Source organism: Chamaea fasciata, unplaced genomic scaffold (assembly GCF_029207755.1).
Source record: "Chamaea fasciata isolate MVZ Bird 193981 ecotype frontalis unplaced genomic scaffold, bChaFas1.0.hap1 SCAF_8, whole genome shotgun sequence".
Taxonomy (NCBI): domain Eukaryota; kingdom Metazoa; phylum Chordata; class Aves; order Passeriformes; family Sylviidae; genus Chamaea; species Chamaea fasciata.
The window spans coordinates 15,460,834-15,605,012 of NW_027094093.1; the positions used below are offsets into that span (position 1 = coordinate 15,460,834).

At 40.2% G+C, this 144,179-nt stretch overlaps 1 protein-coding gene across 5 annotated transcripts; it reads right to left on the reverse strand.

Annotated features, from left to right (window-relative positions):
• Nucleotides 1-16,412: 16,412 nt before the first annotated feature.
• On the reverse strand, nt 16,413-71,722 carry UBE2E3 (ubiquitin conjugating enzyme E2 E3). 5 transcript variants are annotated; one of them, XM_066189815.1, is made up of 6 exons: nt 71,535-71,722; nt 70,013-70,215; nt 67,793-67,843; nt 20,597-20,729; nt 18,813-18,960; nt 16,413-17,807 (listed from the first exon to the last, which is right to left on the reverse strand). In XM_066189815.1, exons 2-6 carry the CDS (start codon nt 70,204-70,206, stop codon nt 17,710-17,712), a joined length of 624 nt encoding a protein of 207 aa, XP_066045912.1. In that variant the 5' UTR covers nt 70,207-70,215; nt 71,535-71,722; the 3' UTR covers nt 16,413-17,709. The 5 variants fall into 5 exon arrangements, with proteins under 5 accessions (XP_066045912.1, XP_066045913.1, XP_066045916.1 ...); XM_066189816.1 differs by lacking the exon at nt 71,535-71,722 and adding an exon at nt 71,065-71,084; XM_066189819.1 differs by lacking the exons at nt 67,793-67,843; nt 70,013-70,215; nt 71,535-71,722 and adding an exon at nt 37,534-37,678.
• Nucleotides 71,723-144,179: the final 72,457 nt, after the last annotated feature.

The following is a 144,179-nucleotide window of genomic DNA, read 5'->3' on the forward strand; positions in this document are numbered from 1 at the left end:
AGTAACAGCATGCTAATCATTTTGAACATAGAAATATATAAATAAATCCTCATTTAACCTTCATTCTTAAATACTTCTAATGTCTTTCTCAAATACAGAGGATCTGACATTAATGTCCAGCAAAATCCAGGCTGTGCAAAATCGTCAGCTCTCCCTAGAACTCAGCTGATATTTTCATCAGACAAGTTAAAAAGAGAGTTGCATCTTCCCACTACTGTAGCCCTTGCAAGCAGTAGCAGGTGGAAAGTCTTAGAGCAAATACACAGTGCTGTCTTCTTTAATAATGATTCTTCCACACATTATAATACATTTAAGTGCTGTGCTTGCTCTTTAAGACGGCCTCATCTTGATAATCAATGTAGCCAGTCTAGTGAAGTGCCACTTTCCTGCTGTGAGAAAGCACAATTCTTCTTACTGCCACAGCCCCCTGCTGACATGTTTTACGACATTTAAGAAGGAAACTGTTAAAACTTACTTCTCTCTTTTCCCTCAGTGCAGACAGAAATCTTCTTTCCTGCTGGTTTCTTTCCTGAATTAAGAGCCGTTAAGATGTGCCCTGACTTTTACCCTGAGTATTGCCCTAATTTTAACCTTGTGCAACGGTTATCTTAATTTTACTCAGATTATTGGAACTGACTCATTCAATAAGACAAACTGAAAGTGTCTGGTAAAAGAATAGATTTCCTATAAGCTCAGCAAAAAGGTCATCTTACCAGGCTTTCTTCAGAGGAAGCAGGAGTCAGTCTCCGTACACTGACATACAAACCCCATCTAGGCAGACTGGGGCATTCTTGCTGCTGTAAAGAATGCAAAAAGCGAAGAGGCTGTGCTTGGAATTCTGCAGCTGCAACTTCAGACACGAGCCTTCATGCCATGAGCCCCACTTCTCACCAGCAGCATTTTTAAAGAGGGAAGAGAAAAGTGACATGTAGGAGTCGATAACTCTGTCAAGCTGAATAAGCACTGGTAATGGATGTTAAAATTATGAGAAGATGATACAGGTGCAAGTTTTATGCGTGTGAAACTTTACCTTGACATAATGAGTAAAGTTAAAGCCCAAGGCTTTTATGCCATTATGAGAGGCTCTGTCAGTGAGCACTGTAACCTAATTAGTTTTGATGCAGCAAATCAGCAAAGCCACCATTGGTTATGACCTCTGCCAAGAGCATGAGAGAGCCAGACAAATGAAGCTTAAGATGTTATTAGTTGTTCTGTTGCAAAGTTCCAGATAAAATATGACAGGATGTTGCTGCTTGACTTCGGCATCGGTTCTCCAGATGGCACTCAGCACTGGCTTGTAGCGAGGCTCGCAGGGAGGCTGCCACATTGTCTCTGTCAAAACGAAAGTTTTCCAATTACAAAGAGATAATTTGAAAAGATGCAAACTTAATCTCCTGAACGAAAGGTTGCAAGCTGTGTCATAGCAGTTGAGGGGAGAGATTCCGCATAGTTGACTTGCTGTAAACACTGCTGTTCAGGAAAGCTTTATTATCCTGCCTAGTGAAACAAAGTAATCAGATGCTCTTGACTCTGTGCGTTAGGACAGCTGCGGCTGGACACAGCCGTGGCACAACCCCTTTGGTGGAATTAGGGGGTCTGACCCATCTGCAGGGTTGTGAGTGAAGATCAGGAAAGAGATAAAATGGTGTAGGATGTATCTTAAAGGAAAATTAAGGACTTTTGAACTAGCTGAGACCTGTACTTGTATTTTATGATAGACCAGGTAACTTCTGCCAGCTTGGTTGAGGGAAATAATATATGTTTTTTCTCAAATTATTATGAAATCTTTAGTAGAAAAAAGAAACAGAATGTCATGCAAGTGGTGAACTTGTGGAAGGTTTTAAAATATCTTCATATTTATAGCACTGTACCAGGCATGTTGAAGTTATTCAGCTGCCACTGTGGCAGAATGACAAGGTAATGGCCTGATAACAAGTAGAAACAGTTTCTAACCTAAAGCTCATTTTGAGCTGCTGGGAGCATCAGGAATTGTACAAAGGATAGAAGACAGAGTAAAGAAAATATCCTCCACTTGACCTATGTACACAAAGAGCTGTTGGACGAATGTACCACATTCAATTTGGAAAGCTCTCAGTAGTAAAGTTTTATATTTCAGTTAGTATCACTGAGTGAATCACAGCTGTGCTTTTCAGGGCGTGTGTCCCTTTCCACCTGACGCTCTGCTGACAACCGAAAGCAACATGTTTCAGGAACACTATTTAAAAGACTTGAACACATGAAATTCCCTGTAAGCACAAGAGAAAATCTTCATCTAGTGAGGATGGTCAAACATGGGAACAGGTTACCCAGAGAAGCTGAGGCATCCCCATCTCCAGAAATACTCAAAGCTTGGCTGGGTGGGCAGTCAACTGTCTCTGGCTGACCCAGTTTGAACCAGTGGTGGGATTGGACCAGCTCTGGAAACCCCTTCCAGCCCCAACTGTTCTGAGTATCTATGAGTCCATTCAAACTATCGTCTACTAAAAATTATAATCTACAACAAACAAATTTTAAAAGAAAGTCACAGTCACTCTGCTTATAGGGAGGTGCACATAGGAAAATATGCAAATAAAGGCAAGCAATATCAAACCATGAAGCAGCAGGACCAATTTCGATTCCCTGGTTTCTAAGATGAAACTGCTCAAGCAGCCGCAGCAGCAGCACACAAAGCAGGGGGTTTGCTGCCAGGACAAAGGCAGCACAAGAGCAGCCCTGTGTGGCTTTGGGCACTGGCAGTCTCCCAGAGGGCCGAGCACTTTGTGGGTATCCAGAGCCTAACCCAGCCTGGATCTGGCACGTCCACCTTGCCCCGGGCCTGGGTGCCTTGTGCGTTGCCCAGTGCCTGAGGTGTGAGGACAGCCCCGCACACCAGCGTGCTGCAGCCACGACAGGGCCTGGGGCAGCTGTCTGCGTCTCACTGGGGCACTGCCAGGGAAGGGCAGGCGTAAGCTGAGAGCAGCCTTTTTCCTCTTTCTGCATTAAAAAGGCCGAGGGACATAGAATCTGTGAGAGGGTGGGGGGCCAGAAGGAGACCCTACACATGACTAAGTGGAGTTACAATTTTCCCTTTGCAGGATGAGTTGTAAATAGGAATGGCAAGGGAACAGGGCTTGGAGGGCTACACAATCTTCTGGAAGCAAATCTCCAGATATTTCTTCAGGAGGGGCATTTCTGTACTTATTTTTCAATTTAGTCCAAATAGCTAATTCAAAGTCAGCGACTTCAGGCTTCCTTTTTTTCCAAAGTCTGTATTTGCATACTAGCTATGTTGGTACATGGATTCTCTTGGCTCTACACTAATGTCTGTCATAATTGCCACTGTGACCCGGCTCCAAATATTTTGTAGATAAGAAATATCTGACTTTTAGTAGGCAGAAATAACTGCCTTGTAGGCAGCAGCAAGTTGGTAAATGCTCAGTGGAAGTATGAGGTATGCTGGTGGATTTCCCCAGGGAAAATCATGCACAAAGAGAGCTCAGATGTCCTGAACCTATTTGTTGGGGCTCTGCTCTGCCAAGTAGGGAACAGATCAGAGACTGTGACTGCCACACAAGCCCTCATCTCATGAGTAAAGGTGTGGGATGGACATGAAAAGCCTATAAGGGAAGAAAACTCTTGCATGTCTGATTTCTTAGACATGAGGACTCTTTTTTTCTCAGCAAGTTTAATGTTCCCTTGAATGCGCAGCAGACCAGGGGCTGCCAATTCTTCCTGGTTTAAATTATATTTTCCCTTTTGGCTAAAAAGAACCATGAAAAGCCTCCTACTCCAGAGTGTGGCTGTAAATTCAACATTAATAGTGCAACAGAATAAGAGAAGAATATTTCTTTTCCCCAGTGAAACAGCAGGGTGTATAAATCTCCAGTGCAATTGAAGGAGGACTGAAAGGAGGACTCTATATATGGGATTAAAGAAATAGATAAATGCTAAATATAAAGAGAGGAAATCAGAAATTCATGCACAGAAAAGTGAAAATGTCTAAAGCAGAACAGCTTGGGGGAAGTAATTCTAGTTTCACATAGGTGTGGATTGGAACAAAACAGTGGTGAAGGGAAACTCCCTACAAGGTGTACATATGTATTTACTGAAAAAAGTTGTAGAGCAATTTGGTTTATGGTCTAATTTTGCATTTGCAAAACCTTTTGTCTCCAACCATCCCTGCACTATGAGCTGTTCCCTGCTTTATCTTTCTGAAGAAAAGTTCCTTTTTCCTCATTGAAGAAATATAGGCCTGATGTAACCAATTTTTTGCAAGAGCACACAATGTTCATTAATATTATCTTTCATGGAAATTGTTGAAAATCCCCTCTGTGCTTTTGATCAGGTGAAGCCACTGGCTGCTCGGATGCTTAAGATGGTGCTCTGGAAGGCACACATGCAGATGGCAACATCAAAATGAAATATACTGATCTTCTCTCAGCCCACTGCCCAATAAAATTCCCTCTGGAATTCACAAAGCTTGTGATTTTTTTCTATTCCATGAAATTTGAAATGTCAACTCCTAATTCTGTTTTGGGATGAAAGGAAATTCTAAAATGTTAAGCCTGGTATTTGTTCATGTGTGCAGCAGAGGCAGAGAGTTCACGGTTTAAAATTTTCTTACACTGGACATTTATGTATGGACAGTATTTTAATAATAAGATCCTGTAGCATGGTTGGAAACATTCTTTCACAGCTGTTGATGTGTTAATCCAACATGGGAAAGAGAAACCAGAAAAAACATTTCAGCCATAGGGTTTATATTTTTATAAAATTATAATACTGTTAAAGCTGACAGCATGTTTACATCTGGATCCTCTATGACAGCAATTGATACATTTAATATGGCATGTGGCATAAAACAGGATTAGATAAGGTTTTCTTCTTAGCCATGCTTCTCTTGTGCAAAAGAATATTTATAACAGTGTTCTCAACAAATCATCTCAGTGCTGGATACTGTGTTGAAATGCTTTGTGCATCAGCAGTATTTTCCATAGGTTACGTCCCTGTGATTTGTGCTAATTAGCAATGGATTGACTCTGGGGTAGATGACACACTCAGGAGCATGGAAGTTTCAGTTCAAAAGCCCAAACTGACTAGATCATTCCCCAGATTAGCTGGTGTGAATTCATCTGAAAAAATAGTCTGGGGCCTCACGTAAAATTTGGTCATTTGGAGCTAGTTTATTCAGAACTGAGAAAAAATACATAATAATGTGAACGTTAGGAAAGACTGTACTCAAAACTCTAGGCAAGGGCCCAGGTGCTACTTTATTATTTGTTGTTTCTTATCCAAATGGTTTAATCTTCAAGTCCTCTCAGAATCTGAAACTGCACTGACTTCTATTTGCACAGTTCTTAACAGCTGCTAATTTCTGCATGCTTCCCTTCCCACTTCCTCAACTCCTACAGCACTATTGTTCCAAAACTCAACATGCAGGTTCAGAGCATTCATTTTTTTGTGAGAAGCCTAATTAATTTATAATTATGCATTCAGAGGAAACCTTCTCCTTCACACCCTGGTGCTGAGCATCTCTGTTTATGTCACTACAGTAGCTGACACTGTACTCAGGGCTGGAATGCCTGGCACTGTGGTTCCCTGAAAAATAGGAAAGAAAAAGAGTGAAATGTGCACCAGTGGTAGCTGCAGTGTGTATCACTGATCGCTGGCCACTGGAACTCACTACCCAATACCTAGAAGTGATGCGTGAGGGGAATGGACACTGAATATACTTTCCAAACTCCAGTGATCAAGAGTGAGAAATACATGTGCTGCAGGTACACTTTCCTATCCACTTTTAAGCAATGTAGACATAAACAGAGTTAAAATAGGTAAGGAGACCATGCTGCTAGTTATTCTCTAGGCTAAAGGTATAAAAAAGGCAATATTTGATGGTGTGAAAAAATATGTAACTCACAGCCCAGAGAAAAAATGCAGCTGCGTTTTTATGTAAGTCTACTAAAGACTGGAAAGAAAAATGCACATTTCTGTATCTAGTAGTCATGCACTGCTGACATCACTCTGCCTGAATAAGAACAAAAAACATCAGAAATATCGAAATAATGAAATAAAACAGTATTTGTATTTGAAGAGAAAGACAACTTATTTCACTATGTATCTTGAGTCCATTTATAAGTCATGTAGTCTAAATGAGAGAGCTAAAGTACCACAGACAGGTGATAAATAAGGCCTTAGAAATGCCTGCTCTAGCATGTGCCTCTCCATCATGAAACGGAAGCATTCAGTAGAGAGGAATATTGGCCAGACACTGGCAGGAGATAATGGACTTATCTGTTAAAGGAGTGGAGATAATGTAATATTTATTATGACATTCCTGATAACTAATCAGAAAGATCTACCTGTGGCAGATTTCCAAGGTTATTTGTGATTGAATGCAACTGGATACCACTAGAAAGCAATGTAAAAGGAGAGGCAGAACCGCAGTTTGTTTGACAAGAGCATCGCACCTTCAAGTCTGGAGATAGCAACCCCATCTTGAAGGGCAGCGGTTTAGGACTGATTTTAAGCAAGCAGCTAAGCACTCTGCAGGAAGAGGGCAGCTAATTTTGCTGAGAAGGGCAGATATTTTCCCATCCTCCCTGTCCCTTCATCTCTAGCCCTGCTGACAGCTATGCAGTCTCACTCATGCCTGTGCATGAGCTCTAGCACATATCTGACACCACACTGATGTAAGGCAGCTGCAGAAAACTCTATATTTTTTCCCTATGTTCCTTGTTTGCTGGTTTAATGAGGTAGGTTGGCCTGTTGTTGATTCGTCAGCTGCTAGAGGACTGGAAATTGCAGCTCTCAGTGGGTACAGTCCTTAGTCCTCGGTGCATGGTAGTAGTCACTGAATGTATGGGGCAGAGAGGGGCTGGCAGGGCTTCTTATTGTGATTCAACAATGTGATGCCTGACACGTGTTGAATGAGTGCTTTTTCATTTAGTGTAGGCTCAAATCCCCCACATCTGCACCAGTGCATTACCTGTTGGGTTTGGTGCAGCTGGTGTAGGATCAAGAGAAAAATTTAGATGGTGATGTTCAAATCATTCATGGAAGACATCTGTGCTATTCACTGTACATAAGTGTAAAATCAAATACTTATTTTTTCTGTTCTTACCACTTTTTTTTCCTCCATGTTTTCAGCAAAGTTGGAGTTCCTCCAGAAAAAAAAACCCCATTCATTTCTTAATGCTGAAGGCATTTAAAAAAGATTCATAGGGCAAGCAAAGTGCCAGTAAGTGGCATGTAAACATTTAGGGATGATGACTAAACTGTGGTATTGACTTTTTTTTTTTTCCCCAAATATGTCTTGGTTTCTGGAGCAAAATGAAAGCATATTTTGGGCACTGTTACAGGGTAGCTCTGCAAAAATAACATTTTGTCTGCAACAAGTAGAGCTGTGGTGCTTCTCTTTTTCATTTACAGGTACTTTCTGTGGCCACTCAATCTCACACTTCCAGTTTTCCCATAATTTCTTAATTTCTTAAATAAAAAGTACAATAACCCAACGGCTCCAGAATCAACTTTATCCCTAACCCTAGTCCTTGTCTGGGGCTCAGGCTGAGTCTGAGACACCTCAGACAGGGACCAGAGGATAAGCTCATGCAGGGATGAATCTTTGGACAGCATGGTCTCTCTCTTGGTGGCCTCCATACTACAGTTCTCCAACCCAGGGCCAGGCTTTGTCTCCCTCCCAACCCCACCCCTGACCCTCATGGGATAAGACCAGTAAAAGCCCAGTGAGATCACAGCTGTCACAGAAGGTGGCACGATGGAAGCCAGGATGGGAAAATTTGCACCTTCCTATCCATGTCTTATGTCTCACAGCTGAATGACCACCCCTTTCCCTAGGAGGAGGATGAGTAGAGCTGTCCATCTGTTCATTTGCCACCAGTCAGGTCTAGCTCCAGAATGTGTTATATTTTCTTTGCTCCCACTGTCTTGCGCCTCTTATTTACCAGAAAAATTCTTTAGACTAGTCCAAGTTTTTGGGGTTTATTCAGTGGGGCTTTATTTCTGCCCTTTGTATTGTGTAAGATTTTTGTAGACAGAGTGGAGGCTGGGCTGGCCCTCAGTTACCGTCTCTCTGAGGAGCAGATACCACCATGCTGAGCATAGCTGGCTCCTTGCCACCTGCTCCTGTGATAGAGGATGGGTGTCAGAACAAAGCTGGCGGCATGAATTGGCATGATGAGGTGAGAAAGTAGGGTGCACGGTGCTCCAGCTGATGCTTGCCAATGTAATTGCCCTTCAGGCAATAATTCTTGCCAGTGTGATGGCCTCCAGGGACCTCCTGCATGCCAGCGTCAGCCAGAGCCACTTCTGTTTCCCCATCACTCAGCCACTGTGAGTGTTAACCTTATATTAATTCAAGACTGAACCCCTACCTTCACATTAGTATTTCATAATTACAAATTGAAGGAAATTAACTCTTCTTTCAAAATGCTTAAAGTGGGTGGTAAAGAAAACATTAGTGAGGCTTGGAAGGATGGTCTTGGGAGAAAAGTCTTTTGTACTGGTGCGTAGTACAAATGCCATGAGGAAGGTGTACTCATCTGGTGCTTGCAGCCTGCTTGGCACTTGCTACAGTAAATTAGTTGGTCTTAAACCATCATAATCAGCTCCCAAAGTCTCTTTCCCAATGCATCACTAAAAATAGCTGGTTACGTCAGAGTCAATTGTATGACAACAAAAGCAGGAAAGCAGGAAATACTGTAAACTTAAGGGTGAAAATAAGATGGAGCAAAACCTGAAAAGAGCTAATTCAGCTCCCTAAGTTGTCTGCAATGAAAAAAAAAATCTTTAGTCTTAGATTCCAAGAGACAGTCAGATCTTCACAGTAAAAGTCCATTCTGGCAGGTCAGAGCAGGTAGTAGTAACCTTGTGGAATTTTAAGCTTTCCTGTCTCCAGGGCTTCATGTTTCACAAATGTTTGAGTCCCAGGACACTGCAAGGACTTCATCCACTGCCTCTGAAGAGCTGGGGCTTGAATACCAAGGAACAGCTTGTCATTACACTTTCAAATTGCTCTCAAATAATCTTCTAATTTGATTCTTGTTTCGTTAGTGCTTTTATGTTATTGTATGGCAAATGTTCCTTAGCTCTGAATGACTACCATTATGCAAAAAAATTGTTGGGTTGTGAAATGTTCATCCTCTCTTTGTAGTTCCCCATCTAACTGGAAATTTGAAGGTTACCAAAGTCCAGCCAGACTTAACAGCAGGTAGAAGGTCCAGCACTCCAAAGGAGTGGGCAAGAAGGTTCCTCATGTAGCAGCAACCATCTCTAGGGAGCATCACTGTGATGGATGGGGCAGATAGGTCATGCAGTGCCTAGAGTGGAGGCATGGTGCCATGAGACCTCCCACAGTACTGCTCTGTGCCCAACTTCCAACCTGAATCCTGGTCTGATTGCAAAAAACCCGGTCATCTTTAACCAGCTTTCCAAGCACTGCTGCTGACTGTCAAAATTGTTAAATGCTTAAAAAGCCCACAGCCAGGCAATACTGGTTCCTCCCAATGCAGCCTGCGGATGTAGCAGTACTTTTGTAGGATTTCCAGCACATTTGCAGACAGTACAACACATTCAAGCATAAATCTCATCAATTTGCATCAAACATCCTCCTTTGCAGTTTATGGCTATGTAAATGTCTTTAATAAAAACCCTACCACAGGAAACGTCTTAAGACAACTGCTATTTCACAGCTTCACTACAGGTTCCTAATGTAAGTTAATAAGGCAAACACAATACCTGACGTTTGCAATGGTAATTGCACAGGCCTCACTGTGAATGATGGCTAAATCCGATTGTGCATGACTTCCTTTGCGGAGTGTCTGAATTATAGCGTAGGTTGTAGCCTGAAAAATCAATGGCTGCTATAATCACTCAATTAAAGCCTTTGAAAATCATTAGCAATTTGGTAAATTTAAAATACTTAACCATACGTCATTTTTAAACAGAGAGTGCCAGAGCAGCACAAGTCCATTTGTTACACCGGGGAACTGCCGCCGGAGGGGTAAACAGGAACAGCATTAGTGCACTATGGCTGAGTAGGCAAGTGTACCACCGGAGCTGAAAGGCTGAGAGACACAAGTCACCTCTGTGAGCTTTACCTGATTTACAATGTTTAGCCGAGGTTACTCTTCAAGTGGCCAAATACAAGTCAAAATCTTGGAAAAGCCTTGCTGGCCTACAGAGCAGTAGTCCCCTCCAAATGCCACAGGTTTAGATGAACTCCAAGCTGGAGCAGCAGAACAGACTGTACAAAGGAGGAAAGGAAGCAGCACCAGCAGAGTCCTTTGTTACTGACAGAAAACCAGTGGATAGCAAGGCCACTTTTAGAGGGACTTATGAATGAATGTGGTCTACAAAAAGAGCGAAAATAACTTACTGATGTCAGGAGTCTAATATTTAATTTCCTAAACAAAATAGAAACTGAACATGGTGTTTTACTCCATCTGGACTAAATCGATCCATCTGCAAAGATTTAACTTCGAAAGATAGTTGAAAATATCTCTTCTTAACTTGTGTGTTTATTTTCTTTAAGAGCCTGTTCTTTGGAAGCAGTGGCATCTAAGTGCAGCAGCAGCACTATTCTAAATTTATGGTCCGTCCGTCTGAGATAAAAAGAGACACTCCGAGAGAATGAGCAAGTTGACAGGCACCGGCCAGCGCACCAGCGCCTCGTGTTACCCTGGGGCTGTCGGACTTACGTAAGTGCCATTTAACTTTGTGGAGCTTAGGCAGCTTAATGAACTTGAGAGACATGGAGTATGGCGCTAGGGACAGTGACTTCACTTATCAGTTACAGCTTCTAATTTTTAACAGTTTTGGGGTAGAACTACATTTTAAAGCGAATTGTGTGTCCTTAGAGTGCAACGCGGTGGGTGTCGAGCAGAACAGGCAGCAATCGCTCCCGCAGGCATCCATCCCCACGGGCAGGGGAAGCCCCGGGCCGCGGCGCCTCGCCCGCCTGTACCCGGGTGCCGGCGTAGGCTCGCTGCCTCTCCCGCTCCTTTGCCGGGCGAGGGGAACCGCCGGGACTGCGGGGCTCGGGGCGCCGTCCCGGGAGCAGCCCCGGGCGCCCCGACACCCCGCGGCTGCGGGCCGCCAGCCCCGCTCGGCCCCGCGCCCGCCCCCGGCGCAGCCCGGCGGAGGCGGCCGTAGCCGGTGCGGCAGCGCCACCTCGCGGCCAGCGCCCCGCCCCTACAGCTGCGCCTGGGAAACGACTCGAGGGAAAACTTCTCACGGGGTTCTTGAAATACTTACCTGTTTTTTTTTTTTTCTTTTTTTCTTTTTTTTTTTTTTTTTTTTTCTTCCACGTGGAAAGGTAGGAAATTAGCTGGACTACACAAGGCCAGAATTTGGCTTGTTTTGTCCTAATTTTAGTTTTCTTTATGGCTAGGTCCAGACACTAATGTTTTTCATGTAAGAAAGGTAATTCAGGTCATTTCACAGTAAAATATCCCCTGAATCAATCAATGAAGCTTAATTGGTACCTTAAGGTTTTTAGTTCTTCATAAAATCCATACTGATTAAAAAAAAGCTATTTGAAAATAGCAACATGTAACAGTGAACAGAATAAAAATGTCACTTTTCTGTAATAACTGATCATTCCAGTGAAATGGCAGCACATTTGTTCCCCAGTTAACAGGGAAACTCAGGTAGGGGCAGAATAGCATAGGGTGTATTAACATTTCTCCTCAGAAACCGACTACAATTTTAAAATTGTCTGTCATTTTAAGTCCACTGCCTATGAATTAGGAACTGTAAGTACTGGTAACCTTTATTTAGCATGTAGTCAAGAGTCTCAGTTGGGTGCAAATTTTCACAAAAGTACATGCATTTAAAATGCTGGAATACATAAACACAACCCTAGACTTCTGTACTTGCACGAAGCTGCCTTCCTGAGTGTGAGAAATGCCATCACACTCCGCTGTACTTCAACAGTAGCTTAATTCCTCTCCCATTTATCCCTTCTACGTTTGCAGCTCCACTGCTGCTGCCTGGCACTGTGAATGCATGCTAGGCTGCGAATTGCCAACCCAACTGTGTCCTTCAGACTTACATCCAATGGCTGTGTTCAGAGGAATGGTCTCCCACAAGATTTGCTATTCACCCTGTCCCCTTGTATGATATCCCAGAAAACTAATCTCCAGGATGACAGGTCATTCAGCACTCCGGAAATTTACCCACGCTGAGCTCCTCTTTAAATAATGACCTGACATTTGTTCTGTAGAGGGAGACAAAGCCCAGACTGATGAAAACGTTGGCAGCTGCTTTCATTTGTGCCATTCAGAAGCCAGATGAAAATTTGTCCTCGGGGAGCCATCACTTCTTGGCAGTCAGACCTGTCCACTGCACTTTGCTATTACTTTTGCTGTTACCTCCCACCCCTGGTGCACACAGCACACACACAGAGTCAAAATTCAAGGCAGACTAAACTAAAATTTACTGCCAAGAGTCATGAAGGATTTCATGTTTCTGAGAAGTGGGAGATAAGATCATATTTTAATTTGGTGCTGATAAATAAAAAGCAGTAGCTATTGGGAAAGCCATTTGTTAGACCTATATAAAAGGTTAAATTAGCTATTGCCCAGAAGAGATCCCAGCTTCTCTGAACAAGTTTAATGAAGGCATTAGCTAAGCAATAAAGGTCAAAGAGGCAAAGCATTCTGAACTAGTAGGCAAACAGATCAAACCAGAAAACATTGTTCCAGATGAACTTTGAGTTCATATTTTGCATACAGTGTGGAGCTCTCATTCCTTTAAATTAGCTAGAGCAGAATTACAAAATTCTGTACAGATAAAGGTGATCAGGATAATCAGAGCATATTCCATATAAGCAGAGATTAAATAAATGAGGACTTTCCAGCCTGGAAAAAAAAAAAGAGGTTACTAGGAGCTAATAATGATGACACATAAAACCACCAACAGGATCCAGGAGAACAGATGCAATTATTCATTACTTTTCACAGGATAAAACTGGAAGACATAAAATGAAGTGCTCACATACCAGGTTGCACGAAATAATTACCTAACAAAGTGCTTTCTTCACACAGCCAATACATTCCTATAGCATTAACTGTCAAAGGATGTTATGGTAGTAATTTAGGATGGTTAAATGAGGTGTTTACCTTGGACCACAAAGTTACAAAATCCTTCCCAATACTTTGAAACACTGTATAAATAGACAGGGCCATCCACACCGTAGCTGTGGAAGAGTAGTAGCAACAGCAATGACACGACTCTATGCATGAATATTCATGAATGTGCTCCCATCACATCTTAGATCCCTCTAGATGCAGAGCCTGTGGTCCCCATGAAGGGATATATATATATATATATATATCTTCATACTATGCCTCTTTTATCTATTCTTGGCAGCTTTTATTTTTAAGGATCCCCAAATTGCTGCTACTATGTTGGGTGCCATCTATTCTACCCAGCAACAGAGGAAGTCATAGCTGCCCGCCAGAGGCATGCATGCAGAGAGATGGGGAGGGACAAGCTGAAGCAGGCTTCCCTTTTTAAGGATTAAAAAAGCAAGAGCTCCAGTGTACTGTAAATGTTCCAGCCACTATTTTCCAAGTACATGATCTGCTCTCTCATCTAAGCTGAACACACTGAGCACTTGAATGTGTCCAACTCTCACTGACATCAGCAAGGCCAGGCAGCAGTACGGGCAGCCGTGCTGTTGTCCTGCTTCTCCCTTTGGAACCAGTGCTCTATTACATAATCCCTCCTGTTGTCCTGGAACCTCTGCAGCCACTTGCAGTCAGCAGTCGATAGTGAAGGAAAAGGAGTGGGGGTCCAGCCTTGGAAGTTACTGTGCAGCACAAATGCAACTGGTGCCACCAAGGAGAAGTTGATAGGATGCTGCACATAAAGCAGCACCAAGTTCTCAAATGCATCTGTTTCCCTGACTACAGCACAGGCTGCCAAAACAGAGCACTGGTTTATGGCTGAGTCAAATTTCACCTTAGCCACACTACTGTCACTGTCCTTTGCAACTGCTTTAGTCCAGGATTCCTGCACAAGCCTTCATTCTTTCACATAAATATCCATTGATGACTTTTGCCGAAGAAAATGCAGGCAAGTGGAATTCCCTCTTCAGCCTGCAGTCAGGAGTCCTTCCTTTGCTGCTGCTGCCCACACAGGCAAAACTCCAGGGGCAGAAGGCCATGAGCTCTATGTAGAAGCTGCTGTGGTCTGCAGCTTTCTTCCCTACAGCACTGTGGGGACCCAGGCAGAGCCCTGGGGCAGTCATGCAGCCAGGGCTGCCCCACGGCTCAGAACTGCACCCAGCCACTGCAAAGCCCCTCAGCCAGAGCCCTGCAGCCCTCCTGTCATGGTGCAGGCAGGTGAGAACAACTCTGAGAGGACACAAATTTGGGTCTCACATATGAAGGTGAAGAAAGGAAGAAGCTTGGTCTCACTTTCTGCAGTACCCATGGCCAAAAATAAGCTGGTACCGAGCAGGAACTGGTGTACCACAAAGCCTGGAGGAGTTTACTTTTCCACCCAAGTGGTAGGGAGGGAGCAGAGCATGAACCAGATCTGGTTCAGTTGCTTTCCTTATGAGGCTGTGCAAGCCTGGCCCAAGGCTTGGGCTGCCCTGCAGTCTTGCTTTCTATGACTCCCTTCCCTTCTTAGCTACAGGCCTGGAATGATCTCTACTCAACATTGATCAGCGAGATTGTCTCTACACAAGGCACACCACACATCACTGAGACACCAAGAACGTTAGTACAGAAACAACAAGGCTGATTCTTATTAGCTTCTCCATTGTATGCACTGTCTGTATTTTTAAAACACTTACATTTACCCATCCCTTCTCACTTGCTCTGCACGTAGCCACCTACTCAGCTGAAGAGGTGTTTGCCCCTTCTGTTCCTCAGCAGTGTCACAGGGTGAGGTGACTGCCAGTTTCCACACCAGATCTCTTTATGCCAGATCATCATGGAGCCCAGTTTGGGCAGCTTCCCAGCCAGCTGCACACATTCCCCATTCAAATCCCAAAGACAACAGAAAAAGAAAAGACCATCCAAAATGGCAAAGAAGAGGGCATGTGCACTATCTTCAGCTTTACACAAAAATGTTCACTTTTTCACAAATATTGAGCCCAGCGAATGGTGGTGATTTTCTGTTCTATCTTCTTAAAACAGTAAAAGAGGATCAGTGCCATTCTTTGGTAGCATACAGTATTCACCCCAGCACAGCCAGGAAGGAAATAGTTTGAAACATCAGATGGTCTTTGCAACCAGTGCTTTGGATATATTTCCAGCAGGGGCTTCTTCCCTCCCCATGAAAACAGACACACATTCTCATTTAACAACTAATTGATTTATTTAACAATACAAATTTCTTTCTACTGCATGGTTTAGCAGAGAGAACTTGAGAAACAAAATTAGCTTCTTTTTCTTTTAAAGTTTAAATGTTTACACAAAAACAACCTTTACTTCAGTAAATATAAAATTTACACACAAAAAAAATCTACATTAAAAAAGAACAGAATCATGACAAACCAACAAAAAAAAGAAAAAGAAAAAAAAAAGAGGATGGGAATTCAGTGTAAAGGATCCAATTGCAAGGAAGGCAAGATGGGGCAACACTAACAAGGCATCCCATTTGTACACCTAGGTATCTGAGGTTGTAGGTACAATACAAACCCAAAATACATTAAAATTAGAATTAAAACCTGTATTTTCATACCATATTATTTCATGATATAAATATCTATAAATTCTGTAGGCAACACAGTTAATGTGTGAACTCCATGGTTTGCTCTCCACTGGAAGGTCACTGGAGTGGCCCACGAGTGCACTAACAGTCAGCAGGGAGCAGACTTCACATGTGCAGCCCAGATGTGATAGCCCCTTGTTTCTTTGCCAATCTGTGCTATTTCTCACACATCCAATGACATGACAAGAAATTCTGGTCACCTTCAGCAGTGATTTCCAGCACTTCATCTCCTGGCATTAGTCTGTTACCTGACTTAGGCATATTCACCTGCCAGATCCTGTTTCTCATTCCCTTTTGCACTTTTAAACCTGAACTCTAAAGCTATCTTGTAGCTACCAAGAGCAACTGACTTCTAGGTTGAGATATTTGGGATACACAGTTCTTCAAGCCACCTTCAGGCATCTGTAGAAATATTTAAAGTAGGGTGGACAATTCATGGTCAAAGGTTATGCGATACAAAAACCAGGGACTTGTATAGTAATGGTCAACTTTAGAACTAAATTTTTAGCATTTTTTGTATTGCTTTAATATTTAAACTTAACATTCAGTTTTCATATATTAAATGAGCAGAGCGTCTTATTGAAGGAAGTACTATGTTATCTCTGAAAATACCAGCTAGTAAGGGAGACTTTAAAATTAAGTGTAATTTAAAAATCATTTAAAGGAATCAAGTGCCTTTTTAAAAAATAATCAATATTGTGACTGGCAAACTATAAAAGCTTAAATTATAAAACTATTAGTGACTCTATATTTTAAACTGTATGTACTATAAAGCTGTATTTTTGTACTTACAGATGTTACAAAATTTCCAAGGCAGAAAGTGAAGGGGGGAAAACGTAGTCTAAAACACTTTTAGAGATTTCATTTTTACTAAGAAAGGTTATTTTCCCCACAACTGTTTTTATGTCATATAAATCTGACTAAATTTATTGTACTCCTCTCTTTTCTGGGTAGATGATACAGTGTTCAATCATGCTTTGGAAGACCTTTTTCAATGGATAACTCGGTTCTCTAGGTCAGCAAGTCCAACTTGTTTTACTCAGAAACAAAAGCACCAGACTACCTCTGACTTGGCCCTCCTCCTGCAAAAAAACCTTTGTAGCAAGACCGAGGCAGCCTGTTCTGAGAGCAGGACTGGCCCTGAAGCAACCAGCTACGTTAACTTCTGGAGTAAGCTATGAAATGTGATCATTTCAACTTGAGAAAGAGCTGAAAAGTATTCAATTTCAGAAAATTTTAGAAATGTCACTTGTTCTGCTAAAAAAAACACATGGAAAACTTAAACAATCCACAGGTGTGCATTAAACATTTAATAGCAAGCCTTTGCTTAGGTATATTAATTTAAAAATTACCCACAGGGATCTGTGATACATTGGCCTTGCCTTGTTACTATAATTAAATTTATTAAAATATTAATTTAAAACAGGAAAACAAAGAAACTACTCCTTGGGGAACATGTTTATTGTGTTTGAGATGATACACTGGGTGCTCTCTGAGCTACAAAGGGAAAAAGGAAATCCTTTCATTACAAACTGACAAAGGTAAAAGTTAAAACAGTTTTCACAACAGCATGTACCACATATTGGAAATAGATCTGGGTTTAATACAAATGACATAATTCCTAGTAATCTACAGCTACCTTTAATAACTTCATACAGATAATGAATTAGGCTAAAATGCACTATAATATTTGGTTGACTTCAGGAACAGTATCCTTAGTACATCACAAAATACATTTTGATATCCCAAAGAAGCAAGACTTGCAAGTAGGCATTTTAAACATAACTAATCTACAGCTACAAATTTCTACTCTTGATAGCATTTACCTTTTTGGGGGGCAGTATCCCAGTCTTCAAAAGGATAAAAGCAGAGTAGAATCAGTATAACATATACACAGAAGTCCGTATTGTAAAGGCTATAAAGATTTGTTGCACACTGCAAAGTTGCCTTCTGCACCTTCACACTGTACAAGTAGTTTGTCATTTATGTTGCATATCTCTTGGTCCACTGTCTGGCTATCCTGTCATGTTCTGCTCTGTTGGTCAGGTATTGAGTGGCTATGCTTCCAACCAGAGGGTCAGCTGCAAAAGGCAGGAGAAAACGCATCAGAATCCAATCGACAAGTAACAAAAATCCCCAAGCAAAAACACTTTAAAACACAGCATCCATTCCAAAATATAGTTTAGACCAGAAATATAGTGGAGCTCTTATCATACAAGACATTTCCAAGAAAGCACACATGAACAAAGCACAACAAACAGGAAAAGAAAACAAGAAAATCTATTGTGGTTATCTGCATATGAATGAAGCTTGCCTCAGGCAGGTGCTCTGCTTTCACCCCTTTGGGGTGCAGGAGACATTCAGCGCCTGGCACCCTCGTGTCAGGGAGTTAGAGCATTAGGGCTGCAGAACACACCGAGGGGAGCTGCTTCAGGAGTCATCAAGCCTTTGTACCTAAGAGGCTGATCCATTTCTCCCTAACTGTGACCACTTTCTGTAAATGAACGGCAGCACTATTGCTCAGTTCCTGCCCTGACCGCAGGCAATTAGCCTCCATTGCCTCATGACACTGGGCACACAAGCTGTTGCTGAGTGAGAATGTGGACTGCTTCCGTGGAGCTCCTCCCCTCCCCACAGGATCAAGGAAGTCTCTTTGAAAAAGGGAGAGTTCTCTCTGAACATCACCTCCCCACATTTGCAAGATTAAACCTTTCAACTGCTGTCTTAAGAGACTTCCTGCAGCCCCTTCCCGACTCGCAGGATTTATAACTCAGGAGAACGTTACTCCTTTGCTGGATTAAAAACTCATTTGTTGGAGCTCCTTCAATACAGACCTTCAATGACATCAGCTTATTTTCTTCATCATATCTTGGAAAAAAAAGGACTTAGTGCTATTTACTTTCTGCTGTGTCACAGGAGTGAAAAACACCATTAAAGGTGAGACCACGTCCAATCTGGAGTGCTTTATCGCAAATTTCAAAAATATTAAATTTTATTTATTCTGCATGAAATCAAAAATACAAATTACATTCCATGGCAACTAAGTCAAACAACTGAGAGTCTCTCAGTGAACTATAGCTCCTTACCTGGGTTGCAGTCTGTCAGAAGAGAACAAATAGACAGCAGAACCTTTGAAATAGTCAAAGCAGGGCTCCAGTTGTCTTTCAGGATATCCAGACAGATGACTCCCTGACTGTTGATGTTGCAGTGATAAATTCTGGTGCGGAAAGTAACCTGGAATCACAGCACAAGAGACAGAGAGAGTCATTCAGTGCTGCCCAGGGATGGTGTCCCTTGGCTCTGGGCAGCCTGTGGGATGCCCAGTTCTGCAGAGGCAGCTCCTCTGCTTGGCTTCCAAACCGCAATAGTTTAACAGAAGAGTGACTATTTTCTGTAGCCAGGGCTGCCTTTAAAAAACCTACCGTGATGAGATTAGGGGCATAAACTGCTTTCACACAGGCTTTCTGTACAGTGTCCAGAAAAATTGGGACCTACTTTATAGTACAGTAGCTATTTAGTGCACATACCACAAGTCAGGAACATTCTAATTACAAATGTAACTTTACTGTGGTTTCTGAAGGTGAAGAAGTTCACAGAATTTGTCTGCGTGTGCAGTGTTAGTTGATCTTTTTCTTTCTTTCAGAAGCCCAAACACAGACCATGAAAATTAGTCTTGTTAAATTAACAATGAAATCTTTATCCTTACCCTTCAATAGGCAGAATATAATATACAGCCAAAACAATGCTATTAGACTAACTAAACCCATCCTTGGTTTTGAATAATTTCAGCCTAATATTGATAGAGCACGCGAACATTCTGCACAAATTAGAAGTGAGAAATATGTGACTGCTTTAATTGCACAAAGTACAAGAAAATAGAGAAATTTTTCTTTTTCAGACTGATGGGGGCAAGTGGAAACCACAATGTATGCTGAAAATTCAAAAATTATCTTGCTCTAAAAAAATCTGCAAGATTTGAATGAGGAATTTGTCTAAAACTGTGCATCACTTCAGTATAACATTCTTAACTCAGAACATATTAAATGAAGGTAATAGATTTATAGTAACAAAGTTAGAGCCCCCAAAGCTGTAAGTCAGAATGCTGTGTGGTAGAATCTGTTCAGTTGTGAGAGTTTTGCAGTGTTTTTTTCTGGTGACTTGGTCAAGAGTTGATTTGGCAGTAAGAGAGGGGAAAAGAAATTGAACTTTAAATTCTTTCATATCCATTTGTAAATTACAATTTATTAGGTGTCCATACTATTTCTGAGCAAGGAATTGACATTTTAATTTAAGATTAACTTAACTTAATAAAAAGAGCTTTTGCTCAAAAACTTTATCAAACAAGATTGATGATTAGCAGTAGTAAATAGACATTTTAAAATAATGGAAATTCATCATGCTAATTTACCCAATTTTAAGTCACAATATAACACTCCAGTTTTCTATGTGAACTCATTTTAGCTTTTTCTTATTTTGTTAAAAATTGCATGATAATATTGAATATAGAATCTGGCCCATAACAGAAAAGACTATCACACATATATTTTAGTAGCTAGAATGAGAAGAAGGAAACATAAGAAAGTCTTGTGTTGTCTTCTACTAGTACTAAAATTTCTTGAATCTTACCTCTTGATCATAATTATCATCTATCACTGTGTGAAGTTTGGAAATCAGTACTGACTCGGGTAATCAAGAAGTAAATTAGATGGGATTTTTCTGAGACTGCAAGCCAAGATTTTGGACCTTGTAGTTTTGTTCAAGAGACCATAAACAAATTTGATATTCAGAAAGCAATGATCACTCACTTGGCTGCAAGCTGCATTCTTCTCACATGAAAAAATGATAAGCACAATAAAAACCTTACCCTTACCTTTGGTGGCTTGAATGGATAGTCAGATGAAAATGTGATATCCAAGAAGAAAACGCCTCCTTCATATACAGAACCTGGAGGTCCAAGTATAGTAGATCTCCATTCATAAATGTTATCTCCTTTAGGACCGGCACTGTGCAAAGAAAAAAGAGGAGAGGGAAAGAAAGAGTCAGAGGCACCTTTGAGAGAGGCATTTTATGGATTTCCTTCAGCATTCATTTTATTTAAAAAAAACCTCATTTGACTATTTTTAATACCTGCCCAGATGATTTCCAGCTGATTTCAGTGGGCTCGATGTTTTAAACTGGCACAAAGGCTGGGTACACTGCTGTTTCTTTTGGAGAAACAGCAATGAAACAGAATGACCATGAACTACTGGTTTTACACTGTCCAAAACGTATCCCAAGATCTATTTTCTTGAGTATGTCATTGCTCTGAGGTTCTACATCACCCTTTCATCACCTTTTCTCCATCACACTTTCAATGCCATCATTTTCATACACAAAAGGAGTTTTACATCTTGACCATATTCATCTTCTCCAAGCATTTAACAGATCACACCTTCATAAAAAATGTGGCTTTCAAGTACATTGATACACATTTATTGTTACTTGTTTCATAGGCTAGAGTGAAATGTTACACGCTTGGGCAGCAAAACTAGGGAAAGGAGAGAGAATCAAGTAACATGGAACTGAGCTTCTTGCAGCAGTCATTCCAAATAACTGTTTCTTCAGGATATATTTGTGTTATGCCTCTGGGCAATCAGCAATGAGACAACGAGCCAAAAATACTTTAAGAAATACAACACTGAGTGCATTTCTCACTAAGAGAAGGGTTACTGCATAATTAATTACTAAAGGTCTGAAAAAATGGATAATGAACCAGCATTTTCTCAACTTCTGAGCTATCACTAATGCAATTATCACACAGAAACCATCTAACATCCTCCCAAAACGCCCTAACGAAACAATAAACCCTTCTGTCCACCCTCCCCCCCCCCATAAAAAAAAAAGAAATCACAAAAAAAAAGAAATCACCACCAAAAAAATCAAATCTTTAAGAAAGTCTGGATAAAAATCAACCTAACCTTCCACAAAGGGTCCTGAACCCACCCTGCTGAGATCCAAACTTACTGAACTGACCGCTGTGGAGAACAACAGCACTGAGCTCACGCAGACACAGTGGATTGAGCACATCTATGCAGAAAAGTCGATAACACAGCACTGTAAAACATCCTTCCAGCTCTCCCCAGCTGGGCAGTTTCCCAGGCACCACCCCCATTTCCCAGACATGCTGAAGCAGCCCCATCCTTCTCCCTCCGCGGTGCCCAGGAAGAGACCCGAGGACTGTCACTTGTGATTGCACACGAAGCGAACGAGGGGGCATGGCACCACTGCAGCCTGGGAATTTGTGGTTTCTGGAACTCCTCGACACACAGAGGAAACTCTCGACAAATGTTGAGGCTCCTCCTGTGTCATGTCACCCCACCTATTTGTCACATATCTGTTTGCAGCCTGTAACACAGCATGTTGGACATTCATCCTTACTATGTAGTCAAACATGGACACACTCATCAGAGACAATGAATATGAGCAGTCTGCACTATGGATCTACAAGCCCCACACAAAAAATTTAGCTAGTTTTATATTAAGATCATATTTGAGGAAAAAATGCTGATTTTGATTATGAATTCTCTTTCAATTCATAATTTTCCAAAATGTTTTTTTATCTTGTAAACATTTCATGTATCAAATGTTGCAGTTCTTTCATAAACAGGACAAAATAATGATGGAATTTGGATGACATCCTATTTGCTTAAAAACAACAAAAAAATTTATGTAGCTGTAGCTATTTTCCTGTTGCCAAAATGAAAGCAGGTAACAAGAGAATGCTAGCCTCCAGAGCATAGCCAGGAAAAAAAACAAACCTACAAGTGCTGCCAAAAATAATGTTTGGATCTAAAATCTTACTTTCTAATTGCAAAGCATGCACAAAAGTGGAAGGAAAATACTAGATACATTTTAAGGGAAAGAAAAGGGAAATCTGGAAGCAAACAGGTCCATTTTTGGTAATGCAATGAACCATCTGTACCTTGAGTCACTGCAGAAGATAATTTTATTCATGCTCCCTAAAAAGCAATTATTATAAGAACTGGAAATATTGGGGCAATAATAACAACATTTAAAACCCATACAGGCTACTGAAATGTTTCAATTAATTCTTGACATTCATCAAGCTTACAGCTAATTAGTATTGTGCTTGAAAACGAAATTTCTGTGGAACAAATCAATTTCAGCATTAGATGTCCTAATGACGGTTTTGTAGTTTAATGCAGAGGTTAGTGCTCTTGCCCTGCATGTCAGGTACCTTTCTTTCATACACCTCCAACAGCTGGATGCAATTCCATTAAATTAATGAAATAGATGTATCAAATCAGTGACAGCCCAATGAATGTCACGATTAAGTGCAGCACCAGTCCAGGGTCAAACTATCTGGTAATCACATACCAAGTCAGAGCACGGGCATCCATGAACCCAGTGCCATGGCCCTCTGCCTGTTATTATCTGCTCTACTCCTCCACGCTACCTCCAGCAATACAGAAAAGGATCGGGCTATAACATGAGAAGGGCTGCAAGGCTCTAACCTTGTAACAGAAGAAAATGCTATGTTTGAAACTCATCCTAACTGCTGAGCAAAGATTGCTGCAATGTCAACAGAAACACAAAGCTGAAACAGTAATCGCACTTAGAGAAAGGAGAAGATTTTAAAATGTTAAATCATTATATCTGATTGAGATTTGTTAAGTTTATATTTAACAGCTGAAGCAGCGTCCCACTTCCAGTGGTGTAAAAGATACCCCTGCTTCAGTAGCAGCCTAAAAATCCCTGCAATTGCTACATTATTGGTTTGAGGAGACAAGACTACAGACCAGAGTCAAGACATCTCACCTGGCTTTGGCAACCTGTGTATTTCCACTAGGAATCATCCTCAGCCAGCCATACTCCACTTTTGTCTTCTGTATAAATGCCAAGGTAATCTTTTCTGGAAGCACACAAATCCCCTTTCTCTATGACTCAGCAGAAGACAGCAGACCAATTCCCAGCAGTGGCAGCCCCTGCAGTGATTTCCACAAGGACAGGGCAGTGGGGTTCCGCCCACCTGACTGCCTGCAGGCGGAGGAGAAAGTGCAGCCCTGCCTGTCTCAGGCCACACCTCGCTGTGTCCGAGCCGCGAGCGGCGCTGGAGCCCCGCTGGAGGCACTGCCTTCGGCCCCCGTCTCCGCAGAGCATCACTCAGGGCTGCAGAGACACGGGGAGGGAACTGCTTCTCCGTTCCCAGAGAACAGCACAAAACCCAGCGTAAAAGCTGGGAGTAAGGAAGCTTTACTCTGTCCATAATTTTCTATTGAAAATACTTTCTATTGAATATTTCTATTAACAGTTTATATTGATACAACCAGTCGAAATGCTGTCCTACTGCTGGGCACTAAAGAGGCTGGCACAGGAGGCCTTCTAGGAGCTGTTCTTGAGCTCTTCATACCCAGAACCTCTCCTAGTGTTCAAGAGACGTTCCTACTGCAAGCACAGGCTGTAACCATCTCACCTAAAACCCTGACAACTGTGATGAGTGACAGCCTAGGACTCTTTCTCGCTGTCTGCCACACTGGACAGAACACCCCAGGCACAGCACTACAATGGGGAACTTCCACGGTTTTCTTCCCCTTCTCTATTCATCACTGACAGACCCAGCTCCTGACAACTTTCCCATATGGACTCTATACAGACAAAAAGTCCTCCTCTGTCCAGTTCTTTAAAACACAAAATTTTGACGGAGCAACAGGTCTGATGACAACTTCAGTATTTTGGCTACAGAGCATACAAGTGCGGCCCATTGCTAACGGACTGCTGTCCTCCTAAATTAGCTTCTGAACATCACAAAGTCAGTAAACCATTACTTCATCCTCAGTAAAAAATCCGCTTATTTTTTTACAATATGGACTAAAAAAAATCTCAGACAGTAACAAAGCAATTTAATTGAAATGACAAAATATTATTTGCAAAATTAGAGGGGTTTACTTCATACATTAAAGATGGATTGCTTTTAAAAAATAAATTACAGTTAACTGGCTGCATCTGTTTCCTACGCAAATATTCATTACACCACTTCACTGAGGGATATATACCTGATTCAGATAAGACAAAGGATTTATAAGCATGTTGTAGCCAAGCTAGTCCACTGAACAGATTTTATTTACAGGTGTGACTTCAGATGGTGAATTTGAAAAGACACGAGGTTAAACTTGAGGGGCCCACAGGTACACACCAGGTCTTTCAAACCTAACTCTGCTGAACCCTGGCTCTCAAGTTTCCCAAAGATGAAGAACAGCTTTATCAGCACAGTGCTAAGAGCATTCATGTGAATGCAGCAGCATTCTCACCAGCAAGAAGCCTGTTAGACTCCAATGTCGTGGTTAAAGAAATCCGAGTTCAGCTTTTGTTACAGTTCATTAAATCAAAATGCATTGAAGCTGCCCATATGGAACTAAATGCAGGACAAGAAACTAGGACAAGAAATTTCCAATCTACATGATGCTGGTAGCATTTTGCTTTCTGCACTTGCTAAATGCACTGCTGTCAAGCACTCCTCTAAAACACAGGGCTCCAAATTTGGCAACAGAACGCAACTTCATAGTACTGAGACTGTGCTAATTGAGAAGAAAAAAGATGAGGGAAAATGTAATTTGTGTCGATTTGATGTTAACTCTGTGTTATGCTTTATTACGATACAGAGTATCGGTCTGCAATAGCATACAACGGCGGGGGGGGGGGGGTGGGTGTGCTTCTGTTTAGGAAGCTTCCAACGGTGAAGGCTGTCAGGCTCTAAAAGTCTAATGAGAAATGTCACTGGCATCATAAAACTAAAGACATTGGTCTACACCTCAAGAAAACCACCAGGGGTGCCTACATGGCACAAGCTTAAGTGGTGGAATATTTTCTCATGTTCTCTCAAAGGCTCCAACCTCAGATGTGATACCCAAGCAGGAAGAATCATAGAACTGTAAAGGCTGGGAAAGATTGCTACTGATCATTACAAAGGCAGCAGCTAACAAACCAAATGGGGTATCTAGGGTGAGAATTACATAAGGAAAGACCTCCCTCCGTCCTTCCTAAATGTTTATTTCAAAATGAGATACAGCAAAAGTAAAACTCTTGGAAGTTCTTCACAGACTGCTCAGCCACAACTCTGTCACGATGCAATTTTTACAGCAGTGTAAGTGAAGACAGTGCTTTAAGAGAGGAATAAGATATCTGTTTTGATTTTTGTTATTTCAACTGAAGGTACTAAGTAAAGAAAGAAAAATGCCCTCAAGCATTTTCCACAACCTTGTGCTTGAAAAATTCACTTCATAATGCTACAGTATAGTAAAGTTCTGCAAAATCTTCAACACAGCTTTGGAAATTGACTTTTACAAATCCTGCTGGAAGAAAGGCAACCAGGATGTTATCAGCACAAAAGGCTGTGTTTTGGACACCGTCTCAGCTAAAGCTGTTGGATGATCTAGTTCAGTTCTAGTTTAGTATCTAGTTCACCACAACATACTAAAGGGGCTGTGACAGATCTCATCAGCATATACAACTCAGGCAAATACACAGACCCCATCTCTAAAGAGTCTGCCTGCTTCACCCTCTCAGCTTCTGAGCTTGATGAACTCATTTCCAGCTGAAGAAAAATTCCCCAAGCTCAGGTAACTTCAACTTATCACAGAGGTGGAGATTCATATTTACCATGCAGGATTTCTAGTGTGGATGATGATGTTTGCTCCTCAAACTACCCAGACAATCAGGGTGGAGAGAAGAGTGACTGCAGCACATGGAACATCTAAATAGTCCCTAAAACCAATATTTTCCATCTCCCTCTGGCGACACCTACTTTTCACCAACAGCATGGGGAGCCTGGCTCCTAACTCAAGCCACTAAGCTCAGCACTTGAGAAAATCCTCCTCACTCCCCCATGCAGTGAGAAAGTGAGTGAAAACAGAGCTAGACAACCCTATCTGGTAGCACACTACATTTTTATCTAGCACTGTCATGCTGCTGGTAATTAAACAACAAAAAATAATCTCACAAGTAACCAAAGGATCTCTATCTGGTACAAGCTGTCTGAGTTGCTCACTGAGGTCCAGAAAAAGCACAAATCACTTACCAGTAGTTATGTTTTAATGCTAAGCATGGGAACAGAAAATGCTCAAAATATTTTCTTGCTTTGATATTCTCAACATTTTGAAGAAAATGTGGGCATTATCCTTTTTCTTTCTTAATTCTCTTTTCCAAACTCTTGTGGTTTTGGTTATAAAATGCAAGAGAGGAAATGAATGTTAATTAAAAGGCATGTGTTTGTGGGTGGCTTTCAGTACTCTGACCTGTGAAAAGCACGGATAACAATTTCCATTTTCTCCATTTTTCAAAGCCTTGTTTACAAGGCTCTCCGGAGTGCTTATTCTCAGCATTCATATTATCACTACCAGTGCCTAAGCACCTCTACTTACAGAATCTGGGCACTACATCCCATTGACACAGAAAGCATTCTGATTTCACTGGCAAGAGCTACAAGTATAGTCCTAATTTAAGGATTACAGCATTTTCCCAAGGTTGGACACATGAGGGCTGTCTGTAGCAATGTATCAAAACTCTGAAGAAAACACGTTTTGATAAGGTGCTCGCTGTTATTAAGGTTTACATGTTATGTGCAATTTTTTACAAAGAAGAAGTTTCAGTCTATTGTGTTCTTTATATAGCTACAACTGTTTTTATTTTACCTGCCGCTGAACTACCTGCTACATTTGTTTGCGGGAAAAGGTTATTTACGGCTTCTGGTAGATCCACAGAGGCTCTGTGGAATTGAGCATACAAGGATCTAGTTCAGTGAACAAATCTTTCCTTCTGTCACTTCCCTAAAGTCTATGATGTCCTTAAAACACAAATCTAGAAATTAGCATTAAAAAACCCAAAAGAAACAACAACAAACAACTTTTTTTACCTCATAGATCCCCTGATAATTCAGCTGGCTGTAAAGCAGTGCAGGATTTCTGCCCAAGGACATGGGTCAATGCAAAGCAAGTGCAATTTGAGAGCTCCTCAAAAGCAGTGTGGCTGCTTCAAGCAAAGTGCTGATCCAGCCTAAACTAACTTGGCCAAACCATACACATTCAAAACCCATCTATGGATTATGAGGTTTATGCTTAATCAGGTGTCATTTGTCCTCCTGCAGCCAGAGTAGGGCATGAACTTCAGTCACTTGCTCTGGCTTAGAAATGTGACCATGTGGCTGTGTTTGGTTCAGGTCACATTGTACCATCAGGGCATCTAAGCCAGTGCAGATCTGCTATTAATCACCCTGATGGGAAAGATGTGTTTTAGACCAGCAGAACCTCCAGCAGAACACTTGCCATTAGTAGAAGAATATACACTGTTTTTACCAAAGGAAGCTAAGGAACAAATCACTTGCTAATTCCATCAAAGCTGTAATATGTAGAAAACCCAAGCAATGTGTTTTGGAAAACTGACAGCTTTTCCACTGCCTAAAGCCCCATTAAATTGGTTCATTGCTACAATAGCTTTAGATTACTTTCCTCCTTGTATTCCTGCTAGTTCCTAGGACCTTTCTTGCTGCTGTTAGAAGTCTGTGCATGCCCTTCCCATCTTCCAGAACAACCCTACCAATTATGTGTTTTTGTGGGGTTTTTTTAAATAACTAAACAGCAGAACACAGTTTGCTAAATTACAACAGAAATACTTAGTTTAAACCATGTAACAAAACACATCAGATTGTCTATGTCTATGCTCTTGACAGAGAGGAGCTGTATCCAGGCAATACGCAAAAAAGTTCACCAAACATGAGTTCTGAACACAGAAATCTTGGGACTCACAAGCACTAAGAAATTTTAAATAAACCAAATGTTCAGCAGGAACTAACTTGAAATCGGCACAGAAGTCCCTCTCCTATGCCTACACTGGAGAAATTATCCATACTGCCTAATAAAACACAGAACAAGACAGACAGTAAAGGGAGACATTTCCTGCGACTCCACCAAGTGTTCATAATAACGAAGTTTTAATTTAGCATAAAACAAAAGCCCAGTTCACTTTCATCAGTGCTGAAAGAACTGTAATACTAGTGTCAAAACACTGTTTTCTAGCTGCTGATATAAAGCTCAATTACTACTAGGGCCAAATCACTTCATTGAAGAAATTTATCTAGCAGGTGTACACTTCCCATTTTCCTTCCACCCAAAATTACCGATAAATCTGGGTTTAGCAAACACGGAAAATTTTGCTTTTCTTCTATGAGAGAGGATCCTTCTCAACTCCCTAACACAAACAAAACTCATTTGGGATACAAAGATATTTGTTCTTCGGTATGTTTAGCCTACATACTGATTCTAGGAATTCACACTGAAAGAATCACATGGTGCCTGAGAAGTTGTGCAGCCTTACTTTAAGGTGTCTGCCCACAAACACATCCAGAAAATGTGTGCTGTAGAGTATGACTGCAATGTAAATCTCCCAAATCCCAGAGCATCACCTCACCCACTGGACTGAGATTACATTATCACTAAGTCATTCAGATGTTCTGGGGCATCCACATGTTTCAGACATCAGCCACCTCCACTCTTCACTGCAAAATCTTCACATCACAAAGCTAAGTGACACTGAGAAATCCAGGTTAGGATTTCCTACCAGTATTGTCAATGACACTTTTAATGTCAACAAAGAGAAAAACCTATTATTCCCAACATCCCTTATGCGCACCCTTCAGATGGTGGAAGAAAGAACAGTTTAAACAATTTCACTAAAAGACCTAATTAAACTAAAAATACAACTGGCTTTAAAAATGTAGTAAACTTATAAAAATACTCATGGCTAAGAACAATAAGTGGGCAATTTTCAACAGACTGAGCCTGCAAGTTAACTAAGCTGTTCAAATGAAATCCCCAGCTATCAACCTACAGTAAATACTTCAACATTAGGCAATTCCAAATGTATTAAAAGTGTGACCAATGTATTAAAAAAAATCTTCTACTTCTCTGCAGATTAACCTTTGTTTTCTAAGGAAGGTACCATCATCCAAAAAGCGAAAGGAACACTAATGAACAATGTTTTTCAAGACAGAAAGCACACTGGTGAATTAGAGAATCACCACCATCTGACAACTGAAGCCTAAAGGCAGACTCTGTGATTAAACTTGTGAACAGCGTTAATGTTGTGGAAAAATTTGATTCTAATATCATAAAAGGATAGAGTGCAATTCATAGAACACGATTTATTCAGGTACTTCGTGAAGGACCAAGAAAGAGAGAATTGCTGGGAAGTCACCTTCACTGAAATGTGCGTGTATCCACCTGTCATGAGGATGAACACCCAACATGCCTGGTGCTCCCACAGTGGAACCTCCTCCTCCACCTCCAGGATGTCCAGCATTCTCTACTTCTCTACCACTTCACAACAATAGAGCTAGAAGTTGCCTTTTCCCCCTGCTCTAAAAAATCAGCTTTCAACTTCAGCAAAGAAGTTCCAGCTTGCCCACACAGAAGTAAAAGCAAAACCAATCAGTCCGATAACCATGCCTCCAATACCACACATTAACACTCTGATTAAGAAGCACCTACCTGGGGCCTGAATGACTTCTAATATGTGCATTTCAGTTTCATAGAGTTGTTTCATACTAACTTCCTGAATGTTAACCTGTAGCGAGCACTGAGTATTTGCAATCAAAACAAGTCTGTATTTTCAGCATCTAAGTCAGTTCTTGGTCCAGTTTTCCTAGCACAGGCTTTCTCCCGGATGTAATTCTATTATTACTTTTAAATACTTTCTTCCTCTTGTCTCTATTCATTTCCACATCAGACTGTACAGCCTAACAAACCAGAAAATGCTGTGCCGTAGCCCCCTGTGCCAGATGCCTGCCTTGAAACCATAAAAGTCTGATGCAAATATTTGTAACTAGAAAAAGGCTGTATTTCTCAAAAAAATTCTCCTTTCCCAACATGCTTGGGGTCACCATGCTGACTAGCTGAATTGGGAGTAGTTACCTATTTTGAAGGGGTGTGAATCTGATTAGGCAAAACTCAAGAATCTTGTTCAGCACGGCAGTTCAATGTTCAGAAGGTTTGTCTCTAGTTGTGTCTCCACACTGGCTAACAAAATTTCCTGCACTGAGGGTTGATTAAATGAGCTTCTCACTTTTTTGTTTTTCCACTGAAATGAACACCAGAACTCTGGCTGTGACCTTTAAACTCTGCTTAGAGCAAAACGATGACAAGCATCACATTCCGTGCAGGGGACAAGTTTATCATTGCTGACAATTTTTACATATCTAATTTATTATTTGATATTAATTGCTCTGTTGTGCTGAGCAGGTTGAGAAGTAACCAGTGATTACTGCCAAGACTCCTGGAAGTGGCAGCTGGCTGCAGACTGGCTCAGATGCCAGCACCAGCACAAGAACTGCTGCACTGGGGAGGAGGGCAAAAGTGGGGGCTGCAGCAGCTCAACCTGAACTGGCTTAACACATGCTGGAATTATATTCTGTGTGTGCAATTCCAGAGCTAGAGCAGGGATAAAGCTGGGGCTCAGGATCCTCCCCTGACACCATTCCACAATGCTCATTTAGTATGTGAGTTAGAGAGTGACCCAACGTTATGAGCATTAACTGCCCTATACCAGCACAGGGCAGGCTCCATTTGGGTTCTGAAACATTAGCCCAACAATGCCCACTCCTCTAGTTAAATATGAGAGCTTGGAGAGTTTCAAAGCAAAAGCAATTGAGGATCAGAATCTCCTTTGTGTAGTGCAAAACTGGAGACAGCTGAAGCAACACTTGGTACAGAGAATATATAAATGTAATCTCTGGATAAAAAGCATTAAAACACTCTGGGAATACCAACTTTACATCCAAAAGCAAAGCAATTCAAAGGAATAGAGAAAGCATCATGCATACAAATACACAGAAATCAATGTCTGATATGAGTTCATTTTACTCCACAAAGGTGTACTACACTAAAGAAAAATACGAAAATAATAACCATTTCAGGGGAAAGAAAGGTCAATAAACATCTGAGTGAAACAAGTCTCACCTAGTAAAATATGTTTATTGAAATGCCAGATCCAGCCCAACTACTGCTTCCTCTACCAATAATAATTCAATATTTAAAGCAAATGTTCTCTGTGGATATAGCTGTGGTGTAAGGAGCAGAGACTGCTTGGGTTAGCCCTGGGAACAGGGCTTTGTACCCCTCTTCTAAGGGAGCTGCCACTGCTCAAGACAACCCAGGGAATCTGCGACCCCCACAGAATTCTGCAGTTGAATACTGGTACCACTAGACTAAGATATGCAGGGACTCCCTTGTAAGAAAAGTTATTTTCTCCCACAGCCCAGATTTGAGGCAGCTGTTGGGAAGTGGCAGTTTACTGCCTGCAGCAGGATACAGCAGCTCAGACTTTGGGCAAATCAAAAGTACGTGGACAGCACCGACACTGGGTGCTGAATCTTTCTTTCCAATAGCTCAGGTAGCTGCACCAGTTGCACCACATTCAGGAATTAGATACCACTACAACACAGACATGGAATGGCTGAGATCTTAAAAAGAAAAGGCTCACACTGTGTATGGTTTTTATTTGAGGCTATAAGCATGATTCATCAGTAGAGAGAAGAAGCTTAATGTCTACTGCAGCAAAATTCATCAGGTTATATATAAATTAAGTATGATCTCTTCCGACATGTCCTAATATATATTTATATGTAAGTCTTCTTCCTTCATATTTTCAGTCAGTATAATTTAGTGAACACTATTAAGCACACATTGATTACATTTGCAGTCTAGGAAAAATAACTTTCTTTCTCATAACAAATCTCAATAAAGCTTTTTCTCTGCTTCAAATGCCTAATTTTTAAGTAGTGCACTGCTATAAAAATCAACTTAAGAGAGGCAGTCTGCTCACTGCATTTAATAGACTCAGAGCTGAAAAGATAAACATTTTTACTAGCAGTGAGTGTGCTGGGACTGATTGCTGATGTTTAGATGGTAAAATATTTGTAAAAAAAAAAAGTATCAAATATATCATTTTGTTCTTAAACATTTTTACTGCAGATATCTAAGACAAGATTAATATTCTGTTTACACAAAGAATAATAAACATGACAGGGCAATGACTTGATAAAAGTGCACAGGTAAGGGGCAGAACAGGGCACAGAAATAGTCTCCCAAGCATCTGACAAGTAACCAAAGCACCAGGTCTCAGCAATTCCCATTCAGTGCTTGAAGGTTTATACATCTGAACTTCAGAAATCCCACAAACACCCCTTATCCTATAACCACGTGTAGATAAATGCTCCCAAGAGACAACTTACAAAACTAACTCAAATGGCAAGTTTTCTTTCTTGCTTAAATCTTCCTTAATGAAACCAAAAAACCAGTGCCTAAAAATAACAATAGTAGTAGTAATAATAACAACAATAATGGTAATAATAATAAAAGGATCAAGGGTCCTGGCTCTGGGTCCCTTGCATCTGAGTCTGCTACCTTACTTCCCTGGAGAATGTTGCCAGGTGCCAGCTCTGATGGCAGTGCCTCTCTGGAATTTTGGGCTGGGCAGGGGAGGTAACCAGCCAGTCACGCTCCAGCAATTCCCAGCTGTGGTGCAGCCCATGGGGAGCACAGCAAGCTGGTGTGGGGCAGACTGGCACACTGGCTCAGGCAGGAAAAGCCATAAAGAGCTCTTTGACAGCTTGTTCCCTCTCCCCACTGCACTAAGCAATTGCCAGAACAGATCCTGCAATGGGAGAAATACTGGACATTTTATTTGGAAGGAGTTAGTTTTCCAAAGGGGTACTCAGAGTTTTCAAAAGCCCACTGATAATTTGTGACACAAAGATCCAGCTTTTTGGAGTTATGCTTCATCTCACTCCTGTTCTCCCTTCACCGCAAGCAGCAGCAGCTTTCACAGGGCAGGACTCCATAAGAACTGGAAGCTAATTACCAGATATCTTGGAAATCTTTCCAATCTGCACAACTTCATCCAGTTTCCAATGCTTAGCATCAGCTCCTTTGGAACCTTTTCATTGTTATTTTGTGTAACGAATTTTCAACAAGAGAGGAGTTCTTTGTTCTCTCCTAATAAAACAACCTAAAATGTTAACACTTCAGCATGAAATTAATGAACTAAATGCACTTTTCTGGAGATCTGAGCAGACGTATGGGCATTTTCAGATTTATGCGAAAACATTAATTCTGGAAGAAGTCCTTTAGGCTGTGTTTTTAGAATAAATTCAGAACTACAAAAATTAATACAAACAACAGTTGTAAATTACCTATGTGTTTTGTCAAGCACATGGCCAATCAAGTGCTGCACTTATTGAAGATAATCTAAAATAAAATCCAATAGGGGGATGAAAAGAGAAGTGGACCAAGTCAGGCATTTACTTAGAAGCAACAGCTTTGTCCACAACATTTCACTCCAAATAAATGCTAGTGGCAATGCAGAGATACACTCCGCAGAGCATTGAGCTTTCATGTCTACAATTTACAAGGGCGGAAATGATTTGAAAATGTCTCCTCCTGGGGGATATAGTGAAAAAGATGAAGAGCTGGTTGAGTATTTCTGTCCCTGCAGTACTGCTGACACAGGAGACTGTCAGTTTGATACAACCTATTTCACAGGGATACTTACCAAGTAACTGGATGGATTTAGTATGAAGTGGGAATATAGACCGCCCAATACAGACCCCATTCACATGAAACCCCCAGCTGGCAGAGGTGGGAGGGGTTTGAAACACCACAGAAAGCAGCTGGCAGCACCTCCATATGTGCAGCTGACTGCAAAGCAATGTCTGACCATGCCCTGACTGTGCTATTGGAGGGAAGAGGACCCTTAAATACCTAGGAAACTTATCCTATGCCCAGAGCCAGAAGGAATGGGTGATATACAGATTTGTACTAGCTGTACAGTGGGAATATCCTGTTTAACATCAGCATTGCTTTATTTAAACATTTTTGGACAAAAGAATTTTCACTTTGGGCAGAACACTAAGACTGCTGAATGCCACCTGCTCTGGAAAGACTGTCACGACTAAAACTGGAAGTAATACCTTTACTTTTATTTTGTACAAATTCTACCCTGTGGATGTTGTCTATTACATGCTATAAAAATAGGTAACCTTTATCAGCACTCAGTTTTAAATGTATTTAGATGCATGCATTTTAGGTAATAAGCCTACAATACTCTGTACTCCTTGAGGGTTGCAGGTCATCTGAAAAAACATCATCTTACCTCCCTTCTCCAAAATATAACTTAAGTACCTAAAATATGGTTCTTAGTAGCTGACATTCAAAAGCATTCAGAAATACCAAGTTTATAAGAACCAACACTACAGAAGGAATGTCCAAAACCAAGTGACACCTAAATCACAATCCTAATTCAAGCCGCTTTTTCAAGCAAACACCAGTATTCCCTACAAAACCTCTGTGGCTAAAAGGAAGTGGCAAACATAGAATTAATAGCTGCGTTCACACGTGGATGACTATCCAGGAAGACTGTGGTGACATGAAGCTGCCCTTTTAGCAGGCACAGAATGACATGATCCCTCTGTTGCTGGTATGGCCACAGCTCCCAAGCAGCAAAACCTGGAAATGACTGGCCCCTTCTATTACATGTTCCATCCTCTGTGCCTTTGGAAGAAAGGAAGTAAGAAGCCCCATTCATTCAAGGCAGTGCTGATCCTGAACTGCATGGCTGTGATGAACTCGAGACCTGTTTAGGCTTCCACATGGGAGTCAAAAGTGTAATGCTAAGGCAGCAACACCGTTTTTTTTTTCAATCAGACTCAGTAAAGAACTGTTTAGAATATATTCTATGAAGAGAAGTACTACATTTTGCAGTACTATTCTCCTGCTGACAGTCAGTGCTGAACTGATCTATCAGTCATTTCTGACTCTTTCCATAAGCTTTCCTTGTCAATCTTGGCAGCTCACAGGAGCCCATCCTAAGTTTTTTTATATTTAAAGACAAAGAAAAGATTTACACCATTTTCCTCCAGGGCACTTGGCTCCCCATGCTATCCTGAATGCCTTAAACACTTTTATGAGTCTTCTGTTTTTTTAAATGTTAACAAATTTCTGCCATTATAACAGCAGTTTTACAAGTGTGGCATTTTACAAGTGTGGAAAAGATAGATCACCTAGCATGCTCTGAAGCAGTCAATCTATAACACTCTCACATGCCTCTCAAACACTTCAGAGCTTGCTCCTCCCCTTCAAGATCTGCCCTGGAGAGACCTCCAGCACCTGGGATGACCTCATTAACCACTGATTCATCTGAGCCATGGAAAATGCAGCAGACCATCCCTTATACAAGGTGCTAAACCACTCAAGGTATATAGACAGTGATTAGCAGTATGAAGTGGAACTTCTCATAGTGATATAGCTCAGACGATGCTTCTTTGCATTCCTCTCTCTGTTTTGAAAGCTTTATATATACTCTGCCAATTGGCATTTCTGTGCTTCTCAGACCAACTAAGTGGTTATGCCAAGCCTTCCTATGAACAAGAATTACATTAGTCACTTAAAAATCAACTGCCTACACAGTCACAAACTAATCCACTCGGCTCAATTATATTGGAGTTACAAATCCTGACCAGACCTGCAGTGTGATGTGGGGAGTACTTTGTGGAGCACTGAAAAGGGTGAACCTGCCAGACTCTGGAGAGAGAGTGCCATTGGGATGCCCCTTGCAGACCCCCCCCAGGCAGCAGGAATGGAGCAGCAAGGATCCACCTCGCAAATATCCCAGCCTTGAAAATCTCTAATGCTCTGAAGGTCAGGTCCCACCCTCAAACCCAAACAAAAGCCAGGAGGCAATTTTGCTGGCACTTCCAATAAAGTGCTGCCTAACAAACAGGCACAAGCTGGATTTTAGCTTCTGAATGGTCTCTGGGCAGAGCTCCAAGCAGCAAATCATAGAGTCAAGGAACAAGGTGAAGCAGGAATGACTAAGGGTTGTATCCAAACAACATGGTACATTTGATATGCCAAGCACAAATAATCTAAACATAGCTGTCTATTGGCATCAGAAAGCAGCCAGCAGAAAAATAAATCCTAGCTTTTAAACACTGACTTCCCTCCAGACTTGTTTCACTAATTTTGACAAGTTTGGTCCACAAAACTAATGTACCACTTCTGCAGACTGTATGTTTCTAGTCTCCTTACAGTTCAAATTTTCAAGCTCTTTTACACCTTCCCACTCCATTCACAGCCTTCTCAACCTCCCTTCAGGAATGCAACAGGAAAAGTATGTCCTCACTAAAAGCTCAGGCAGCAGAGACCGACTGCAGTTCTCCCAGAATGTGGATACATTTGCTCTACCTCTCTTCCTCCATCTGGCTCAGTTGAATGCCTTCCATCTCTTCCTGAAGAGATCTTCTGCCCCTGCCTTCAATGTGCCCCTAGTAACCCTTCTGTTACTCTTCTTACAATGAAGGCAATCCTCATCCCATGAAGACAAAATTCCTTTTCCTAGGCAATCCTTCAGATTCAAGGAAGATACATTAATTATAAATGACATAGTTATGTGCTTCTATCTGTTGAAAATACATATCAGACACACAGCAATACCAAAGTGTCATTCACCATCACTGATTCCAACTTGCTTGAATTACTCACCTTAGAGTCATATTCAAACTGGAGGAGTTTCATTTACAAAACTTCACTTCTGAGCATGCCATACAACTAACAGCAACTAATGAGAACTAGAGGTTTTCTTCTTCCTGAATTTCTAGTCAAATGACCCTCTTTTTATGTGGTTGTGTGAATCAACACACACAGCTGGTTGAGGACAACCAAAAAAACCACAGCTGAAATGCAAAAAGTAAATTTATTTTGTTACCTCATTGGCTAGAGGATCCCAAAACCACATTTGGCTGCAGATACCCAAAATGAGGGCGCAGGCACCATCAGGCTCAGCCGGGTCCCAGGCAGGGCATCAGGGCTGCTGTTTGCACCCATTTAACAAAGGGCTACGCACACCTGGGTTAACACCATACTGTGATTCTCCTCTCTGCTTTTTATGATCTCTGTTTTGATCTCTCTCCCAAGACAGGGAGCTCAAGCATGTCTGGGAGTGGGCCTCCAAGTTTCTGTAAACACTTGTGTTATCTCTACCCAGAAATTCTACTTCTCAAACAGACAAAGGATAAACAGCAGTAGGCATAATGAATGGCTTCCCACACTGTTATTCTCCAGGCCTTGGCATTCTCAGCTGCAAGGTCACTTGATGGAATCTACCATCCTCCTTGCCATTCTTCTGCTTTCAATCCTTCCCCTCCCCACACTGGCAAAATACTTCTTAGCTGGTTTACATCTGTTGCATAATATGAAAATAATAATGTTTTTACTATAAATTAAGTCTAAAGAGGATGATACACTGCCTCTAACTGCTTGCATCTTAATCTCACAACTATATCAATGCAAATCTGCTGCAGATACCTGAAATACTTTGATCTATTAACAGTGCTTATATTCCTCCTGTCAACATTTATTTCTCCTTAAAAATCTTTCTTTTTAATCTAGAAATATTTCAATAGTAAGGAATAAAAAAGGAAAAGGAAAATGACAAGGAAATATTAGAGGAGCTGATTAAATATTCATAAACTAGGTAAAGCTAAATTCAAAGTTACACATGACGACTTTAATTCTAAACTCCCCTATAAGTTCCTGACATTCCCTTTAACTACCTGACTGTACACTCTGTCTTAAATAATTTTTCACAATTTCAGAGACACCACCTATTAGTTAGACAAATATTTTGTATCTATAACCTATACAGCAAACTGTCTATACCCAGCTTCCTGCCAGTCAAAATACCAGAGAACAGCTATTGCTCATATGCCAAGCTGAGTTCACCAGTAACATCCCTTGAGAGAATTACAAGGATGACAGTTCCACTGCTAAAAGGAATTACATGTTATACAACCAGTAACTTTGATAAGGAAGAAAAAGTCTTCGAGAATAGCAGGGCCTTTCTCCTAGGAAACACATCAAACTAATGCCAGTGTCATAACAGAAGAATGAGGCAAATACACAAGAAATAAAAAATTACAGGATGTATTAAGTGAACATGAAAACAGGAAAATCCAGCATCCTCAATTTGAAAAACAGAAATTTAAAGCAACTGTACGGTACCAGACAGTTGTATATGTACCGTTTTAGAGATACTGCAATTAGTCTGTTTACCATAAAACTACACATGCACATACAGATTTGCAAATATTTTACACTTGGGTATTTGTAAAGTTGTCCAAGCAGCAGCTGCATTCCTTCTAAGCTTAGTACTCCAGACTCATTTTTTGTAAGAAAGCCTACAAATGGTAAGACATAAAGAAGCCTCTGATTTCTTCAGAGTCAGTTCTCAGCCAAATACGCTGAGAGCTTCCTTGCTTGCTCCCGGTCCCCTGACCATGACATCTTGTACAGCCTGCCATGCACAAGGCTGCTTCCCTGTCTCCTGCTTTCTTTCAGCTACAGGACACTGATGCTACTTTACTGCAACTTGTGTCTAAATCAGAGCTTGAGATGATACATGGTAATACTCAAATATTCACCAAAAAAAAGACAAAGGATTGAATAATTTATTCTGCAGACCCCCCATCTGTGAGAATGGTTTTCATCTGTAAAGACATTATCTCGTTCACCCGCTATCTCAATAAATAAAACCATAAACAGTCTTTTTTTCTTTTTTTTTTTTTTACACAGAAACATTTGATTTCTTTTGATTTAGTTTTCTCAAATACTTTACTTTTACTTCAGTTGAGGACTTGGTTTCAGAACATAGCTGCATTACTGAAGAAGACAAAAAATGATCCCAAGAGCAGCATACCTGAACTAAACCAGCTCTCCCTGAAGGACAAAGAAAGTTCTTCACCTGACTGAGGCTGGATTTCCCGGTCTTGCAGCACAGACACACCCACAGAAGACACACTGGCAAAAGCACATACAACACAGTTAAAACCTACAGAAACATTCTCAGGGATTTCTGCACAGCTGCTGAATGACTGGATCCTTCAAGAGTGGTCAGGCTTCAGCAGCAGAAAGAAGGAAGCAGAGTACGAAGGAAAGAGCAGCTGGGAAACTCCACCATCACGTGGTGCACACAAATAATATGGAAAAAAATATTTAAGTTGCTTTTCCCAAAACTCATCTCAGTGCCACACTCTGCTCTGGGAACACATGACACAACAGTGCTGAGGGAGGTTGGAGCAGGCCTTGTTCATGGTGACTCCATGAATGAACTCTGGAAATGAGCCAGCTGAGCGCTGCATCAATCCATTTCCCCGCCTGACATAAAAGAGGTAATGCTGAGAAGTTAAAGCTATCTGCATGGTGTTTATTTGCCTCTGGGCTGTGCCCACTCTGTAGCTGATAGGTGTTTTCCAGGTCAAATGCCACCTCCAGACTTTAACAGGTCCCATGGGTGTTGTAACAACAAGAAACCAGAAAGATTCAACGCCCTAAAACTAAATCCTCAAACTCTATGTGGTTGGTTTTATTAATTACAGAAACACCAAAGATAAACTCTGCTGAGGTAGAGACTAATTTGGTATTAGATGAAGTAAACTGGGCTCTATCAGTTGACTCACTGCATTCCAAGGAGCTGTTCATCAAATGAAGCTACTCATACAGGATTTTAAAGAAAGGAAAGTCTGGCTGGAAAGGGGTCAGTACTGTTCCCTCAGCACCTGAGAGCCTGCCTCTATGTCCTGCACCAAAAGGATAAACGAGATGCCCTATACTAGAGCTGTTACTGGTCTTAGATGGGAACACCTGCTGAAGAAGAGGATACACATGTCATTGGCCTGCCAGATGTACCATGCACACAGGAACTAGTGACACCAAGTCTGAAATTTGACTCCAAGGCAACATTCAACATCTTTTCTATAGGCTGACACAACATTAACTTTTGAAGCCTAATTATGATCATTGAGAATTCAATAAACTTACTCCACTGTTGAACAACAAACAGAAACATGTTATCAGGCAGGATTTGTTCAGAACTGCCAAGGAGACACTTGGCATGTCCCACTCCTCTGTTCCTTTCAGCAGGGCTGTTCCAGGACAAACACGCTTTCAGAAAAATTTAAATAGTCTGGAGCAGCTGGATGCAATCTTGATTCTTACTTAGAAGAGCAGCATAGAAAGGCATTTCCAAAAATGAAACAAAGCTGAGTGCTCAGGTCCAGAGTTGAGGGGAGAATTCACATGAGTGCTGAGGAGCTGTCAGCAGAGGGTCCGTGGGAACTTGTAGAGAGGAGTGGTGCGGAGAGGACCCTTTTCCCAGTGGTTACGGAAAGTCAGACAGGCTCAGTTTTAATATCTGGGAAATATAACAAATGTCAGCAGCAAGAAGCCAACTAAATAGAGCCTTAAAATTACAAATGAGATCAGCAAAATACACAGTATTACCTTCTGTTCCTAGAGAGGTAAGAGTTTATGTTGGCTGGAACAATTTTAGAAACATTCCACGCAGAACACACTACAAGAGGAGATCCTATTGTCCCCTTTCCTGAAAATTTCCCAGAGACCTCAACTGGCCTCAGGGAACCAGGGGGATCTAGGCAGAGGAGCTGATTTCTCAGCCTGAAGCTGGACTACTCACTGCGTGTGTCAATGTGATGAGCAGGTTTAGCTCTTAAGCTGTTAATGGCTTTTAGTGGCAAACCCAAGAAATATGCAACAGGGCAGGAGAGAGGGAGGCAAAAAAGGCCAATGAAGATCCAAAACTGAGGACATTTTCCTATTTAAAGGCTTTCTGGGTAGATGCTCTCCCCAAGTTTAATGGAGGAGGTTGAAAAGATTTCAGCAGAGCTATTTTGATCTGTAGCATTTCACAGGATACATGCAGGTTACACAGTGGTTGGTATATTTAGTAGGTATGGAAATATTTTGCTGGCATAGGCCATGCAGAGCATTATTAAAATGAACAAGTGTATTCAGTCTCTTTGACTAAATTCTATTCTCGGTCCTATGCAAGGCTTAACTAATGTCACTGATGTCAGTGGAGTTGCTTTAAACCAATACACAGTATTACACATTAGACACTAGGAAATGCTAGTAAGAATTCATTTACTTAATTCAAAATTCATTAAAATATAATTTGTGCATTTATCTAAGGCATAAAGTATACTTTAATGTATAGGTAATGAATTAACAATAATTAACATTTAACAACTAACAACTAAATTACTAATATTAATAATGTATAACTAATGAATTAGTTTAGTCATTGAATTAATAAACAATGTAAAAAGAGGCCATAAAACTGAAAATGAATCCTCCAGTGCTTTAGATAAAAACCTATTTATAATTTCTTCAGATTTAATATTTGTTTTACAGAAAAATCTGTCAGAACCTCTACAATCTCTCCAAATAAGATACAAAGTCTCTTAATATCATATACAATCTTTTGGCATAAGAAACAAAATCTCTTCAGGTTAATTCACTGTTGTTCTGAGCAATCTTATTATTTGCTTTCTTGGTAAACAGATTAGATCCATATTCAGCTACAACGTTACATATGCATGTGACAACTGCTGGCATATTGCTCCCCCAGTGCTTAAAAACATTTCTGTACCAGTTAAACAATCTTTCCCGAAATAAACACATCTTTTCTGTTATCACAAGCTATAAAGCAGTTCAAGAGCCCTGAAATGATCTTTTCATTAGTTTGAGATGCTTAAGGATCTCAGTAGTGAAACATGCCCAACAAGCCTTATGAGACAGGAAGGGAATAAATCCTGCTCTCCCATTCCCTTAATGAGAATGCCTAATAAAAATGCAAACTAATTCTCTTGACTGCCACTATCCTGTCTACTGAATGAAATCTTCCTTTTCCTTACCATATAATTCTATAACTTTAAAGCTACAATGTATTTATGGCTGTTTGAGATTACTCAGCCAATGCCACAAGCTGGCACTAGTTTCTTAACTTCCCTCATTTTTTTCCTTGGCTGAGGCCAGACAAGATCACCCACCCTGTTAGCAAATCCATCCTCTTCAAGTCGATACTGTAATAACCTCACCAAAGTCCATTCTCCATCAACAAAGCAATCACAAAGCCCTTAGCTTGCAATATTTCCTTCTTGAAGGTATACTTCAGTAAATTTAAATTATCTATTTGATTATAAACATTTATGTGCTTTTAAGCTCAAATGAATATTAAATATACTTAAACTGTGGTTTCCTTCCTCTCTCTCTAAATGTCTCCTTGTCCTCCTAATGCAAACAAATACAGACAGTGCTTCTCCCCACAACATTTGTCACTGTTAGCAGCTGGGTGGACACTTCTGTCCCCTGTTCTATCTACACAGAAGTCCTTGCTCAGCCCTTTTCTTGCATCTTCAGGGTCTCTGCAGGGAAGTAAGAGTTCAGGTAAGCAACAATTTGCCTGTCCAGCATCAAAAAGAAGAGAGTGGAGAATCTGGATATTACTGTTCACCTTTATGCCAGACCTGGAAGCCAACCAAGAATTCCAGCAGGACCTCTGGACCATTTGAAAAGGTGCAAAAAACAAAATAATCCTGAAGCCTCTGACTAAAAGCCAGGGGTTATAAGAGAGATTCCAGAAACCCTGGGATGATGCACAAAAGCAAGTTGTCTGGAGAATGGGTCAGAAAAGAGCTGAAACATGGCCTATTGTCACATGTGACCAGTAACTGAAGCTAACTGCAGAGCAGAGCCATGGCACCCACACCAGCCTTTTACCACTGTCTGGTAAGGATCACAAGATGTGTTTCAAGGCAGAGGCGCTATGGTGGAAGCTGCCAGAAAGAACACGAAGAGGATGAGACTGTTGGAGAGGTGGGCTCTTTCACCACACAGTGCTGGAAGCACAAGCAGGTTCCTTTGGTCCTGATCTGCCATTCAAATTGCTGACAAGCATTCTGCTAGGGAAGCATTTCTCCAAGCTCACTCCTGAGGGCACACATCTTGCCAAGGGTCAAACAGGGAGAAGGCTGCCAACCCGCTCTTCCCCTCTGCATTAGACTGCTCCTCCTTTCAGCATGGTCAGTCCATGAAAAGAAGTGCTTGGGCCTCAGCTACCCATGGACACAGAGCACATAGCTGGACAAACTAATCTTTTAGGTGTGCTTCTCCCCACTTTTGTTGGGTGCTCTCCCTCCTACTGTCTCACATTTGCCAAATCACAGGTTCAGAATGGGCTGGCAGGTGCCCAAGCTTGCTCCTGCCTCTCGCAGGTAAACACTCACTGCCAAAAAAACTTTCCCTGGAAACAATGATCGTCCTCCTCCTTGTCTCACATCTAGCAGGGTGAGAGTCTCCCTGGCCACAGAGCACGTGTCCAGGCAGAAAAGGTGCTTGGGAGTGAGCTCCATGAACATCAAGGGAAAGCAGGAACTGAAGACCACTACTCCTTTGTGCGTTTGTACAACAGAAATTAGACCACTTAGGAGACAGTCTCCAACTTACTTATTTTAAGAGGCCTAATGCATAATTAGGCAGAGGGCCCTGCCTTTCAAAGTCCTTCTTCTTTCAGCCTGTGCTCTAACCTATAAGCATGTCTGCTGGCATGCTGATACTTCCCTGTCTTGAAGGAGAGCAGAGCAGCTACCTTGCTGTTTCAACCTTCTGCTCCTGAGTTGATTCACACTGTCTGGAAAAAAAAAAAAAGCTACAACACAGTGAGTCCGAGCTGGGAGACAGGCAGAGCATCTCATGCAAGTGTCATTACACCGTTCTACACACAAAATGTCCTGCACCAACCTCTCTGTATCTGTATGACTCAAGTGTTTCCTCCTGACAAGCTCCAATTGAACTATATTTTCAAATATGCACATGACTTTATGTAAGAGCTCACTGACAGCACAGTGACCCTCAACACAGCCCTGCCTGCACAAGAGCTGAGGCCTTTCTCAGCTCCCAGCTTCTGGCACTTAACATGACTTTCTTCCATGTTCACAGAATAGACCCAACAAAAGTCACCCAAACTGTTTGGATCTGAAGAAACAACTGAGATGAAATCACCGACAATCATAAAGGTGTATTTCAGGTGCTGGGGACAAGCCAAAGTGTTTTTTTCTTATTGCAACTGATTCAAAGCAAACAGAGAAATTCCCATGTCTGGCACTGAGGTAAGACATCAGATCTGCTTTATATGATTTCCTACAATGCTGATTTTACACAGGGAAAATCAGCCCTGTGCAGAGGAAGACAACTTCTGAAGTGATGGCATCCACGTGTAACACAGATCCTCAAGCCTGCTTCTCAGAACCAGCAAAAACTACATTTGCTTCCATTTGGCATTTTCCCACCTTCCTGGAAATGCCATGGTTAAACAGTTGGGTTTTCTTCCAAAAAGCTGTGACTTAAAATAAACACACAGTTTCTTTAAGAAATAAAAACTTAATCCTGGTTTCAGTGATCACACGGCTGCTAGAGGAACAGCACTCAGTACCCAGGCCCTGCAGACAGACACGCAGAACAGTGGCAGCTGGGCAGCCACCTCCAGACACTGCCCATTCCTGCCTGGTGCCTGAAAGGGACTGATGAACTTCTGGGGTGAGGCATCCTACTTCTCATCTCATCCCATCACCAGATATGCAGACATTACCTTTTCAAACACAGGAGCCGCCAAGGAAGGGAGTGAATGAGGAGGATCTGCAGCAGCAGGGTTATAACCTGCTCCTGTGACAGAAGAGGGCAGCTCAGAAAGCCACTGACTCCTGATCTGACTTTATATTCCACCACCCATCCAGATTACAGCCCAAAGCATTCACAATGTACTGTGAGACTGAACCCCCTTTGGGTCATTTCCCATTTATGTGCACTGCTAATGAATTCAACAGCTGCAAATCAGGGAGGGGAAAAGGGGGTTTGAGATCTCTGACTGCTTCATCTGGCCCACGCCTGCATTTCTGGCATATGTGCAAAGTGAATCCAGATCATACTCTCTTTACTATAGACAGGAACCGCAGGAATTGCCTGCATTGTGTGGAAAATGTACTTAATTGACTTCTTTCAAGGACAAAGTTCCTCTGTAAGACACTCTGAAAGGGGTATGTGCTACCTCCCTGTGAACAGCAGCAGCCTGAGCTCTGTTTCCTAATTATATCTGACCTGGAGGACATCAAGACAAGATATCTAGATCTCTTTTCCAACCAAGCAGGAGAACCATTAGCTATTGCAGATAAACTCTTCAGTGCAAAAACTGTCCTTCTGGACATGTCTTTGTTAGGATTAGCACAACAGGGCCTCTGAGAAGTATCCCAAAGGAAGTATTTGTAGTGTTGAGGAGGCCTGTACAAACAGACAGTGCAAATGAACAAGAGCCCATGATGCCTTTCAACCCTTTTACTTACTGGGTAGTGCTAGTGTTTGCCCATCCTTCTCCCACATGTGAGCCCAGAGCCATTCCTGCCCTGAGCATTACACCCTTCAGCACTTACTGATGATAAAAGAAGGTGCAGTTTACACTTACTTTTACAGCTCCATTAAAAGGTGACCTGCAAATAAAAAAAAAAATCAAGCACATTTAGTATTATGTGCTGAATGCCCCCAAATAAACAGGATTAAATGAGCATTCAGCCCTCACGTAAAATTTAGGTGAAAAGACTGGCACTGAATGTGTACTTTGATTCTATGCTCATGAAACAGAGTCCTTCCAAACAGCAACGTTCTGAGCAGTTCCTCAAAACTACTGGCTCCACATATCTGCCTTTCCCTGCTTGCAGAGAGCACACTGGGATGGAGGTGTGGCATTGATACCATCCCTCTGAATGCGTATTTCTGAAACTGAAACAAGAAGGCTGGCAAAGCGAGGGGACAGCAGGCAGGTCCCAGTTCCCCTGCTCTCTCTCTTCACCCTGCTCGGGCACCAAAGCCTAAGCTTTCCAAGTGCACTGACCTGACACTGGGCTACACCCTGTGTGAAGGCACTGGAGATCAGACATATTTGAAGATGAGGTTGGGAGGTCTGGTATAAATTTTAGCCGTGCACTGCACAGCTACAGCTTTTCCCTGTAAAATAACGAACATGATAGCTATTTCCCACTCGCAGTCACCACACTGGTTTTCCCTCCCCTTTCTGTGTTTGGCCCTGCTTAACTGACTCCCCTCCCTCGGACCCAGCTCAGGAAAGTGTTTCTGCACGTGCTTAAAACCCAGTGACATCAATGGGAGACAAGCATGTGCTTCAGTACTTTACTGGCTAGGGTGTTCAAATGAACAGGTATACCTTTCCCACCAGTGCTCACTTGTACCAAATTTTGTGCCTTTATTATCAATTACCTGGTATAAAGTGATGAAAGATTAGCCCATAAGTGACTTGATCACTTTATAGCTACTCACATTATTCTGATTTATAAACATATGGATATGTAAAGGAAGATTAAGAGATTTCCTGTCCTGGTATTCTTACAGCACTTCCCCGGCACACGGCACACGTGAGGAGCTGTTAAGCATTGTGCTGCAGTTCTCAAACAACCTTGCTCTCTACCCAGATCTTATCTGCCATTTCTCTGAAGTGAGGCTTTGCAAAGAACTACCTTAACCTACAGAAACACACTGCACAGGTTTTCAGAAAGTTGTTCAAATAAGGCCTAGCACCTAATTTTAAATGTCTTTTATAAACAGAAGCTTTGGTGACCAGCTTTCATCAAAAAACAGTCTGGGACACGCTTCCTGTTTGTTGGTTTCTTTAACCTGGCTTTTTTATTCCTCATTCTTTTGTGAAATGTGATACTGCTTTATAGGTGTCCAGATTATTAATGTAAACCCTCAACATTATCCTACAACTAAGATTCTACCATAAAGTCTTTAAAAATACTGTTTTGTAAATACAAGTATTAAAACAACCAGAGGTGTGCACACTCTCTACATCTATATGCATAATTACTGGCAAATTGATTTACATTATATAGAAATATTATTTAAATTAAGAAACAAAGCAAATGAGTTATACCAATTCCTGTCAACAATAATTCTTGAAGTTTTAGTTGACTGATAAAGACATCTGCAGTGGGTTAAGAAAGAATTTAAAAATAACTATAATGTCAAGCAGGGGATCTTTTAAATTAAAAGTGCTAGTGAACTAAGAAAAGGGAGTAGGTCATGCCAAATTCTCAGTTACAGTTTAAAAGAGGCAGATGCTGGAGCTGAACTGAAAGCACTGAACAAAAGCTGCTTGGTTCATCATTCCTCCTTACCATCCTCCCTGAATAAACCCACCTACATGATGTCTTTTTGCTTTCAGCTAAATACACTACTCATATGAAAGGCAGGTTTCCTCCAGCCTTGCCAGGGAAAAAGCTCACCAGAGAACAGCATGCAGGCATGGCCATGCCCCACATGCAGGCACAGCAGTGTCATGTTAGTGCTGCTTCCAGAGCATGACTGACCATGACAAAATAGAGGAAACCAGCCAGGAAGAAAAAAATGCGGCATGGTGTATAAACCACAAAATCAACAACAGAACAAAAGCCCCAAATAACACTTTTGTTTTATTTCATGTTGTCTGTAATAACAGTGGACATCCTACTTTAGAAAAGCAGCTTTCTATTAAGTAATACTGGCAGTGTTTTTGTTGCCTGTCTGCTTTGGCATCTTCCAAGCAGTCCTTCTGCTAATATTTTAGCATACCATTAAAAGTGGCTAACTGCATACAGAGAGAACCGTGTCTGAAACAGCAGCACAGGCTCTGCTTGAGCCTCGGTCCCTCAGCACACGACTTCAAGGAGTGCTCAAACGAGCCAAGGAAGAGTAGAACCACAGCAGAAACTCCAGCACACTCACTTCTTGCTTAAGAGCTGCAACAGGCAGAAGTAACACTTCAGCACAACACCCTCTCTTGATTGAAAAGGAAAAAAAAAAACAACAACAAACCTAAGACATACACACTGAAAGATTTAAATGTTTTAATTAGTCCACAGGTTTACATTAATTTTATCAATCAGCTGTTAGACTACCAGGCAACGCCATCTAGTGATGCTACCTGAAAAAAGTCATGCTCCATTCTTTGTTGGAAAGAATCACTCTTGAAAAGGTTCACTCTTGCAAAATTCGTTTTTGTGGAACCACAGTATCAAGGGGTGCAAACACTTCAGTACCCATGAGCATTTTCAAACCTGATGCATTAACGCAGCAAAAAGGTCTGAGCTGTTTTACTTATCCTGAAGTAATTTAGAGAACTGACAATACAGAAAGTGAGCTGGGTTAATCACATCACAATTTAAAAATGCACACACCGTGCAGTGTTGATATGATATCGAGATACAGTGCAAAGCCCAATAAATGACCTCCAGATTTGGAAAGACCTAGAGATATTATTTGCATGATAAATAATTTACCTAATTTTTGAAGATTTCTGTTTGTGTGTGTAAAATACCTGCTCGAAAAATGTTACCCCAGAGTTAAAATTTCAAGGAAAAAGAAACCCCTGTGTGGGTTTAAACTTTCTTTTTTTTGAGGTGGAACCAGTCAGTCATCTGCTGGTGATAGCTGCAAGCTGTAATTAGCTTCTGGTGGAAATTGCCAGCAGATGCAACTAAAAGTTTAAGTCAATTGGCTCTGCTTCCTCCTTAAAAGAAAATTGGGCTTCAGGGCTGCATTCCAGCATGATGGATCTTAGAAACCAAAGCTAATTTGACAAGAAAGGGAAGTGTCCCTTTTCCTGGTCTGCTTTAACCCTGAACATGCTGGATGTTCCTGCCAAGGATCTATCATTTTTTCTTTTCTTTTGTTGTTTTTCTTTTTTTTTAATCCCCAAAGAAAGTAGCTATGATTATACAATAAGTATTCCACTGAAGAAAGGCCAGTGTTTAGTCCCAATTATTGAAATCACAGCTGTGGAGATGGGAGAGGGAGAAGATGCAAGAAGTCAGAAACGGTGAACAAAGGCAGCATGTGAAACAGGACTTGGAATAGGAAGCACAGCAAACTTAGGGACGTGAAAAGGCAAGCAAAACCCTGAAGCACCAGTACTGCAGCTGGTCCACGCTCAGTTTGAACCATCAGCCTGTGACAGCTCCACACTCTGGCTGCACCACAACTGCACCTTTTAATAGCTCCACAGCAAATACAGCCTGGGTATTTGCTCTCACCCTGCTTCCCACCCGTTTCCTGCATTTGATTAGTATTTCGTTATTTCAACATTCAGGCTTGATCAGCCTGTAGTGGTGTATGGGCTGTGCATTCTTGTAACCTGTCCTGATCATGTCCTCCTTCATATCCACTGTCAAGTAGACAGTGAATGTTCAGCCATGACGAGTCATTGGCATCATTCCTTTGCCAGCTGGGCTTTGTACAAGCCTTCCTGGGATTTAACTTCCTTGTATCCAATTCCCACGGATATTTGAAGACCTCAAATAGTAAAGAACCGTCACTTCCCCAAAGCCACCATTAGTTTGCACTGACCACATCTAACATGTAAAGTGTTTTTTAGTGAGAAAGTATCTATTCACTGAGTGTTGGAACTTCTTTTCAGAAATAACGTCTTAACAAATCAAGTAAACATCTACACCTCCATGTCAATGGCACACATGCACACCTGCCATATCAAACCAGGCAGCATGAAGAGAGAAAGGGTTTCTGCAGGCTGCCTTTCAGCACCCACTTTATCTGTACACTACAAAACTTACCTGATGATGTCTCCAGACTCACCAGACAGCAAAATGATTTGGAATTTGTAAGAAACTCACATGCAAAACATACTAAATACAGCACTTACACAAAAGCTTAATGGAACAATGAGGAGTTTTGTCAAGCAGAAACCCAAGCAAAGTGGCCTTTTTTTGACACTGGATAGACTGGTCACATTGTAAACTACTGGAATTATGCAGATCTTGCTACAAAAAAGTGATAGTAGCGACTGTTTTGATGCATTTCCTGAAAAGACACACAGTGACAGCACAACAGAACTGCCACAACCACTCTCACTCCAGCCGCCCCATTTATGTACAACTCTCTCCTAAATACCTTTGAATACTCACTTTGTAACCCTACTTTAACAGGTCAGCTTCTCAAAAAGACATGTTAAAAGGTGGTTATTTACCACAACTTTTCCAGTAGATTAACCAGAAAAATCACATGTGCACATGCTTGAGTATATTATCCTCACAGAGTATGGGATTTTTCAGAAAGTTTATGAGCACTCTTAAAGATTTTATTTCTTTCTAAAAAAGCCCATTTTAATATTAAACCTCTTCCAGTATGCTCTATGGCTTTAGCTACATGGGATCCTTTCCCCTCCCATTAGGAAGAAAAAAAATCCTGTAGATCTAGTCCTGCCGACAGCATAACTTGTTCTTTCTCTTTTTTTTAAACCTAATCCTTACTACTTAATTATAAATTTAGTGTTTTGCACAAAAATGAGATTTTTCTTAAGTGCTCTTCTGTTCTGTCTTCCTCTGAACTGTAAAGCTGTTTCCTAAGAGTTTTATCATGTCTTTCTTGTTAAACAGTTATTCTTCTTATTAAACAAGCAATAGAACAAATCCTGATTTCCTCTTAAAGCAGTGGAAAAACAAAGTTTCTGCCAAAAAAATCTACATAGCCAAGATTGTTAGCTAATGTACCTTCATTGCTCTTAAAGCTAAAGCAGTTTGCACCACATAGGAATCCATCCAGGAGCTGAAACTCTCAAGATAAAAGCTCTTCAGAGAAAAAACGAGCAAGATGTTAATATCTGTACAAAGAGAGGTAGGTAAAACTCATCCTTAGCCCAAGGATTCCCTGCACACCTAAGTGCTGTGCAGTGCTTAGCCCTCCAATATCCTGGTTTCACACTGAGTGGCTCCATCTCCCAGGTAAGTTGGGGTGGCAGGACACACAGCCAGCCCTGCCTTAGGTCTTTCCCGATGGAAAGCAGGTGGCTGCCAAACCAAACGTGCTGTGTACAGCACCTGCAGCATTCTCTGCCTCTCTGAGACGCCATTTATGCAAACCCCAACATCATCTTCACCCAAACTATCCATTTGGGCAGAAATATGGCTCACAGGCTTTGCTATTCCTTTTGAGATCGCAGCTCAGTTTCTGTATGCTTGCTCTTTTCTAAAGGCAGAACAAAGACAGTGGCTTTAAAAACGTCTTGGAAACTAGAAATGAAAAATTGCATGGCAAGGGTACAGCTTTAATTACATCTCTCAAGGGGACGAGATAGCATTTCTGCATCTCCATCTTGTCTTCTCTTTGCCCTGGAAATTCGTAAGATGATCGGAGGTACAAATGTTTGTATTTGTAGGGGGAAAGTGACCTACATTACATTCCTAGCAGATCATGTAAATAACAGGATGTAAAGTCTCACAATTAGTTTACATTTGAAACATTTTCAAAATATTGTTTTAGCTGGGTATAATAGAACACCACAAGATGTGACACACAGCAAACACAGGGCTGCAATTAAACAGCTGGCAAACAGCCAGAAAGAGATAAAGGCCCAGGCTGTCACTTGCTAGACAATATATATGGCTATTTTGGCAGCCAAAATGAATGTGATAATTGAGCCATGACACATTAAAAAGGCACACAGTTTCCAAGGAAAGAGTTCCTGAGCACTAAATAGGGAGCATCTATAGAGTGCTTACAGTGAACCACAGTTTATGAGTAATAACAAGAGCGGCCTGATGACAATTCAGCAGTGCCAAGCCAAGCTTGTCTCATGCACAGCACCACTCTATGCACTTACTTACCACAGACACAGAAATACAGCAGTCAAGCCCACAGTGGCCTTCAGAGACAAAGGGAATCTGAAAAGTGTGGGCACTCCCTTGAAATGTTTCTCTGAATGTTTTTTATACTAGTAAGGATTTTATTTAGTAGAATTTCTGTCTCCAGAAGTCACAGTGACTTGATTCGATTTCCAACATTCAGAAAAGGCCCAATTCATATAATTCAGTTTTAAAAGAAAAATACACACTAACACATGAAGAGTAAATATCTCTTCAAAATCATACTTTTGCTATAAGCAAAAATGACTTTTTTTTAAGACATGAAGAACCTCAACACTGACAACAGCTGTTTGGAAGACAAAGTCCAGGAGCTTTACTAGTGTTTCACTGCATGTTTTATTAAATAACTTAAGGTCACAACAAACAAACAAACGTAGCAAATGAAGACATGGTTTTAAGTTAACAGCCAACAGCTATATAAAGCCTCCTATAAATGAACTCCATCAAATGAACATGCTGACATAAATTGCATTTCCTTCTTGAGAAAAGGACTTGAAAGCCACTGTCAGCCCCCAGTCCATTCATTCACTAACCTCCCACAGAGTGTAGGTACTTCATGATCTAAAATTATGCTCATATAAAAAAAGGCTAAATTTAGGCTCTGTTATAGGAAAATCCCTATGAAAAGTTTACTTCCAGATCTTACTCTAAACTTAACCACATTAGAGGTGCATTCAAGTAAAGAACTTGCCTGTGTAGCTTCCCCCATCAAACAGCGCAGTGCATCAAGAGAGCTTACAAAAAGTGTAAGAACAACTTGCAGATCCATTCACACCAGTGATATCTAAAAGACAACTGCACAGCTCTCCGTAGCATCAACACCAGTGAACCACAACTGACGTGATGGATAGCGGCAAAAATTTTGTAAATGATCCCCTGATTAAGCATCAAAAAGACAGAAGAAAAACTTTTGAGACATTAAAATAGGGTCTCTTCAATGTAAATTAATTTATTTTCTCTAACAAAAGTATCAAAGTGCTCTAAACCATTGGATTTCCTCAGAACAAACTCCCTAGCCACCTCAAAAAAGACTTCCAAATCCAACAATCAGAGCAAAATGGCATTGCCACACTGGGCCAAAATAAAGAATCAGAATCAATACTTGACTTTATACTAAAACCAGTACAACTACAATAATTACATAATCTACTTTTACAAAATTATCTTTAATGGCTGTGATAGTAACTTCATTAAGTGTGAGTAAAGGAAATGGAAAGGCTTAAAGATGAGGTCAGAACATGCACTTTTGGCTGCTTCCTCAGGAGATGCATCAAATATGTTATTCGTGTCTAAGGGAGAGCAGACTCTTGAGGGCAGCTGCAGCGCCCAAAAGAAAAATGAAATCATGGCATTTTTCTGACCCACAAATTAGAAGAAGCATAAGGGGACAACTGCAAGAATAAATTAGCTGACCCGCATCCGAAAATTTCATACTATTGCATGCATAAATGGCATATTATAATAGTGAAATATATTAAAGAAGAAAAGTCTTTTTTTTTTTTTTTTTTTTTTTTTTGCCCCCAGTTCTGCAGCAGTCACACAGGCATATTATCCCACAGGCTCTGTCAAGTGATGTTCAGTGGCAGCTGAAACAAGGCCAATTCACACCCCCTTTGGAAAAGCATTTAAACACACACAGGGTTTCCTGAGAAAGGTGAGAAAGGTGGGCTTTCTCTGACTCAGGGCTACAAACCAGAAAGGCAGTAATTAAAAATGTAGAAACAAAAGAGGAATGAGGAGAAGTCCCAGTTATTTAACATACCTCATATACTTGCCCGTTGCCCAAATATCGCATGAAATCTTAGTAAAAAAAGGGATTTTCCATGGATCTTGTATCCAGCCTGAGTGTGAACAGACAGTTATGGAAAGAGTTTCATGGAACTAAATTGCAATCAAAAATTAAATTTTCATATAGGTTAGGAGAAGGTAGGATGGAAAACTGGTTTAGGACAAGAAACAAACACACTTAAGTAGCTTTGCAGTACGAGAACCTTCAAGGACTGAATAAAACCATGTCAGGCAGAAAGACTGAACAGCTCAGAAGAAGAGTACAAGTAGGTTATTTACACCTATCAGGGAATCAGAGAGTGTTTCTCGTCATGGCTATGTTAACTCAAATCAACCTTTGGCCCTAGTAATGAGCTGTAATTGCAAAATAAAATTTGGAAAGACAAGGAATTATAGGAAAACTTTTTAATCTTCTGCTGCATAGAGTAGTAGCTGCAAAAAGGTGTGCCCCAGTATAATGCAAAGCACTAATCCGCCCCACAAAGCAGAATACCCTGGAGTAGATAATAACATTCTCTGCAACGTAAATCCTCTATTTATTTATACTCTGGCACAGTTTCCAAGTGTTTACATTTATTCAATAAGCCAAAAAATTACTCAGACTTATTTTTTCTTTATATTTAACATATAGAAGAACGGCAAAGCTCTGAGCACCTGGACCATAATTAAATCTGTAATTCATACAGCAGCATGAAGACTAATACATAAATTAACTCTACCTGCCAGAAGAATTAATAATATCAGGAACAGCTTACTGCAGATTCTGAAAATGAGAATAGAAAGGTTTTATAGTAAAGCTTCTGTCTTTCAAACTTCCCTCAGGAAAATCTTTTTGCCCAAATTTCTATTCCAGTGGTGACCCAGACTCCACCATTAAAACTCCAGAGGCTAGAAAAAACCTCAGAGAAACTACTGACCAACTGAGAGGTGCAGTGCCCACGGCTGCACCACCGCACACTGGGCCCGGCACGGCTCCTCGGCAGGAGAAAGAGGTGCCCTGGCCTAGTGCTGCACTGCTGGCTCTGGAGCAGAGCTGGGGTGACCCAGGAACGTGTTCACTCCTAACAGAGCTTTCAGCCTCTTAGCAACACATGCAGCTGGTGCAATTTCATACTGCAGTTTATCCACCCACCTAGGACAGAACAGCGCAATGGGGTGTTTCTGTGTCCTGCTCTGCATCCAAACTGGATAAAAGCCAGGCTCTGGCTTGCACCTAGCTAAGAGACTGTAGTTACACACTCAAGCAGTGCCAGGATGACTCACGGTGCTTTGCACTCTGCCAGATGACTTTGAAGGGAACAGAGAGTTGCATATGGAAAGCACAAGCAGATGTAGCACAGCATCTCTCAGATACTCGTCAAGCATTGCTTATGGCATCGACTGCAAAGCCAACCAGGACTGACCCCTCAGCCTGTGATCAGCCATCCACTTCAGAAAAAGATCAACAGAATTACTTTCAGAAATAACATTCAGTGCACTGCATGGAGTGCTCACTGCACAATTTAGTGTTGCCTTTTTTTTTTTTCAGGTTTCAAAAGCCAATGGCTCTTTCAAAGTTAACAAACATGGAACTCTTCTAGGCGTAAATGGATTTGGACTAGGATCTTCGGCAATACAGTCTCTCATAATTACCTGTTCTTCACACACTTTCAAGAAGCAGAAAACCAAAGTGATATTTCTATTGGTGCATTTTTTTTTTCAAACAGCACTCTTATCTTCCTGCCTCCTGAAACCAGCTGCTATCACACTGGTGGGCACGTGTCATCTTTACTGGAAAGCTGCCCAGCCTGGATGGATGATTTTAGCAGGGAGGTATCCAGCTTATCTCAGGTGTGGGGAGAGGTGTGTTCACTGTCATTCCTGTCTCCTTACTCGCATGTTTGAAAACAAAAAGAGAGTGTAAGCGCAGCTGAGTCTGACAATCCAGATAAGAGATTTTATTTATATTTATTTTTCCAAGGTCAGAATCTGGGAGTAAGGAAAAATTAAGCACACCAACTTGCATTTGTCAGGAAAAAAAAACCCCAGAGTTATCAAAATCTCTCTTACAGTCCCTGCCTGAATGAAAAGTAGGCAGTAGCCATCTACAGCAAAAATATCAAGCAGGGCCTGCAGAGAAATTCAGAGCCAATGCAAACAGCATAAACAGCATCCAGAAGGATGAAAATTCATTTATCAGAGTAGTACAGCTCACATCGCTCTCCACGTCCTCCATCCCTGACCCCACCTGCTCAAAGTTCTAGTAAGGCACACTGGTGATCATACAGGAATTTCGCCAGAATGCCTTTTTATATCTGGGAGAACCACATGGGGCTCAGCCTACAATAGCTGCTGTAGCATCGACAGCCGCTCCTGTTAGCTTGCCTACTAACTGATAAGAAATTATTTTGCTTCTTCTATTCTTAAAACAAAAAAACCCAAGCAAGTTTAACAGAAAACAAAGACCTTAAATAATGCTAGCCTGCAGTATTACCATGAAAAATAAAGCAAACAAAACACTTGAAAGTAAAATGCTTTCACTGCATTTGTTTTCAGAGAATCTTGAAAGTAACCGACTTCTCCACATATGGATCTATTTAAGGTTTCTTACTCTGTATTATCAAACAAATCACTGCTTTGTTTTGATTATGTCCCTTTCACTTCAGAAACTTGTTCCTTTAAAAAAAAACAACCAAGTTGCAGTGTGTTTGCTCTGGTATAACTAAGTATACCACCTGGAATTCTGACTTCTAAAAAAAACAAGGAAGAAGCAAACCAAACTCAAAATACACAGCAGCCAGGTTTCTACTGCAATTCTTCACACCATCCCAGCAATCCAAGACTCTGTGGAAGAAGTGAAACGTGGAGCTATACCTGGCTGTATAAAACTTGTATGGGTATCATACAAAATCTCTACAAGAAACACTTTTTCAGGCTCTGACTGTGCTTCAAATACTTTATCATGTGAAGATCACACTCTCAAATTAATGTTTAATCATGCCTATAGAATTTCAGGTTCTACAGTATTTCTACTTTTTGCATAAGAATGTATATCACTTGAGAGATGCTTAATGTGCAGTGGGCTGTGCTGTGTAACTTAGGTCACTGAGATTTGCTTCCATGTGAGTACAGCTTTAGTGTGTTCAGTGAATGCTGATCTTTCTTAAGACCTCTCTTTGCATTAACTTTACAGAAATCAACCCAAAACTCATTATTTTCCTTCCAAGTCCAAAGCTCTGAACAGAAAGCCAGATATTAGCATAAGGGTGTTGATTCTCTGGGCCCTCGGGGTGTCTCTAGAGGGAGATATTGCTAAGACTGTAACGTCCAACTGCAGCTTTTGCCATTGATATTAACGAAGTAGATACAGATATGCCCTAGGTATCCTGCACAATGACAACACAGAGCTCTGTGTCAACTAACCGTCCCTGCACCACTTCACTTGTCCCTCAGATCCTCCAGCCTGGATGATGCCTTGGATGTTGGGACACCAGGAAGAAGGAGAAACACCAGCTAAAGTGCTACCAAACACTAGGCAGTGGGGACAGGGTAGACAGGTCCTTTGTCAGAAAAGGTGTATCTGGGGAGGAATCTGCCCATTGTCTGCTGCAATAGCAGCCTTCACAGCAAGAACCACCATCAGCTGAACATCACTCCTATTGCATAGCTAGCTATTGAAACACTTTCCCAACCCCTCAAAACCCACTCTGCTCAAAGCATTTACAGCATAAACACTGCCACTAGCCTTCCCTTACAGAAAGGAGAGCACCCATGTTTCCATTTGTCCAGTGAAATCTGACCAGCTGATGCTCTACTGATTCACTCTGTCACATTTTGGTGACTTCCATGTCTAGGCTTCAGAGTGAAGCGATAACCTGAGTTCAAACCTAAACCCCCTCTCTGCAGCTTCAAGCTCAATGAACTGAGCCAACACTGATAGAGAACCCTCGGCTTTCTGCAGCACCTGCACTGCTCAGCCAGTCACAGAGTGGCCCGAGTGCTGGCCACGGCTACCTTTGCTCAAGCTGTTTTAAACAAGCTCCCAAAAGGCAAGCTGGCTTTGCACTGAATGAGAACCTTAATTTGCTTACTGATGTCCAGCCCTGCCACCGAGGCTACAGGAAGGGTTTCTGGCAAGGGAGGAACTCACCTCCAAGACAATTCGTTGTGAATCCCTGAGGCTGGTCTTTAGCTTTGCTTGTCTATTCTTTGACTTTGCTGGCTACCTTCCCAGCGCCTGCACCCTTCTGCATGCCTCAGAGAGGAACTACTCAAGTTTATAGCAGCATTAACTCATCAGCTGGAAACCTGCCAGGCTGCTTACATTTTCACTACAATCGTCTGAGCCCTGATTCCAGAGGGTGCTTCGAGACAGGATCCATGGTCACAGACAGTACTACCCAACTGCTTTCTGATGTGCTTGAATCTATTTGGGGTGCTGGGCAAGATGCATTAGTGCTGCATAGCTACTGCAAACTGCCTCTGTGTAAGGACAAAAATGCCCCTTGCTTTTGTTTAGCTCAGTGTTAGAGATACTTATGTGCCTGTGGAACAAACACAGAGAACCCAAGCACAGAATGTATAAAGTATCAAAAAATCAAGATCTACTGCAGATCTACTGTGCTATTTGTTTCTCACAAAGGCGACACACTTCTGGAGAACTGAGGACACATGCCTAGTTTATTTCTAGTTAGCAGAAGGTGACAACTTTCTGCAATTAAAGCAGGATTAGGTAAAAAATTAAAACAAAGCCAAAATCAGGGGGGAGGGGGACAGAGTGGAAGAACAAATCAGTGGAAAAATCACAAGACATTTGCTTTTTTTGACTGACAAGAGGATAAAATCTGTGCACTTCCAGTGACTTTTTAAATAATTGTTGATGCTGCTTGGAATCATAGCACCTGTATATTTCCAGGGTGATTATACTACAAAACCCTGACTAAAATACAGTTTTTAAATGAAGCAAAAATCACTTCCCCACAAGCTTTCCTTTAGCATTATAATTTAAATCCAGTATAAACGCTAGTCTGGCCAAATTGGTCTTTAAGAGGTCACTTAGTCAATTTCCTCCTTGAAGTAGAATCAGCTGTATCTAAACTGCTCCTGTCAGTCCCTTGTTTCTTAAAAACCTCTGGCAATGCAGACCCCACCACCTTTTGCATGCTGCCTTTATGTCCAGGTATTCCTACATCAATATTAGGTCTTCACTATGGCAACTGAAGTTGCTTTTCATAACTACCAGCTGGACTAGCAACAATTGCTTTATTTCCTGCACCACAACTTTCTTCTATATCCGAAGATCTTTTCCGTTCTTTCCTCCTTCCTTCGAAGCACATGATCCTCAAACTGGCTACACCTATTGAGAAGAACTGCTCCTCGTCCAGACTTTTTTTCCCCATGGATTTGTGCAGCTGATTATGCCTACTAAAGTGCTGTAACTTGCAGTTTTCATTATTAAATTACACAATATTTTTAAGGTCACTTCCTACATTTGCCCCCATCACTCAGCATTCTAGTCCTGTCCTCCAATGTGCCTACAATGCTTTTGTCCCCACTGTTAACTCCAAATGCAGTATTTATATGCTCTAGGCCAGTATCCTTGCCAATAAGAAAAACATCGAATACTAGGGACTGTCAGATGGTCCTCTACAGATTCTTCTAACTTGAAAGTGACTCACTGCTAAATATAGGTCACTTTGGTGTTTCATCAAAAAAAAAATCTTATCCCTCCTTTGTTTCTGAAAGCAATGCTTACAATGGTAGTTTAATCATTGACAACTAAACTTGTATATGAGTTCCTGAAAGGTCTGCCCAGTCTGTTTTACAGTAAGTGCTATAAAATTAACAACTTCTCCAGACACAGTTCTGAACTACGTAACAGTATAGCACACTCTCAGCACAGGGAAAATTCATCCACATTAATGCAAGCAGGCTAGGACTCATTTATCACCTACATGTTAGTGGCTCAAAGAAAGGCATCAACGTAAAGGAACAGCACAGTTGCTGGAGAGCTTAATGGTACACATGCCCCAGCCTGGATACCCTTGCTCCTGCCTACCCAGCCCTGAACTCAGAGAATATACTCACAGTATTTTTCCTGATCCCAAAATGTTCCACATCTATGCAAATCTGAGTTACACCAGCTTCAAGAAACCTCCACAGATCAGTTTTATAGGAATCAGGTCATTTTACATAAAGGGTTTGATGCCATTTAGCTGATTCTTTTGTATTTGCACTTTGTTAAATTGAATTTGAAGTAGGTGTTGCAAGTCTGTAATAGTAAAGAAATTGATACACAGAGACAAGTCAGTCTGAGGGGAAAGCACTCAGTGCTAGGACCTTACCACACATACTGCTGATCACAAACTAAGTATGACAGGCTGGCAGTGGTGAGCAATGCACAGTTTGAACGTAAAAAGGAAAAAAAAAACCATATACATGGCATATTTTAGTCAGTTTCATCACAGAGCCTGAAGGGCCTTTGTACAGTTACACAAATCCAAAAAACAGATTTGTCCTTAACTCTAAGACCCATTACTTGGCATTTTCCACAAATTTTAGCCCAACAATACCTAAAGAATTGTTTAAAAAATTGGTCAGGCTTTTCTGTTGTTTCCAGATAAAACTCAAGACAAAATGAGCATCAGCTCTTTAACACCAGTAGCTGAATGAAAAGTGTTTGAAATATTTCTGCAACTTTAAAGTAGGTAGACAACCATTAATTCCATTTTTCTGTTCATTTTGACAGTATTTCTATTGAAAACTAGTGAAATATCTGTATAATGTTTGGACTAACACACAGATTTCAGAGCAGGACAGTACTGCGGACACTGCTCACACAAGTGTCAAACCTGCAAATCTGCAGGCATGAAAACTTACTCCCATGAGTAGATACGTTGATTTGTGTTGCATAACCCTCTCTTAGTTACAAGAATACTTGCATGAGAAATTCACTGTGTGGGGGCTGATAAAAAACCTTGGTTTATAGCTTGCAGGAGGTCAATACTATCAGAGGGGAAAAAAACAAATTTGAGGCATTTTGAGGATCTGTTATCTAGTCTCAACTGAAAAGAAACTAATTTAAATATTCTCACAATTCAAAATGTTCAGGAGTTACACAATCTTTCACTATTGTGTTTTTTAAATGAAAGTATATGAAACAACAGTGCACTCTGGTTCTAGTTAACACCTAAATGTACTGAAATGCCTTTCTAAATTTGCATCATCCCTATTCCTTAAGCAGTTTCACTCACTGCCAGCAAATAAGGTAAAAGCCACTCTGTAACATAAAGGTTGTTACTACAACTGGACAGAAATACAAAAATACCAGACTTCTGATTGCTGTGCTAAATTATACCACTCTATAGCCTTCTGGTTAGAAAAATGAAGGAAGAAGGAGAAGGGAAGAAAATGCTTAGGAGAAATAATTCTAGATAAATCAGTGATGGGCAATACTAACAAGTAGAATTTCAATATTCACTTGAGAGTTACTTCAAATATGCTTTTAGAGGAGCCATGAACCCTCTTCATTGTATTTTTTAAACTGCAAACTTCTGTATAGGGAAGGAAGTGTTAGAAAAAAATTGTGTGGGTTGTATTCTTGAAACCATTCTGCAAACTTCAGCTTTCTTTTCATGTAGAATGCATTTATTGCAGTCAGTGGTGACAAAGTGCTGGGCAGGGAGAGACAATAAGAAGCATAATGTAAGTGTCACAAGATACATTATAAAGTAGTGTTTGGGTGATTTTTTAAAAAATTTGCTCATTCAACTTCAGCACAAGCATTTGTGGACATAGTCTTAACGTAACTATCTCTCAAACAACTTAATCAACTGCTCCTTTCTAAGGAACCATTTAGTGTTCACAACTGGGTTTTCACTGCAGAAGTGGAAGCCAGAAAAACTGACTTTTTTTTTTTTTTTTCTCAGTGGGATTCAGTATTTAGTACCTATGAAGACATTTGTCCAACTAGAAATTAACAGAATAAACACAAAGCTGGGGGACTTAACACCAACCTGAAAAGTCAACAGCTTGAGTGGAAGAAAAAAACATGCACGTGAAGATGGGCACACACTTGTGCTACTGTATAAAGGCCTGCTATTTGACTGCATGCAATATATTCTTTCTACTCCTGATTTCATAAAAGCAACAGAATGCCTGGTTTTGACAAAGGGGAGATGGAAACTTACTACATTTGAGAGACAAAGGAATGGATTGGCTTATTCGTACCCTGGTGTGTGTGGCAAAAAGCTTTGTGTGAATAATGCCTGCTCTGAGAGGAGAGAGGAAAAACCCAGCACAGTTCATTTGAATCACCTATTTAAACCATTTAAGCAAACTTGGATTATTTTTTTTTCCTTTTTTTTTTTTTTTTTTTTTTTTCCCCCTCCCTGGGGAGCATTACAGAGTAATCACATGAATCTGCTTCACTTTCTGACTGGAGTAGTCACCTCTGTGGCAGAACTGGAGCAAACCACAGCTGTTGCAGTAACATCTTCAACAGGCACAACTGTTTGCAGAGTAAACATTTGCCTATAACCTTACTGCAGACAGAGTACGTTAACAAAAGGAATGCTTCTACAAGCTTAGCTGCAGCACCTTCCTCACAAACACAAGGCTGCTTTAGCTCAAATCCGGCGCTACCTCTGCACGTGGACAAGCCTGCACCACCAGCACAATTGTTCACTGCTCCTCATTGTTTCAGACAGCTCAACTGAAACAGCTTAAATTGATGGTCTGAGGAATCCCTTCACAATATTGCTTTAAACACACACTGCAGTGCTCCCACACTGATGGAATAACAAGCACAGTCCAACAGTTACAAACATCTGGATTCATGGGTCCATAACTGAAGCAGTAATAGTGTTCGCCTGCCAGGGCGAATGCAGGCATTCTTCTTGGTGTCAAACTCCAGACCCTGGCGTTGGCAACACTCTCCAGGGTGGAGTTAGCCCAAGATGTGGCACTAATGAAAGGGACAAATCCAGTTCTCAGGGAGCAGAAGAATCTTGTATTAAAACAAACCCCTTACACGTCTTGCTTCCATTTGTTCCTAGTCCACATACTTTGGAGTGTTATTTTAAAATACATAATTTCAAAATGAACTACTCATAAACCATCAACCTATTTGCAAGTCTTGGAAAAGCTACGAACAGCAAAATCATCAACTGCCACCTTTTGTAGTACTGCTCAAGAAATACATTAGTATGTATTAGCATACAATGCCTGAAAATAAATAGGAATCACTATCGTAATCCCTATTAAGGAAAATCTTTCCAACAGACCTATAAGGTCAAGCACTCACTGGCTAAAGGATGAGACAGAGCAGGGAGCCTTTGGGGTTTCCCTTAGCAATGAAGTCCCATTTCCCAGCAGCTACAAAGAAAGCAAGTTGTTTCTCTGACCAGTGCTCCAAGGCATGTGTTCTGCCTGGCCTTTCCACTTTACATTTTTCTTTTTAACCACATGCTTTCAAATATCTGATTTACAATTTAACAAAAAGAAGAGATTAAAGCAAATTTACAGTACAGGATAGGAAATACTTACATTCTCTCACTTGCCTGGGAAAAATACACTATTTCAACTCACCACTTTTTAAACCACATGAATTAAGTTCTGAGTGGATACACTGAATTTCATGTTTGCATTCATTTCCTGCGAAGTTTACACTGAAGTGGATTTGTTGTAAAATCGACTGTAAACTATAAACAAAGTTGACAGGAGTGTTATTAAATTGAACTTCAAAAACTTTTCCACAAGGAAGAACAATATTTAATTTAGGAATGGAAATGAGGAAGAATGAGCAAAGAAAACTGTGAGTACACATTTTTGTTATTGTAGATCAGCAGGGCAGCCAGGAACAGCTAAAGGAACCTGCTATAAATCACAGCACCCCTGGGAACAGCCCCACTTGTGCTAGCCCTAAAATCCAGGAAATACAATGAGCATTGGAGACAGCAGCACCCTGTACCACCTGAGCCACAGCCTCCAAGTCGGGCAGGTCACAGCAGCAGCCTCAGACAGATCCTCAACTACAGAACAGTGACCTCTGATCTAAATAGTTTTTCGCTATGAGATGAAAATAGTTATTCCAGATATGTCAAACCTATTTAGCAGCATCTCTGCAGCCCAGATTTACCATGCACTATGTGCATAACCTTTGCAGTATTTACCTGAGAGTCTGTAACAGTGGGGTTTGGCACACTTCCACACCTTGAAGTATGTACAAGTGCTTGGCCATGGCTTGAAACTGAGCTGCCTAGGAGCAATAGGGCCAAGATCTTTTTAGCTTTGCTTTATGCTATTAAAAGCACAAAAGAAATTAAATACAACACACTGCACCAAGTAGCACAGCTTTAAGTTAAGCTAGCAAAAGAAAGAAAAAATGGCATCAGATACCTGTCCTCAGTTTACCTATGTGTCCTAGTGCTAAGGTGTATGTTGGGACAGTAATTGACTTGTTTCAGGCTTTTCTGTGGGCCAGAAGAAAACATGAGTTGAAAGCAGCACTTAATTTTTCTCCAACATCTTTGGTGGCCAAAAACTGAATTTAATTTTATTGCTTTTGATGCTTTATCTTTCTTGAAAATCACATCAAAATCACAGGAATTTAGTACTACTTCATGCTAAAGAGTAAAGCTATCAGCATGAATATAATAAGTTTTATATTTGGTACCCCCAAGATGCAGCTCGTATTCTCTGCTCACAAACATGACAGCATGATACATGACAACATGATTTTTTCAACAGTTCATTGTCCAATTAACAGAATCAGAAATCAATCTTTACTGTTGAGACAGGCAAGCAAAAAACCTACTGTTTAGTCAGTTTTACTGTGCCTGTCATTCTGCTATCCCAGTGTCTAAAACAGAAGTTAATGTGCAGCCCAGGCATGCTCAGCCTACCCAAGAACAGGGTTTTCTTGGGGGACTGGCATTTTTATAAAGCAGATGTTAGAGCAATAGATATGACTGCAGGAAAAGTAATTGCTGGGGAAATCTACACCTCTTTTGCAGGAGAATCACAGTGCAACCAGTCAGTGTCATTTTGAAGTAGCTTAATCAGCCTCGGGTCACTCCCATGGGATGACTCTGGGCAGTTGCATTGGCAGGTGAGAAGTGGCAGCAGATATCAGTGTTTAACATGATATGAGAGAGTTCAACATAATCTTCAGCATTTGTACTGTATCCTGTTAAAGCAACATTTAACATTTTATATGTGTCGTTACTGCATTCTAAAAATTGCTAACTTTTCATTACTTATGTAACTGAACAACCAGAAGGACTATCAGCATCCAAGAGCATTAGTTGCCAGTTGTATTCTTGTGAAGCTTGCAACACGTGGACTGCAAATGATAAGGGTGTGCTCTAGAACTGGAAGAGAAACAACTGTGCATGCAAAACTGTTTCTGGGAGAACTTAGACACAAGGTCTTTTTTTTAAAGCACATGCGAGTATGCCCAAATTATCCAGGTTTTTAAATGTTTTGGGTTTTGGTTTGGTTTTTTTTTTTTTTTACAAATTCTTCTGCTTTCACAAGAAATGCAATAAGTAGCATTCTGCTGCTTGATGAGCAATGCAGAGGTGTCATCAACCTGCTGTGTGTCGGTAGCCTAATCTGCGCTACTACACTACTACACCCTGTAAGAAAGTAAAAGCGTCAACTGTTTCTGCACACAACACACAGCTGTATTTACCTCTTGGTACCAGAAAGGCTCCTTCTAACAACTCAGTTTTGATGGAACAGTAAATACTTTGGGCACTGAAACTCTGATTAAGCTGGTTATCATGAAAACTCAGATCTCCTGTCACAGAAGCTTGTTTCTCTTGTAGATGCTTTTTATTTTGCAAAAGGTTAAAATACACTCATCATAAAGGTGTTACTGAGTAAATCCACTGAATTCCTGTTAAAAATACCTATGGGAAGAGAAGCATTGACTTCCTCACTGGCAAAAAATAACATGTTTTCCTACTCTCTGTAGGAAAGAAACTTGAATAATTTTAGACACATTGGGGGGTTTTCATCATTCTCAACAGCATCCCTGGGCATCTGGCTGTACCAGCTCGCAAGCAAAAAGCTCTGCAATACTCTTGTGCAAATATGAGAAGAGCACACTTTCCCAGGGAGCCAAGTATCAGATAGTGCTGCAGAGTGTGAAGGGGGAAGCTTCTTCTTCTAAAAGCTGTAACTTGATGTACCCGAAACTGCTACAATTATCCTTTTGGCAACTGTAAGCAAAGCGTCAGGGTTCTATTTCATTTAAATCGTTTCTCTTCTACCAGGCCCCTTTGATGGTACAAATGCAAAGTGAAGGACCAACACAGAACTAGACCCCAGTAATTTCTTTGAAGTTATCTAAATAAGTTACTTAAAACCAAACCCATCTCCCCACAAAAAAACAAACAAACAAAAAACCCAAAAAACCCCCACAACCCAAAAAAACCTCAACCAACCAAACAAAAAAAACCCAAACCAAAAAAACCCCAAAAAACCAACCAAACAACCAAACTAACCAAAACCAAAACAAAACACCAAATCCTAAACAAACAGAGACACTGACCTATATGCATGCATATACATCAGACTGCCACAGGCAACATACAGCACAGTCCTCAGGACAAGATGCCTTCACAACAAATTCAATAAAACACTGCTCTGGTTTAGCCCCTGTGCTCATGAATTAGTGAGCCAGAAGAACAGCCCGTATTTTATCAAATTCACAAAACACCCACCAAACCTTTCCAACTATTCAAAAGCCAAACAATTCCAACACAGAATCAGAAAGCATTTCCAGCATTTTTTTTTTAAAACACATACATGGCTCATGGTTACACGAGTTATTAAGATACTTTCCAGTCAGAAATCATACTGAGATGCCTCAAATGAAAGCAACGTCATTTAAAGCTAGCTTTACTGCAAATCTAAACACTGGATGCTCACAGCTAATGAGAATTTTTATACATCTTTTAAACAAAAGTAAAACATGCAAAAGCTTTAAAGAAATCAGCTAAGTGTGCTATATAACTTTCCTACAGATGAAGTGCAAGTGCTTCAGTTCCAAACCATCACTTTAAAACTAAATCACTCAGTCTTCCATGCTTAAAATTTCATTTTGTAAAACCTAACAGAAGTGCCTCCCAAGCTGGGAACTTCCTTAAAGATATTCTTTATCAAGAGACTACAACTTTGACCAACAGACACATAAATTTAGAGGCAATACTTCAGTTTATCTGTTAAACAACATACTAAGAGAAAGCATATAAAAATCACATACAGTTTTTTACTTCAGAATGAAAATCACTCTAGAAACTCAGCACTCAAAAACCCAGTTCAAACTACATGCAGACATTAAGTTGAAAGCTTCAGCATATTTTGACATTCATACAATTAATGTTTTGAGAAGGCAGTGACCAGCTATGAACAACAAACAATAGATTTTATTGTGTACATCAATCATTAATGACTACACTCCAACAAGCAGACAAAATATCAAACTTCAGTTCCAAACGTTTTGTATGCTCCTTCAATCTGCTGTATGCAATTCCTGTCTAACAGTCACCCTTCATAAACGCTAACTTTGCCTTTTGTTAACCTGAGCATATTAATTTCCTAGCACCGACCACAATTTAAGAAGCCATTACATACCTGCAGTTAGGAGGAGGATCAAGGGTTATTTCAGCTAGCTCCTTCTGGATTCTGTTGGTGAAATGAGAACAGACACAAAGCATTTGAGATAGTCTATAGAATAAATCAGGGAATTACACTGCCCTCTACCACCATGCAGTTAAATGCAAGATTGGCTTTGCCTTCAGTAATGCTAACATGGCTGCTTCCTCTTTGTTCTCAGAGGCATAAACCAAATCCCACAGCTGAGAAACTTTGCAGCTTTTTTCCTGCTCCACGCTGTATGTAAACAGAACACTTACAGCTGAGTTGGGTAGAAAATTCCCACAACTATTCAGAAAAGTGATTCTTTTTCACATCCGAGCACTTTTTACCAGGGAGATTTTCTTTTCAAGCTAATATGCAAATGAGGAGGGGGGGGGGGGGGGAGCCTGCACAGGCAGATTTGACAATGACTTTAAACCAGAGCTACAGGACCTGTGACTGAGGCTCAAGTGAACCGTGCTGGCAGCACATACACTCTTTTCACAATATTTTACCTACTACTTTGCAGAGTGTTTAAAAAATGGATTTGCAGATCTGCCAGGCTGTCTCTGTTACCGGAATAATCTCTCTGGATCAACTTTGCTTCTCTCCATACCTTCTGCTGCCTTTCCTCCTGCAACCCTATACAGTTGCTGTATCTATGTGATAAAAAGTGATACAATAACTTGAAATAAACTGTGATAACTTTACTCTATTACAAATATTCACAAGGAGTTAAGGTCTGAAAAATGAGTACTGAAAACTTCATGTCAATTTAAGTTTCCTCAGGTACATACAAGGTGCAATTTCAAAATACCCATGTTAAACTCCTCTTAAAAATATCAAGTAAGACTTCTCTTCACAAAAGGACCCATATGAGCAATACTGTGAATTTCATGCAAATAGCAGGTGTTAGAAGTTGAGCTAACAGAAACTGCTCTGGATGTCCTTGCATTAATACCAGTAAGTTCAGCCACCCTGCTGAACTATGTGAGATGCATGGATTAGACTTGCAACAATTAAGTGAAATAAAGACAAGATGGGAAAACTCAGAGCCAAAAACATGTATCTCAGGCTTGTCAAATAAAGACAAGCTACAACAAATTACAAGTGCTACACAGTAATAGCAAAACTTTTTTCTCTTTAGCCAGACCTATTTCAAAGGGTTTCTTTAACAAGCTCAAAAGTCATCAAAGTCACACAGCCATTCTCTGCAACAATTTTAACATATTTCAAAAATTATTTACTAAGTTTAAGTCCAATACAAAATTACTAAAGTGTTCCTAAAAGTCAGAACTACAACACCCATGCTGAATAAGCAAAATTTGAAGCTACTACAGCTATTTTACAACTTTTCTTGCTACAGGATACTTGTAGATATTTGCAAAAAAAAAAAAAGCAGCTCGAGGGAAAGGACTGGAAAGTTATGTTTCATCTCCAAAGACAGCTGGAATTAAAGAATTTAAAGTCTGAGTATTTCATACAGCTGATCTTTGAGAAAATTACCAGAGTATGCATCTTGAGAGTCAGACTGTCAATAAGCTTAAATGAAAGTGCAACCAATGTAGCTAAACAAAATTTCTGAAGAGTCTCATACTTAAAGGTAGAGGCTGCCTGTAGACTGTCATGGTTTAAATCCACAGATCCTAAGGGAGAAAACTCACCTAAGTTTCTCCCAAGAGAACAGCAGAATGAACCCATTCCTTCAAGGTGCGTAAGGCTGTCCTGTGCATCATCATGAAAAGCTCTCATAAGGCCCAGAGAAGCCACTGGGGTTTTACAACTTCTTTAATTAGAGAGCACTCATCAGTCTACAGACCTGTCATCAGTCTACAGACCATAATAAAGTACTCCGCGAGGACTCCACCCTATACCAATCAGGCATGGAAACCTAACTCAGAAAAAGTGCCAAAGCTCTCTCACACATGCTGCAAATAAAAAATGTACCTAGGTGCCCCCATCCCAGTCAGCCTGTAAGGTACCAAGTTCTGTACCAACTCTTCTAAAGACACAGGACAAGTCTGCGTAACTGTTACCCCAACAAGACTTGGATTAATTAAAACACTGCTTAGCAGGCTCCTGTACTACCAAAGTCGATAGTTCCACTCCCTTCCACACAGTTTGACAAGAATCCCTCTGCCTGACAAGTGCAGTGCAAGTACTCTGACTCCAAACACTGTGCAGAAATACTGCAGGATGTTTCACTCTCCCCTTTACCTTTTTGCACTAGTAGATAGCTTAGCAGTAGTTTTGCTGGATAGTTTGGTGTTCTTCTTCTGCTGGGTGGCAGAGGGTTTTCGTTCTTCTTGCTCTTCAGGTTCAGGTGCAGGCGGATCCCTCTGATCAGCATCTGAACTACCACTGCTGGTACTTGGACTCTCATCGTCTGACCTCTGCCTATCACTGGACATCGTGGGGAACTTTTTGGGGAAGAAAAAGAGGCAGAATTAATACACATGGAAGGACTCTCTCTCGTCATTCCCTAAGTTCCACTGACCTCTGCCTATCACTGGACAGCACGTGAAACTTTTTTGGGGAAAAAAAGAAGCAGAGTTCATACAACAGGCAAGACTCTCTTGGCATTCCCCAAGTTCCAGAAAACTTTGAATAGGTGGCAAGTCGGCTTCAGTGAGAAATTAATCAAAATATACTTCTTTGTCTCATACCCAAGGGCTGGAGTTTGACAGCTACAAAGCAATATTTACACTTCTGAAAATACAGATATTTCCAATTTTTAAACCCACTCGCATTTTTTTCATACTTTAAACAATATGCCAATTGTCGACTTTGTTCTAAGGCATGAGACAGATTTAGCAGGGTACTTAGGCAATGAACATTAATAACTTATGACACACTGTAAATAACAGACCTCACTGAAAATGTTTTTTAAAAAGTCACTAATAACCTGTAAATATTTACACTGGAGCAGAGCATTTTATTGGGTCTAAACGCCAGATCCCCCCTCTTCCCCTCTCTCCGAGAAAATACACTGCCAGTAACACTTGGGTTGATTTCAGATGGAAATGTACACTTGCTCTGAGCATTTAAAGGGCTGGCACGGGGGGGGGGGGGGTGGGGGGGGGGTGTGAAACGAGGTTTGGATTTTTGTTGGTAGTAGGGCATTTTTTTTAGAAAGGAGAAAAGCCCCACGATGCATTTAAAGCCACTGGGGTAGCAGCAGCCCCGGTTATTTACATGGCCAGCAGCGAGAACTGCATTTGGCCACCACAGAGCTGCCGGAGGGGGAAGAAGCATAATTCAAACTGCACCTTCTGCACAGCTCTCCCCGCCGCCGCTCCCCGCGCAGCTCCGCCAGGCAGACCGACATTTTTCCGCCGATCGGGAAAGGCGGGGGGGTGGGGGGGGGGGGAGAAGGAGGGGGCTGCCCCGGCGGCCGGGGGGGCCCGAGGAGGAGCGGCGGGAGCTGCGGCAGGGCTGGATCCAGGCGGCCGCCCGGCCGCGCTTTGTGGGGAGCGCCAGCCCGCCTCGGCTCGGCTCGGCTCGGCTCGGCTCGGCTCGGCGGGCGGCGGCGGCGGCTCGCCCGGCCCCGCTCCGCACCGTGCGTGTGCACCAAGTGAGGCGTGAACTCGGGCCGGCCCCGCGCCCCCGGCCGCCGCCAGGCAGCGAGCGCCGAAAACAAGAACAAAGCTCCTCTACCAGCCCCCCCGCCTCCTCCCCGCCTCCCCCCACCGCGCTCGCCCAGCCGCCGCGGCGGCCGCCTCGCCCGCCGCTCCCTTACCTTCGCCGGCGTCCTGTCCCGCTGCTGGGTCGGAGGGGCGGGATGGCGGGGGGCCGGGCCGGGCCCGCGGCGCCCGAGGAGGGGACGGAGGCGGCCGGGGGGCTCTACGGCGGCGGCGGCGGCTCTGTGGCCGGGCAGTGTGGAACATTGAGAGCCGGAGCAGGGGGGGGACGGGGGGAGGCGCGGTGCGGCCCCGCGGCCGGCGGGTGGCGCTGGCGGGCCCCGCTCTGCGGCGCGGGCTCCCGCGGCGGGCCGGGGGGCCGGGGCGGGGGGCGGCGGGCGCGCGCCGCGGAGCGGAGGCGGGGAGGGGGCCCGGCCGCCCCCGGCCTCCCCCCGCCCCGCCCGGGCTCCCCCGCCCGCCCGCGGCCGCCGGCGGAGCTCCCGGCGGGCGGGGGAGGGGAGAGGGGGCGCTCGCTCCCGCCTGCCGGCCGCCGGGGGGCGCGCAGGCGCGCTCCCGCCGCGGCCGGGAGCGCGCGTGCTCCGGGCCGGGCAAGGACAAAGCGGCGGCCCGGGGATGGCGGGGGGGAATCGCCCCTCGACGGCCGCTCGTCCCGGCCGGGCGTCACCCGCGGCCGTCAGCTGAGCCCGGCTCCCGAGGGGCTCCAGCCTCCGGCTCGCCGGGCCGGTGCCCAGCGACGGCCGTGCCCGGGGGTCGTGGGGTCTGCACAGCCCTCGGCCTGGTCGCCCTCACACCTCACGGGCCTCGGCTCGTGCCTTGTGTGAGGACAGGGACACGCAGGGACGGGACCCTTGGTGGGTGGTTTCTCACCCCGCCACCACAAATGCCTGCCCTTGGCACTTTGTCACACGTGGGAGCTGGAGAAACACCGGCCACCCTGCAGCCTCACCACTCTGAATAGGAATATTCAGCATCAAGACCAGAGTTAGTTGTTCTGCGAACAGCCAAAATCACAAATGTTTTAAAGAGGAAAGGGCATAATTGATAGCAATTGTGGTGTCACAGAAAGGTGGTTTAATGTGGAGATGTAGTTTAGTTTTTGGCCCGTCCCAAATACACAGTGGTGGTGTGCGCTGAAACAGCTTCTCACACTGTCTGCCCAAAGCAATCCACCAATTCAGAGAACATAAATACTCCAATCTTAGAGCTTGATCACGCTGGCATTAAAATTCAGTTTCTTTATGAAACATCTTGCCTAAAGAAGACGAGATTGAGGTGGTGGATAGCTGCCTTCTGCGGAGCAGAAATTAACAATTACTATGTTTGCGAAATTTACGTGAAATCTCCAGACTAACAGTTGCTGTCCAGCACGAGGGCTTTTGCTTAGACAGCTGTCATTATCAGCAGCCTAATGACTTAAAACTCCACTGTATTTTCTCAGCTTGTGCAAGATCAAGGGGTCGGAGAGCATATACCATGCTCTGGAGGGAATAAGCAGTCGGTGCATCAAGGAATAGCCTTCTCTGGGGTTAGCTGAAGTTAGCTCAGTTGAAAAGTATACTGAAGATTTGGCAGGAAAGTTGAATGATGTGATGTGGAGGAATACTGGAGGTTTGTTTGTTAAAGTAGGCTGTAGAGAATTCCCAGCTCACCACTACAGGCAATTTGCCCCTGAGGTATGCTGTAGAAAATTCCTAGCATAAACAGTATCTAGCATGATGAGCAATCTGGGCATAATTAGTAAAAAGGAAGCATGGCAATTTCAAAAATCTATCAGTCAGCACTGGGAGCCTTTCCCCCTCCCCTCCTCCCGTTCTGTTGATGATGCTCAAGATGAAGCTTGCTGGAACTTTGAAAGTCAGGATTAAATCTTTAAAATTATTTCAGGTGAAAATTTGCAGTCCTCCTAAAAAAGTAGAAGAATGTACATCTACAGAATGAAAGTAAGTGGATTGGCCAAGAGTTGCACACCACATAAGCTACATGTGTAGCTTTTGTGGCTTTCAGGATACAAAGTGAAAATAAGTGAGCCCAGTTAATGGAGACTAATAGAAAAATAGATTTTATTTTTTTCCCAGCATTTTTTTAAGATATTAAAATGAATTTACCCACAGCAATACATGGACATAACAGGTATTTATTTGATTGAATATCCATTCATTTGACATCAGGTCTCAAGGGATGACGCTTTGTTCTTATGAGGTTGTATGTTCCTTGGGTATGTTTGTTATGTTGTCATCCACAGAAAGAAGGCTGCACTGAAAGGTACAGTTTGAAGGAGAGGAAGAAATGACAATTTTAATAGCCATTGATACAAATCTACATATAATCATCTCTGTGACTTTGCATATCCCTCATAATTTGACTTCAGTGTAATTTTAACTGATGTACCATCATGACTGTGTTTTCTCTGCCAGTTGATTGTGTGCTCAAATTGTGGAAGGGCAACTGGCATTGCAGAGCCAATGTAGCAAGTACTGGGCACTCGGGGTGAGGCCTACTTTTTTTTACCAATCAGTTACCTTTGTTCCTTGTGTTTTGTTGCTTTTGTGTTCTTTGGAGGTTTTTTAGAAGCCCTGTTTGCAAAGGTGGTAGATTGGTAGATGCTATCTTCAGAAGCCCAGTGTCTTTTTGGGTCTGTCTCCCTCCCTGTTCTGTCAGAGCACAGGTATGAAGCTTCTGTTATCACACAGAAGTTGAACAGCTGCCTTGGACTGCACAGACATCTGAAAATATGTCTCTAGGTTTAGGAATTCACAGTGGAGTCTCCTCCCTCTGACGTGAAGTGCTTCAACAGCAAACAATGGGACCAAAACTAGGTGAAAAGCATTTTGATCTCCTGGCCCAAATCATTTTAAGGGTGCACAGATGGTAAAATAAGGCCAGCATACATTTTTCATGATTAAGAGCAGCTCAACTGAAAATGCTACTCAATGTTTACAGTTGTATACTTCATCTTCTTTATCACAAAGTCATTGTTTCCTGACAGTAAATTCAACTCCCCCTGGAAATGCATCTCTCTGTCCTAAGTGTATTCCCATTCCAGGTTGTGTTATAGCCCTTGCTGGAGCCCTACTACAGCACCCTATTACAGTGCTACAGATAGATGGGCACAAGCTGCAGAACCAGGAAATGAACAATTTTATTTTATTTTTAAGTGGATGGGATAAAATTTAGATTGTGTTTTATTAGTAGTTGGTGTCATAGTAGAAACTTGTGCTGCTTGTGAGGTAGCTCTTCTTCAAAAATTCAGCGTGTCTTTTCCCAAGATATTAACAATTTTAACAGAGAGTTCTAGGAAAGCTGATTAGGCAAAAATCTTGGGCCAAGAAGGGATGTAGTGACTTATACAGAAGGGCGTACAGGAAGCCTGCAGTAGCTGCAGCTCATGCTGACGTGCCTTCACCATAAATGGGATTATTCTTACGTTGTGATGCTGTGGATTCTTTGGGCTTTATGAAGGAAAAATACACCCCTAAAGAACATTGTCTCTACTATGTTTCATTTGTGTTCTCAGGAATTTACAGGAATGGCAGAGGTAAGTTTTTTGAGAAATGAAGTCAATGTGGCAGTGGGCCGGAACCAGCCATTAGGAAATCACCTCCTGGTCCCTTTGTCAGCTGCTGTTTAGCCCATCTGTTGGTTTTGTGTTGCCACCTTACAAGGTTTGGCATGGGAATATGGTGGCGGAAGGATGGGAAGGGGGCGGGGCAGAAAATATGAAGGCAAGAGCCAGAACACTGCTGTGCTTCAATTGTTGTTTGAAGAATGACTTTTTGGAGGCTGCTGGAGCTCAGCAGTAATCTTGAGACTGTTTTAATGGAGCCTGTCATGAGGCCTGGAACTTGGGATTCTTACAGGACTTTTCAGGATATCTTTCCTTCTCTGAATCCTTACATGCTTGAATAGAATCAGGAGGAGAATTTTGCCAACTTGTTTTCTAACGCAGGAGTTAGCTGTTTAGCTAGGATTCTTTATAACATTGAATCCTACTGTATCTAAATCCATAGAAAAATACTTAGCATTCACTAAAGCACTACAGATATTAATTAATCTTCATCATAATCCTAAGAAGTAGACAGTAAGTCCTACTGTTCAGCATACATTGTATTTGACAGTTGTATCTTACACACTGGAAGACTAAATGGTCAGTTAGCTACTGGTTTTTAATGGGCAGATTAGCATTAAGTGCTTCAAAACCTAACAGATAAATGCATGCTTTCGAAGCACAAAGTCATACAGATATGTTTGTATTACAGTGTTCCCATGGGGTTCTTGTGTCCTGTTGTGTAAATTCTTGTGTGTGGATTATTGATGCAAGGAAAGAACAGTGGCCCCATTGGAGTTCCTGTAGTCATTTATATGAATTCAGTGCTTTGTGTGTCAAATGAGTATCAGTGTTTTAAAAAAAATCCATAGTTCATTTTTTGTTGAAAGCAGCTTGGAAAGGGGCTTGTATTCACCAGCTTTTCATCACTACAGTTTTCATTTTGCTTGGAAAACTTCAGGAAAAACAAGAAAACTTAGAGAAAATTCAGGTGGAATTGTTCTTGGCTACTGGACAAAAGTAATTTGACTTTTGTAAGGATATTTCCCTTAGTACTTAAGTGTTATTTCATCTGTAAGCAAGAGGATTTTTTCCCTTGAAATTTTAATTGTAAATTTCTCCTTGATGTATTGATATGTGTAGTTACAGTTGCTTTTATACATTTAATTTCTAGTGCAGTGTCTTGAATATTTGTCTGCAGTAGAGTAAAATGTAAATACTGGCAGACTTTTACCTGTAGCAAAGTGTGAGAAAAATAGGTCTTTAAGTAACTTCATAAATTCCGTTAAATGATTCTGTGGTGTATATTCAGCAGTATAGTGTGTAAGTCATAAGTTAGGGAGAGTGTGGCTCTACAGATACAACCCTGGCAGACCAGCATTTCTGGGAAGCTTTCAGTGTGAAATCTGCCCCTTTTCTGCTCACGGGGTGTACTAAAATACATTCTTGTTGTCATTCGTGTTGTCATTCTTGGTGTCTGTGATAATCTGCTATGAAAGCTCTAATAGTGAATAATGTTGAAGGCCTAGTAAAAATTACATTTCCCTGTTACAAATAGAGACATTCCACCCCTAAACTTTCTCATATGGAATTATGTGTAAGTCTACACATAAGCTTATGTCTTAGTGCTATCTACAGACTGCTTAGATTGGAAACCTTTGGCTCCATAAAAGCTCTGGCTCCAAAAGATCACAGTTTGAGTGAAAGAAGAAAGTGAAAAGGCTGGTAGTAATCGAGCTGATATCCTCGTTCATGGCAGCCAAGGGAAGGCAAGATAATTATAAAGTCAAATTCACCTGATCAAGTTGAGGTCAGAAAGAAACGTACACATGAGGCAGACATTATTCATAAGCTGATGGATGTTTTTATAGAGAAGTAATAATTAAAAAGTACATGACTAAATTGGCCCATCCTGAGTGTGTTATTAAGAAAAAGGATCCTGGACAGCTCCTTACTGTCTCAGTTTGACTAACCTATTTATTTCCCTGGGGTTAGGTAAGTAAAAGATTTCCTTCATAGCCTTTAGGCCTGGTGACGGTTGGCTCAAATAGCTTCATCTGGTTTATCAGCATTTTGACACTTCAGTCCCCATCAGGCTCTTCGAATTCTGACATCCCATTGAAGAAGGAACCCATCAACATTTAAAGAAAATCTTACAAATTTCCTAAGAGCCATCACACCTTCTAGTGATGAGTCACAGTGCTTTACATTTGCCTGCCTGGAAAGCTGGGGACACTTCTGAAAGCACCCTAATTATAGGGTAGAGCCTGTACATATTTCCCATATTCATGTCTGCACTGTGTAAAGACTGGCTTGACTAATGCTGTTTTGCAATTAAGAAAAGCAATACCTTTTTTAGCTTATGAAGATCAGGATTACCAATGACTCCTGTGGGATAGCTTTGTGGCATCTTGCTTTTTGACTAGGAACAAAAAAACTAGCTGCATTTGTGCACTCCCTTCATGTACAGGAACGCTGATTTCCCACAAAGGGACAGGAAAGTCAGGTCAGTGCCCTATCATGATAAATCACCCCTGCAAATAACTGGGCAGGGCTGGTCCTCCAGAGGTCTGACTCAGCGTGCTGGGCAGTTTCTACAGTAGCAGAAGGTGTTGCAACTCCCAGCAGTTTCTCTTGTGCCCTGGTCAGTGGGACGTGTTCCCGTAGTGGGACTTGTGTCTAGTGTTTCCAGTTGCAGCAGGAGAAGGAATCTCCATCCATGGTGGTGGTGAGGGCTGAGAGGGGAGGGGAGGGCAGCCTCAGCTAAAGTGCTCCCACATACTTGATCTGCTACCTCCTGTGCTGGAGCAGTTGCCTACAAGCAGAGAGCCTGAGTGGTGAGGTCTCAAATAATTGCAGCCAAAGCTATCTAAGATGGAAAATCAGGCCCTGAAAATACAGTGGCAAAACTCAAGAGCAAGAAAGGATTGGATCCTCAGGGCAAGTGGATGCCTTCTGTGTGTCATTCAGTATGTTGAAATGTTGCTCTGAAGTATTTGAGTGGTGAAGTGATGCAAACTTAGAATTGAGCTGCTTTAATGTTACAGTCATTTTTATCACCCTGTGTGTGTGATGTCAAGATGTCACTATCTTCAAGTAGCTCATTTAGTATCACCAGCCAGAAATCTTTGCACAGGAAAGAAGTTATGATTAGGAGGTGTGAGACCAGTCTGATTTTGGTCTTATCCCATGGTTTCAACAACAAACACTTCTTTGAGCTTTTGTTCCTTTTTGTAATGAGAATTTCTGTTTTACAATTTGGAGCAGCATCCTCTTTCCGAGTGAGAACTGCACCAGGTGCTCTCTGGAGTCCTTCACTGCTGCTCGGCTGGCTGGGTAGCAGCTGATGGATGAGTGTCCTTCCTGGCCTCCCAGCAGAGAATGAGAGACCAAGGATGTTCTCTGTGCCTCTGTGGAGCACAGCTGCACTGCTGAAGGAAAGTATTTCTCACTTTTTTTAAATTTTATTTTATTTTATTTTTCCTTAAATAGCCATTGTGTAATTTCCCTACCTCTGTTCACATGTATGTCAGCAGACTGACTGTTGTGTGTTTTCCAGTGCAGTAATCCCAACTACTACTGGAGCCCTCCTTCACAATGCAGTTTGGAGCTGCAGTTTATGCTTTTACTTACAATGTTTTATAAATAAGTCAACCTACTCCATCTCTTCAGGTAGGAGACTTATATGGCTGCACTTGTGTATCACAGAATATGCTATTCATGAAGATGGCACAGTGGGGCAGGAAGTTGAGGTGGAAGTTTAAAATATAATTAGCACAATGAACGTGTCAGTTAAAGCCTAAGTTTAAAGTGTTTTAATGTCTCCAACTGGAGTTGAGCTGAAATGATGCCCCTGTGTTCTCTGCAACACTGGTGAGAAAGTGTAGGAAATGCAAGCTTAAGTTGTGCCAGCTCTGCTTCTATCAGACTAACTATAGTATTGCCTATTCATACTGGAATTTCTTACAGTTACTGTTTACTCCCATTCATTATGTTTTTACTATTATTTAATGTGAATATTAACATACAGTGGTTTTATGAGTGCTTTTGGGTTAAATAAAAATAGAGAGGACTGTGCTATGACAGAACAAATAAGAACATGGTGCTAACTTCAAAAAAGCAGAAAAAATTATGCCAGTGAAGCTGCTTCCACTCATCTAACATCAAAAGATGACTTTACTTTGTACTGTATCCGTGATCTTGAAAGCCACCAAAAAATCTCTCTGGGGTATTCTTATTCCTAAGTTACCTTGCGTTGTTTTAATTAATTAGCTAAATGGAGATCATTATTCCTGAGGTCTGCTTATTTTTGTCTCTCTTACAGCTATGTGTGAGAATGAACTTCTGGCCTTTGCTGTCAGGCTGATCATGATTTTAAATAGTAATGGTCTTCCTAGTAGACTGTATTAATCCTACCGGTAGAAATTTCAAGAGAGAACATCTTGGTCAACTGAATTAATCTAATTTAGTGTTAAACTGGGACACAGGTTAAAGTTAAGTGTTTAAATGCCAACATATAAACAGATGGCCAGGTTGTTTTGAGAAAAGCTAGTAATTCCCATCAATATGATATCTCCTAATATCCAGTACATAGTTATTTGATGTATTGGTGTGGTGCTTTACTGTCTCAGCATCAAATCAAGGATAAAGGAGATATAGAACCAAAGTGGCTCAGTTAATCAGAAGTATCAGCATATCCATTTAATAATTTTGCTATGTGCATTTTAAGTCCCCAGAAAAAAATAGACGTTTTTCTATTTACTTATCTTTCTCAGTCTTCACATTGAACTATTATGGTGCTAATGTAGCTCTGGCTGAAACACTTGTTTGATATCTCTTTCAATGAAGAAATCCTGAAAAAAACAAAACTCTGTTTAATTATATATTATTTTTCATTGGTTTCTTGTACCAAGGAAGCAGTCAAGTCAGTCTTTACATTCACAAATTTATCTTTCACAAAATTCTACCCAACAAGTAAACATTTAAATGGAAAAAGAGTTTTAAAAGTGCAATACAACTTCTTTTCTTTGCATTATTTCTTAGCAGTTACTATGCTATTGATGGGGGTGTTCTGAACAATGGAAAAGCATGGTTCATACAAGCAATATCCAGAAGAATAGGGAGTGTTTTTTGTGCCTGAGGCTCAGGGCTGGGAAGTGATAATCTCCGGTTCTGCCCTCTGTAAAAGAACAAAAGTGAGAAATGAGTGGGAGAACTTGCAGTGAATATGGAAGGACTGGACTGCAGGGAGACCTGAGCATATTTACCAGAATAGGTGGGCACTAACCATGCAGCAGTCACAGGACTTAATATCTTTCAAAGAGGTTGGCAGATTTCTGGGAAATGGCACTCCTTAGAAGTGTACAAAATGCCTACTTCTGATTTGGGGTGGCGCCTGTCCATCCCAGGCATTTTGCTCTAGCACCTGGCAAAGGAGCCAAGAGATTGCCAGGATCCTATCTGAAGAAACAAACTTGTGTTTTGTTCAGAACTGTGCTCAAGTTAGAAACGTTTTCTCATACAACAGAACTTCAACTAAAAAGTAAATAGCTCTTTTCTGCCAGGCATGAGAAAGGGGAGATTTCTATTCTGTCTTTGGGTGTACCTCGTCCTTAATAGTTACCCCGCTGCCTGGAATCTAAGAGGTTTGCTTTCCTCTGTAGGCTGGTCCTTCACAGAATTTGGGTCAGTTTCAGAATAACATTATTCAATTTAAAACCTTTGTTTTCTAGTCGCTAACTGAACAGCCTATTTTCAGAAAATGTTCTCTCCTGCCATCTACTTTACATTATGAACAGTGTTTCTCCTAAACTCAAGAGTAAGTCTCATGACAGTGAAAGCCATAGAAGACTTCTGAGCCCCTCACAGAAACAGAGAGGAATGATCACAACATTCAAAGCCTTCAGGGTAAAGTATAACATGTTATTTTAGCTCTGCTAGCCCCACAATGTACTCAGCTTAAGAAGAAAAGAGGAAAGCGGAAAAGGTCAGAATGGAGAGTGAGAAGAGGAAATAAGTCAGGTGAACCCTATCTGGGGAAAGAAAAGAGTGAATTTAGAATTGTGGCCTGTTGTGATATTGGTTATTAATTTGCGAGAGATCATAAATTGTGGGAAAGGGCAGCAGTGGTTGACAGATGAGATAGATAGCATTGCTACACTCTGACCCCAGAGCCACAGAACCCTTCTGTATCTGAGTTCCCTCATCTGTAAAATGAGAATTGTCCCTATTTACATTTCCAGGTCCTTGGAACCATTAATCAGTGCATATTGTTCAGCCTTATTGAGACCACCAGTTGGAAATACAGAATAACCCGTGTCTTCTGGGCTGTCTTTTGCATGGCTCTGTAATCTAGCCAAAGTAATTTTAAAAACAGGTGCTGTCAATTTGGAGTTTGTTAGAAAATAATCAGTTTTAAAAATTAGGAGAAGAAAGGGTTGTTGTGAAACACATCTAATTTTAAGGCAGGGGAGCACTACTAATACCCCATCGTGTTCAGCACTACCCACCACAATGTGCTTAATAGCCAGGAGAGTACAAGGGCTGATGAGATGTTCTGGCCCTCATTAAACTAATGTCAGGAAAGGATTAAAATCATTCAGTTGCATTTTTAGGTTTTAAATTAGCTTTAAACTCACAATAAATTACTAAATAAAACCAAAGACCTTTTCATCTTCAGATCGGGTTAGTTGTAATCTTTACAACTATTCCCATTTTTGTAAAATTTCCAAACCAGTTAAAGTGTAAGTGACTACATACATTTACTGATTATTAGTAACTCATTAGCTGTCACAGAGCTCCATAATTTCTCTCACCATGACCTCTTTCCCATGGCAATCCTGGAGCATGAGCCTTCTCTAACTGGAGACTATTTTCCAGCATTGTTCAAATATCTATTCTGAACACCTTCTCCTTCTTGCAGTTTCAGTATGCAACATTCTTTCTTTTTGCCCTCTCTGCTCCATCTTGAAGAATATCAATGACATCCAGAGGCTCTGATCACTGCCATCTCTTATGTCACCTGAAATATATAGATTTTCTTTCCTTTTGTAGATTCCATTGCTTGCATCATTCCTCTGTGCTCCCACATTGATATTCTCCACAGGAGAGGTCTTCAAACTGTTTGTTACAGCCCCCAACAAGCTTCCAGTGGATCACAGGAGCTGTGAATTTTTAGACTCTTGAAGAAGCGATGAACTACTTTGACTTCCTGGCAGTCTACATCTGCAGCTGTTATATAAAGCTGGTTTTCACTTCCTTGCCTTGGAAGTGCTGAGCAGATGCTGTTTCCTTAGAGAAGTGGAAGAACTGAGTGGATAACATCTCCTCTGAGATGCCCTCCTCTTTTTCTTCACATAATTTGTGTGAAGATGAGTGAATGTTCTAGCAAATAATTTGAGATTGTATCCTCCAGAGGGTCTAGTTGTTAAGTAGTGTCAATCTTTACTCCCCAAAAAGCTAGTTTTTAATCTCCATTTTCTCATCCATTATATATTTATTTCTTTTTCCCTTCTCTCATTTTTTTTTTCATCTTTCTTTCTCTTTGTATTTGTTTGCTTTCATGTTCTTAAATTCTCATGTGTCAGGTTGGCCCCCCACCTCACTGCCTCATTTGACCTTTCACTCTGGCTCTTTCCAATGAAGTGCCTGCTTGTCCAGCCTTGCCACCTCTCGCCATAATAACCCAACTGCTCCGTGTTAGTTCTTCTGTCATCTGGTTTTATGATTGGTTTCTTGAGGAAACAAAGTGTCTGTGATTGTATTATCAAATACACCTTAAGCCTTTGGCAAAACTTGAGAGTAGAGGATTTAGAATGTCTTTAAGTTTTAGCAAAGAAGATGGCCACACAGAAAAAAAAGAAATTTATTTTGTATTCATCTGAAAAGAAAGAATGCAGTTTGATCTTATTTTTTCTAGACAGTAGAAAATCCCTGCAGAGAGCTGAGGGACTCAATGTATTAGGTATTACAGAGATTATATTCTTAGTCTGTGTTTCCCTCCTCTATGGACTCTCCATAGGCAAAGTTTGATTTTGAGTTTTCCCACAGGTGCAGCCTTGAAATTATTTTTCTGCTGTGTGTATTCTTGTGTCCAATAAAAAGTGAACTTATGGTATCTCAATATTACTGAGTATCCAAACCAGTCAGTCGTAATGTGAAACTCTAATAGAAAGAAGACTTCATGGACTCAGATATTCACAGAATTGCTGGCACTTCTTTCTTAATCTGTTGTATTGTTTAGATAATAAATATTTTGGATAAGGCATCATTGGGGTTTTTTTGATCGCTATATTGTATTGGAATAGTAAGCAATGGTGATAGAAAAATGGTTCCCATAGTTTTTTAACATTTCTATACGTTACATATGTTTTAGGAGGATTAAAGAAAAGACATGCTTTCAGTTGCACTGCCTTTTGACAGTTGTAAGATGAAGATTCTTTAACACATTATTGGAATATTTCAGCCTTAACTTAGTACTATGAAATTCTTAATGCAGGTGTTTCCTAGGAATATAGAACTTACAAGTGTGAAACATGTTGTAAAAAATAATGAGTGAAACTAAGTAATACACCAGTTGAAATCAAAGCAAAAAATACCTAAATCACTCGAAAAAATGAATTACAGGAAAGCAGCTGTGCAGTGTATAATGATGAGAAATGACTGGAGTCTGCAGTAGAATGGACTCATCTTGCTGTGGATGAGCCCAGGTCCTACAAAAATGGCAGAGAATCGCTCCTGGCCAGGAATATGTACTGGACAACACCAGAAAACATGTTAAAAATAAAAATCTGGTTTTTTGTAAAGATAATCTTTCACGAATCTTCCTGGAGGACTCTTGATGCACCTGTGTAAGTCACCCTGTTTTGTTTGATGTATATAGGAGCAGTGAGTACATGTGAAGTTTTTTTCATACACAAACACACTAAACTAAACCCAAGGATATGAAAAAAAAGGAAATTGTACTTAGGTGGATTTAGTGACAGTTAAATATTAACCTGGGTAAAAATGAGAACATTTTTTGCATCCTGTGCAGTCTGTTGTACACTCTGTGTTCAGTGTGTAATTATTCATTTACACCTGTGTGGAATGTCGCAATTCATATTTTGTAACATTTTGCACTGGGTTAAGTTATACCATGGCTGCAGGGGTTTGGTAAATAAATGACTTTTCTTATTTAGTTATTTGTTTTCCTCAGATAGAATATATTAAACGTGATTCAGACCTGATCTTGTTCCAAATATGAATAGGTTTTCAGTGGCAACATCATATATCTTAGTTGAAGGAGTGAAAAAAAGGAAGAAAAAAAAAGTTTTAACTCCTGTGCAGTGTTTTTGTGCTGCAACATACTTGTGTTCCCTAGGTGTCATATAAGTGATAAATTAACACTTTTGACAGCAAGCATATTTCTATATCATCTTCTTCACAGAAAGTGGCCAGTTATTAATTTTAATTGCTGTCTGACTTTGCTAAAATTCTTGAAAACCACAGAATTTCATGGGCAGGTTTGCAGGGAAGAAGGCATGACTAGATCCTAATGGGGGGACAACTGTGTATTGTATTTTGAGTCAGTGTTAACTAGGTGGTTAATAAAAATCTTTTCAATTAGAACCAGTTTGTTTTTACAAGCCTGCTCTTGTCAGCCAACATCTTCAGTCATTAGTTTGCTTTTCTTTTGAAGATTCTTTCTCTAGGTAAAAAGCTGTATGAAATATTCTGTGTGGAAAATTACCTTCCAACATATTCCTTTTTAATGGAGCTCATTGTAGATCACTGTGAAAGCTGAATCTCTAGGACTTTTCATTTTAGCCAGGAAAAAAATTGTAATGATGATACCAGTTGAGTCACCAGCTGATGATCTGGGGGCTGGAGTTCCTGTCCTTTAAAGATAAGCTGAGAGAGTTGGGGTTCTTCACCCTGGAGAAGAGAAGGCTCCAAGGAGACCCTAGATAGAGCACCTTCCCGTACCTAAAGAAGTCAACAAGAAAGCTGGGGTGGGACTTTGTACAGGGGCACAAAGGGTCAGGATATGGGGTAATGGCTTCAGACTGATGGGGGGTAGGTTTAGGTTAGATACGGGGAAGAAATTTTTCACTAAGAGGGTGGTGAGGCACTAGAACAGCTGTCCCAAAGAAACTGTGGATGCCCCATTCTTGAAAGTATTCAAAGCCAGGTTTGAGGGGGCCCTGAGCTGCCTGATCTAGGGGACACCCCCAGTGGGGCTGGACCTAGAAGATCTTTAAGGTCCCTCCCAGCCCAAAACATTATGTGATTCTTTGAATTCAGCACTTCCTTGAGCAGTGCAGAAGAACCGTGCAGAGTCCTGAAGCTGCTGTTACTGTAAACTTTCCATGCTGTTGGTAGCACTTAGACCAAATATTGTTATCCTGAGAAAAAAAATTGAGGCGGCTTGTTTAAAATTGATATAAAACCTGAAAGATTTAATACAGACCCAATTTGCACAGTTTAAATGTTTGATTTCCAGGGAGTTTCAATTACACTGCAGCAGGTCTGGATCTGGATATACATTCCCTGCCAGGAGCAGTTGTACTGCCAATGGTTCTCTGTGTCAGTGTGTGTCAGTTGCCTCTTCTGCTTTGTCAGCTTTTGGTGTCACTAAATTGCCAAATTGCCTCAATGCAGAAATGTAGCTGTGATTCAGGGATGTAATAGCTCCTTTATTTTTTTCTTAACTATATTCACAGTGTTGCAGGCTGCTATCATCCCTTTGGGCTGCTGAGACAATGACTGAATTTAGACCTTCAACAACAGCAGCTTCAGTATCCTTATTAAAAATGAGATTGTCATTGCTACAGTCTACATTCATCACACATTGATGTCTTTGATCACATCCTCTCTATCTCAGCCAAACCTATGTTACTGTTTTCTTTGAGGACTGATGTGCAAATTGAACTCACTGTTTCTGATGTAAAAGCTTACTTTAGTTTGAGTCCCCTTCTGTCCCCTAAGTTTGAAGACTTTTCCAGTCCACACATGAGCATTGCTAGGCTGTATGTTCTTCTCTACATTTCTCATTCATTGTTTGCCATGTTTAATCAATATCCAGAGGTACAAAATCCAGCAAGTACAAGCTGTGCAGAAAGCATTTAACTGATTACATGTGGTCATTTTTTCCTGAAGAAAAGAAGTCAGATGTTTTGATAAACAACTCAGCAGCAAGAAACATAATATGTTAGTTGGTGTCTCTTCCATATGTATTTCTTCCCTGATTAAGCAAGAAATAGCTGTGTTTAGAAACCTTTAACCATAGGAAATGTAAAATTCTTAATTTACTTAAAATAGGAAATCATCATTTTCTGTCAACTAATGCTATGAAAGGAGTATCTTTTCCAGGTGTATTCTGAAAGAATCAAGGAACTTATGCCCTGCAAATTTTTACACTCCAGTCTTTATTGTCTATTAATATGTATCTGCTACTTATAAGGGACTTTTTCTGTAGGCTGTTCAGTACATATGGAAAAAAGTTTATAAACATGGAAATAAACCCTTGCATGTTTTCCTTTAGGATCTAATTTTTCATTATATGAAAACAGAAAACATGCCCTAAAAAAACTGTCTATGAGATTGTATATTTGTATTGCGCTGTATACAATATTGTATATTGCATCCTGTGTATAACTGAAAAAATATCTATAGTAGTAAATTATATTTCATTAAAATCTGGACTGTTCCCTTCAGATGAATATGTCTTTTCAACTAAATGATCTCTAGTTAAAAATATAAACCACCTGTCTTGTAAGAGTAGCACACTGAGGAGTCTTGATGTTTCCTTGCAAGTTACTACATCATTATCCACACGTCATCTCCTGCTGAACACAGTAGTTTGTCTTCAAGAGATAAATTCAGCATAATTGCAGGAAGTGCGATTTATGTTTGACATCAGGAAAAACATCCTAGCCCTAAGATTACCACACCTTCCTAAGTGCAGTGCAACAATAAAGCAGGTTGTCTTGTGAGATTGTGCAGTCATGGAGGATTTCTGAGAAGGTGCTGGAGGAAAACATCTATCAGAAATAGGTTAATTATGCTCTGGAGTAGGGAGATATACTTCTGTGATTCCAGTCATGATTGTCTGTCTCCTTGTGGCTGGAAAAACATGATTCAACTTTACCTCAAAGACTAAAAAAATTAAAGCATTTGACATCCATGAGAAAATTAGATTTTTCCTTTTAGCTACAAAGGAAAATGTTAGCTGTGAAAACGTCCAATTTGTCTTCAAGGCAACACTTGCAGATAAGCAAAATAATGGGTTTTTCAGATTATTCCATCTTACCTATGGATCCTTTCCTGGAGAAGAGCACTCCACACAGGTCTGGTTTCAGACAAAGCACAGCTGTTCCACCTGCTAGCCAAGGAGTGCCACAGCGCTGATCTCTTGGCCCTGCATACAGGTCTGTGGGTGAAAACTGGTGTTACTTTTGAGTGAAAACTACTTGTTGAAGGGAAAACTTCCCACTGACAGGCTTATGGGCTTTCTTCTCCTCTCTGCTGCATTTCTGCCACAGTAGATCAGGTCCTATGTCAGCATAAGGGTTTGTACACACAAGTGGAGAAATTGTTTCCCAAAATAACCCCGTGCTTACACAGTGTTTTGTGTTGCTGTGTATGCTGCCTACTTTAGTCATTTAATAGTGCCCTCTGTAGTATGTTAATCTCTCTGCTTAGGACAGGATTGCAGGTGTTAAGGATATAACAATTTTTAATTTACTGACTTACTTTTTTTATAAACTTACAGCCTTACTTATCATTTCAATATCTGCCTTTATACACTTTTCGTTGAATACTGCCTCATATTCTGAACAAACTTCTTAATGCAAGGTGTGATATTCATACACACTGATTTGTCAAGCATGACAATCCTCTCAAAAAAACTTCTCTAAAGTGTTTGCTAGTAACAACAGGCTTGAAATATTTAAGCTAAACCAGTGAGCAATTTAGAGTATTTTCAAAAAGCTTTGAAAGTTAGAAGGACCTGTATAGAAAGGCTTAGAAAATTTCTTCCAACTGTAACTTTTAGGTTGCTATAGCAATGTTGTGATAATGTCTTATTAATAGAAAATTACCTAAATATGCCTTAAAAAAATATGTAAAAATTTGTGCAATATTTTTTAATGTCTGTGCTGGAAACAAGGTAAAGAACCTGAAGACATTAGCCGTGTTGTTTTGGGTTGCTTCAAGCCAGGATGGAGCACCCTGATTTTATCTAATTGTTTAAAGGAAATGGTTATCTAAGTTTTGTAGATAATGGAAAACCCTGGTTCTATCTTCAGTTCTTATTTGCATGCCCTAACAACATATTCATACCCAGTTCTTCTGCTGTGCACAGTGTCTCTTGAACAGTTTTGTTGCTTTAAATGGTGCCTGGCTGTCATCCCCTCGTTAGAATGTGAACTGCAGAACAATCCTCTATGCTGTGTGCTCTTTTTCTCATCTTTTTGATTCTTATGCCTCCCAGTGTGCTGGTGGCTATACAATCCCCTGGATCAGAACAGAAAAAAAACCATCCAACACCACAATATTCCACTAACTTTGGGTGGAGGGTCTGTGCGGGGCTGGGGGTTGTAATTGCAGCACTTCCTATTCCTGTTACTGAACATAATAATGAATAGCAGCAGGTAAGATGTTACACTGCATGAGCAGTTAATACACTTTTCATGCTCTTTGCAAAAACCTTTTGAATGCCTACCACTGCTTTGAGGTAATTTCCTTCAGGAAGGAAATAAGGCCACTGGGACCAGAAAAACAGTCTGTCCCAAGCCCTTAGAAAGAGTTAACACCATAATCTACAAGGCTTTTATCCATAGGAACTATTGCAGTCTTGATTTTTATTGATGTGGACATTAGATTATAATATTTTGTGAGCCAGGCTACTTTTTCAAGATTTTCATTTCTGCCACTGTTTCATACTTAGTGAAAGGTGTAAGAGAGTATAGCAAACAATAAAAAGTAAGAAAAAACGACAAGAAGCATTGATGTCATGACTCACTGATTTACCCAAATTCATAAAGCTCCTTGGTATAGGGAAATAAATTTTACTCTTTCTGTACTGAAAACGGGGCATCAGATTATGGTGTTGATGATAGTCATTGAATCTACTTATTATTTTAAAAGTTAATAAGTACTGAATAAGATAAATGTCTTTAATTTTGCCTTGCAAGATTTTACACATTAACCAGAAGATATTTAAATCTCATCTGTAGAATAGGACACCTTTTCAGGAATGTTCTTCTGACTCATCAGACTTCTTAAATATTGCCATATTTTTAATTTTTTAGTAGAATCACTCCTCTACTTTTCTCAAGCCTTTTTTTTTTTTTAGAAATTGTCATTTAGCTTTACTTTTTCTCCTTCTGGCCAGAACATTTTCACATGGCTTCTGAAGGTGATAATCACACATTGCAAAAAAAAGCAGTGCTGGTATGTAGAATAATTGATTTCATTTTCATGGCTTCCAAGCTAAAATTCAAAATAATCATTATAGGTGGTGAATAAAGTAGAGTGATGATGATGAAGATCATTAAGATGATGTATCTTTGTAACCACGGGCTGACAGGGGGACCAAGGAAGGATTTCTTGTGATTTTTGATGCTTACTCTTTAGATTTACCTTAAGAGCTTTCTACAAATTAAGCATTCCCAGATAATTATAGTAATTCAGATAAAGTTTTTAGAGTTGTATTCTGCTACCTTGTGTATTTTCATTTTTTAATAGATTTTTTTTTATTATGCTGCTTTCTCCATTAAATTAAGTAAGACTTCAGACATTTATTCTTTAAAATCCTAAGGTTACTAATTATATTCAATGCTATTTTTGCCTTATTTTGGGAAATTTTAATATTTCTACATAACTTTTTCTCATGAAATTCTTAGGGTTATAGCTAAAACCAGGCCTTTATTATTGACTTAAGCAACAAACACTGAAGTGCATTTACTTCCACCTTTTTGTCTAATCTTTATATATGCAGTTTCCCAATATTTACTAAAATTTAAGAAGATACAAATACTCACCTGGACATAGGTATACAAAGTGTATTTTTCTTTATTATTTCATCTCTGTTTTATATGGACATCCTCAAGACAGACTAATCTTCTGCATCTGCTTCTCCCTCCCTACTAAAAGCTGATTATATGAACAGCCTAGGACAAGTAGGATGCAAAGGTATTTTTCCACCAAGCTGTTAAACCTAGATTTGTGATGACATTCCTAGGCTGACTTTGCTAAGGAGAACAGAATCATATTGCTGGCCACTTTCAAAAGTCAGTTTTCTAATGTTTCTTTAGATAGTTGGACCTGTGACTCTTTTAAACATGCATTCAGAATTATTTCTGTAATTGGAGGACAAAACTTCAGGGAGCCATCTGAAAGGAAACAGAGTTTTGTAATGACCAATAAAACACCCGTATGTACTGTAAAATTATTGCATTTATTATGCCAAAAAATAATAAGAAATTCCATATTTATTAGAATTACTGTAGTAATACAAATGTTACTTTTTAGGTATCATAGAACCTACTAGCTGTACTAGTAAATTCCTGCATTGAATAAAACCTACTGTTGATGGCAGTTTTGGATGAACTAAATTAAATGAAAACTTTGTAGTTAACTCTCTTCCTCCATCAAAAGGGAACTGGCTATTGTGTACATGTGCATGCATGCATGCCTAAAAAGGATTGCCATAAATCATCATGACCTAGAAGTGGAACATAGGGAAAAATGCAACCCTGATACACAATTATTATGGAGAAGTATCTGTTTGAAACCATTGCCTATGTTCACCATATCTCAGCATCAGCTGGCAATATTCATATCAAAATCTAGAGGATAATAAGTTAAAAATAATCAATAGTAATTTATCATTTAATTTATTACTACTTCCTCAAATTCTAGAAGAGTGCTTGATATAATCAGCTGAAGATACATCATGATAATTTAATACATTAATAGAGCTTCAATTGAAGCTCTAGCTCCTTTCAGGGCTTGATTATACATGTGTAAAATATTTCTTTCCAGCTACATTAATTGGTAATTTGGCAGAAAAAAAATACAGCAAATTAACTTCTAATAATCATCTTTTACTAAATGTGTTTCTATCTTCTTGACTAAAGACAGAATATTTAAATGCATTTTCCCTAGTGCAGAGTGGGCATTTGTGTGACTGTGCCATTGGGCCCTGTGTCTGGAACCCAGCCTTGGGACCAAAGGCTGTGTCCCATGGTGCTGGCCCAGTTAGGAGCCTCCCAAACTCCATCTGACTAGGCTGGCCCTGAGTCTAGCCTTACACTCAGTTGTTTAGGTTCTTCTGGACTCATCCCTGCCCATCCGGAAAAACTGGCTGCTGAGTCAGATGATGAGGCTACAGAATGAAACACACCTTTAGGATTCAGGCACTGGCTTCAAGCATCTTTTGGTCAGTAGGTGGATTTGGATAGGTCTGGGTTTGAGACTAGCTAGGTCTGTGGATCCTAGTCTTGGACTGAGTTCTGTTGGGTATTTATGTAGAAAGACAGCTCTGACTGATTAGCCTGAATAAAATTTTTAGCAGTTAAAAAGTTAATTATTATTATCATCCTTGTGTGGCAGGTGACCAGAGCAACAGTCAGTTTGCCATGGGATTGGACTGGACTTTCAAAAAGAAGTTAGGACTACAGTTCTCTGTTTAAGATGTGGCAAACAAATACTATTTCTCCCTTCCCCTCCCTTCTTATTTTATCACATATGAAAAAAAAATCTTCAAAATGGCCTGGCAATGGGTAAAGGGAGACTTGGAGGCTCAGCTGCCTCCAATAATTGGACGTGATTAAGGACAAACGGACAACCAATAAGCATGCTACCAGGATTTGGCAATATTCTCTGCCTTCTGAAATAGCATGCTAGTACCGCTGGTAAGACCATCCATCAGCCCCACAGACTTTAACAATGTGAATGACAATTTCTGGAAAAAAACCTTTGCACTATTTGTGTTAGTTCTAGTAATAAAAACTCATGGCAGCAAAACCACTCCAATTCATAATGAAGGGATTCACACTGAAGAAATGTTTCTGTGGAAAAGATGAACAGAATAGCCAGAAAGAAATTTCTAAGAGCTACAAAGACTGTAACAAAAGCAGACATTGTGGCAGTAGAAAACAAATTGCCAGCTATTGTAAATCCTATTATTTTCTCAGTGTGCCTAAATAGCATACTACCAGGACTCCCACTGACATTACTAGCATGGAAATAGAAGATTATTGTGAATGCATTTTCAAAATATTATAGAAGCCAATAGGGTCCACATAACTGTCTATGGAATATGCAATATAAGTTATCAAGCTCTCCCTCTCCTTTGGAGCCAAGAAAATGTGTTTCTTACGCAGAGCGAGCCTGATTTCTGACAAGGCCTCTGTTTTGCCACAATAAATGTAAGTAAATAAAACTAGTGTATTCACAGGTTCTAAAGATGTTTTTACCACCTGATTTCCATTTGACTCATGCAGTCTGCTACAGACTTTTCACTTCATGAGGTATATTGTGAGGAAATTTGACATCACGGCTGAACATCATATCCATCTCTTCATGCTCACCCATGAACTGTTAGAGATGTTTCAGATCAGTTGTGTTGGATACAAAACAGGTGACACAGAGTGCTGCAATAATGTTGAGGAAAGTTTTCAAAAAAAAAAATCTGTAAAAAAAAAGCGTTTTGCCCAAACATGTCCCATATATCAAAATTCTTTCCTCCCTCCATGCTAAATTATTGGTTTATACACAACTTTCAAAAGAAGTGAGAGGGGTTTTTTAAAATCCCATTTCTCTTTTCTGCTGCATAGTTACATAGTAAAGAGCTCAGTCACACTTCAAAAGACAGACAGTTCATTTTGTTGGTGACCCACTGAGGAAGACATGTTCACACACAGGCACATGTGCTTGCACACACACATTCTACACTCTCCAGAGTAAGCTTGCATCAGAATATTTTGAAAAATTTCTAAGAGACTTACACGTTTTAATGATCAAAACAGTTTGAAGATCTGGATTCTAAAGCAATCAGGAAAGTAGTGATTTTTTACAGTAAAAGCTGAAGAATTAAATCATTGGCAAGTACAAGGATAGACTTGGGTTCACCAATACAATTGTAAATTCAGTTCTTACAGCTCAATTGTTTTCACTGTCATATGACACTAATTTAGATGTCCTCATTTTCCATGAGAATTTCACTGTGTATTAAGATAAAATAAAGAATAATTTGATTCAGATATGTAACTTTAAGAAATAAACTCATCAAAGTGCTATATATGGAAAAAAATACATTATTTTTAATTCTGATTACGCATACACTCCGATACCTGTTTCTTTCATGATCCTTTCTTACATGAAATTTAGATTTTTTTCATATTTTTTTAGGTTACCCTATAAAATCCATGGCAAAACAGCCTCTTAAAATCATCATTTTGAATAGAAGGATAATTTACTTGAGAGATGAATTTTAATTTAGAGAATTTAGTATCTATTATTTCTCCATCATTTCCAGTGTAGAAGCTTTTCTGTCACTGCAAAACAATTTAAAGAAATACGTTTTCTGTGGCCAGTGGTGACTGGTTTTTATTTGGTCCATGTGCATAAAGCCTTGAATTTTCAGTTCTTGCTTTTCAATTTTAACATGAGTAATTCACTTAAAGTTTAAAGGGTTCCATGTATGTTTGCAAGAGGGAGCTGGGGCTGCATGAAAATAGCATGTATATAGAGACTTGGGGAGATCGGCAGCACTGGTTTTGAAATTACAATTGTACAATTTTCCAGAATAAACTCAGTTTATAAAGCTTCCATTATGATTGTCAAGCCCATTAAAAGCTTATAACAAAAATGTGCCTAATATATTTTATGTGAAACAACATCTCCAATTTCATGCAGAATCAGGAAGATTTGAGGAAAAATCTTGCTACTCCTCTAGGTAGAGTTTTGGTAAAATTCTGTAATATCTTCAAGATCTTATTGTCTGTGTGTGCATCTGTGTCTTTGTGTACTTAGCACAATTTTACTACAGTGTTTTTTGGTAAAATTTGATGTCCTGTTTACAATGAAAATTTCATTGAACACGCAGGTTGTGAGTACCTTGTGGGAGAGTTAAGTGGTGCCTTCACAGGAAACTCAGTGCAAATTTCTCATTGTGCAGCTTGGATTTCTCAGCATGCATCTCGAATGTGGACCATTGAACATAGGCCCTACAGCACACCTGAGGGAAGTGCAAATGTTCACATGAATAGCAGCGTGCATGCAGGACGAGAACAGATTATCAGTGTCTGAGGTGGAATAGATTTTAACTTGCCTGATAAAAATTCCTCAGCTCATTCAAGAAAGAACACAAATTTAGTAGCCTAAGTTTCAGGTTGCATGCAAAATTAATTGCAAACCACACACAATTAAACTTTTACAGCAGATCTTCCACTTTATAACGCTGGAACATCATGAGCCATGCTATGAACATTCCACATCATGTTACATGTTTTCACAAAATATGCATTTTCTTGCACCTCCCAAGCTTTCATGCAGAAGGAGTGTTAAATCTCCTAATGCAAGCTTCAGGAGATCCATGTGAATCTCACTAAGCAAGACTCACTGCATATTGCAATATAGTTTGGACACTACAGCTGGCTGAAACCTTAAATGCATGTATAGATTCAAAATACATATGTCATACTAGCATTTCTGAGAATTGCAAAAACTACCACCAGTGTTTTCATATGCCAGCTGCAAAAGTTAATAGATTTTACAGTCTAGCATATCCCATACCTGTAAGTGAAGACACACCTCTGCCCACCTACAATTACTGGCTTTTAATTTAAAACAAACAGTGAAAGAAAGAATCCCACAAATACAGAGTCATTATGAGAAATGTAAACAGTTCAAATGAGACACAGTAGTGTTTGGATTAGGGAGTGGAAAGCCACTATCCTGCACTTAAATACAGTGGTTAGACAGCTAATGTATCGAGCAAATTCCAGCAGCTTGGAAATGCGGCACAAAAACAATGCAAATTGAACAACTGTGATGAATAATTGAAATCATACCCTCAGTGCCAGCTTCCCTGCACAATTTTGCAGCTTGACACAGATTCAAATTTTATAGTGTTTGTACAGCATGAGTTTCACAGAACACAACTAAAATTATCTCACATGGAGAAACTCCTTCACAATTGAGCTGACTGTGTATGTGTAAATGCCCCAGCAGTGTGTTTTAATCTTTGACGTTAGTTCTCTACTGATGTAATCTAGTAAATAGAATTAAGAAGTACCTGCTGGAGACAGGTGTCACCTGTTCACTTCCAGTTGTTTCACATGCATCCTGTGAATTTGTCTGCTCCACCTGCAGCTTGTACAGTCTTGATAGAATCCGGGTTTTGTCAAGAATTCATGAAACATGTGGTACAACCATATTCACAAGTTTTGTTGCACAAATATCTTCATGTCTTGATGCTAATTTGCCTTCAAAACAAACACAGAAAATAATGAATTGGAAAAAAAAAGATAATAGCATGTATTTATTACTGGTATCTGCTTTAGGTTTGGAGGGACAAACCTGTCTTATCAGTATATAATATTGCCTCCTGACTTGGTAGCTGTTTGTTCTTCCTCAATCCTAGTAATTCTGAGGGAGCAATGACACATACTAGAGTACATTTCCTCCTGTCAGCCAGCCAAAGGATTAGAGCTGGAGCTGCTATTCACTACCCAACCTTAGCATCAAAACAAGTTGGTTTTTTTTTTCAAACTACGGTTTGAATTTGCTAATGACAAAGGCGACTCCCAGTGGGTGTGACAATCATGAGATAATCAGCTTTAGAGGATTAGAGGACCCCAGGGGTGTGATTAGCTCAGGTTGGCCAAGCCCTCTGTCATGAATTAATTCAGAAATTAATATTTGCATTCTAACACTGCATCTTAGTGAAACTGATTTCCAGCCTATGGGGTTTTTTTTCAGCAGGAAAAGCAATTCATATTGTACAAGACAATTGGCAGATATGATTAATGAAATGTGAGATGATTAAGTAATAAGAATCTGAATTTTGTGTGATTTACTTCCGCCAATGATCTTTCAACACAAAGAACACTTCATTTTTTGTTTTTAGTCCATTTTTTCCTGCACTTTCATTAAATGCTTGATGGAATATTTTCAGTTCATTTGATTCCATGGTTGACAATCAGATAACTTTTCCTTCCCTAATTAGCAATTATCAATTTTACAGAAATGCTGAACGCCATTGGGTTTGCATAATAAACAAAAAAGCAGGAGTGATGATAGCAATTTTCCTAAACTGAAATATACTTTTTCTGCACTTGTCAGCTATTTGGGAATTTGGAAAAGTAGTCCATACTTACGGAGGCACTGGGGAAATGGCCTATATGTCTGACAGTCACATTAAATTCTACCAGGCAAAATTGTCACCTGACACACATTTAGCCAATGTGTTTGATAAAATAGGCCAGAATAACATAATCTGACAATGCAGCAGTAGTTTAAATCTGTTTTATCAAATGAAGGAAAACAATTATGTGCAATTAGAAACAGATAGAGATTCATATGGCTACCTTTTTGTTTTAAAAGAGATCATTATGTGTGGAGGATAATAGACAAATGGTAACCATGTGGGTGCTTATTATGGCTTGCATGTGCACTCCCTCTCTTCTTTATATCCATTTGCCTGCTGCTTCCACAATCCGTTCTTCAGTGTTGGCAATTTCTTGGATACTTGTTCTGATCATGTATCTCAATTTCCATGCCTATAAAATGAATATGATAGTGGTAGTGAACTCCCTAGTGCTTTGAAATATAGTTATGAAAAGCATTAAATACCATCAGTAAAGAAAATTAATTTTGCAGTTTTCTTAACTGAACTAACTTTTTTTTTCCTCTTTGGGGTAAATAAAAATAGTTCTATTCCAGTATTGCCTACATTTCAATCAGAAATTGCTTTTTAACTGAACAAAGATATTAGTAATAGTCATTTCTGGCTTTCTGCTTTACCATTCCATTCTTCTGTCGTATCCACCAAATATTATATAATCAGTTTATAAAATGTTGACCTTGAATTGTGTTAGATTTAGCTGTTACGTTCCCTGGGAGAAATTGAAAATTATTTTTATGTTTAATTTCATTGTCTGCCTAAATACTTCAAAGCACTCAGTGAAAGCTGAACTTTTATTTCTTTACCAGTAGTAGCAATAGTCATAGCTGTAGCCCTGGTGACAGAAAAGCAGTAAAATTGTGTAAAAGCCAATACTTAAGCCTCTTAGCCTGAGTATTAAATTGTTCTTTGCTATGTGGACCTGGAGAAAGAAGTAGAGACTGTAGTTGATGGGCTTTCATGGACTTTCTTGAATCATTGCACATGTTAATCCAAAACCTGAAGGTTAGCTACTACTTTGTTCTTCATATTTGCATCTGTCTTGTTCCCTCAGGACATTTCTGTACTTAATATCCTTTATTAACGTGTCAAATGAAATTTTAAGGGCACTTCTACGGTTCTGTATCTTTGTTCAGATTCTCATCCCTTAAATCCCTTTTGCAACCTGTTTGTCTTTTTTCTCCTATTAATCTCTTTTTGACTACACTCCCACCCACTGAAAAATTTATCCATAGATTTTATGGTTTGAAAAGTGTGTCTTAAAAGCTGAAAGTCTAAGTGGAGTGGTGCAAATCTTATTGGTACATATTGCCATAAAGCATTAAATACAAAAGTAGACCTCTTGTGAGCACCACAGTCATTAACAGCCTGTGGCTGTAGAAAGTTTTAGACATAATTCCGGCTTGATTTTAGTGGGTGCACGAGTGCCTCCATAATTCTGGCATCGGAGGGCAGATGAAGAAACAGCTTTGAACTGTGAATGGTCTTACCTTACGCAATGGGAAGCAGTCACTAGTGAAGGCAGCTTCATCGATACCATTGCAGTTCATCCATAATCAATACAGCACACTGCCAAAGTTGTATTCTGTGTTCTGCCTAATCACTACTACAAAGTCCATGTCCACTGTACAAGGACAGCACCTTCCTAAGGCGGACACTGCCAGGAGGGGAGAGAAGGGGAATAACTGGACTCCTTCCAATATGGCTTCAGCCAAAACCATCACTATTCGGGATATTTTCCCTGTAGCCACAGTCAAAAAAATCCACAGAGTTGCTGCCTGTTGGAGGACAAGCTGCTGCTGTACACAACTGAGCAAATAATGCTGCCAAAGCAAGAGTCCTGTACAGTGCTCCTTTGGAGCAGCCCCCAGCTGAACCTGCTCAGATCCAGGCAGACTCGAGGAAAAAAGGCAGCAGAAACCCTGAAATGAGAGGGTGTGAGAAGTTGCTCTGTTTCCTATATGGGCTGTTTCTGTGCAGAGCTATTATGTTACAAACTAGGGAATGCCTCCATTCTCTGCCAAAACTTAAAGGTGCAGACACATGTCTATCATGACATTCATACTGACAGAAATATGAGTTGAAAACATGTGTGGGGACTTTGGAAATTCCACAATGTTCCTTTCTATATCTACAGGTGCTGCTGTGTTTCCAAACTGTGCACCTTAATGTTTCCTTTTCAGGTGTTGAAGTACTTTTCAGGTTCTATTTTTTCACCATTCTTAAGTACTGATTCTCTTGATGTAGAGGGGACAAATTTTTTGTTTGTTTTTGCAATGCATGTTGAATGATTCACACCATACCATTTTAGCATGATATACAACTGTAGTACAGCATATCTTTTGTATTTCCCTTAAAAGGGTAAAGAAATCTTAAAAATGTTTAAAGTTGAGTTTTATCCAAATGAAAAAGTGTTGGCTGCATCCAATCAAATTGCATGGATAGTAGGTCACTGAACTGAATAGATTTTTCTCAGGCCCTTAATTCTGTGTTGAGCATGGATGTGAAATTTCTACTGCACATGTTATAAATAATGGATTTTCAGCTGTCACTCAGAAAAATATCTTTTTGGATGCTGTATTGTGTTTACAAAAAAACCAAAAAAGTTTGAATCTTTTATTAGAGTAAAACATATGGCAATTTTTAAAATAGGTTTATTCTGCAATCAACTTCCTAAGCTTAACTGGAAGGATTGGGGTAGGTAGCAGCAATGTAGCAAATATGATGGAGATAGATATCTGGGTTTTCTAATGGTATTTTAACCATTCTGCTGTTTGACAGCAAGGATCATAGAGAGGGTCATATTTAGCACTCACTATAATACAAGAAATCTGGCTTCTGTACCAAGTGTGGTTATAAAAATATCTATTCTGGAATTTGTATGTGATGGTCTAAGTTTCTATTTTTTGAGCAGTAACAGCCAGAGCAGTTTGCACCAGTGAGTTTCTCTGAGGCCTTGGGGCACTGAGGTAATGGTAGGATCCAGCATCTGGAAGGCTGGGAGTCCTTTTACTCCTCAGCCTGTGTTCAATCCATGAGTGTGTGCCACATCCTGTTACCAGGGTCAGCCATCCTTTCTGCTCTGGCTTTGTGTCCAGCCTGACCCTCATGTGGGAAAAATTGATTCTTGGAACTTCATACAGGAAGAAATTACAGAGAAGGATTAGAGAAAAGACAGCTACCCTGAGCAATATTTATAAAACATGAATTAAACTTTCTGGTCCTCTTTAACAGGATCCAAGGTGCACAGTGGCTCGGGGGATATTTGCAGACATCCTGATTCTGGCTTGCAGGAGATGGATCTTAACTTTTAATATAATTTCTCTATCCAGGACTGAAATTTTCTTTGAAAAGATGGGAGTTCACTAGGTTTGCCTCCTGCAAAAGTAACTGTCAATAGGTAAGGTTTTTGTAAAACTTTTGTTCTCAACAAGGGCTTTACATAGAACCATGCAGAAAATGTACTCACTTAGTACATTAGAAAGAACTAAATAATCCCCACATTATTTAAGTTGTCTGTACATTGATTTTGTTTGTCTGTACCCTATACAATTTGTAGAAGGGTTTTTCAAAGACACCTTTTTACTTGTAAAAAGTTGATAGCTTTGAATTTTGTGCAATATTTTAGCGCTGCTCTACTCTTCCCTCACACAAAATAGTGATTCAGTAAGCATGACGGGCACTTACAATCCAACATTTGACACAGCTCAAATGCAGGTTAACTTGCATGTTTTTTTGTATCTCTGTCTCCTGGTAAAGGAACAGCCAAAGTCAGTGTTTCACATTCCCAGAAGATTTTTCTTAGCAAAAATATAAGTACTAGATAGCCTGCTATTCTGTGTGTAAACACAGAGCTGCAATTAATATATAATAAATTTCAAACCTAGGCTACGGGGTCAGTTTCCAGCAAGCACCCGAAATATATGAAATTCTATGTCACAATTGTAACACAAATGTAACACAATGCAGTCCTCTAGAGAAAAATGCATACTTGTTTTCACTCCAAAAAATGTGAGCGTGTCCAAGCTGATGTTTAGTGTAGAAACAACTTTGCAGTGTGCAATGCTGCTGTGTAATTCTGAATCATTTTGGAAAGTAGTTGCAAGAACTATTTTGCTATTGTCACTCTCACAGTGGCAAAAGTAATTTTCTTTCTTTTCAGTAGTAAGTACTAGCTGATCAGTATTCTCCTACCCTCTCCCCCTCTTCCCCGCTCCCCCCTTCCTCCCCAATATATAGAAGTTTTGGGTTATGAACACAAAAATAGTGACTTTTCTTGGTATTTATGAAACAATTTGTTCTACAAAAAGCTGTCCTTTCTGAAAAGGACATTCAAATTGTTTCTTCAGTGATAAATCAAGAAAACTTCTCACGAGAGGCACATTGTGGGGCACACACAACTTGAAACATCTTACAAGTAAACTTAAATGTATGATTGCACTGTAATTTCAAAAGACCTCCTGTCCTTTCCCAATGTAAGCCTTCTTTTAAAAAATAGAAGTCTTTGGAGATGTATGACATAAAACATTGCTATCAGCCAACACCCACTTGAGAAAAACAGGCAGATTTACCGACTGACAGCAAGGTTAAAAATTAGATTTGATCAAAAATTTTCTCCAGAATTAATTAACTGAAGGATAAAAGCTGATTTTTCAAGGGTCGAGTTTCTCAGATTGTTCTACATTTATTTTTTGTGTTTTAATATTGTGATGACAGTTCTATGTCTGTCTGCTAGCAATGTCCAAATCCCTTTTGATTACTTTTAGTAGGAGCAGAGTGGCTGTTTAGCTGCAGGAAAGGAGCAGAGGCACAGAGCTTCCTGCTCTCTGCTTTGCCTTGGTTGGATTAGGATACGATCAGCTATGGATCTCATTGCTGCATTTTGGATCTTCAAGAGGGGAAAGTTTTAATAATCTTTCACTAGAAGAAATTTTTTAAAAAGTGATTAAATTGTCTTCTTAATTGTCATTGAGTTGTTTCTTTTCCAAAATCATGCAGATTATTGTTTGTTTTCCTATTGTCTCAAAAGAAAATGAAGGTACAGATGCAAACTTTTCTGCTTAAGCCTGTCTTTAATATGTGTCTATTGAAGGAAAAATCTTTTGCAAGTGCATTTAATTCTTTGAATTAAAAGTTGAAAGGTAGAAGTAAAGCATAAAAGACTTTGTACTTTCAATTAATAGTAATTCATAGAAATATGAACTTTCTGAAAGGGAAAAAAAATGCAGATTTCTTGACAGAAACAAGGTGAGGTGAAACAAATTATGCTAAGACTCTGCATTATAATTAAAACTTCTAATTGCCAATTCTAAGGCATACCATTTCAAAAAAGCATACTCTTAAGCAAAAATACTGTTTAAAGACAGAAGGTTATCTGGCTAGGATTGAAAATAAAAACTCCTTGATGAATTTCTGATTCTGGGCTATGTCTCTACTAGTATTGGATGACATAATAAATTAATACAATAGCATCACAACTTAATGATTATTATCTTACTGAGTTATACTATTTCCTTGAAAATAACCAGTGCTCTAAATTCTCTGAATGGAATTCAAACCTATTAATATTAATGAATTTTAAAAAAGATAATTTTAGATCTTGCAGTTATTCATTAGTTGAAGTAGAAAGGTATCTTCAGAAGAGAATTTAACTCTAAATAAAATACGTGGAATGGAATGACATATCCGACATCCTGTTGAAGAGGTCTAGGGACAACTTTGCATATCAGGTTTCTTTTGCATCAATTTACCCATCTTCTTAGTGACAATTTTACTATTGCAATGAAGCGTGACTGTACATGGCTGAAGTTCATACTGGCCTTAATCCCACGGGTTAACAGGAGCAATGGAAAAGATCCCGATTAAAGCAAAAAATGTATCTTAACATTCAGAAAAGAACCATATGAGTTTGAATATCATTGAGTGATTTTAAACAACTCTGGCATCTCAATTTGACCCCCATTCTTATAAGTTTATTGCAAGTACAATTTTGATTTTAAATGGTAAACTACACTTCCTTTTCTTTTTCCCTTCATTCATAAAATATTGGATTTTAGCTTATATTTCCTGAGGAAACATGGACTCTGTCAATATAAAAGTCTAATGGCAGACCATGGGTAACATTGTGCATGGTGTGGTATAATCTGTTGTTAGCTGTTAGGGCTAGCTGTGGGTGGTCTGGTAAACTGGACCAAGAGGAGCCCATAACCTGCCCAGTAATGTTACATTGAAATCCTGTTCATTGGAGAGAGGGACAGTAAAGTATGACATTGGTTTCTGACTGTTGAGTTAGTGAGCCAGAACATTCCTTGGAAAGTTGAAATATGGCCAGAACATTCTATGGAAGGATGAAATATGGCAATGATCCTGTAAATTTGGAAGGGTTTGAGGCTCTCATCACTAGAGAAAGGTTGTTATGTCCCATCCCACCATCTAGACGGCTTCGCCAGCTATCCAGTTTTCCTAGTGTTAATAATATCCCTAAAATACGAGATCATCATGGGAACCAGTTGATGTGTGTCCTAGAGAGGTAGCAAGCTGTTACTACATCTCTCCAGTCTGTGCTGTTCTGTGTGAACAGGTTTCTGAGCTGCCAAACACTTCAGTTTCTCTCATTTAGCAGAGTTAGGTTTGATCAAAGGATTGATCCTTGAGCAAAGGATTTTGGTTATTGGAGATGAGTTTTCTATGATACAGGGGTGTTCAGTCAAGTGTGAGATGTGTGACTAAGAAAATGATGTATTAATTGAACCTAGAGCATCTTCAAGTTCAGTCCTGATCCTAACATGCTGAAGCAGGCCAAAATGGCACAAATATGAATGAATATAGAACAGAAATATGGGGAAAATGTTCCAAATTCTTATAGTAGTGAAGCTCTGGAAGAGATTTCTACTAAGAAAAGGATTGTTTTGAATTCAGGACTCTGTTTCAGTAGGGCATTGATTGACAGTAGTGTTTCAGTGTTGGAATACTGGCCTTGTTTGACTAAAAGTTTCCATCCTGTGTTTTAAGGCTGCTAACATGCAGGTATGTATGTATTTTCACTCACCTGAACTATAAATCTGGTAATAAATCAGTGGGAATGTTCACAGTTCCATTGTTAACATGATTAAAGGGTGGAAGGATCAGGGCTTTGACTTTCCGTATTTTAGCAAAAGGATCTCATGAGTCTGAGCTACTAAATATTACCAAAAATGCAAACAGTTTCTAAAGTCTGCTGTGGTACACACAGTGAAGGTCGTGGTCTCACAACTGAAATCAAAAATCTTGAGGAATGCCCTTAGAGTGTTTTGGACTTTTCTTGTTTGCTCCATCCCTCATAAGAATGAAAGAACTTTGATTTACCAAGTTGTGTGACATTTAGTTTTTCTTGAATTCTGCATTTCACTTGCATGCTTTCCATGTGACTGTTCTTACCAGGGAACAGAGTGCATACTTAGTAAATGCCCTTAGTAAAAGTTGGATTTCACAAAAATTATTTAAAAGTACATCTCCGACCCTAATCACACATTACTTCATATTAATACAGGTTTTAAGTCTGAGTAGATTTTACAGTGTAAAAAAGCACCTGCTTTGTCTCTATATGAGTCAAGTGAATAATTCACCATGAATAATTTATAAGATGAATTGAGGTTCCTCTTTCATGTACTACCTACGTGAAATAATTTCATTTATTTTACTTTTTTTTCCCCCTTTAAATTCTGAGGTATATATGCAGATGTGAAAGCAGAGCTTCCTTGCCTAATGGTTCTTGGTCAAATAAGATCCATGTTTCTGTATCTTGAATGGATGAGCAGAATATAAATATGTTGTGGAAGCAGATGTTATAATTACAGATTTTAAATCTACTTTTGACAAACACTGCTTAATATGAAACCTGCTCTCAGAAGTTATTACCAGGAGTAATGTGAATAGGAGAAGATGCTTACATAAATCAAATACAACAGAGTAATCAGAATCACCTCTGAATTCACGTGCAGGTATTTTTGTGGTGAATCCCCTTTTGGAATAGGTAAAGAGGAGGTGTGGTGCCTACTCTGAAGGTGCTGAAGTGCCCCTGAGGTGCAGGGCAGTGCACAGGGGCAGGCAGTGGGCAGGGGCTCTGTGGTGCCTCCAGAGAGGGCAGCACCAGCTGACAGACAAAGCGTGGCTGAGAATTCCCTTGGCATATCAAAGACTGCCTCGGTGTATGCGTTGGGACGCTCCGTCTCTCTAATACACACCAGCAGCCAGACCAAGTCCAAGCTGCCCAAAAGAAAGATGTAGGAGCTGCCTTCCTCCTTTTTCTGTACTCTGTACCAACTCAGAAAGAACCAGGCATATGACACCTACTCGATGGAGAATTTTAGACTCTTAATCCTATTTAAATTTTAATGGGAAGGCTTGTTATAGTTTCTGTAATTTCAGGCATTAAAAGCAGATGAAGCATCTTTAATCATAAAAGTTTCATTTCTCTAATTTATAATACCTGTATTTTAAGCCCCACGATAAAGTGGATTGTATTTGGGGCAATGATAGTTCTCAGTAAGCATATTTGATCCATCAGGAAACCTGTTTATATTAAAACTTTTTGACAGCACCAGTAATTAAACCTGTTTCCCAGGTGCAGAGCAATATTTTAAATGCCCGTCTGGCTACAGTGCCATTCAGATTTATCTGTCTTTCTCCCTTATCATCCACTGCAATAACAAGATAATGAGGAGATGGGAAAATATAAGAAGGACTGGACTAGCAATTAATAATCTAAGTATGCAATCAGAATGCTAAAATGTTGTTTTAACTGCTTTGTGTATTAGTTTGTATGACACTGAAAAATTCCTTTGTGTATTTCCATGTACTTGAGAAACAGTAATAGGAAATCATGGCACCAGTGCTTGCTGCTGTGAAAAGTCTAACATGATCCTTTCTGACTTTGAAGTGTGAATTGGCTCTAGAACACAGCTATGCAGAGAGCATGTGATTTTTTTCTGTGAACCTCGCTTTGAATAACAGTGCATGAAAACTGGCAAACCCTGAAACCTGATGAACTCATGAAAGCATGATTTGGACAAGTACATACTTGTGCCATGAAACCAAGGGTAAGATCTATTTGACTTACACACAACATAGTTCAGATGCTGCTTCCTGTCAGACCAACTAAATTCTAACATCCCTGCCCATGCTAACTTGCTTCTTATCAGCCTCCATCTTAAAAGCCCCAAACTGACAGGTAACCATCCACTTATTGATATTTTTTGGGAGTAGCCAGTCAGTTCTGCTCTTCTCTTCATCGACCACCACAACAGATTGCAGTGCTGCATTTCCAGCCATGCATCAGAAACCTTTGGAGGAAATCTTTGGAAGAAGAGTTCCAGGCTTGGGTGTGCTCTTGGTGCTTTGACCAACATATAATTCTGTTATTCTGAAGATGAGGCCCTGGCACTCGTAGCTGTTTAGTTCTTTCCTGGTTTTTGGAGGATTGTCGAGGTTTTTATATCAAAAGTGGACAGCTCGGCCTGGGAAATCTGATTATGTTGGGAGAATGTGGTGACTTCTGGCAGTGGGCTGAAAGCAGGAATAGCAATCCATCATGAGAAGTTTAGAGAGGGAATGGGACATTCACAGGAGGTGTGAAAAAAAAAGAAAAGTATTTAAGACTACCCTATTGCACAGCCAAATATGTTGCTCTTTCCAATACAGTATTTTCTACAGCTGATGCACAGAGAATTTTCACCACTTGTAAATGCTCGATAATATATCTATCATGTGCTTAACTGAAGTATTTATCACTTAAGAACACCTTTAAAAATATCAGAAAGCTATCACTTTGGAAATGCAAAATACCATTATTATTCCTACACAGTTTATATGCAAATACATGCTTCCCCCCAAGCTTGAATTCACACAAAATTTAATGGAACAGCTTTTTTCCCCTTTCATGTATTTTCCCCTCCATATTGTGAAATAAGGCATTGCACAAAACTGGTATGTCACCTGTACAATCTACAGTCATTACAATACGATCTTAAATGCTGAATCAGAAACCCTGGGATATCTTCATATTCAGTGCTAATTGAATAATTTCTGTGATTGCTCACCAGCTCTGCATTGTGTTAGGAAGCTATGTAGAAATATTAGTGTCATGGGTCTATGCCTGTTGCAAATAAAAGCCACATCAGAATCAAAAGGATTTTTGAGTAGTTATTACTTTCTCTAAATCTATAAACATACACAAATATTTATTAGAAGCAGAAGTGACTGTTCACCATCAACTTTATTGTTTATGGAAGTGATCTGATTAAGCACAGCTATAACAATCATGTTTTTATACATATGGTACAGAAGCTATTTGTTTAAAAACCACAACACAGCAGATCACCTGAGACATTGCTCTTAAAAGAGAAAATATGATCATTATTCATAAAGCTGTTGTCAGAGGGCATAAATGGGCTCCATGTGTCCTAATGCCTCTACATGCTGCTCAGCTGAAGCGCAGTACACTTATTTCTATCTGGGTTTCTAGGGTAAGAGGCTGCCTGGATCACCAGAGAACTGGCAAAGACTGTCTCCTAAGCAGTGTAAGGAAGATCTATTAGGAGTAGTTGTAAAAACCTGTGTTCCAGGAGAGTTCATAATTTGCAACGACTTATGTTTGTTGTACAGAATACCAGCTCTGTGCCACGCTGTGTGCTGGTGCTGTATCTGTTTAGTGTTTATATACAAACAATCAAAGTGCTCCTGTAACCACAGGACTGGGTCATGTCCTGTGTTGTTCATTGTGGAATTAATTGTACTTGTTTTAGAGTTAGCTGTTAAGGAGATTAGGAAGGTGAAGCATAGCAGGGTGGCGGTGGTTGCATGGCAACTGGAAAGAACAGTAACATCTGGTATCCTTAATTTTCTTAGAACCTATAGATCTTTGTGCCATTGTATGAGTATGATTATTTCTGCAACCATGCCTTATTTTTGTTATTTGTTAGCCAATAGGTAATGTTCTTGATGTTACCAGTTGACCCAAGGGCAAAGTTAGATATAACATTAGATGCTGTGATGTTAAAGTCAGCTTCCTAATTGCCAGGCACAGTTAGCCCCAGAGGACACTCTCCAGCAGCAGCATAGAGGAAAAGGTCTTTCCTCACAGGAAAAACTGGCTTTGAGGTTAGTCAGTCGGTGCTGTTAGCTACTTCAGCATAGGGTGTGTCTCCTGAAGCAATCGATCTAGTTGAAGTTTTGTTTACTGTCCACCTGCAGGAATATTTCTTTCCTTTTAGGAGGGCAGGGAGACCAGGCCATCTCGCCCAAGAATGCCTTCTATAAGGAAAACTGCATGAAGTGCACTTTAACTCCTCTTCCTTCATAATTTCCCCATTTGTGCCTCTGAATGCTTTATGTTTCATTTCTTACAAACAAAGGAGCCTTATTAAAGCACTGTTTTACTTCATTCATTTTTGAAATAAAAAAAAATCAGGAAGCGATATGGTGTCAAGTGTAGGGCAGACTGATTCTGTTCATCTGCCTTTAGCATTTGACATCACTCCCCCACTACGTGGATTTCTTCAGTGGTTGCTTTAAAATAAAAGGAACAACAGGGTTTTCCACAGAGCTTCCCACTAGGGAGCTGCAGACATTGAGCAGACTCAGCAAGTGCCACAGCACTTGGCTGGTACAGAGCCTTGGAAAACCTCCCTGGCCTTGCCACACCAGGGACAAGATCTATTTTAAGCTCTCCTTGCCTCTGTGTAGGCACCCAAAGCAGCCCATTTCTAGGGCAAAGCTGCTGATTTCATCAAACCTGACTGACAGTGGGGCTTTGGAGAGCAAAAGCTTGAAGGGAGGGTGAACATGCTCCCCACACCGCTCAGCCCCTCTCTCCTCTGGACCCACTGTTCTGCTCAATGCCAGACAGAAAAAAAAAATGTCGAAAGCATACCAAAGCCCCCTTTTAAGCCTGAATCCATTGCTGGAAAGATCAAGCAGAGACCTGGAGTTTTGTGAACATCAACCAGAAAATACTTTCTTCAGTCAGTGAACTTCAGTAAACCTTGCCTGTGTGTTTGCTTGGCTGCTACAGCGCTTATTGTCTCCCAAGAAGCTGTTGAGAGCATTTTGAGAAAGCTAAGCAATAAATATAGCAAATTAATTTCTTATATTTTAAAATTTTGACTAGACTAGCAGATTTTGTAACTGATGCATAAAATTTTCCTTTTGCATATTCTGCCTTTAAGACTTCATTTTAGAAAACCACCTTTGTAAATCCTCTTTTGCTACTTCCTATTCACCCTTTTGTTCAGATCTTTTTGAGACACAGCCCAGATTAGAATTCATCATGTCTAAAAAAAATGAGATGCTAAAGGTATTCTTTCTTCAATGTGCATCTCCAGCCTTTCTTGACAGGCTGTCAAGAAATATGTCTCTAAAAAGCCAGGTTAGATCCTCAGAGACAACCAGTGATGCAGTTCTCAGTAATGTGCTAAAACCCAGCCAGAGTGCACCTTATTGTTGCTGTGTGCAGTGATGTGACATGTGAGTTATTTGTTTGCTCTGCCATAAGATAGCATTAGGGGATATAATGTGAACAGATCACTCATTTGTGGAAATATTTATGGTGCTGCTTTCGAGGGATCATTCAATTTGATAGCAGATGGCAAAGCATGGATATTCATGGACTATTTTAAAAGCTATCTAAGGTAAAATGTTTTCACACAGAGCAGCTAAAGCCTGTAACATTCTGATATTTTACAACATTTATTACTTAATGTTTACATATATTTACAATAAATCTTCATAAATGCTACTCAAGCAAGAGTTTGCTAGTTCCAGGTTTTATTACAGTATATCCCATGAGCTCTTTATTGCTTAGGCCCCTGACCCTGCAAATATCTGCACATGACTTAAATAGTACTCAGCTGAGGGGGGGCCTACTGTGTTCAGCATTGTTTCTAGCATGGCAAACTCTGGGAACCTGTGGTGTGTGTCAAGATTTTCAGTTATCTGGGGATTTGAAAACTCCATCTCATGACATCTAAAAGGACTCTAGCTCTAGAAGTGATGATCTTGTCTGCTCAGAACTGCAGAATCCTTCTAAGGTGTTCCTTTGAGCATCCAGAAAACAAATCTTTTTTAAAGATGATTTCTAAAGGCTTTATTATTCTGGAAATACAAATTCAGGTAAATGTGAAGTAGATGTTTTGATAATTTTATGTCATTCTTGCCCAATTCACTCGAAGGCCAGCTTTCCATAGTTCAGTGTTTCAAAAAGGAGGTGAATAGAAGTCGAATATTCATGTTGAGTTGGAGAACTGACCTTTTTCATATAACAGGTGATTTAACGTGTATTAAAATGCCACAGATTTTTCAGCTTCCTGATTGCATTTGTTGTCCCTCACCCAGCATTCCCTGGACTGCCTCTTCCTTGCTGCCTTCTACTCTTTCAGGAACATCCACATGCCCTTTCCACAGGGTGGCTTTAGAGATCCACACACGGAAGTTTGACATAAAAGGAAAAAAATTATCAGAATGTACTTTAAAATTATTCTCTCACAAGTAAAACTTGTGACACAGCACTTTGCTTTACCCATTTCAGCTGTGTTCACTTGTTTCCAGCTGACTATTTAGGGTAGTCCCCATGGCATTGTGGTGCTTCAGGTGTGGGCTTTGTGCCTCCCTTTGGTGTGGTCTGGCTCTGGGTCCCAGCTGGGGCTGTTGGGGTTATTCCAACTGCCCAGCTGTTTGCAATGAGCAAATGAGCTGTGCCAGAGCCTGACTGCTTGGGATGGGCACAGCCTGGGGCTTTTCCCTGTGCCTGAGGGTAGGTGGGGGGTTTGGCTGTAGTACAGGAGCTGCTGGGAACATGGGGCTGTCCTCAGTTTTGTGTAGGCTCCTTTCTGCAGGATGGGCAGGTAAGTTATTCCGGGTTTATGTCAGTGGGGCTGTCAGGCTCTAGATGATGAGTAGCTTTGATAGAGGAAGTAGGGGCTGAAGTGCATTAAGATAACACAAGTGTCTCCTAAGCAAATGTCTTTTGAAGTGCTTGATTTTTTTTTTTTTAATGGCTGTATAGATATGGAGCTATAGTGTTGAGTGTGGATCAGATTATTTTGGTTGTGGTCTGTCCTGTTTCTGAGAAACTACTGGTGCTGGGGTTTGACTAGCTTGAGCTTTGCTGAGTTGAATGCACTGGTCCCTGCCCTGCTGGAGGATAAAAACATCTTCAGATGTTAGGGAGAGGTTTTTATGCTTTTTACTGTTTCCATTTGGTCTTGTTTTGTTACAGCTCATGTGGTAATAAAAGTTACTATTAGAGTATCCAGCTTCTTCTCTCTCCCTCATCCACTCCAGCCTTAGTATAGTTATTTCACATTAAAATTGAAATAAGCCCTGTGACTGAATGTGTCCTCCTCACCCAGTGTGGGTTGTGCTTATTCTTAAGCAGTGCTTTTGGGAAGGGACTGTTCTTCAGACCTCCGTCTAACTCATTGCTTTTTTTCTGTCTTTGTTTTTCTGCAGCCTCACAGTTCTGGTCTCTACTCTTTCTACTCCTACAAATTGAACTGTCTCTCAGCTAACACTAAATGTTCTTGGTGCCATCAGTACCAAGAACAGTATATGCTCTGGGAAATACCTTGCCATGAGCATTCAAAGGCTGATGTAGAGTATGTACTTATATGCATATGTATGTGGTGTTTATTAAAATGTGCTTGAGTAAGTATTAATAATGGATACAATGCTAATGTTTGTTATGGGTTTTCAATCCACTGGGGGAAAGTGGAATATAAACTACAACTTGAAATATTTCCCTGTTGAGAAATAGGTGGATTACAGCTATTGCAATGTGTTCACTTTTCAGGAAAGCTATTAGTTAAATCTCATTAATGCCATAAATTGTCTGAAGGAGATAATATGCCTCTGAATAATGCTCTTGAGTAGGTAAGTACTTGTGTACAGCCATGTTAACAGCAGAGTGAAGGTGGAAGCTGTTCTTTCTGACTTAAATACAGTATCTCTTTTTGTGCTTATAGAGAAAAGCCTGGATACAACAGACCTGGAATTTGCTGTCCTCATCTGCTTTGGCCCAATGTGGCACTGACTCTTGCAGAAAAAGTTGGAAGCTTAGATTGGCTAAAATGGTGCACAGAGTTTGTGTGTGCTGTCTTGGTTAAATTATTTAAGACTGGTTTCCACCATCATTTATGCTCTGTGGTGGTTTGTGCTATGAAAGCCTGTGAGATATTACAGCAGGACTCTTTCAAATTCCTCATCTTGCCTGGCAAAAGAATACTAAGGGGTAGAAGCAAAACAAACAAGTGAGACTCAGCAAAACTTACTGACTCTGCACAATGTTGAAGCAGGTGGTCTGTGGTAGACTTTAAATGAAACAAGAACACAGGGGACTATATTTAATTTAAACACCACTCATCCTAAAATAACTTAACCTGTGGAATGATTGCTGTGCAAACACTGTAATAATATAGCAGGGCTGTCACTTCAGTCAGTATTTAATAGTCTCTGGCCGATTTCATTATTAACACTTAGAACACTTCATAAAAAGTGATGGAAGTATGGATTTGTAACCTGTACTGAAATCTGAGATCCCACAGAACATTGTTGTAGCTACTGCCTGACACTTCTCAAGGTGGACTGCAAATGATTGTGAACTTGAGCTGTTAGCAGCAGATGCCAAAACTCCTCTTGTTTCAAAACTGAGAACAAAGTAGATGAAATGGGCTCCTCACAGTTTTGCTTCCATGTGGTCTGTGTGGAAGCCTGGTAAGGGAGATGAAATGTTTACTCCTGATATTGCAAATGATTGGGAATTATTCTTTACTCTTAATTTTAATTTATTTGAAGACTATGTGGATATATTGTACTGGCTGGAAGATATATTGAAGGAACAACCCAAAAATAAGTACCAAAAAAAGACTGTAGCTGCAGAAGAAGTGCCTGCAGTTATGCAGTTAATGTTTTGTTTTTACTGCCCTGTATTCCAAAGTTCTTTTCCATAACACAGACCCTGATGATTGTAGAAAGAAGCAGACTAGCCAAAATTTTTATAATAATTTATATTTGTGTGTGTATATAGACACTGTAATTATGGTGTAAGTAGGAGAGAGTACCACTAAATTCATTAGAGTTCCTGTGGTTTTCTTAGGACTCCAGAAATAGACTTCCCTTATAGTGAAGGAAAGTGTGTGGGTTTCTCCTTGTGTTATCACTGGGCTTTGGTGGAGATGGTTGATGTAGCTGTGGCTGGGCTGATGTTGTTGTTAGTAACAGCTGGCACAGGGCTTAGTCCAGGGCTTGCTCATTGTCTGAAGCAGCCAAAATGGAATCCCTAGAGAGCCTGGGTATTCCCTTAGTTCCTGGCATCAGCTCAAGCTGTAAGTCACAACCTTCCTATGTTGAATTACAGCAGCTGGGAAGTTTGTGTATTTCTGTTAGTGACAGATTAAGCAGTGTTAATTGGAATGTGGAGATCTTAACTTTAGGTGCACCTGTGCTGACACCTGGCTTGGAATAAATGTGAGTATGGAGCTTCTAGCCTTCCATGCAAGAGGGAAAGGTGAGACTAGTGATGCAGGGGTCTCCATGCTTAACATGCAGAAAACGCCTTTGGGAAGGACATTCCTTTTCTGCCTCCTTCAACTTCTACAAGTATCTAGGAATAAATGCTTCAAGTCATTTGACTGGTATTGAGTGGTCATCTGAGTTACTGTGTTCTTGTCTGAAGCTTACGTCATGAAAGTGAGAAAACATCGTTGAAAGGGTATGGGATCACTAATAACTGGATTTTAATAATGAATTCTCAGCTGAAGTATCTCAACTGGATGCAATGGTTTCTCTTTCTGGACAAGTGCATTTCACATAACAAAGAGGGTGAGAGGGTGGCTAGATTCTCTTTTCCTTTAAAAAAACCCTGTAACATCTCACTGAGCTTCTCTTTGGTGTCGCTTGAATGTGACACAAACTATGGAATTTGGGAATCTCTATAATGTAACAGTGCTGAATATCTGCAGTCTAGAGGTTGGATTGGTTGGGCTTTCAGCTGATGTTCTGGAAGCACTTGGACATAAGCCACGCTTGATTTAAAGGAAAAATAAAGCTTTGAACTTTTCCAGACTTCATATAATGGTTTGGATATTAAAAAAAATCCAAATGAGCTTGAATCTTAATGTGCATTCACTGTGTGTTCATAGCAGTTGGACTGCAAGAGCCCAACTTTTTCTGTGCCTCCTTGCATGCTTCTTAATTCTCCTATGCTGCTGGTCTGTCTGGTTCCTGTTATAAATGAAAGTTTGGTGGGGTTGCTTGCAGCAATAAAGGGTCATGGGATCAGCCCTGTCATGTGCTGACAGAGAAACAAGTGCAGCCTGAATCTTAGGGCTGGTTCTGGCAAAAGCAGGAGGGAGTTCTTGGTGCTCAAAAGCAGGAGAGAGAGGTTGGGTGCTGCCCCAGTGGGAAGGCAGGTGAGGAGTCTGGCAGAGAACCTGAGATGTGGTGCAGGAGGAGCCTGGTGCCTGCTCTGGCCTGTGCTGGGGTGAGGTTGATGGGGACTGGGGGAGGGCAACAGGAGGCCACTAGTTAATCTTGTTCAGCTCTTAGGGATGCATAAACTAAACTGGGCTTGTTCATTTAGTAAACTACTAAAGAAGTTGTCTTCAGGGTGTTTATTTCAGGCAGTTCTAGTGAACTAATCCTTTAATTCCTCAGAATTAAATGCTGTTGAGGATTTACTGCAGAGTAAGCCATGTGGAGGTCACTGTGTGAGTGGTTATATAGTATGTTTGCGAGCAGTGTGGCTGCTGTCCCCTGGGGCTGGGCAGTGGGAGCTGCAGGCTGTCCCCCCAGCTGACCCACAGCAGGGCTGACCTTTGTGGCTGTTGATGGCTGTGGTTGGGTGCTGTGCTTGGGAATGCTTGTGGCTGAGCCTAGAGAAAGGGGCTGGTTCTGCTTTGGATGAAACCACTCCTCCTCTCAATGTTCTGCTGTTTTGTTTTTTTTTTTTTTTCCTGTTGTGCATGCTGCTCAGCCTTCTCTCCTCTGTCTTGATCTTTCTTTTCCTGTGTTGTCCCAAATAATGAGAGAAGTCCCAGGTGAAACCATGGTCTGATATGTATAGTTCAACATCAGCACAGTTCTGTGTATGTGCATTATTTTGCCCACAAAATCATAATGGTTTCTCATTGTTTAGGCAGTGATTTCTTCATTCCTCACAAGAGTGACCTGCACTTAGGAGTCCGGGAGAAGGCCTGTGCTCTTCCACTTAGTCAACATAGATGTGTAGGGCTTCAATTAGCTAGGTTTGCAAGTTAGGAATTATTTATCCTCATTTTGGTATTGCTGGAGCAAGTCAAAAGAAATCTGAGGAGAGCTACAGCTCTCCTGAACAAAGGAATTGGAATTTACTTCACTATTCCATTCAACTCCTTTCCCCAGAGGAGCTGGTTTCCTGGGAACACCAGGGCAGTGTTGAGGATGATAGGAAAGCATTATGAGTAAAATTTTAGGCCAGTATTTCGATTGGGAAGCTGGTTACAGAATGTCATTTGGTATTGAGAGTGAGGAGCTACCTTACGAAAAGGAAATTATTGCCTTCAGTGGGAGAATGTGTAGGTCCAGTAAGTAACTTATTTACTGTGGAAATTCCTTTGCTCATGGATAATTTCTTAGTGGCCAGAGCATGGCTCTGGTCTGAGCAGGTACTCCTGGTCTCTCTGGCTGTGCTGCTCTGACTCCCTTCTTGGCAAAAATCTGCTATTATAAGCTTGGTTTTGGATAATAATAAATCAAAACCTGAAAGTATTGGAAAAGTAGAGTCACATAGAAACTTGTGGAGGAAAAATGAACAACTCTTACAAGTTCCAAGTTATTAAATAAATTTAAACTATCCTTTTCTAATAAACTGGATTCTTTCAACTTCTTCAATTTCTTGTCTCAGACATGGAGCTGATTTACATGGAAACATTTTGTGTTAGAAGTTGCAACATGTTATTATGGTTTCTTTCTGTAGACAGAAAAAGGTTATACTAGAATTTTTCTTGAAATTAAGTACATTAGAAGGCACTTGAAACTTTAAATTGACAAACAGAGCACTTTAGTTTGAAATGTAATGTGCTTTTATATATGGCTATAACATACAGGGTTCCATAATTGTAGTCCCTGAAAGATCCCATAGTTGAAAGAGGCTGTTTTAGTTTAATACTAGAAGCTCAAAGATATTGAAAGCAGCTGTTCTTCAGTTTAGAAAGTTTGATCCGGAAAATAACAATATGTCTCATTATGGAGGGGAAAAGGAAATATTTTGACCTAGAAAATAAAGAAGTTCCATGAGTTCCAAGTACCAGTAGTCACCCTTAAAAATTAGAGTATTTATGTGTGTCTTGATCTGGCATGTCATTATGTTTCTAATGCTTGTGACATGGCTTAGTACAATGTGCTATATTTAATGTTATCAATGACCTATGTTGTGAAATAACATGAATAATAACTATAAAATTAAATATAAGGGTTTGTTTTAAAGTATAATTCAACATGTAATAAAAAATTTAAATATCCTTTTTCTGGAAATTGTTCTGAAAGAAAAATGTGGATTGATGCAGTTTGAGTGACACAGGATAATGAATATGTGCACATTCCTTTAGCCTCCATGTATCAGTGTGGTGTTGGAAGTGAGTCAGGGCTGTTTACTCTTCATAGTCTCAGCAAAGGGTGAAGTTTAGCCTTGTGGGAGTCATTGGCACATTCCCATTTGAGTCAGTGATGCAAGGATTTTGGCTGTGGCTCAAAAAGCAGCTTTGTCTGAGCTGTTCCCATTGCCCTCGTGGAAGAGGGCACACAGGAGGCCCCATCTCTGTGAGGACCCAGGGTTGTGCTGTGCTGCGGGCAGTCATGGCAAAGCCTGCAGGCTGGTGGGGGAACAGAGGGATGTGCTGCATGGTGAGCGAGCCCTGGTGTGACTGCCCTCTCTTCTGGCTGCAGCTTAATAGACCATTATCTATATCTAACACTGACAGGCATGGAACTTGGTATGCCTAAAACAGCAATACTGATTATATTTTGTAGCACAAATGTCATTTTTCTGAGTGTTTGAGGCCTAAACGCACTAATTGATGTTAAGGCCAGCATGTAGCAGCCTCCCTCTTTGTTTACTCTGTTGAGACCAAAGTATGAGGTTACTAGACCCAAGTCGGTGCTTCATTATTGGGAAGGTTTTATTTAAGCTCTGTCAAGGTATTAAACTACTGCCTGTTAAACTGACTTTCCTTTTTCTGGTGATTAAATCAGTAGCAGATTTTTATCTTAGAGTGGGCAAGAAGAGAAAACACCAAGGGCAGTGAAATTACAGCTTAAAGCACCATAGAATGGTTTGTGTTGGAAAGGACCTCTAAAGGTCATCTAGTCTAACTCCCTTTCAGTGAGCAGGGATATCTTTAACTAGAGCAGGTTGCTAGGAGCCATGTCCAGTATGACCTTGGATGTTTCCAGGAATGGGGCTTCTATAACCTCTCTGGCCAGTCTGTTTCAGTGTCTCACTGTGACTGTAAAAAATATTTTCTCTATATGTAGTCTAAATCTTCCCTCTTAGAGCTCAAAAACATTACCTCTTGTCCTGCAGCAAAAGGACCTGTTACAAGAGCATCAGCCTGCCAGCCTTCTTCTCTTGTACTTGTTGCTGGCTCAGTCTAGTACTTGAGAGCCTTCAAGAGTTAGTGAATTCTAAAGAGCTCTTGTATAGTTATCTCCATTTTTTGCAGAGCAGAAAAAGAATCAGACAAATAAATGACGTACCCAAGGTCACAGAGGAAAAACAGGGAAAAACAAGCATACTCATGTTCTTTGATGCTTTTGCCTACTGGCTGCTCTGGCTAGTTTTAGAAGAAAAACACTGCTTGTCTTTCTCATGGCTGTTACTGGGATGGATGTTTTTCACCACACATCATGAGGGCAAACTGGGTGGGGAGCTGGAGAGCATCACTACATAAAGAGTTATGTTCCAATGGCCTTAACTGCTGCCATTTGTCACAAGCCTTTTTGTAAGGTTTGTCATGATTGACTGTTGCTCCATCACTGCTAGTTGTCTACCTAACAAGCAGGAAGAAATAAGCACAATTATCACTGTTAGACAGAGAAACAAATCTTCAGAGTAGAAGTAATGATAGTTGCAGACTTGATAACCCTCAGGATATTTGTTAAGGTGGAAAATATTGTTAATGTAAGCTGTGCTACAGATGCTCTTTGTGGTCATTAATTTTGTCATATACATATGTCAGCTTTGGTCCACGTTCACCTTGCTCCTCTCACCGCTATCTTCATGTCAGAATAGCTACAGCTGTGATGCTGGTATTGTTTATTTTTCCAGGGTCTTTGTCTCCCACTGCATTAACTCTTTGTAGTACCAGTATCACTTAAAAGTACAGTTCTGGGAGGACATGCTTGCCTGTGACTACAAGTGCTGCTCCAGAGTCTTTCCACACCTTCTTTCCCAAGGCTCAACCTTGCACCACTTTACAGATGCTCTTATTTAGTCAGGACAGATGAAGGTCAAGTACAATAATGTGTTGTCGTGAACAAATAGTTCATGCGTGCAGTAGCATCTGAGTGTTTAGCAGTCTTTACCTGTTGCATCTCTCATACTTATGTTGACCAATTTCCATTCTGTAGTTTTATATAAACAGGTAAGACTTGTATCATCAAAAGATTATTTTTTGGCTAATTTGTTTATCCACATTCAAAGTGGGCAAATTATTGTGCTGTGAGTTTGTGTATTTTTTAAAAATTCTGTATTTGGACCTTTCTATATTTTCCTTTATAAAATGTTACAGGTGTCTTGGATACATTCATTAGCCAATTAATAGACTACAAGAATTTTACTCATTAGTGTGTTATCTGGCTGCTTATCAGCCTTGCTCTTGAGTTCTGAGCATGTTGTCCTGTTACAGTAATTGGACTTCATTTTTATCAGGTTTGTGTAGCATTGTATTAAAGTAGAAATCAGATGTTTTTGAGTAGAAACAAAATGAGCATGAATAATGCTCTTTTGTTATAGAGAATTTGTGAGGATTGCCGTGTATAAAATACATTTGTACCTTTAACTGATAAGGCTACAACAGGGCACCGCAGTGAGAAACTCGATGATTCAGACCTGGCAAAATGGTAGGGAAAAACACAGATCCTCTAGACATAAAAGACGGGAAGGTGTTCAGTGGGGATACCCCTGCCTTTATGTCAAACTACAGAATTTCCTGCTTAACTGAGATGTGTGGACAATCTGCTGCTGTCTAACTATCAGGAGAAAAGGGGAATCATAGATCAATTTGTGAGCCTGCAGTGAAGGTGACACAGTCAAGTGCAAGGTAAAAGTAGCTATTGACATAGGTCAGTGCTGTTGGAATTTGTCTGAGGAATTGGGGTGGAAAAGTCAGGCAAAATAAAAAGCGAAAAGTCTATACTTGTTCTCCCATATCTTAAATGCCTTTAAATCTGAGTTGGATTTTTGGTTTCCATCACCACAGTGGTTCCTGGTGCTGTGTGGTAGAATGACAGGTCTGTAACCTGGCTGCCTTGTACATGGTACTGCAGGAAGGTCAGTGCAGAGGGAAGCCAGAGGGACGGCTGAACATCTGTATTATTCACAAGGTTTCCCATGGGTGAAACTGGGGAAGAGCCATGGGGAGACAAACAAACTGTGTTGCGGAAAGACCAAAGAGGAGAAAGGAAGCCACAAAATATGAATCTCTGTCTAGAAATATTATCAGTAGTGTTTAACTGCTTACTACTGAGTAGGTTATCACATTAAAGAAGCAAGATCAAACAGTTATGGGAGTTCTTGCTAATCAAATATGACACCAAGAGCAGTATTCACCTGTATACCAGTACTCACCTCGGCCCCAAGGTTGCATGCAAGGTCCTACGCACCTCATTTTTCTCCCTGGGAGGAAACAGGAGCTTCCCAGTGGAAGCTGAAAAGGTGATCCTGGGGAGCTGTCATCCCAAAATTGGTCCGCTAGGAAATCACCTACCCTGTTTCTTGCAGTCAAAAGTAATTTTGTGCATCAACAGAAATATTCCAAAGAATTAGTGTGCCTTCAGTGGTTTCAGTACTTAGTCTGTATTCATTTGGATCTGAGAGATGGTAAGTCCAAAAGAAATGCCCAGTCAACTGTACTGAAGATCTCGCTTATTATAGTGTGATTGAATAAACAGAATGGTGCGAACCCAGAGTATCTGACAAATAACTGTTCTGAGCTCTGGAATTAGGCATAATGACTCTCCATACTGATGCTCATTGGTACAGCAGCGAAAGCATTAATGTGCATCTGTAGTCTGGTTAAGAGTGAGCATTAATCTGTGCAGAGCCAAGAGCTGTACAGACCTTCATTTCCTCTGCATATGCCTGAAACACCTGTGTGTTCTGACCAGCTCTTGGCTGTGTCCTGTCTGCAGCTTCACTAATGGCCACTTATTTCTTTGGAGGGGAGATGACCATGTCAGTCTGCGTTGCTCTGAGTGTTGCATGAGACTAACAGTGCATGACACTTAACCTGAAGAAAGAATGTAGTCAAGACATACATTCCTTTTAGATGGAATAAATGCAATTTATCTTACAGCTGAAAACAAATGTGATTCAGTATTATCTGAAGCAAAAATTAGCTGCACTTATTTAAGTAACAATCTTGTTGAAGAGGGGGCTTGGCTAAGAAAAGATTTTTTTTTAAAAAAAATACTGATTTTGATTCAATTGTTAGAGGACTTAGTATCTTTCTTTAATTTTTATTTTAAAAAATAATCCGTCGCAGGTTTGCAACCTTTCATTGAAGGGGTCATTTGTTATTTGTTGTCATTGCTCAGTATGACTTTCTCTTTTACAATAACTGACTCGTTTGCCTTTGAATATTAATTTTCTGTATACAAAGATGAATTAAATCAGATTTTATCTGGCAGAAAAACTTCCTTGTGAAAATGTTGAAATAAGACCTTGAAGATCCTATTTGCTGCAAAACTGAAATGGATGTACAAAGTGTGATAAATTTTGCCAATTGAAGTAACTTTCAAGTTTGAATCATAGAATGATTTGGGTTGAAAGGGACGCTAAAGACCATCCAGTTCCAATCCCTGTTAGGAAGGGATACTTTCCACTAGACAAGGACCTATCCAATATGACCTTGAACACTTCCAGGGGTGGGACATCCACGAATTCTCTACTGAAACCTGTTCCTGTGCCTCATCACCCTCATGGTGAAGAGTTTAGTCTTGTATCTAATCCAGTCTTGACTCCTTTCAGTTTTAAGCTGTTACCCCCATGTCCTATTGATCTGTGCCCTTGTAAAAAAATTCTCTCCACTTCTCTGGCATGCCTGAATCATCATGGTAAGAATTTTCTGGCCAAACTGAGTCTGTGAACTTTTTGGGAGCAAAAAGCATTTTTTCAGCATCAGCAATTTTTTTCAAGTTACGTAACACTGTAATAGGCTGTTTGTGCCACTTGGGTTTCCTTCCATTTTTATGGTGAGTGGGATATTGCCCTTTCTGTGAGGATCCATGTAGGATGTGTTTCATTTTTTTGCACACTAGCTTTGAGTTTGACAGGTGCAGACTCGTCTTCTAGAGGATCTTTAATGTCCTGATGAGATCATGTCTCTTTCATTCAGGAAATACAGGAGTAGATCCAATTCTGGCCTGGACTTTACTCTCATCTGAAACCAACCGGTTTGGATTTAAATCAGGATGGAATTTGGCCTGAGTTTTGTGCGCTTTGGAACAGAGGAAAACAAGAAGTGATCTCATTGGATATAAAACCTGTAAAATACACTCAAAGTTTATGAATGCTAACTTTGAAAGAAGTCTTTGACTTAATCTTACCAACTTGAGACTTTATACGAGGGTCTGAGTACATTAACAAGTGGACCTTTGTAAGGATCATTGTTTAATATTTTACAGGTGCACTCTGAAAGAATTTGTGGCCATTGAGATTTGTTTTAAGATTGGTTTAGAGATTTTCTGAAACACTCTGCAACACTGCAGATCAGAAATAACTTTATTTGTCTCTTCTCAGAGAGGCACCAGCCCAAGTGTGGAAATGTGGAAAGGTAAAATGACAAACTGCCAACTAGGTTGTCTTCCTCTTTCTCAGGCACTGTAAATTACCACTTTCGCTATTAATGCTCTGTTCTGGGATATCGTGTCACTCAATACTCTTGCTCTGGAGTTGAGAGCCTTTTATGTTGAGCAAGCTAGAAGTAATTCACCCTTTTCCCCCGCCCAAAAAAGTGGTTTTTCTTTTTACCTTTTTTAAAATTACCATTATAATTTTTTGTTTCACTTTTGAATAGATTAGAAAATTGAGAAGTCAAGATATTTCCCCTCTGGGACACCCAGAAAAGGTGTAGTCTGAGGTGATAGAGCTCTACACTCGTTTTTCATGATTTGTTTATCAGACTCCTAACAAATTAAAGTTCTTCTGGGTTTAGTTGTTTTTGTTTGGAGATTTTCCCTTCCTGAATAACTTTGGTTTTTAAAACTGTGATGGTTTAGTGTGGTTTGGGATGTGCTTATGGAAGCAATATAACACTGATAGCAATAGTGCCTAAATGAATCTCTAATGTCAACTACAGTATTACAGAGTTGGGATAAGCCGGCAAGTGAAGCTGTTTCAGTGCAGCTCTCAGCTGGAGCTGATGGCTGAGAAAGTGGAAAGACATTTCCCCTTCATCTCTCAGGCCAGCTAAAGAACGCTGGCAATGTGCCAGTCCCCATTCCTTCCTCCCTTCCCTGCCAGAGGCAGGAGAGCAATAGTAAATACTGCCAGAATGTGGAGGCATCCTGCTGTGGGTCTGTGTCCAGGACTGGCAAGGACCCTTCTCAAACCACCAACTGCACAGGAACTTGCCAAGCCATTGCAAACATGGTTTGAGTAATCCCACAGCCTCAGTCTAGGTTTAACTACTTTTTGGAAGGTGTTTTTGCCTACTAGTTTTGAGATTTTAGTGTACTTATTTGTATTTTTTTTAATACCTCAGACCTTTAAATTGGTGTAGTCTGTACTTCAGCTTAGGAAAAGCATCACATACAACAACTATCCTGAGCAGGTTTGATTGCTTCCACCACTGATTTTTGGGGTTTTTTTATCCAGCATTTGGAGGCTGCCACCATATCCAAAACTGCAAGAGCAAGTTGGAGAAACTTAAGCATCTTCCTCAGAAACCATACCTTTCCCTTTTTCACCTTGCTCAGGTGAAATGCTGGTTGACACAAGAAAAGGAAAAGAATCTCTAGTGGAATAGCTCTTGCAGTGGAAAAGTAAAGTTTGAGGTGAGCACCCCTGAGCACTTCTCTGTCAGTTCCAAGTTTGAGATTTCTCCTCCAGAAAGTGTTTTCTCTCCTCATAATTATATAATTCAGTCCAGCATAGTCATCCTGACTTTGGTGATAAGTGGCACATCTTGCCTGAAGCACTCTAATTCCTGAGTTACTGATGTATTTCTCATGTACCTTCCAGACTTTGAGGTACATGAAAGACAATACCATTTTCTGGTAGAGGAGTGGGAGTTTTCTTTTTCTTGGTGTCTGCTCTGTCTTAAAAAATTTTGTCACTATAAAGTGAAGATTAAGTGTGACTTCCATTGTCTGGCGTTCTATGACCTCATTTGCACCAAGAAATGCTTGCAGATATGATAATAATGGCAATCTTTAAAGCTTTGTAAAGTATAAAAGAAATAGCTCCTGCAAAGACCTGCCTAGTTCTAGCATCTCCAGGTTATGGCAATGCAGATAGAGCCATTATTTCTGTGAAGGTAGAGTGTCCTGGGAAGCCCAGTCATCTCCAGATATAAAAGTCTCCTTTCTCATTAAAAATGTTTTGGAGGGGGTTTTCTGCCAAGTTGGCACTGTTTCCTTGAGTGTGTGAGATCTCTGCCTCTGTTTGCCTGTGATCAGTGTGAGTAATCTTTTGAATGATGCATCACATGTACCCAGTTTGTAGAATATTGTTGCTCATTATTACATTAGAGCTCCTTTCCACAGTTCTGTAAGTGCACTTCAGTAATTGCTGCTTCATATCTTGGGTCCAAGTGTTCTCCTGGTCAAAGGAACGGGCATCATTAATTACATTCCATACTTAATTTTCCAAGGTTTCTGCTGCTGGCAAGCAGCTGGTCTGTGCAGCCTCTCTGCAGCTGGAGCTTTCAGCCTCCCAGCAAACAGCATTGAGTGTAATTGCAAGACGAGTCTGCACAAGGCAGAGCAGTCCAAGTGCCAGCCAGTATTGGTATGATTATCAAAAAGAGGAAGGAACATGGCAAAGCAACATGGCTTAGTCAGGCAGCCATTCCTCAGAAGTTCCCGGAAGTGCTCTGTAGCTGAATGGAATGTTGAGAAATAAAGTCATGCAGCTGAAGCTCGTTGCCTGTTTTTTTTAGACGCAAGGTGAGAACAGTGTCCTGTGTTGAGGCTGGCCAGCAGCCTGTCCGAGGACAATGATGGCCCAGAGCAGTTTCTCTTCCAGGCAGGGTTTCATTTTTCTGGTACTGAAATGCATCCAGTAAGAAGTGGAGCAGCACAGCTTGCCTGCTGGCTGCAGAAGGCCAAGGAGGATCTCTGTAGACAGGATAGGTGCTTCCAGCAGCCTGCCGATGAAAAACTGCTTTTTCATTGCCAATCTGGATTTCATTACCACTCCTCTGTATAGTCCAGTCCCTGAGATAGAAACTAATACTTGAGCGATCAAAAGAAAAGATTCTCGTTTTATCTGATCCATTATAGATTGTATGCTATAATAATTCAGGATAGACATTTTTCTTCTGATTGTTCTTTTTATATTGATTATAATATGATTTTTACAGATTTAGAATGTACAGTGGCTGAAGCTGTAAGATCAAATAAATCTGGCTATAAACCATCCGACTGGTCTTTGTGTTGCATATATCCTAGCTCTGCACAGGCAGGCAATGGGCTTAGATATCGGCAAATCTGTTTAAATATGAATAGTTTGCTAGTTTGGGTTTAGGTTTGTAGAAGTAAGAAACATTTTCAGTGCTATTGACCTGAAGTTGAACATTTAGTGCCCTGTCTTTGCCACTTCTCATTTTAGGTCAGGTGCTTCAGCCCACTTTGTAGTATAAGCAGGAGATCTACAGCCTACAAAAATACACTTGCCTGACAGTGCTCTCTGTCTAGAGTTGTCTTTCAGTGATGCCACGAACATGTGCTTATTTACAGCTTGCTCAAGAGCAAGATGTGCTTACTCTGTTCTGCCTTTTGAAATTTCAGGCAAAATTTCTTTTGCAGATCTCTTCACCCTTTGTCTTTGCTACCTGTTAATTGATGTGCCATTATCTTTTCATTGGTTAGTTTTGTTTCTTCTGCTCATTATTTCACTAAATATATAGGGTCCACTCCAGAGAACTACATGGGGACAAATTGTATGCCTACCTTGTGGTTAATCCTTTTGATTGTGAGGCATCTGAATGCTGCGGCTCAGCAGCAGTGTAGTTGAGACATGTGTGCATGGTTAACTTACAGCAGAATCCCCTCTTCCCCCAGTGGTGCTGCTATGGCAAATCTCCTCCTTCTCTGTAAAGACTTCCATGTCCACTCCCTTACTGCCCCCCCAGTGTTTTTATAGATTCTCAAGTTGAACACTATGTAGAAGTAGTTTACCTCCTTTGGAGAGGGGTTATTAACTTGAGTTGGAGTAGGTAGTTGTGACCCTTCTGTTGCCACATAGCATCAATCTTCAAATCTTGGTCAGATGGCAAATTCTGAATGTATCAACGACTTTTGTTTGAGCTAGTGGGGCAGTTCCTCTAAACTATGAGAAGGCCATACTTTGAAAGAGGAAGTTACATGCCTCAACTTATTGGTGGACAAAGGAAATGTGTTTAGAGGGAAGCAGACAATAAAGAGGAAATGATAATTTTTAGTGGTTTCAGAATTCTTCGGACTTCACCTATGGTATCTTTCCTAGAAATTATTCTAAAACTTAGCAGCTCACTGAAACCAAATTTTTTTGACTTTCAGAAAAACTAGTTTCTCTTCAGGTTTTCTACGCTGATGCATTGTGTATGTAATTTTAAGGGTTTGTTGTTCTTGCCTTGGTATCAGGCCTATAAAAGGAGACTTTATATTAATTTGTGTATTTCTGCACTGAGACTATTAATTTTAGGCTGACTTACTGGAGCAAATTTTTTTAGAATAAACCTTCCATGCTGCTGTCATCTTTTCAGGGGCTAAACAGTAATGCAGCCTTGATCAAATATAATTAATCTCATGTTTAAATCTGAAAGTGCATGGGAGCAAATATTTGCTTGGATACTTAGACTGATGAGGAGTGAAATACTAGCCTAGTGCTCAAAGAAATTTGTGTGGTACTAATGCTTATGATATCTTTTCTATGGGCTTTCATAGCCAAGCATGTATGTCAATATGAATGGGCAACCGAATTCATGTATTTTATGTACTAACTCACATAACTTCCATTGCTCAAGTTTCTAAAATGTTCAAAACGTAGACCTACACACCAAGTTAAAACTTCATCTCCTTCATGATCTCAGCAGATTAAGTGTGTGTGGTAGAAGAGTATGTTGTTGTTTTCACTACATCATCATTTTGATCTACATTAGTACAGATGCTTTTTGGTATGTTAAAATAGCTAGATACCACTAAGATATGAATAAAGAGTTAACTTTATTATTGTCTGTCCTATCTTAATTTTCCTCCTAAACATCTGACAGGCTTATTCTTAGTTTATATCTTACTTTTGTCTTCAGAGTAATGAAAAGGGCTTTTTGCCCTTTGAGCCAGGAGCTTCTTTCTGAGTCTATTTTCTTGTACAAACACTACTTCCCTCCAAGGCCCTTGGCAGTCTCTCAACCTCTGTTACAATTCTTTCTGCAGTGTAAGGTGAGGATAATGGCATCACTAATTGCACCTTCCTCCAGTGTGGGAAGAATGAGCAGTTACAGTGTGCAAACTGCTTTTATGATAACATGCCTTATTGGCTCTAGCCTCATTCTCATTGAAGTCAATGGCCAAAATTATGTAAATAGTGTGGTGTTCTTCAGCATGCGTGCATTCCCAGCCCCTCCCAAATTAAGAAGCAAAATCCCTGAAGGTATGAGACTATCAAGGAAGCAGAAGGCAAATAGAAAAAAAAATCCCTAAATTGTAGTCAGGAGTGTATAAATTCTGGCTATGTTGCATCTATAAAACCTGCTACATTATTTCTATTAAAGTTCTAAAAAAGGTGACTTGCTTGTCTTCTGGGTTATATAATTGTACTTGAGTGACCTAGGAGATTCTGAAAAGCAATGAAGAGTGAATTTAAATGAAATAATCCATAATGAACCTTTCCATATATGTTTCTGTAGTTGTATAATTATTTGCAATATTTCATCTGGCAAATAAGTTTGCCACAAGGATAAATCTTAGAATATTCTAGGAGGCACTGTATATATTCAGATGATATTTTTGAGAACTGATCTGTAGTCCTTCAGCAACAGCCTTTATATATATATCATCTACAAATAATTGAGCTAGACTGTTGTTCACAAAGCTGAAGACATTGAAAAGAGGAAGGGCCATATCGTTCACTGTCTGGAATCTCATTTCAGTTGTCTACAAGAAATAAAAATGGCTTTCCTGTAGCCTTGTACTGCGCTTTTGTGTACATTGCCTCATGTGGTTAAGGTTGGATGTTTGTTGTTGTTACATCTGAGTGAAAAGCAGCTCTTTTTGTTGAAGCTGCATTTGTGACTGATAGGAGTGTCAGCAGGGTGCTGCTGGACACAGCACCTGGCCTCCATCCTTGGAGAGTTGGGAGCTCAGCTCGCACTCTCTTCCCGCATGGGACTGTGCAGAGACTGCCCGCAGGAGTAGGACTCAAGGCTTTTAGTTTGCTGTTTTCTGTTAAGCTGTGAGACTGCTGAAACACAGCTAGCAGATTAAATACTGGGCAATATGGCATCTTTTCCCACCATCACAGAAAGTTAATGTTCTCAGTAATTATTAAGCAAGCAAGTAAACTTTATTCTAACCTCTGGGAAGTACAGTATAGAAGGATTTTGCAATGTGAAAGAATGTTTCCTATACAGCCCAAAATAAAATTCAAGCGTGTTAGTTACAGAAAGAGGCCCCAGCTCTTTAATGGAAGGAAGTGCCTTAAACTGTTACATGATCCAGCACATGCATAAGATCCTCTCAAACATTTTCAGCAGCTTTATTTGCCAAGATCTTATCTTGTAGTATAGCAAAACCTTCAGTCAGTTTTCAGTAGTATTTCATTTCATGATCAGACTACACAGGATTATGATATTTAGTTTGACAGGTTCTCTTCTTTTCTTAAAATGACTGCTCAGAGCTGTGTTCACTTTTACATCAAGTATCGTGTACATTTCAGAGTAAGAGTGTATAATTACTGATCCTTGATACCTTTGTAAAACAGAAGTGTATCTATTGGACTAGTCCATGTACAATTTTTTCAGGCAAGTTTATCAAGGACTTACAATGCTTGAATAAAAGGAAGGCTCTTTAGAGGTAGTGGCTAGCTTGCATCTGAATTTAACTTTGGGGAAACATAAGCAGTTTCTTTGAAATCTCTTCGGTGCTGGCTCGTGCCTCAGAGTTCAGCATTACTTTTATCTACTTTAGAGGCAATTCAGGGGGGACTGGATCCTGGCTGCTAACTAACAGAGCTTTATCAAAGGAAGTATGCTGACTTAGACTGGCAGAGGCACTAGCCCTCAATATTTTTAGGTCTTTAGCCCAGAAGTCTCATTTCTTTTATTATCAATGCATCACTTCAAGTTTTAAAAAAAGTTTAAACAAGACCATCCATCTTACATCTATCAAATGAAATTGTTGGTCCTTCAAATATTTACATAAGCAAATGAGTAAACCACTTTGGAGAGTTAAACCAAGAGTAACCATATATATGAATGTAGTAGGGAAATGCATCATCTTAGATACTAGGATATTTTCCCTGGCTGCTGGGGGAAGAGAGGGAAGTACCACTGTCATGTTAGTGAACTCTATACTATTAGGGGTGCAAGCCTTGTGCAGGGTTGAGATAAGAAAAAAATTGATTAGAATATTATTGCAGGGCAAACTGAACTGTTGCAAACCATTCAACCTTTCTACTGCTGTAAGAAAAGATAAATTTTCTCAATTAAAATGGCAGAGTGTAATATGCTCTAAAATATACTGGGAGTATAGGTCAAAAGTAGGAAATATAATGGCTGAACTGCTTCATTACAGCTGACCTGCTGAAATCTTTGCAATCAGTCTAGTCTCATCAAGAGTTCTATCACTATGTATGTACTCAGTCTCCATTACAGCTTCAAGTTAATTCAACATTACCTGCTCAGTGTTGGATATAATGTAGGATGAAGCTCAAACCTGCAGCTGTTCTGATTTGTCTCTGATAACCATCTCATTTTCTGTTAGTCTCCTGACAGCATTAGCCAAACTTTCTAAACTTAATTTGGCCACAAAAAGAGAAGAAAGGCAACAAACTAAGTCTTGATAGTGACATGACAGAAATGATCAGCATTGTCTTACACTTTTCCAGTGCATTTCATGTATTTAAATCCTGTGAATTGGTGGGGTTTTCTCACGTATCAGCCTGAGGCAGTGACCGTCTCACTTGCTCCAGAGAGTGAAATTAAGTGCATTAGGGCTGGTTTCTAGTATGTTGATTTGGGATACAAAAGTGGATGATCTTGTGCTGTTCTAAGTGGGAGACAGACTTTGTTGTGAGCAGCCTTCTTAAGTAGACAGAGACTGATATTTCTTTCTGGAAATATGTTCCAATGATTCTTTCATCACTTAGTGGGGATGAGGTGATTTCATCTTGGGTTACAACTTGTGGCTGATCAGTTCTTTGTGTTTTTGAGCTAGCTTTTAGAAAGGATCAGGCAAAATAGTGGGTGAAAAGTGGTTAGCTACTGCTGGGTAAAGAGAGACTGAGAGAATTCTTGAGCAGTAATGAAAATTCTTTGAGAATCTTTCATTTCTGATGTGTCACAAGTGTTGGTCTACTTGGTTTACACACTGAATTTGCCTGATCTCTGGTTTTCCGCCTTGCGTGAAACAAGTTGATTTCTTCTGTCAATTGGTTAGAACAGTCCTAATAGTATGTTTTGCATAAATAGAGCTGAAGAGTCAAATAATGAGATTGTTTAATAAGAGTTTGTTGGTAAGTAAAAACTGTAGCTGTATTTATAGAAGAGAAAGCTTTGTTCAGGAGAAGATCCAGGGTGCTCTGGTGGCCTGCCTTCCTGCATAGGGGGTTCCTTGGTTATTTCTGCTTGAGAGCTCCAAAACTCTTCTACTGATGAAAAGGCCAAGTCTCACCATCAGAAAGAAGCCCTCTCTTCATAAATTTGGTCCTTGACACTTTTTTTTTTTTTTTTAAACCGAATGGATGAACTCCTGTACTCAGGTAAACTTAAGTTATGCTCAGACTGGAGCTAGCACAAAACCCAAGAGCTAATTAAAACACCTCCTGGGCAAGCAAGATGATACCTACATTCCTGAGGCTGCACTGGTGGCTTTGTGGTTAGATGATGACTTCTGACTTCCGCAGGACACAAATGACCTCCCTTTTACAATGTGTGTTTTATTGTTTTGCTCTGCTGTGCCTGTTCCATAGAAGGAAGCTCAGGTGTGTGAGAGGTGGTGAGGACCAGCTCTTGTGTTCTTGTCCTGTGCTGCTCCTCTTCTGTTGCCCTTCCCTCTGACTTCGGGATAGGCTGGAAAATAGGGGAAGCTTCAAATCCAGTTGTGTGGATTATGCCTTTATGGAGTTGTAACAGGATTTTTTGTAGCTGAAATATGACAGCAAAACCCTCTTCTTCTGAAAAGAATTTGTTGCTGATTTTGTTCATGGCATTTTATGTAAAGCCGAAGGACAACCTTTTCATTTCTTAAAACCTTGTTGGCACATTACCCTCTGGTATTGATCATGTTGAAAGAGTGGGAAGATCCCACTGTATTTTTAAAGTGTGAGGGCTAGAAAAACTACACCTTTATCAGTTCTTCCATGGGTTTTTTGTGTTGTTTTGGGGGTTTTTTCTAAATTGAGAAAAAGATGGTGATACAGTAAAGAATTAACTCAATGATGTACCATTTCTCTTGGGCTGCTTTTCCAAGCAGAATTGTATCTTACACTATAATGTATGAGGCTATAAAGGTCTGGTAAATGGTTTTGCTAATATTAATATACAGCAAATAGGGCTGCACCTTCCTTAGGCTAGAAATGGTATATTATGCTCCCTGATCATTGTGTTCCTTTCTGGGCCGTCATTTTATTTAAAGAAGTGGCACTTGAAAGCTGTTTGTGAGAGTCTGTGGTCCAAGAGGTAATTTCTGAATCACCAAAAAGTATAGGTCTTCTAACTTAATATAGAGCCTGTGTTCCAAAAAGCAATGCAGTGAGAGAAAGTCTTTTGATTTTTTTGGCTTGCAGAAAAAAAAATACCTTGTGGAAAAAAAAAAAAAGTAGCTCACAATTGTATTTTGGTGAGTACTAGCATGTAGTACTTGCTGCTGCTTTTTGCTCTGGACCTGGTGTTACATGAATGTTTAAAAGGGACCGTGTCCGCCTATAATGATTGCTGCAACTAATGGAGTATTCTGGGGTTTTTTGAAAAGTCAATTCACAACGATGTCTCTGTGTGTGTCCCTGTGCATGTCTCAGCAGGGGGAAGCCCAGCACTTGCAGATGGGCAGGACTTGATTGAAAAAAGGACAGGGAGGAAGGAGTCCCTGAGGCAGAGCCCCTGCTCTCCTGAGCCTGACCCTTCACCCCCAGGGGTGTCCTGGCTCCCCATCAGCTTGCTGGGCTGGTTGTTGCCTGTTCCTGTGCTCTCTGAGCTGGGACCAAAGTGACAAATAAAGCAGGAGCTGGTGCCAAGCCCACAAAAAGAAGAACGAGTGTGCTATGGATGTGACAATTTTTAGCTTTTCATGTTGCTCTGGGCCATGCAACTCCTGGTATGAATTAGGGAGGGAAAAAAAAGCTTTGACTTTTTCTCACTAAAACTGTTATTTTTGTTTCTCATCCTTTCAGCATAATTCTTACTGAAATAGCTTTATATATTCTTGCTCTGTCCCAAGGAAATACTGTCAGATTGTTCCAGTCTGAAAATGTAAGCTAGGCTGACTGAGAAATTATACACTTCAAATTCCAGAGGTGCTGTGAGCACATCGTTTCCAGATCTCCATTGCTGGAGCTGTGGGGAAAACAGATGAACCAGATTAATGTCACTGGTTTTCCATAACTCCCAGATATTTTCTTGGCAAGTTTCTTTTTCCAGCAAGTTTTTCATCCTCTTCTGTTCCTTCTTAATTCCTAGCTCCTCTTTCTCAAGAAACAGAAACCCCTTTCTAGATTTCTATGCTCTTCTGTCGAACACATCCCTTAGCCTGGCAGTGCAAAAATGCTGTACCATGCCTTATTTCAGAGCTTGATCAGGCTTATATGGGGTAGGGGCTCCTTAGCTAAGGGCTGGTGGGAACATGGACTTCACCTGAATTCCGCATTTCAAACTGTGAGAAGTTCAGCCTATGTTCAGCTGTAATTTGTGCGGTTAAATATGTTACATAAAAAACTAGCCTGAAGTGTGGTTATTCCCTTACTGCAAGTGCCTGAGTATTCTAGATGCTACTTGTCCTTAAAATCATCTCTGTGAGAGTAGCGTTGGCAGCTTGTTTTCACATGATCAATTTTTTGTTGTTTGGGGGGGGAAAGATGTTTTATTACAGAAATGAACAATTAATCATTTTCTGTTAGCATTAAAATTTTGCTGATATCAGAATTTGAAGGCTTTGGAAATATCAGGCTTCTTTCTCAGCCTTTGGTTGACCAACCCCAACTGCCCTTTACTGAAGGGCAGCATTGCACCAGTGCTTCCATGTGCTCTTAATTCCAGTAAATTATGTGCACCAGTTCACTGCAAAGAGGCACACTATGTGTGTCTTTTCTACATCTCATCTGCACACCTTAATATCACTTATCTATTAGACTTTTTTTTTATCATACCATTGTATCCTTGGAGCCTTTTGCCTTCCAGAATTGTGGCTGCTCTTTCCAGTGGCTGGCTGGTTCCAGAGATATCGTCAGAAAGAAAATGCTTTTCTCACTTCAGTAATGTGTTATTTGCAGGACCTTGCATGAATTCAGCAAACAAAGAAAATGTGCTTCCCTTAGCTCATCCCACTCTGTGCATTTTGAATATATTGCCAAGTGATAAATACTCATTTTTGGTGAAACCCTGTTTGATAGTATAGATTTATTATTTCATCTGCTGCCCAGTGGGTTCTGCAAACAGAAGCTCTTCCTTCTTATGTTAAGGTCCCTAAGCTCCCTTTGTCTCTTGCCAAATAATTAAGAGGTCAAAACGAGAGATATGGCTTTCCTGCTAACTCTGGCTTTCCTGCTTTTTGGTAAGACACATATGATGAAGCTGCAGGTAGATATGAAAAGGAGGAACAAGTGAGTTAAAGTACATACCCATGTAGTCTTAACTCTGTGTCCTGGCACTGCCTCAGTACCCTTGCAATACGTGGTTTTCTCACTTTATTCTTAACTCTGCTGCATGGAAATTATCTTCCCTCTCAGCAAGTCTTTTATCCCATCACAAGAAGGAAGGTCATGCCCACTTAATTCTGCAATTGTTGATGTCCTTTGCATGTCCATCCCTCTCATGTTCCTTGCCACAAAATGTGATTTTTTACTACTGTCATTAATCCCAGAAACCATGTCCATCTGCCAGCTGACTACTGACACTCCCTCTGGCAAAAGCCTTTCCTTAGTTGTGACAGATGTAGTCTGTATAAAACTGTCCTGAAATAAGCTGCTTCTGTTTCTCTGAAAGATTTTAAAAAGTTTTGCTTTTAATCATACATAGAGGGTCTCTCCTTTCCTGTCTTCACCCCATGAGATTGCTGTTTCTCTGATGTTTTTTCACAGCACTGCAAAGCTGCTTTATGTAATCTGCCTACTGCTCTACACCTACATCCCTTCCAGTGAATGCAGCTGACCTGTTTGTGGATAATACCTTTTGGCTATTACCAGCTTCAGGGCTGGCTGCGAGAGGGCTGCACTGGCCTGCTGTGTGGATCTTTGCCCTGTCTTCATACTTTGGTCTGAGTTCTTCTTTGTGTGTCATCTGCAAGGCTGGTTTCCTAATGGTGGTTGTTTTAACCCCTCTTTGAAGCAACAACATTCAGCAGAAAGAAAGGCTTACCAAGTAGTGCAGGGCAGTTCTATGTAGCTCAATAAATTGTTTCAAACAATTATTAGCTGAATTGGATGTGGTAGTTGGTAGCAACATTTGCAAGCCCGTGCAGAGAGGAATATTTCACAACTGAGACTTAAAATAGCTATTTTTGCTCAGTAGGATTACTGAAGGAGTTATTCCTCGCCTGTAAGAGGTGTACAAATTTTCTGGTTTTGCTCTACATTCTAGAGAAATTATCCTGAACTAGAATGCTGAAGTGAAGTTAAAGTGAAGAGTCAACCTGGCAGCTCTGCACAGCAGCTCCTGCAGTACAGCTGACAGGCTGCAATAGTGAGGTCTAGTATTGCAGTTATAGCAAATCCATGACAACCTTGGAAAGACTTCCCAAAGTCCCTAAAGGGGACTGAGAGGGAAGAGAATCCTACTGAAGGAATATAAGCAAAAAAAATCTAGCCTTACTAAAAAAAAAAAAAAAAAAAAAAAATCCACTCCCATCAATTAACCTATTAATAAGTTTGTCAGTTAATGTGTCCTGTAAATGAAAACATCAGTTTTCATCAGTTTTCCAGTGTTTCTAGTAGAAATAGATGCAAAAGAGGAACCTTTATTGTCCTCTTTGAGACAGTTATTGTAAACATTCAAACAAAGAGTAAATAGTAGATTCCTCTGTTTCTGTACTCCTCTTGAGCCATCTGGTTGTCTCCTTGAGAAAAGTTCTATTATTTTTGAGTGTTTGGTTCCCTCATACATCCTTAGTTATATTTCCTGGAGTTTTGTCTCACACTTGTTGCCTTATAATATTTTACATTGTTTTGTTTCTTTGATGTGCAAGCTTGAGAGTATATGCTCAATAGTAAAAATCATTAGCTAGGTACATCTGGGTAAGCAGAATTCAAGAGACAGATTTTTAGTGTGGAAGTCACTGACTCAAATTTTCAGATTACCTTCCTCCTCTGAATGCATGAGTTGCTTGAAATGCTGTGGGTGGTTCTTTTACTTCTGTTTTCAGACAGCTAATATTTGATAACTTCCTAAACCACTGCTCTTCTCACCTTGGACTGAATCCAAACTATTTTTTTACTTTGATAATTAAGTCTATCAAAAACCCTGACTCAGACACTGGTACATTAAGCCACCACACATCTTTGAATTTAATTGCTGCATAGATTAAGCACTGTCCCACAATAACACATTCAACAAGCTAAAATTTAAAAGTTTATCAGAGGTAGAGTGAGCACAAAATAATAGAAGTTGCAGAACACTGTAGATTCTGCATTCCATGAACATAAAACCCCAGAACTACAATGTACATGCAAAATTATGTAAGGAGCAATTCATCTTCATAGACCTTAAACAACACAGTACAGTACAGGAGTGTTGCTGTGCTGTAGTAACATGTGCTCATGATCTAAGGAGACCTGACCCAAAGTGTGTCAGTCCTATAGCATTCAGAGTGCTGGGGTGGATTAAAACATGTGGAGGTGTTGTTATATAGAGCACTGTGATGCCACTGTGACAATAGATCAAGAGGAAAACTTTGTCTGTTCTGGGCAACTTCAATTCCTAATGGTAAAGAAGCACTGTGAAGCAAACCTGTCCAGGTGTCCCTCCTGTGAATTGCTGTGGGTGACAGGATCCCCCAGGACACTGCTGTAACTTGCTGGGCACTGCTGTCATCTGCAGGCAGTGCTGGCTCAGACTGAGCAGGCACGCAGCTTGTCCAAGTTGTGACAAGCTGTTTGAGCTGTGACAACGAGCTAGAGCTGGATGGTGTAAAAATGACCTGTGCAGTCATCCTTAGAAACAGAAGATTTTCTTTTCCAGTAAATGCAAGGCATGTGAGTTAAAGAGGGAGACTGAAATACTCTTAAAATCCCAGAACATGATGGAATAATGGTTAGTATTTCAGAAATACATGTCTTATTGGTTCATACAAACTCACTGTGTTATCATTCAATGTGATAGGGAAAGCTGGGGCTTTCATCTGGATTTATTAATATGAATTACTTATGGGAGAGTTCAAAAATCTGTCTGTGTTTAAATGTTTGAGTACATAGCTGAGGACAGACACCTAACAATTCATAGCTGACTATAATCAGCCTTGCACGTCATAAAGCATAAAACAGAATCCTTCCTTTTAAAGTGGTTATGTCTAGATCAAAGGAAGAGGATTATGCAGTATGCCCAGTTTAAGAAAGTGCCATTCAGGAGGTTAATGTAAAACTGGAAGCACAGCACTCTTTGTGTTTAGTGTTATCTACTATCTTTCTATTAGGCAGAAACATTACTGAGTGTTTACAGCCAGCCATGCCAAAATTCACTGAGCTCAGATGAAGAAAGAATAAAGGAAGTTTTAAACTGTGGGGTTTGTATGTTAAAGTGATGACCTAGAAGTAGCATCGTGTTAACTCTGTGTTTCTGATCACTGGATATTGGTGGTTTTGCAGGCTCTCACATAATTTCTAACAATAGTGTTACATACACCTGTCAGCCCAGGGAATCTGACCCAGGAATGAATAAGTACATACTGGGTCTTGTGGCCTCAGTACCAAGAGTGCAAGTGGTGACTAGGTTTGAACCAAGGCCAGCTGCTCTGCATCATCTTCAGATCTTTCCTGTTCTGTGTGGTTCTCAAGACCGCAGAATTAAAAGACATGTAAATATGGTATGACTTCATGTGCTTTTAGTCCACATTTATGGAGATTTTTTTAAAGTCAGAACTAACCAGCTTGAGTTTCAAGTTTATTGGGGATTTTGAAAGAGAGGTAAATAGATCTGCTTTTCTCTTCCTGGAACAATTTTGACTGTTGAGATTTGGAGGTGATGGAATGTGGAGGTGATGGAATGTGTCTTTGCTCTTTGAAAAAAGTCACTCTTCAGAGTACAAGTACATTAGCAGGAATTCCTTCTCCCCAGTCCTTTGATTCTCTGTAGTTATCTGTATTTCAAGATTCATGGTGCCTTCTGTAATGAGAGAAATCTTACATAATATATGCAGCCTTTGTACTTTCCAGACTAGAGCCTAATCCAGCTCTTAGTCCTTTGAAAAATGCCTTCATGTCTGCCTGCCTCTTTCAGATCTTGGGCTTTCAAAGTGTAAAGATGTATATTTTTAATACTCTTGGCCTGTATTCTTTCCTAATGAAGAACTGGTAACCTTAAAAAAGTTGATTGTGAACCAGATCTAGTCAGAGGACCTGGTGGGCTGAGTCCATAAATATGTATGTACACAAACAGGCTTTTAATGATGGTATGGAAACTATGTAGGCAATCTATTGATACAGTAATAAGTGTAAGAACTGCATGAATAATAGCTTCTAACTTTGGTATTAGGGCTGGTTAGTGTTATCTTATGTGATGATTCATTATTATAAAGCCTAATCATTACAAGCTACAGCAGTGTATCAGGCAACTTGGCATAATTACTCTGTGTTTCTTCAAGAAAACAAAAAGCCTTCTTTTGTCTGGCAATTGCTGAGTAATTGCTAAACAGTTATATGTTTGTGATATGAAACAGAAATGATACTGTAATACTTGCTCTTTTGTCTGACTGCCCTCCCCGGTTATCTGTTTCTTGCTTTTGTTGTGCTTTTGTTTTGATTTGTTTGCTTTTGAGAGTTGTTTTGTTTGTTTTGTTGGGGTTTTTTTGTTGGTTGTTTGGTTTGCCTTTTTTTTTTCCAGCTCAGACAGAAAAATGCATCTCCTCTTATTGGTGTCGTATTGGTAGAGCACATTGTGCTGATGCTGCTGAGTTTGCTGCCTTTTGTTGTTTAGCAATTAAGACCTAGACTTGAAAAAGAAGTTCTCTCCTCTGGGATCTGGTGACTAGCAGTTAGCAGTGCAGTGAATTCAGATTACTGAGACTCATGCCATGAAATTCATGCTTTTTTTGTGCTGTGCTCACAGCACAAAATTGAAACTTCCACGAGCTTTTGAAAGAAGTCTTTGTCACAAATATGGTACTTAGGTGGCTCTTCTCACTGAGTATCTGCTACAGTTGTTGGTTGTGTATTTTTGGGTTTTCTGTTGGATTTTTTAGGGAGAAGAAAGTAGGCTGTCATTGTATTAGAAGTAGAAAGGGGAGTAATCCTAGCTTTATAGGAACTTTGGAAACAAACAATTCTTCCCAGATCTCAGTATATTCTCAAATATGATTTTTGTTCCTCTTCAATCTCAGGAGCATTGGTGTTTTTTCAGAGAACAAATTCCTAATCTGTCTTCTGTCTATAACTCAGTTTGTAAACTTATAGGGAGTAAAACACTGATACAGAGTAGCAAAGAAGCTGCATTTCTCATTTAACTTTTAAGCAGACCCTTCATTTCATACCAGTTTTCTTATATAAAATGTAAAGTATGGATTTATGTGTAAATTGGGTAGACAAACAATAGAAAGGACAAGACACCCAGTTAATGTGTAAGAGTATTTGCCTGCAGTGTCAAGCAGTCAAGCACCTGTCCCATGTACTGTGAGGGACTGAATGGAGCAGGAAAGGCCTGAGCAGGAGTTCTGTTTGAGCCACTGGGTCTGGTCAGACAAATGCCTCTGAAAACATGATTGGAAACATCTTCTCTCCCTGAACTGTTGCCTAGACTTCATGGGATTTTGTTCCACTTAACCTCTAATTTAGGAATGCCATATGGCATGTTCCTTTAAAAGCTGATGATTCCTGTTATGTGGAGCAGATTTTGGAAAATGATTTTCACTAAGTGAGCAAGAGATGGAGCACTTTGTATTCCTCATACATCCAGCACTATTAAAGAAACATATTGGGGCAGACAATAAACATTGCTCAAACACTGTTTAGTGCCTCTTGCAATACCTTAATACCACCATCTGGTGAGCTGAAATCATGTTACAGCTTATTTGTAGTTTCTTTTATATAATTTAATGGGCTTGTCTGACAAGGTTTTGACCAGAGAGCTGAACCTCCTAAAATAGGATTGTGGTGTGAGTTCTGAAATACTGTGTGCTTGGCTTGCTTTGTTCCCTGATGCTAAAGGAGGGCAATAGAAGGAGCACTGGCAGTTCTTAACTCATGGGTGGGATTTTTGGTGCCCTGCTCAGCCTGTTTCAAACTGCTGAGCCAGTGGAAGAAAAAACCTGCAGCTCCTGTTGCATTCTGAAAAACACTGTTGGTGAATGACTTGTAACAGTTTTGGCTCATGCGGGATCTGACCGATTACTCTTAATTAGTTGTCTTGGAATGCTTATCTGATCTCAACTTCTAGACCTTCTGAATTTCATGTCATGAATCTGAGCCTTGCTTTTTTAAGGGTGTTCTAAATACACCGAGTTGATTAATGTCCTCATAATGTAAACTGATATAATGAATGTTCTTTGTGCTTGCTTCTAATTCCATCATGTGGTGATAAAAATCCTCTTTTTAATTGTTTCTTCATCAGTTATTGATGAATAGTATTCTTAAACTGTGAAACAGCTCTCCCAGACTGTCCTTCTGGTTCTGTTCCAGCTTAAACATATTTTTGGTTAGAAATAAAACATGATTATCCAACATTTAAAAAAAAAAGCTGGACCTGACCTGAGCCTGGCATTAGTTGCTGTTGCTCCTGTCTCTTTGAATCGCATCCAATTTGAAATGAAACTGCTACAGAAGACACTGGCAAGTGCAGAAAAATATATTGAAACAGTTAAATGTTATGCTCAGTTTCTGTTAATTGTAATACTTTCAAATCCCATAGTATAAAATCTCAGACTAATGATTAATTGTTCATAATTAGCAGATAGCCCAGTGGAAAGAAAGAGGATTTCTTTTCCACTGACAGAATAAAAGGAAGGAAAACAACTGTCTTGGTTCTTATCCTGTGGGGAAGATTGTCATTATTATGAATCAATTTAGACAATTTGTTATTAACAAAGACAAATTTAAGAGCAAGGACAAATGTTGATAGCCCCAGCCTGCATGTTCACACTCTATTATAGTGTTATTTCTTTGATAATAATTCCTCCTAGGAACAGGAGTGACCATGTCCTTTTCGCAAGAAATCCTTTGCAGCTAAAAGAAAAGGGCAATGTATTCTCTTGTGCTGTGACCTGAGGTAAAAGATAAGATCAGTCTTAAACAACTACTCTTTAAAAGGTATTTATTCCCTCATATACCCTGGGAGAAAGGGAAAAAGCACAGTAGAGGAAAGGAAAATTACTTTTTTACTCTTGACTGAATCATCTCTTTTCAGTGTTTGTAAGATGTAGTGTGATCATTTCATATTAAAAGGAAATTAGTTTTTCTGTTAGGTGCTGTGAGACATGTTAACAGTGTGCTGAAATGGCATTTAGGTTCATCCAGCAAGGCTTGCTTGTTAAACCTGCTTATTCACAATTCAACCAAAATAATGATAAATAAATTATCCCATTTATGCAACAGTTGGATATTATGGACATCTTATTCCATGGAGATAGGCTTTCCAATTTGTTTTCCTAATAATTCTAGGAGCTCTATAGGATGGAAGGATCTAAATTAGGTTTAAGCAATGGTCCAGTGGCAATATGTAATAGTGTGGACCCCTGTGTACCTATTCCTACCATCTTAAATATATTTTTTCTTTGATATTTTTAAAAATAATGTGCTTTGAAACTTCTTTTCTTATTTTTACTAACTGGTTGAACAGAAGTTGTAATTGTCAGGCTAACCACACTTCGGGTTTTTTATTTTGTATTTTATTTATAAATGGTTTAATGTTTTACTCCTTCCTAAATAATCTAATTACTTTCAAGCATTGTTTCAAAAAAATTCAGTGCATAATGCGTGGACCAGTTGCCTTGGTTTTCATCATTTTTTTATCCTCACTCTTTGCAAGTGGGAATTGCTCAGCTGTCTGTTTTGTAGCACTACAAGATGCTTTACTAAAAGAAGGTTATGCATCCTCTCAGCCTAGGGACAACATACTCTCTGATACTTGGTCTTCAGTGATATTGAGCAGCACTTGTGTGCTAAATGTAGCCTGAGAGAAGTGACATGACCGTAGTGAAATATCTTATACTGCCATGGAACATTGTTTCCCCATCTCCATCAAACACTTTAACTGAGTGTCACTTTTGCAGTGGGAAGCAGGATCCTGTCATGTTGGAGAATGTGGAGAAGTGACTCGTGTTTGCTCAGCATCAGCTGGAAGCTGAGAGGGACTCCATGTGGCTAAAATGCCTTGAGGAAGGAAGGAAGGAAGATGTAAAGTCACAAATGTGGTTAGTAGAGGGAAAAGGAGCAGGTGTATGTGGTTGAATTTAGCTTGATCACAAGAACCAATGATATCTCTTTCTATGTTGGAGTGAAAGCCATTGGAGTGGCATTTCCTGTTGGCAGGTGTGTTTGTGTGGAAAGAAAGGATCATCCCAGGCCTTGGTGACACAAATATGAACAACATCACCCCTGCTCAAGTATAGTAGCATGCACCTTAGCAAAAGAACGTCATCTGTGTCTGTTACTTAAGCAACAAACAAAAATGTAGAAAAAGCTTTTACTTTCACCATAAAGTTGAATGTGCGAAAGCAGTTTGTTTTACCAGGTTAGAAGTGCTCTGGTCATATGGTGCTGCCTGATGTGTGAGCTGGTGTTTGATGTGTTCTTTACATCAACAGCTAAACGGAGCCAGGAAGTCCCAAGTATGGTGTAATATGCTCTCTTGCTAAGTCATTTCCATATAGATGTCTGTAGGACAGACACCTGAAGGAGCAACTTGGTCTGGGAGCAGGCATAAACACCTCCAGGAAGAGGGCAAGCAATATCTTTCTCCTCAGTGCCTAGCAGGATAAGCCACAGCAGGAGGAGCTGCACCCACCATCAGTGTCTAGGACATGGGAAAGGTCCTGGCAGCTCCTCAGCAGGGCTGGTCTGCTGAATGTGTGTGTGCCTGTGACTGCACAGGGGAAGGAGGGAGCTTTTTCTGAGTGATGGCTAATTAGCTGCGCCGGCTCCCCAGACTGATGTGTTAAGCAGTGTAGCTTGCTCTATCCCTTGCAATTTCGTCTCCCTTACAAAAATAAAGCATCTGCTGCCCCTTTCCTCCCCTTACAGAGGCTTTCTGCTGATCATGTGGAACAAATGCTTCTTCCCCAGATGTTTTTGCTTTCCCTTGGTTGTATTGACTTGAGACAGACATTGCACTGTTGTTCTGCTCATGTTCCTGCTGTGGTTTATCCAAACCTACTATTGACATCTGCTCTTGCATAGTGGGAACAAGGATAATAGGCTAAGAACCTGTTCTTGTAGTTAGTTCTATTCCTGCTTCCAGTGGGACCAAGGTTTAAGGCAGGATTATTTTCTTCACTGCCCCTGTGTATTTTATTTCACATGACTATTGATATTGCCCTCCAATATTTACTATGTTTGATCAAGTAATTAAGCAGCGACAGAGAGGTTTATTCAGTGCATGTTTTTTTGGTGAATTGATACCCTTATGTATAAAGCACAGTTTTATAGACAGAATTAGGCAATTAAGTGAGCCATTATGTGGAAAATCACAGCTGCTGGAACAAGGATTCCCCCTCCTTTTTAAATTAAAAACATTACATGGCAATTAATATCTTCTAGTATAACACAGGGATTAAAAATATTTTTAAGGGACCTTGTGCTTGTTTGAATACTTAGAAACTGAAAGAGTACTGCTTATTATATTAACCATGTGTTCAAATCAGAATTATATACAACAATATCAGGTAGATATATTCACTCTAATACATAAAGTTGTGCATTGAATCCGTTTGACTGTCACTTTGATAGTGTTAATGATAAATTTCAGGTTTCTTCTATAAAATGAAATTAAGAAGTATCCTGTTTTTAAAAGCTAAAATGAACACTATAAATGGATGTGTTCATACATATTTTTAAGTCTTGAGAAAGCTTGTTGAAAACAAGTCAATAGAACAATTGTGCATTTAATTGCTAATCTGTTTTATGTTTTATTAAAGGCTGAGTGTTGTTTTCTAATTCACTTACATGGTAATGGGTAATCAAGTAATGATGAGTGGCTTGTAATTTAAAGATAGATTAATTGTATGGAACATTGAAAGCTAAACAGGACTTCATACCTGAACAGACCATTATGAGCATACATATCTTTTCCCCCAAGAAACAGTAATTTTTTTTGTTGGTAACTCGTGTTTAACTTAAGACACCAGATGATTTCTTTACAGTTTGTTCTCAGAACTTCTGAATGCTGACTTTTGGACTGAAAATTCTTGGGCTTGACTTTTTTTTTTTTTTCCCCATGATGTGTTCCCATGGGTGCAAAACTGAGTACTGGAATATAGCCCACTTTACTCCTAAGGTGGTGTGAGGGAAACACACCCAGGGTGGTTTTTATTGTTCAGAAAAATAAATGGTGATTTGAGCATGAGTCCATCAGGCATGGCCAAGCTCCAGACATTGTTCATGGCAGAGTATGAAATGCCATCTAGTAAGGGCCTGAAGAACTATGGCTTGGATCTCTAAACCTGCTGGGGAGAGAGGGGAGGAAGAGGAGCCAGTGAGTAGCTGATGTGTACAGAAAAAGCAAGGATGATGAAAGACAGTAGTTACTGAAGATGTGACCCTGCAGGGCCATGCTAGTTGCAGATTAGGTGACCCGGGTGCGTGTGCCTCTGCTGATATTCCCTGAGCAGACTCACCTGCCTGTACTTGGGTGCCCGTGTTGGTGTAAGTGAATATCAAGTGACTAAAAAAAACAGCCTCTGCATTAGCACAGACAACTGGGTAACTTGCAAAGACACTCGGGAGAGAAAATCTTACACTCAAAACTAGTTTTTTATCATGGACAAATTTCCTTTCAAACTCCTAACAGTAAGGCTTTAAATCAGCAGCCTACGCAACCTGTTAGCTTAGTAAAAGTTAAATGGGGAGTCTATTTTGGAAAACTGACAGTGTCAAACGAGGTGTTATTTTATAGTTTACCAGTTTCTCAGGTAGGTATTTACATGAGCCAGTAAAGAAAACAATACACGAGTGTAAGTCAAAGCACAAATTTCATTTCTGGTCAGTCCTGTAGTTTTGTCTTACACAAGGTATCAGCTCATTTGTTTAGTGAAGCATTAGAGACTTCACCCTACATACAAAAACTTTAGTTTGCTTTAAGGAAAAATGTATTATTTAACAGCAGCATTAAAATTCTTCATCAAACAAAAAGCCCTCAGGGACAGCTGAGCACACTAGAGGTGTGGACTGACAACCTGCAGCAGCTAGCAAGTGCGTAAGATGAAAAGTTAGCCACTGGATCGTTGAGTTCAGAGCTGTATTGGTTATTGCTATATTTAAACAAAGAAAAAAGAGAAAATATATGGCAAAATTCTGGTTTTCTTCCAGCTGTGTTTAAGTCCTCAGTGAAGGGCTTCAGATAATATTTGGGGAGTATGAATTTGTAAGTAGGATGGCAATAGGTGATTCTGGTGATTGTATTACTTTTGAAACTATTAACTTATCAGATACTTCTGCTTCCTCCTTGGTTCATTGGGAGGAAACAGATCCAATTACTTTAGAGATCCTCCTCTAGCGAAAATCCCCAGTGTTCTTATTCTGATTATTCAAGGGGACGCAGAAGAAACCAGAAAATTACTGGTTATGACAGGAATAAGCTGGACATG

Coding starts and splice junctions, on each gene's coding strand:
- UBE2E3 (XM_066189815.1), bottom strand. CDS start 70,206: ATGTCCAGTGATAGGCAGAGGTCAGACGATGAGAGTCCAAGTACCAGC. Junction 18,961..20,596: donor ATCCATTCAAGCCACCAAAG/GTAAGGGTAAGG, acceptor CTGTGATTCCAG/GTTACTTTCCGCACCAGAAT. Junction 17,808..18,812: donor TCTGACAGACTGCAACCCAG/GTAAGGAGCTAT, acceptor TGCCTTTTGCAG/CTGACCCTCTGGTTGGAAGC.